This window comes from Rhinopithecus roxellana, chromosome 1, assembly GCF_007565055.1.
Source record: "Rhinopithecus roxellana isolate Shanxi Qingling chromosome 1, ASM756505v1, whole genome shotgun sequence".
NCBI lineage: Eukaryota > Metazoa > Chordata > Mammalia > Primates > Cercopithecidae > Rhinopithecus > Rhinopithecus roxellana.
Genome location: NC_044549.1, coordinates 44,429,208 through 44,540,686, shown reverse-complemented (window position 1 = coordinate 44,540,686; position 111,479 = coordinate 44,429,208). Strand labels below are relative to the sequence as shown.

The 111,479-nt window shown below is 41.7% G+C and overlaps 1 protein-coding gene across 1 annotated transcript; it reads left to right on the top strand.

The window, feature by feature from the left end:
* Positions 1-10,609: 10,609 nt before the first annotated feature.
* Positions 10,610-103,885, top strand: HACD2 (3-hydroxyacyl-CoA dehydratase 2). Its single transcript, XM_010354831.2, has 7 exons — positions 10,610-10,812; positions 13,376-13,493; positions 27,539-27,557; positions 68,135-68,223; positions 95,166-95,287; positions 97,156-97,334; positions 103,189-103,885. Exons 1-7 carry the CDS (start codon positions 10,658-10,660, stop codon positions 103,269-103,271), a joined length of 765 nt encoding a protein of 254 aa, XP_010353133.1. The 5' UTR covers positions 10,610-10,657; the 3' UTR covers positions 103,272-103,885.
* Positions 103,886-111,479: the final 7,594 nt, after the last annotated feature.

Below are 111,479 nucleotides of genomic sequence, written 5' to 3'. Positions count from 1 at the left end.
AATTAAACATCTTTTCTTTATAAATTACCCAGTCTCAGGTAGTTCTTTATAGAAGTGTGAAACTGGACTAATACAGAAGATTGATACTAGGAGTGGGGCACTGCTATAAAGATACCTGAATATGTTGAAGCAAGTGTGGAACTGGGAAACAGGTAGAGATCACAACAGTTTGGAGGGCTCAGAAGAAGACACAAAGATATGGAGAAGTTTGGAACTTCCTGAAGAATTGTTGAATGATTTTGACCAAAATGCTGATAGTGACCTGGACAATAAAGTCCAGGCTGAGGTGGTCTTAGATGGAGATGAAGAACTTATTGGGAACTGGAGGAAAGGTCACTCTTGCTATGTATGCTTTAGCAAAGAGACTGACAGCATTTTGCCCCTGCCCTAGAGATCTGTGGAACTTTAAACTTGAGACAGATGATTTAGGGTATCTGGCAAAAGAGATTTCTAAGCACCAAAGCATTCAAGATGTCACCTGGCTTTTTCTGAAAGCAAATGGTCATATGTGTTCACAAGGAGATGATCTGAAATTGGAACTTATGTTTAAAAGGGAAGCAGAGCATAAAAGTTTGGAAAATTTGCAGCCTGACAATGCAGTAGAAAACAAAGACCCATTTTCCAGGGAGAAATTTGAGCCAGCTGCAGGAATTTGCATAAGTAACAAGGAGCTGAATGTTAATAGCTGAGACAATGGGGAAAATGTCTCCAGGGAATTTCAGAGATCTTCAGGACAGCCCCTCCCATCACAGACCTAGAGGCCTAGGAGGGAAAAATGGTTTCCTGGGCTAGGCAGGCCCAGGGCTCTACTGCTGTGTGCAGCCTCAAGACATGGTTCCCTGTGTCCCAGCCACTCCAGCTCATGGCTAAAAGGGGCCAAGGTATAGCTTGGGCATTGCTTCAGAGGATGCAAGCCCCAAGCTCTGGCAGCTTTTATGTGGTGTTGGGCCGGCAAGTTTGCAGAAGCCAAGAGCTGAGGTTTAGAAACCTATGCCTAGAATTCAGAGGATGTATGGAAATGACTGGATATCCAGTCAGAAGTCTGCTGCATGGGCAGAGCCCTCACAGAGAACCTCTACTAGAGCAGCAGAAAAGGGAAATGTGGGGTTGGAGTATCCATACAGAGTCCCCACTGGGGCACTACCTAGTGGATCTGTGAGAATAGGGCCACTGTCCTCCGGACCCCAGAATGGTAGATCCACCAACAGCTTGCACTCTGGACCTGGAAAAGCGGCAGGCATTCAACTCCAGCCCATGAAAGCAGTCTTGGGGGCTATACCCTGCAGAGCCACGGGGGCAGAGCTGCCCAAAGCCTCAGAAGCCCACCTCTTGAATCGGCATGCACTGGATGTGAGACATGGAGTCAAATGAGATTATTTAAGAGGTTTAATATTTAATGACTACCCAACCAGGTTTCAGACTTGCGTGGGCCCTTTGTTTTGGCCAACTTCTCCCATGTGGAAGGAGAACATTTACCCAATGCCTATACCCCCATTGTATCTTGGAAGTAACTAACTTGTTTTTGATTATACAGGCTTACAGGTGATAGGGACTTGCCTTGTCTCAGATCAGACTTTGAACTTGGACTTTTGAGTTAATGCTGGAATGAGTTAAGACTTTGGGGGACTGTTGGGAAGGCATGACTGGAATAGCACGTGCAAATTCCCTGAGGCAAAAAAGGAGTATTGCTCGATGGAAGACCTAAGATGAGGCCAGTATGACTAGAAGGGGCATGGTGAGTCTGAGGAGGCAGGTAGGCTCTAGCCTATGCAGACTTTTGTATACCACATTAAATATTATATGTTTTATCCTAAGTGTCATCAAAAGCCATTTAAATATCCTTAGGGGGTCAGGTAGAGGAAGGTAGTAGACATGAACAAGGATGTATGTGGAAAAGATCACTCTGGCTATACTGTAGAGCAGGGGTCCCCAACCCCTGGGCCACAGACTGGTACAAGGTCCATGGCCTGTTAGGAATCCAGCCACACAGCAGGAGGTGAGCAGCAGGCAAGTGAGCATTACCACCTGAGCTCCACCTCCTGCCAGATCAACAGTGGCATTATATTTTCAGAGCAACATGAACCCTATCGTGAACCATGCATGCGAGGGATCTAGGTTGCATGCTCCATCTAATGCCTGCTGATCTGAAGTGAAACAGTTTCATCCTGAAACCATTCCCTCTCCAGTACACAGAAAAACTGTCTTCCATGAAACCAGTCCCTGGTGCCAAAAAGGTTGGAGATCGCTGCTGTAAAGAACAGCCTGGAATTGGGCTGAAGTGACTGCAAGAAGATACACTGAGCTTTAAATTGACTTCCAACTGAACAGAACTTTATGCATTCCTGCCTCCTCCTACTTTCCCATTAAGTAGATTATATTGAAAAAAAAAATCAGTCAAATGAATGAAAGAAGCTTTCAGATGAATGATTATTTGGTTTTGTAAAATGGTTCACTTCTTTATTTCTTTTGCAAAGAAATTGTTTTGCCCTCTGATCACAGTGTGCAAGTTGGGCTCACCAACTTGCTCTTTAAAAAATTCAGGAAGGTCAGGAGTGGTGGCTCATGCCTGTAATCCCAGCGCTTTGGGAGGCTGAGGTGGGTGGATCACCTGAGGTCAGGAGTTCGAAACCAGCCTGGCCAACATAGTGAAACCCCATCTCTACTAAACATACAAAAATTAGCCAGGCATTGGGGCAGGCACCTGTAATCCCAGCCACTTGGAAGGCTGAGGCAGGAGAATCACCTGAACCCGGGAGGCAGAGGTTGCAGTGAGCTGAGATTGTGCCATCACACTCCAGTCTGGGGGACAAGAGCAAGACTCTGTCTCCAAAAAAAAAAAAAAGGAAAAAATTCAGGAAAACTGCCTTGTTTTCCTGAATAAGGAACAGAGGCAACAGAATCTCTAAACAATCTGCAACAATGGTGGAAAAGGATGGGACCCTGACAATTGTCAATTTATACCTCTTACTTCATCTCTTGAGGTCTTGAAACTGCTTTTGCGAAAATTGTAACAGTGAGAAAATTATGACTGCAAGAGATCTGATCTAAACAGCCCCCATTTTGCCTTTGCAAATCAAAGAACATGACCAAGGCAAGTCTCAATCATTTTAGGATGTTTATTTGCCATAGTAAAGGATGCATGCCAGGGAAGCAGGTATATGCCTATCTCCGAAGATGATTTTGAGGGCTTTAGTACTTAAAGGGGAAAGGGTGGATAATGGGGGAAGATAACTTTTTTTTTTTTTTTTGAGATGGAGTCTCGCTCTGTCACCAGGCTGGAGTGCAGTGGCGCAATCTTGGCTCACTGCAACCTCCAACTCCCTGGATCAAGTGATTCTCTTGCCTCGGTCTCCCAAGTAGCTGGGACTACAGGTGTGCATCACCACGCCCAGCTAATTTTTGTATTTTTAGTAAAGATGGGGTTTCACCATACTGGCCAGGCTGGTCTCAAACTCCTGACCTCATGATCCGCCTGCCTGGCCTCCCAAAGTGTTGGGATTACAGGCATGAGCCACTGCACCCAGCTGAAAAATATTTTTAAATTGTGTCAGTAGATAAAAAGACAAAACAGTTACATCCTTTTGAATACATAATTTTCATGTGAGGGAGACGCGGAGGAAATATTCATGCCTTCGTCTGGCTCAGTTAATCTGTATTTTAACATAAGATAACGTAGACAATAGGGCAGAGGAAGCAATAAGATATGCATTTATCTCAGGTGAGTGTTTGGACGAACGGAGGCAAGATGGTGCACTTCTGGGTTCTTCATCACCAACTTTTCCCACACGCGCAAAAATGCAGCCGGCGCCCGGGAAGGTGCAGACCAACCAGGCATGCGCCAGGTGACGTCAATCCGAAGAGACCAAGATTTACCTGGTTGCACCTGCGGAACGCCCCCCCGACACGCCCGTGCCCCGCCTATTGCCCTCCCACTCCTAGGAAAGCCGCTCCCGGCAGACGCTCCGCGCGGACTTCCCAGCCCCCCTACTCCTGTAGGGACTGCAAGAACTCCGTCTGAGAGCTCCATAGGGCGACTCTCTTGGCCTCCTTTGCCGGAGGCCAACAGACCTCTGCCTACCCACCTCCTTCCCTGAAGATAGGTGACCAAAAATAAATTTGCAGTTTTGCTCCTACCCTTGCCTGCTCGCTGGTTCTTTTGTGCCCGCTCGGCTGGTCTTAGAAAAACAAATCAGTTGGTGCCGAACCCGCGAGGAGACCCCTCCTCAGGCCTCTAAGGATTGAGGAACCTCCTCCTGCTTCCACGCCACAGACAGACCAGGACCTGAGACCCGCTTCCCTCACTCTCACGGCCTCTCTGGGGTAAGTGCCCTTGTCTCCTCTTTACCTCCCTTGGCCAAAAATCCTGCGCAGGTCCGAGGTCCACTTTTGAGCCACCAAGTGGCTTGGGAGACCCGTTCAGGACGGAGACGTCCGCCTGAAGGTAATCTCCACTTTGGCTCCATGAGCCTCCAGTCTGTCTCTGCTGGTTCCAAAGGACGCTTTGAAGCCAGGCAGAGATCCACTTCCATTTCCATTGTGTCCATTGTGTAAGTAAAGAGGAAACAAATGGGAAACCCCCAGTCCAAATTTCCAAAGAGCACCCCCTTAGGGTGCCTCCTAGCCAATTTAAAAACCTTACAGCTCGAACAAGACCTTAGGAGGAAGCGGTTAATTTTCCTTTCCACTATGGCGTGATCGACCTCAGCAATTTCTGCCAGCGGCTAGGCAAGTGGTCTGAAATTAATTACATACAAGGCTTTTGGGCCTTACGCTCTCATCCTGACCTGTGTAGCTGGTGCTCTTTGGCCCAAGTTATGCTAGCCAAGGACGCTGGCTCACAGGAACCCGAAAAAGAGGAGTCTTCATTCCTTTCTGTTCAGCCGGAGGACCTAGGGTTTCCCTCACTTCCACCCTACACTTCTCCTCCTCCCTCCGTCCAGACTCCTCCTTCCTCTTCCTTATCTACTAGTAATCCACTCAGTCCCATGCCTCCTTTGGGGCCCCCAACTGGCTGTCTTGAGTCTCCTGTCTCTGCCCACACCCGCTCTAAGTGCCCTGCTGATGCCTCCACTCCTGCCCCACACCCTCCTACAGTGTTAGCACCTTTGCGAGAGGTAGCTGGGGCGGAGGGGGTAGTCAGAGTACATGTCCCTTTTTCACTGGCCGATCTTTCCAAAATTGAGAAGCGTTTAGGTGATTTCTCAGCTAATCCTACCATATACATAAAGGAATTTAGTTCAAAATCCAGAAGAAAATCCAGCCACGTTCTTAAATAGGCTGACTGAGGTTCTAACCCAGTATACCCGGTTAGATCCAGCCTCCCCCACAGGGGCCACCATTTTGGCATCTTATTTCATTTCTCAATCAGCTCCTGACATTCGTAAAAAACTTCAAAAGGTAGAGGATGGTCCTCAGACACCAATACAAGACCTAGTTAAATTAGCCTTTAAGGTCTATAATTCCAGAGAGGAGACAGCTGAAACACAGAGGCAGGCTCGCCTCGAACAGAAGGTTCAGTTCCTAGCAGCGGCTTTACAGCCCAGTCGTAACCCCAGGCCAGAAAGCACACACCCCGCAGACTCCAAGGCCACGAAAGGAGCCTGCTATAAGTGCGGCAAGGCAGGACACTATGCCAACAGGTGTCCGCAAGGTCCCCAAGTCCCAACGCAGCCTTGCTATAAGTGCAAGGCGTCAGGACATTGGGCCAGCGAATGTCCTAACCCTCGTCCACCAGCAACCCCCCTGCCCTGCTTGCCAACAGGGAGGACACTGGAAGTCTGATTCCCCCACCCTGAGAACAGGTGCCGCGTCTCCACGTGACCCCCTTTCCCAGGATCCTGGGAGCTCCTTCCAGCTCCTACATCTGGACAACACTGAAGGTGCCGAGACTCGGGGACCCACATCACCCTCGCCGAGCCGCGGGTAACTCTCCTGGTAGCGGGTAAGACAATTTTTTAATCAATAGCGAGGCTACCTATTCTGTTTTGCTGTCCTTCTCTGGACCTAGCCTTCCATCCAATATCTCTGTAGTAGGAGTAAGCGGAAAGCCATCCACTCCACAAAAACTCCACTCCTTAATTGCTGCCTGGCCAACAACTACTTTGCGCACTCGTTCCTCATTATACCCTCATGCCCTACCCCTTTACTAGGCCGAGAAATCAGTTCAACTTTCCCCCACTCGCCTCAAACTTACTAAATTTTCTTAACTATCTCATACTCCCCAACCTTGCCAGGACCATCCTTCTGGGTTTTGCCCATATTCCAACAAATGCTTCCATTCCTCATTCCTATACTAATACTGTGCCTTATTTTATTCTTCATCCGTACGTCCAAATACCAACCATAGGCCCCGACCTTAACAACGCCCCTTAACAGCAGGAAGTAGCCAGATAGACCACGGCGCCCCTTATCACTATTATCAATAAAAGGTTGGACTGTTTGGACGAATGGAGGCAAGATGGTGCACTTCTGGGTTCTTCATCACCAACTTTTCCCACGCGCGCGAAAATGCAGCCGGCGCCCGGGAAGGTGCAGATCAACCAGGCATGCGCCAGGTGACGTCAATCCGAAGAGACCAAGATTTACCTGGTCGCACCTGCGGAACGCCCCCCGACACGCCCATGCCCCGCCTATTGCCCTCCCACTCCTAGAAAAGTCGCTCCCGGCAGACACCCCGCGCGGACTTCCCAGCCCCCCCACTCCTGTCGGGACTGCAGGAACTCCGTCTGAGAGCTCCATAGGGCGACTCTCTTGGCCTCCTTTGCCGGAGGCCGACAGACCTCTCCCTACCCACCTCCTTCCCTGAAGCTAGGTGACCAAAAATAAATTTGCAGTTTTGCTCCTACCCTTGCCTGCTCGCTGGTTCTTTTGTGCCCGCTCTGGTGGTCTTAGAAAAACAAATCAGTGAGCAGAGGGAAAACCTTGAGTTCTGTCCTATGTCCCATACCTGTGAAGATATCAACTTATATTGCCAGGTTGAAATTCAACAGAACTGTTTTAGAGTAAAGATCTTTGGGCCTAAAAGGAATTTACTTGTGGGCAAAATGTGAGGGAAGTATATAGCTTTTATCTTTATAGCCATCTTATTTAGGAATCAAATGGGAGGCAGGTTTGTGTGACCCAGTTCCCAGCTTGACTTTTCCCTTTGGCTCAGTGAATCTGGGGTTTTTCCTTCTCACCTTTAACCTCCAATACTGCCTTTGGTCATTCCTGGGCTTGGCCCAAGCTAACTTTGGGAGAAACTTAGTTTATAGTTTAAGTGATAATAGCCCCTCCCCAAAACTAAACCACTTTTGTAAAACTAATGAAAAGCCACCAGGTTAGAAGGATAAGAGGAGCTTGAATTCTGCTAAGACATAGGCTTCGTTAAGTTAAATAGATTACCAGCCACTATTCTAGAGGTCACAAGATTTGCAGCTCCCCCAATCCACTATTGTAGTCAAAGAGATCTAACACAAACATCTCAGCCCTGGGCCCAACACAAACACATTCCTCCATACATCTCAGCCCTGGGCCCAACACAAACACATTCCTCCATATATCTCAGCCCTGGGCCCAACACAAACACATTCCTCCATTTGTCTCAACTTCCTGGGCCCAGCACAAACACATTCCTCCATTTGTCTCAACTTTGAAAAACACCACCTGGCGATAAGGTCACAACCGTTTGTGGTTTTACTAAAAGCGCGGGAACCAATAGAAAACTGCTGAATGTATAACTTAAAATGTTAACCAATTGTAATGCTGTAACCAAAAGAATTCCCTCATTCCTCTGTAACCTTAACATATCTTGTTTACATCGGGCTATAAAAAGCGAGCACATGCATCATTCGAGGTCCTCTTGAATGTTGTGGAACGGAGGGACCAAGTTCGAACTTGCAGTAAAGATCCTTGCCGCTTGGCTTTGACTCCGGACTCTGGTGGTCTTCTTTGGGGAACAAACGGTCTGGGCATAACAGTAGAACCTAAGATTGGCCTTTTGAGATAACCTTTCAGGCTTCTGCATTTTGGATGGCCAACGACCCCACTGGGACCTTTGACTCTTGGCTCAACCAGTCCTGTGGCCTCCATCCAGAAGCAGGCTCAGAGCAGAACCATTTTCCTATAATTGCATTCCCAACCAATCAGCAACACCCATTCCTCCAGCTTCCTGCCTGCCAAACTGTTTGTTTTTTGCCAAACTGTGTGTGTATTTGTTTGTTTTTTGACTATAGCTCTCAGATCTTAGCCAAACTATTCTTGGAAAACCCTAGCCTCTGAATTTTGGGGGAGATTTTGAGTAATAACTCCATCTCCATGACCAATCTCATGTCAATTAAACTCTTTATTGCAATGCCATGGTCTCCATAAATTGATTTTGTCTGTGCAGTGGGCAGGAAGAACGTATTGGGTGATTACAGTGTCATGGATTTAAATACCACCACCCCCCTCAGAACTCTGAGAAAAGATAAATGGCTCTAACAGCTTTGAGCTGTCTGAGCTATGTGAGGTATGCAAAAACTTATCAGGCCCAGAGAAACAGGAGTTTGCCTGGGGGCAATTGTTTAGACATTCTGTTCCTGACCTCACCCATTCTGAGCCTCACCCATTATCTTCATGTTCCTGGAATCTGTGATACAAAGAATAGTTTATAGCCAATCAATAGCTAATGTAATTTTAATGTAAATTCTTAGTAAACAACTTAGAAACTGCCTCTTTTCCTTTAAAAACCCACTCATAACTGCTGCTAATCAGAGTGTATATTTACAATAACTTGAATCTACACTCCCAGGTAGCCAGCTTCAACGTTTATGCTTGAATAAACTTCCTTTCAACTAGATTCTTAACTTTTTTATTATTTTAGGTTGACAACTCTCAAATTTATATTTCCAGCCCATTGGACTTCCTTCCCGAACCTCAGGGTCTAAATCTAATTGTCTATCCAGCCTCTCCACTTGGATGTTTAATAAGGATTTCAAATTCAACATATAAAAAACAAAATTCCTGACTTCCACCTTAAAAAGTTTCTTACAAGTTGCTCAAAATGCCTTTGACCTCACACTCCAAAACTAATATAGCCACAAATCTTATGATTTTACTTCTAAAATATGCCCAGAATTCATTGTTGTTGTCATCACCTCGATCTCCACCACTCTGGCCCACACCACTATCTCCATAGCTGGATTATTGTAATAACTTCCTGATACTACTTTTCACTAACTAATACGAGCATTTTCGTCTGGTTCCCTCAGGGGTCCTTAAGCCCCAGGCTGCGGACAATACCTGTCCGTGGCCTGTTAGGAACCAGGAGGCACAGCAAGAGGTGAGCAGCAAGCAAGGGAGCATTACCTCCTGAGCTCCGCCTCCCTCAGATCAGCGGTGGCATCACATTCTCAGAGGGGGGCAACCCCTATTGTGAACTGCGCATTGGAGGGATCTAAGTTGTATGCTCCTTATGAGAATCTAATGATAAATGTAATGCCTTTGAATCATCCTGAAACCATCATCCACCCCCACCACGAAACCGGTCCCTGGTGCCCAAAAAGTTAGGGGCCGCTGCTCTATATAATCCCTGGGACACTTATGACTTTGTCTCTTTCACTTAGTGCCATGAACTCCAGGGCAACTTTGTGGACGCTCCATAAATACTTGCTGGAATGAACCCATATATATTTTATACCACCACATATACAGTAATACATTTAAGGAGCTGCTTGGGTGTGTAAAAAATTGCAGGGACGTTTATAAATAAAGAACCTCATGAAACAAAGCAATGAATGGAAAGTGGGGTCAGCTGGTTGAAGCAGTGCCCACAAGCTGCTCCAGCTTCCCAAAGCAGACAGGTTTTCCACCTAAGCCAACATCCTTTTATTTTAGTCACTATAGCTATAAATCTACTCCCTTACCCGGCACCTCACTCTCAGCCGACGGCCCAATGGGCTTATCCTCCTCTCGCCCTCACGATGAGCGAGTCCATGTGGTCTCAGGCTGGAAGATGCACTTGAACACCTGCCCAAACCTCACGGACGACACTGGATTCTAGGCCTCCTGGGCTTCTCCATTGTACTAGGAATGTAAAATCAAAAGCCAGAAAGAAAACTTCGGAAGTGGAATCTCCAACCCGGTTACGGGTTGGAAGTAAAGCGCACCTAGCAAAGGGCTGGTCCATGCAGCCTCAAGGACTGATGGGAAGTGAATCCACCGTCAACCGCCCTGATTCAAAATGGCAGGATGCCGGAGCGATAGTGTTTAGGTGTGAAGATAGGGCAATTGAAGAAGGGAGAACGAAAGCACAATTGTTTTGATTCAACATGGAGGCGGTGATTACAGGAGGGCGAATAGCGAGAGACGACGCAACATCCAGCTGGCAGAGGCAGCGGGCCTGGCGAGGATGGCCACACTGAACTAATCCAAGATGGCGCCGAGGTTGTAACCGGGAGCGCGCAAGAGGCGGGAATTACCCTGATCCAAAATGGCAGTGGCAATTGAGGCAAGCCGAGGGACGGAAGCGCCAGGAGCGTCTTTGCCCTCAGCCAAGATGGCGGCTGCCGTGGACCCTGTCCCGGCTCCGCCCCGCGGCCCCGGCCCCGCCTCCCCCTCGTTCCTCCCTCCGCCCCCTCGCCTCGTATAGTCCGGCCAGAGCCGCTAGCGCTGCGAGAGCGGGCTTCGGGCACTTGACATGGCGGCAGCGGCGGCGACTGCAGCGGCGAAGGGGAATGGGGGCGGCGGTGGCAGGGCTGGGGCCGGGGACGCCAGCGGCACGCGGAAGAAGAAGGGCCCAGGGCCCCTGGCCACGGCGTACCTGGTTATCTACAATGTGGTGATGACAGCCGGGTGAGGCTGGGGCTCGGGAGGGCGGGGAGGCGGGGAGCCAGCGCGGCCGGGGAGGGAGCGCTGCGGCCAGCGGCGCGGCCCACCGCAGGCAGTGCGTCCCGAGCGGGCGGTGCCCGGGACCGGGCACCTGGGCGCTGAGGGCGGCCGAGCGCTGAATCGGCCCCGGTGGCTGCCCGCGAGCTCCCTCCTGCGCTGGGGGTCGAGCCAAGTTCCCAGGCACTGGGGCGCGGGGACGGCTGCCGGGCGCTGGCTCGCGAGGGCCGCTGGAGAAAAGGTGGGGCTGGCCACAGGTGCGGGGCCCGGGACGGCGGCCGGATGACCTGCCTCGCGAAGCCCATCCCAGGCGACCAGGCTCGGATGGTGAACGGCGCCAGCCTAGGTAGTGGAGGAGCTGTGGCTGCAGGGTGACCATTCATTTGGGCGGCTATTTTCAAAATCTGGGCTGCGCTTTAATCCGAAAGGTATTGGGAAAGCGTTCAAAGTTTTTGGCCAGCGACATAAGCAGAGCTGAGCTTTAGATGAGTTCAGACTTTTAGGATGGGTTGGGATTGAGAAGAAGCTGGGGAGTAGAAGGCAGAGTTACTGGGGAGGGGGAGAATAGACCCTCGAAACGGTTTTACCCATCTTCTGTCTCCCTCATTTCAGTCCATCCCTTATCCCGGCGGGTTTTTAGTTCAAGCTCTGCCACTAACTAGCTGTTTGACTTTGGATAAATAATCTTATTTCTCTAGCCTCCGTTTTTTCATCTGTAAAACTGAAGGGTTGGGCTGGGTAATGAAGGTTCCTTAAGCTCTGCAATTCTTTATCTCGTCATTTTGGTGAGGAGGGTCACAGGATCAGACAATTTGTTATATATTTTTAAGTTATCTTCATCTGTAATTTTTTAAGAAGTCCTAACATTTTATGAAAAATTTCAAACATACAGAAGAGTTGAAAGAATTGTATAGTGAATATCCATTTTTATTTAGTTTTAAAGTGGGTGATACATTGGCAGGGTTCAAAATGAAAAACATAAGGGAATACAGTGAAAATCTTTCCTCCTACCTTTTCCTTCTACCCAGATCCCCTCCCTCGAGGCAGTTAATTTTGTATATCCTTAAGATGCTGATGCAAGCAAATATGTTTATACATCCCCCTACCCATTTTTAAAATAAGACAAATGCCAATATATTAATATTTTTGCAATTCAGCACCTTGCTTTTTTTTTTCAAAAAAAAAATATATCGTGGGAGGATCATATATGTATTGCTAGTATTAGAAATGGTAGGTGTTGAAACCTAGGCTCAGAGAAGTTGTGCCTTGCATGAGATCATAGAACTTGTTAGTAGAAGTTCCGGATCTAGAAATCATTTCTCTTGACTCACAGGTCAATGAAGAACTAGTACAGATACAAGCTTTATATCACATCAGTGGTCACATAGATTGATTTTTAAAAGAACATCCAGGAATCTCTCTGTGTGTATTAATATTTATATATGTTATTCTTGTTGTCTTAGCAAGGGCTGGTGAGGGCATTGGACTGGAGAGGGATTTTAAGGTACATTGGTAAGAAGAAAGAAGTCTATTCCTGAGCAATGAACATAGAGAATGGGGTGGTGGAGGGTAAGGAGTGGTGTCTTAAACCAGGAAGATAAATTGGGATTGTGAGAGCAAAGTAAGCTTTTTTTTTTTTAAGGCTGTTAATGGTTATACCAGTTACACCATTAAATAATTTCTTCTTTTACAAACTCTTATTTGATGTCCTTATATGATAGTTTTTGGAAATAGCATAGACCACAAATACCCCATTGCCTAGTTGATACCTCGGTATACCTTGATCTAAATCCTTCCAGGAGACATACCTTAACAAAAAGGTCCATTTGTTTCATTATGGAACTTAACAAAACATTATGTTTATTTTTGAGAAGGACAGTGGAACAAAAATATAACATTCACGGCTGTATGCTTAAGTGCTTTCCTGTTTTGTGATGTGTATTGATCTGGCTTTCATTTCTGAGTTGATTTGGGGAAATTTGGCTAAAAAACTTTTTTTGTTTTGTTTTTTTTTTAACAAGAGCCCTTTATTCTTAATTTTAAAAGGATAGATTTTAAGGTGTGGGTAATTGTTCCAGTGAGACAATTATAAAAATAGTTTAAAGGATCTTCTTTCTACCCGGTAATTATTAAAAACCCTTTAACTGCACAGGCTGTTTAAAATTTTCCTTTAACTGTTTTTTTCTCGTCTTAGATTTTCTTGGCACCTAATTTAGTGGCACAAGGACCATTTTAGCTTATTCCTTTCCTTTTGGCCTTGTTCTCAATAGCAAAGTTGCCAAAAAAAATGAGCTCCAGATGGGTGAGGTGCCACTATGCTTTCACTGAGCCCTCTTGGTAAGGTGCTGTTGGTGTTGCAACATTTCAGTGGATTACAGCTTGGCGTTTGAGAGCTATTGTCCATAAATCCAGATTACTGATGCTTGATGTCACCTTTAGCACTATCTTTTATTGCCACAGCTGTCTATTAACCTAAATCCTACTTTTTTTATTTTTATTTTTTCCTGATTGCTCTTTTCTCTTTTACTAGGTGGCTGGTTATAGCGGTTGGTCTGGTCCGAGCATACCTGGCTAAGGGCAGCTACCATAGCCTTTATTATTCAATTGAAAAGCCTTTGAAATTCTTTCAAACTGGAGCCTTATTGGAGGTAGGTCCTGAGATTTATTGTTGTTACTGATTTCCATTGATATAAAGAAAAACATACAACTAAATTATATTGAAGTAGCATACCTCCATTGCATTTGTGTGAAATTTTGAAATTTTGCGTCCTCACGTACTAAAGTGTTGATACCTAGGCTTTTTGATGTTCTAGATTGGGTAAAATCTCATTTAACTTATATTACCTTGAATATATTTTATATTTGACTTTGGAAAATCAACTGAAACAAGCTTGTATTAGGATTTTAAAAAATTCTAGGGACATCCTGAGGAAGCACTGGCAAAATCAGATGCTTTCAGGGTTTATGTAATAGAAATAGTGAAGTTGGTGGGTGTAGGATATTGGGAGTGATAGAAGACATAATAGCAAGCCTGTCTAAAGGCATCCAAATTTTAAAAATTTAACTAAAATGTATTGATTTCCCTGCATTAAGGGCAGTGTATATCCAGCCCTCTCTCTTGGGGTAAGTATAGATTAGCATTTTGGAATTGCAAGGGATAAAAACCCAATTCAAACTGTTTTCAGCAAAAAAGGAATTTTCTGGCCTCTGTAGTTGATACAGATACAGGATTAATTTACAAAGAAACTAGCTCAGGAATGAGAACCAAGGAGTTGACGCTGCCAGATTCTCTTGCTTTCTCTCATCTCTGCTTGTCTGTTTCTCTTTGAATGTTGGTCTTGGGCTCTCCACATGGTGGGAAACAGGGAGGGTGTTTATTTTTCTCAGCATTTGTGTCACACACTTCCCAGGGAGGATTCTGGTTGGCCCTACTTAGACTGTGCCAGTGATGTGAGGTGCTTGATTAGCCAATCTTAGGACACATGCCCATTCTTCTTTCCAAGGGACTATAGACTTTGTTTATGGAAAAGAGGGATGGGGATAGCTTTGGGCACACAAAATCAATAGCCACCGTAGTTCATTATGGTGAAAAACCTTCAGATTGCAGGGAAGATCTAGTTCATTTTGCTTAACCTCCAGGCAAGACCATCTTGACATTTATACTTTACTGGCAACTTTTAAAACCTGAACTATTGAATGATACTTAAGAACAAGTCATTTATCTCGCTGGGCATGGTGGCTCACGCCTGTAATCCCAGCACTTTGGGAGGCCGAGGCAGTCGGATCACGAGGTCAGGAGATTGAGACCATCCTGGCTAACATGGTGAAACCCCATCTCTACTAAAAATACAAAACTTAGCAGGGTATGGTGGCACACGCATGTAGTCCCAGCTACTGGGGATTCTGAGGCAGGAGAATCGTTTGAACGGGGAGACAGAGGTTGCAGTGAGCCGAGATCATGCCACTTGTACTCCAGCCTGGGCGACAGAACCAGACTCTGTCTCAAAAAAAAAAAAAGAAAAAAAGAAAAAATCGTTTATCTCATGAAATGAAATGTGATACCTCTACCTTTCATTCTCACTTTTTTTTTTTCTTGAGACAAGGTCTTGCTCTGTCGCCCAGGCTGGAGTGCAGTGGTGCAGTCGTGGCCATGGCTCACTGCAGCCTTGAACTCCTGGGATCAAGCAGTCCTCCCACCTCAGCTTCCAGAGTAGCTGGGCCCACAGGCGTGCATCACCATACATGGCTAATTTTTAAAACTTTGTAGAGACAGAGTCTCCCGGTGTTTTCCAGGCTGGTTTCAAACTCCTCGGCTCAAGCAGTCTTCTCATCTCAGCCTCCCAAAGCACTGGGATTACAGGCGTGAACCGCTGCCCCCAGCCCACTCTCACTTTATTTATTTATTTTTTTGAGAGAGGGTCACTCTGTCACCCAGGCTGAAGTGCAGTGGTGTGATTACTGCTCACTGCAACCTCGACTTCCCAGGCCCCAGCCAGCCTCCCACCTTATCCTCCCAAGTAGCTGGGACCACAGGCATGCACCACTGTGCCTGGCTCATTTGTATATTTTTGGTAGAGACGAGATTTGGCTGTGTCACCCAGGTGGGATCCACTCTCACTTTCTAAATCAGAAAGTTACCCATTTTGCTTTTGTTTTTTTCTCTTAGAAGGCAGAGGAGTTTCTTTTTTTCTTTCTTTTCTTTTCTTTTGTTTTTCTTTGAGACAGGGCCTTACTCTGTTGCCCAGGCAGGAGTGCAGTGGTGGGATCTTGGCTCACTGCAACACAGAGGAATTTCAATAGTGTCCATACTTAGACATTTTAAGTAGGTGGTATGATGAAATGAGCTTCCAGCTGGAAGCCTGAGTACCTTTTTTATTTTAAGTATAATAGTTTTTCCAACTGACTCTAGAGATTTGGGCGAGTCTTTTCTCTCTTATCTACCTCCTTTTCATTTGTAAAATAATCAGGTTAAAGTAGATTTCTAAAGTCCCTTACTACCCTAACCATTTGAGTCTGAGGAAATTTTAACACATCCTAATGTGAACCATTTTTTAAACTTAGAGGCTTGAACTTTTTTTGGAAGGGGACACTAGTAAATAAGTGGTACTTTCTATCTCAGAGCCTTGGCCAGTACAGTTCCCTGAAGCTACAGAGAAGCAAATTTCGAGTCAAGACCATCAGACTCCCAGTACTTGATATAGTAGGGGGTTGTCCCCAATTGGAATACTTCAATAATTTAAAGGGGTTTCTATCTCTTTAAGACATCATAATATTAGGGCTGAGCACAGTGGCTTATGCTTATCATCCCAGCAATCCCAGAGCTTTGGGAGGCCAAGGCAGCAGGATCACTTGAGGGCAAGAGTTCGAGACCAGGTTGGGCAACATAGCAAGACCTCGTCTCTACAAAAAAATTTTTTTTTTTTAGCTGGGCTGGGTGGTGGGTACCTGTAGTCCCAGCTACTTGGGAGGCTTAAATGGGAGGCTTGAGCTTGAGCCCAGGAGTTTGAGGCTGCAGCGAACTATGATTGCATCACTACAATCCAGCCTGGATGACAGAGTGAGACCTTGTCTCAAAAAAAAAAAAAACAACAACATTAAAAAAAACACTTGGTAATGTTAGAAGTATAATTTTTAAAATTTAAGTATATCTTAGGGAAGGTAGGGACATTAAACAGTGTCATACTTTAAAATCCACCCAGGAACCAAGTCTTAGACTTTGAAGGATTAGCCTGTTTATCCTTATAGAATTTTTAATAGGGATTTAGGAAAATATCTTGGATTTTTGGTTTTATCTCTGTTATCCCCGCTAAGAACCAATTAAGTGACAAATCCTGGATTTGATTTTGGGAAAAAGTCTGCATAAGGAAGTGACGACTCCCAGGAACATGCAGGCAATTAACATTGCAAAGGTCAGTGATGGAAGTAATCCCTTGGATTGGGCGTTAGAGCAGGCTTGCTGAAACAACAGTTTCTGTGGTTGAGGAGCTTTTCATTGCCAACCCCATCTATGCTGTGTAATAATTAGATGTGTATGATATTGTTTAATTACACATAAGTTATCCCGATGGGAATTATTAGTGTTGACAGTGTATCCTGTTTACAGGAGGAGAAAATGAATCCAGGGAAGGCAGCTACTCATTTATATCTCTTTATGCTAAATGTTATTCTTTATTAGGTTCTGTGGGAGTTTACTTAAAAAGGAAATCGAAATTACTTGTTCTCCAATTTCAAATCTTCTTAGGAAAATAAAAACACTTTGCTTTTTAAAAGCTATAAAAACATTTACCAAGCAAGTACAAAGGAGCATGTAGTAGTGAGGTACAAAATGAAGCCTGGCTGAGTGCTGTGGCTCACATCTGTAATCCCAGCACTTGGGAGGCTGACATGGGGGGACTGCTTGAGGCCAGGAATTCAAGACCAACCTGGGAAACATAGCAAGACCCCATCTCTACAAAAAATTAAAAAATTAGCCAGGCATGGTAGCATATGCCTGTAGTCCCAGCTAATCAGAAGACTGAGGCCGGAGGATCACTTGTGCCCAGGAGTTCGAGGCTACAGTGAGCCATGATCGTGCCACTGCACTCCAGCCTGGGTAACAGAGCAAGACCCCATTTCCAAAAAAAAGAGTATATATAAATAAAATGCTACTCATGGATAAAATGTGGTCTATAGATATAAACATTCATAAAATTAATAAAAGCAAATGAATTACTGATACATGTTATGCCTGGATAAATCTTGAAAAAAATGCATGTGAAAGAAGGCAGATACAAAAAGTCACAAATAGTATGATATCATTTATATGAAATATCCAGAAAGGCAAATCCACAGTGACAGAAAGTAGAGGAATTATTAGGGGATGTGGGAAGAGAGAATGGGGAGTGACTGCTAATGATACAGGATTTCCTTTTAAGGTGAGGATATTGTTCTTGAAATAGTGGTGGTGGGTGCACAACTCTGTGAACATATTAAAAACCACTGGATTGTACAGTTTAAAATTGTGAATTTTGTGGCATGTGAATTATATGTCGGTTTTTAAAAAACGAGTTCCTCTGTAATGAGCTGTGGATGTTTTCTACTTTATTCATTTTTTGGAGTCTGTGATACTCATTGATAAGGCAGATGTTATCTTTGCGTATTTGTCAAGTATAGTTAGATTAAAAATTACTAGATTGATGCAGTTATGGCAGTTTAAAATTGTGTCTGAGAGAATTTGGATTTCTCAATATCTTTGATTAATATAAAACTGTAATTATAGCAAAGACACTTTCAAATACTCATGATTGGATATACCTCTGTGATTGACAGTGAGATTTCAAATGGGTTAAAGATTGCTCTGCAAAGAGGTTAACTGTTGAGATTGATACAGACTATCTTCAACGTATTTACATTGCTGTATATGTCATTTACCTACCATTGTGCATCTGAGACTGCCTGATGGACCACAGGAACTCCCTTTCCTTCCCATTCTCTTACAGATCTTTCTTCTACTTAAAACCCCTTATCTACAAAAATAAATAAACAACCCAATCTCATTTCTGATCATGTCTTAGAATTGATCTAGGACAGGGTCTGGAGAAGTGGTGAGAGACAGCAGACAGCTTTTAATGAATAGGAAACTGATTTGGGGTATTTCTCTAAAATATATCAGAGTCTTAGGAACTTGCAGTGTCCTTAAGAAGAAAGATCCCTTCTTATCTCCCTGCCAGTTTTTCTTTCTTTATGGCTCAAACACTAACTGATTTTTGCCATGTAGGTATGGCGCTTCAGACTGCTTTTGTAAACTGGTTTGAGGACATAACCATTGTCTGTTGTATTTTTCCTTCTTGTGGAAACATTCTGATTTCCCAGTAATAATCTCAAAAAGGAACTTCTGAAAAGCAAGCTACATGCATATGTTAGGCTCCTTTTATTCTGGACCCATTTTGAGGAGAGACATCTCTAAAAGAGGCTTTTGAAAAGCTAGCAAGAGCAAGTCATAGTGGAGATATCTAACACAAATAGGAATGACAACAAATCCCAGAAAAGCAACTTCTCAAACAGTGTGAAAACCAGAGGAAAACGCTAACTTGATTAAAATTAATAAGTGTCACAACATTAGAAGGGAATAGGGAGCCGGAAGGAAACAGGAACCCACCCACACAGACCTCACTGCTTGGTGACTCAAGCAAATAGAAGCAAATTGATGTGGTATTCAAGAGGTGCAATAGCTAACATCTGTAGAAAGAAATGTGCTGAAATTAAAAAAAAAAAAAACTAAAAATATCAGTGGTGGCAATGTAGGGCAGGAAGGAGCCACAGTGCAAGAAATAGGTGATACTGAAGATTCAAAAAAGGCAGGAGTTTCCAATCGCATTCTCATATAAAATCAATTGCAGAACAGAAGTCATAGGGAAATTTTCACAGTTCACCATGTAAAAGAAACATTACAAAACATTATAACAGAAAAACAATATATATAGAACCAGTGTATCTAGAAAACCTGATAAGGGTGTATAAGCTTTCAAAAAGTAAGACTACCAGAAGAAGTAGAAAAGGTTGGAATATACAGCTTGTAAATAATCAGGGAGGAAGGTTACAGAAAACTTTGCTGAACTGAAAGACCACCTCACTATGGTTAGTGACAGTTTATGGTGTTCCACAACAAAAAAATTTCTTCCCTTCCTGAGTACTTAAACAATTTCCAGCATAAAAGAGCAGATTTTAAAATGTAATAGTTAAAAACAACTTGGGACCTTAAACCTGAAAGAAGAAAAAATCCCCGTGAAGCTAGTAGGAAACGTTAGGTTCCTGGATAACAGACCATGCAATTTCCTACAGTTGGAAACGTTTTGAAAACACTTAGAAAAACTAATGGAACTTTGAAAGCACCTTATCAAAGAGTATTTAACTTTAATCAGAGTAGTTAGCTGTTATCAAAGAATAACTGTTATATAAATAAATAAAATTAACCAAGTTTTCAAACTAGCACTGTCCAATAGGACTTTTTGCAGTGATAATGTTGGAACACTGTCCAAAACAGTAGCCACTAGTCACTTAAAATGTGGCTAGTGGGTCTGAGAAACTGAGTTTTAAATTTTATTTACTTTTGGTCGGGAGTGGTGGCTGACACCTGTAGTCCCAGCACTTTGGAAGGCCAAGGTGGAAGGATCGCTTCAGGCCAGGAGTTCAAGACCAGCTTGGGCAATATAGCAAGACCTCATCTCTGCAAAAAATTTCAAAAATTAGCCAGATACAGTGGCGCACATTAGTCCTAGCTACTCGGGAGGCTAAGACAGGAGAATCGCTTGAGCCCAGGAATTTCAGGCTGAAGTATGTTACGTCACTCTACCGCACTCCAGTCTAGGGGACAGAGAAAGACCCTGTTTTACAAAAAAATAAAAATGAAAATTCTTTACTCTTTATTTAAGTTTAAGTAGGCACATATGGCTAGTGGCCACTGCACAGCATAAGCCTTTAGACCACAGTACAGATTGCAGTGTGATCACGTGGAATCCCATAAGATATTTCAGATTTTACCAGGATAGAATGAAGTGGGAAGGAGGACAAACATAACAATGTACATTTTGTATCACTCCAGAGTTTATAGATTTTTAAATCGATAATAACAAGAATAGTTATATGCTGATGTTTTCAGATTAGGAAAATCAATAGGGGATAAAAGCACAATTGCAGATACTGAAAAAGGCATGGAAGAGTATATATCAAACTGTTACTTAGAGCTTACCTCTGGAGGGGCATGGTATTTTGGGGCGGGGGGGAGTAAAAGATTACCACTTTTAATATACTTCAGTATGTATTTATTTATCACTTACATGAAACGTATAATTTTTAAAAATAAAATTCTATATTATATGTAATTGAAAACAAGATGAATGAGGAAAATAAGATTTTGAAGTTTTTTGAAAAAGGAAAACAATAAGCAGCTTAGTTTATTTTTCGATTTTAGGAGAAATAGAGTTTTACATCTACAAATCCTGTTAATTTTTTTAATGACAGGAGAATAATAATAAACCTATAACATAATAGAGTATAGCAAACATGCATCATTTTTTATGTTTATGCACATGGACTGATTAAATTTATCAAGATAAAAAGATGAAATGATGGTTACTGGTTAAAAACTAAAGTCTAACAATCTGTTGCTTATGAGGCTGACTTTTAAGTTTACTAAGGGACAAACCAGCTTGCCATGACCGAGTGTCAAGAAAAGCAGGACTACCCAGTTACAGCATAAGATAAGGTTGATTTCAGAGCAGAAGCCGAAAAGAACCTTAGTTCACAATTTGTCAGTAGCAAGAACATGGGAGACACATGTTGGTGAAATCATATGATGAATGAATGATTATCTGAACAGAGAAACAAAATATGTAAAAAGCTGGCAGAAATGCTATAGAAGTTAAGAAATAGAATTGTTCTTAAGAGATGTCACAGTATATGTAAAAACACTAGAGACAAGAAATTCGGGTATGAAGACTTGGTTTTGCCATTAATTAGCCCTGTGACCTTGATCTTAACCTCTCTCGCCCTCAATTCATTATGTGCAGTGAATACACTGGATTAGATGACCTTACATTTTTCCCCACTTTTAAGTTCTGTGAGACTTCAACATTTCACTATCAGAATATGAAAATTAAGCACATAATGAATTAGTAAATTACAGGGCTGGAGATAGCCAGAAAAGTGAAATTAAGTGACAAAGGAAAAATAATGGTAATTGAGGAATCTTTTTACCTATTTCCTCAAAAATTGGATGTAAAAGGATTTTGAAAACATGTTTGGAGTCTGAGGGAGCCCAGTGAATAACCAACACCCCTTTGCTTATTTATGTTCTGAACATTGAGCAATAACTCAAAGGAGTTACATAAGGATCCTAAAAATCACCTTTATTAGTGATAAAGGCTGAGGACATGCTTTAGTGTGCCAGTCAAATGGCTTTGCTAACTGAACTCGACAATTAGACTCACCACTCACCCTGTCCTGAGCAGCAGCAGACAGGCTGTCTTAGAAGAAACCATGAGAACTTAAGTTCTCTATGGAACCTCTCGGGTGGAGCTGAATTGAGCACACCCCATTTATTCTTCCCAAATTTACCCTCAAATGAGCCATCCTTTCCAGAGGTAAAGTAATTAAAGGAGACCAGTACTATGTGGTGGAAATCCATCCTCATAGAAACCAGAAGAGAGGCTAAAGGTGAGTTTTCCGCCAGTAATAAGTACTGTATATTCATTGTAGAAAAAACTCAGATGCAGAAGAAAATGCATAGCAGTCATAATCTAAAGATAACCACTATTAACATTTTGGTGTCTATCCTTGAAGACTATATATTATTATTATTGTTAAGTTTTAAGCAAGAATGAAATCATGTATGTGTAGAATACGATAATTCCTAAAACAAATCAAATACAGGTAAATGTAACTCAAATTGGTTATGGACTTCTGCGCAGTAAATAAAACGAGTGTAGTGGACATGTCTGTGGAGCTGCCCAGCTCAGCGTGCCCTCTCTGGAATTTGTCTGGTTCTCAAGGCTGGACCCTTAGCAGCTACATCTCTATTCCCTGACTCTGCATCTTAGGCCATAGCTGGCTGCTCCAGGGGTGCATAACTGACCCAAAGTGGGCTAGTCAGGTTTCTTTTTTCCTCCCAAGAATTTGGAATTTTGAATTGAAAGACAGAGATGGGGAATCACTATAGCTGAATCACATTAAGTCTGTGGACTGCAGCTGAGGTCTTGAAAGCTGCTTGGGTTTCTATTCCTTTTGAGACTTGTTAAACTTTTTGGGGCTTTGTTGTTATTGTTTTACCTTGGATTAAAAATGAAATTGAACAGAATTGTTGGTAACCTACAAAAATAATTCCCCTAGTTCAAATTTTAGAAACTTTGAAAAGATGTTTCCAAGTAACCTATTGTGCAAATGGCATTTTGACATTGAGGTTAAAATTTAAAACTAAAATCAGTTTATTGCCAATGGAAATGGAAAGGACGCAAGAGGAGAGAGGAGTTTATGGTGCATGTTTTCTTTTCTTTTTTTGAGACAGGGTCTTGCTCCGTTGCCCAGGATGGAGTGTAGTGGCATGATTGTAGCTCATTGCAGCCTCAACCTCTTGGGCTGAAGTGATCCTCCTGCCTCAGCCTTCCAGGCACATGCCACCATGCACAGCTAGTTTTAAATATTTTTTGTAGAGATGGGGTCTCACTATGTTGCACAGGCTGATCTTGAACTCCTGACCTCAAGTGATCCTCCTGCTTTGGCCTCCTAAAGTGTTGAGATTACAGGCATGAGCCACTGTGGCTGGTCCAACATGTATTTTCAAGGGAGATTTTGAATATGGCAAGTCATCTTAAAATTTTTTTTGATGAAATGTGCTTATTCTTGTCCAGTGATTCTTAGTGGACCTCAACAAAGCAGTGCCAGCACTTCACTTCACCACTTCAGGGTGCATTTTGGAAAACTGTGAGGGTATTTCAGTTGCCACAATGACTGGAGATACTACTGGCTAGATGTCCTATGATATGTGAGACAGTCCAACTTCAAGGAGATTTGTTCTGCATCCTCCTTGGCTTCTGCATATCTCCCCAGGCCAACCCCTCTACAAATATAAATGGACAATTTTTTAGTACATATTAATACTGAAAAATCTTCAGGAGAAATTAAAAAGCTTATTAAGTTAGAAGAAGGTTGTGGTCTTAGTTTTTTGTTGCTGCATAACAAAAATACCACAAACCTAGCGGCTGAAAACAACACTCATCGATTAGCTCACGGTTCTCTTAAGTCAGAAGCTGGGCTTGACTGGGTTCTTTGCTCGGGGGTCTCATAAGATTGAAATCAAGGTGTCAGCCAGGCTGGATGATTTCTTATCTGGAGGCTCCAGGGGAAGAATCTGCATTCAAGCTCATCCAGGTTATTGGCTGAATCTAGTTGTAGGTGTGAGGTCTGCATTTCCTTGCTAGCTGTCAGCAGGAGGTCACTCCTCACTCCTAGAGGCTGCTCTCCAGGCCTTGTACATGACCCCCCTGCAGCTTCAAAGCCAGAGTGGCCTGCTGAATCCCTCTTGTTCTTTGAATATCTTTGACTTCCCCTTCTGCCACCAGCCAGAGGAAAGTGCTTTTAAAGGGCTCATCTGGTTGGTCAGGTCCACCCACATAATATCTCTATCTTCAAATCACTTGACTTGAGACTTTAATTATGCTTGCAAAGTCCTTACACTGCAGTACCTAGATTAGTGTTTGATTGAATAGCCAAGGAACAGTAATTGTGGGGGATCGCCTTAAGAATGCTACCCTACCACCATCATTGGTATGAAGCAAGAAGCTTAAGTGAAATGAAGGTATTGTCTCAAAATAATTAAGTAATTTATTCCCTCTGCACATTCTGTTCTGTAAGCATTACAGCATTTCTAGTTTGCATATTTAGTTGAAAAGGATTTCAGCGCAGTAGTGAAAATCATTGAAAATCAGTTTTGAGATTCCTGTTTAGACTTCAATAATTAACTTATTAGAGACACATGAAATGCAGGGATTTCATTGGATTTCTTTAATATAGACTAATATTTCATATTATTGCCTGTGTGTGTGTGTAATGGTATGAAATCTAGGTTGTGAAATGTAAATTTTATTTTGGGATAGCTTGTCTTCTGTTTTGTCCTAAAAGTATCCTCTGTTACACAACGGCTTTATTGCCTCTTGCATTACAGTTTGTTTACATCTAATTCCTCTTCTGTTCCTTATTGCAGCATTTAAAGAATATATTTTCAAGGTCTTTTTACAGACTGTACACTGATTATATATCTCAATAGGATTTCAAGGCAGAAGGATGGATTTTCTGTGATACTGTCTTCCGACCGTATCCCATGACATAACCTAGGAGATTATTTAGATTATTTTGACACTTTATAAATAAATAAGACCTAGCTGATTTGAAATAGTATTGTACTCCTTCAATTTCTCTACTTTGACTTTTACTTACTTTAGCATATTATTCCAACTTTGTGTAAGGTTACTTCTTTATTTCTATTGTTATCTTAATACTCTTTTTTCCAAGTATGAGTCTGTACCTCTACCTCTGCCCTTTTATTTTCCTATACTTGCCCACAGTGGTTTCTGTTACTCTTATTTTTAAATCCAAACTTATTTATCATAACTTACTATGTACATGTGACTGCATCATTATGTCCCCATTTACAAGTTGAAATACATATTTTGAAAAATAAATTACTTTTTATTTCTTCTTTGCATATCAATTGGGACATTGTATTTATTTGCTTTTGAAAATTTTGCATAGGTAGGTCATTTTATCTATGAATTTCTTTTCAGAATGGTAGAGGAGGTGTTATAAAAATATGTGTGATTAAAAAGGGGAGAGTGCATCAGGACTGAGACCTACTGCTCTGCCATGCAAAGAAGACGTGCTAGCCATTGCTGTGTGTCCTCCCCTGCAGTGTCCTGTTGCTAATCAGCAGCCTGGATGTCTTTTTTTTTTTTTCTTTTTGAGACAGAATCTTGCTCTGTCACCCATGCTGGAGTGCAGTGGCAGGATCTCAGCTCCCTGCAACCTTTGTCTCCTGGGTTCAAGCGATTCTCCTGCCTCAGCCTCCCGAACAGCTGAGACTACAGACGTGTGCCACTATGCCCAGCTAATTTTTTGTATTTTTAGTAAAGATGGGGTTTCACCATGTTGGCCAGGCTGGTCTCAAACTCCTGACCTCAGGTCATCCGCCCCACTCGGCCTACCAAAGTGCTGGGATTGTAGGCGTGAGCCATCATGCCCGGCCAGTCTGGGCGTCTTGCTGCATACATGGATAGACTAGATTTTCTGGGCCGGGTGCAGTGGCTCATGCCTGTAATCCCAGCACTTTGGGAGGCCACGGCTGGTGGATCACTTGAGCCCAGGAGTTCAAGACCACCCTGGGCAACATGGCAAAAGCCTGTCTATACAAAAAATATAAAAATTAGCCAGGCGTGGTGGCAATTGCCTGTAGTCCCAGCTACTCAGGAGGCTGAGGTGGGAGGATTGCTTGAGTCCGAGGAAGTTGAGGTTGCAGGGAGCTGTAAGTGAACCACTGTACTCTGCCTGGGTGATAGAACAAGATCCTGTGTCCAAAATAAAAGAGCAGGTTTTCTGTCTAGGCACTGTCATCTGTCTTCTTGTTTCAAAGAATGTTTTTCATTCCTTATTTTGATCTAGATCTTTTAGTTTTCCTCAACTTTGCAGCAGGAGGTGTAGCTTATCATATTTATACTTTAGTATTTACTTAACAGTGTTTTCTATTGAAAAAGACTGTAAGATTTGCAATGTGGTAATTATTTTGTTCTCCTGGCAGTTACCAGCAACATTGTGCAGCTTGGTTTGGTTTTTTAATCCAATCTCCCCACTTCCCTCCCCCCAAAATTGAGTGAAATAGTTTTTGAGCACAGAGTCTTATCAGGCTCAGGCATGTTTTAGATAAGCTAAGTCTTGTCAAGTTCTGACTCTGTAGATCTCATAACTAATGCACAATGAAATAATGTGGTACAATAGAAATAAAACCTAAGTTCTTGGTCCTGACCGTCATTTACTGCCCTGGGCAAGTTGTGTGGCTTCTCTGAGCCTTGGTTTTCTTGTCTGCAAGTAAAGATTTTCTGTCCTGCCTATCTGCCAGGTAATTATTAGGATCAAACAATATAAAGACTGCTAGAGAAATGTAAAAATTCTGAAATGCCCTACAATAGCTGTTAGGTTATATCATCTAGAAAAGGTTTGGTCATTAAATCAATTTTATAAGTGGCTTCAAATTACTTTTTTGCCACCACCACCACCACCAGAGTTAAAACACTGCTATATAAAGGATGAGTTGGAAGGGGATTTAGAAGGACCTAATTTGCCAGTTCGATGGCCATTGAGATGGAGTGGAGATGGCAGTCTGACTCAAGGCACTGGAAATAAAAATGGAGAAGACAGACCCCAGAATCATCAGCAGGACTTAGAAACTAGTTGTACTTGAGGATGAGGGGAAGGAAGGACTGTTGAACCCCAAAGACCGGGAGGTTGGTTATCAAGAGGCATAATAGGCGTGATGGAAGAAAAGCGTGTGCTTCCCACTGAGGCTGTATTTGAGTCTCTGCTGTGACTCCCTGATGGAGCTGTCCAGAAGCAGCTTGGCATGTAGGGCCCAGATCCCCAGGAGACAGGATTGGATTGGACCACGGAGTCCCTCTGCAGTGAGATCATTGAATGAGGCAAGATGGGAGTTGAGGGTGGAACTTAGTAGAATGAATGTCTGCATTGAAGGGCCTGCAAGGCAAGGAGAGCCAACAAAGGCTCTTCTTACCCCGCGTTCCAGAGTCTGTGGCCGTTCTGTTCTATAGCGTATGGAACATGGAGATGCTGTACACTTATTGCTCTTACAAGTTTGTGCATTTTAAAAGAGCCCTTGGTGTCTGATAAACCACTGAGTGGGAAGAGCAAATCTTCCTCAGAAAATCCTTCAAAGATGCACAAACTAAAAATGAACAAACAAACAAAACTGAGCAAGAATTTACATTTTGTTAAATAGCCTGTAACCAAGTTTAAAAATGGAATGTTCGTTTTTCATATTTAATACTGCTGGCAGATGCTGCTCTATTCTTACTGAAACATCAGTTTATACTAAATAAAACTTTAATACTATTGATTCTTACTAATTCTCCTCTTTTTTTCCCCTTTTTTCCTCTAGATTTTACATTGTGCTATAGGTAAGTATGGATTTCCCCCCCACTACGTACAGTAAATTTTGCTTGTTTAAAGAGTCATAGATGATAGGCTTGATTGATTTCTATTGAATATTGAAAAAACGAAATGATTTAGTCATCATATATGGAATTGCTAAAATTAGAGTGGCTTTCAGTTTCTGAAATCATAGGTACGATTTAGATGTTACGACTGAACACTTCATTAAAGGTCACGGCTATTTTGTTCTGTTAATTTAAAAGGGGTGTCTCCCACCTTCTCAGTGCAAGGGTAATAGAAACATTAGCATGTTTATGAAAATGTGGCTGGAATTCTGGTGCTGGGCTGTGTTGAAAAGTCCTTTCTGTGATCACTTAAATGGTATCATTCTCTCTCCTTATCTTTCAAATGGGAGTATTGCCTACATCCTAGGTGAATATTACATGTATGTGAGAGGGATTAGAAAAGTACTAAGTATAAAGAGTTATACAAATGTAGGGGATTTTTACTAAAAGTGAATATAGTATATTTTCTTTTTCTTTTTGTGGGGAGGGGCGAGTCATCAAATTTTGCTGTGGAATAGAGGCATAACATCTAGTTTGGGGTGGCTAGACCCTTCTAATTGAATAAATACCAGTTTTGAAAAGTTGATAGATCCCATAGAGCAAGCCCATAGTGATTGCTGTGCACTCCAGGTACGTCTGTCAAAGGGAGGATTTGAAGTTAATACTTATTCAGAAGCACTGAAGGTCTGAAAATTTGAGAACTGCAAATCTACACCGTTATGGCCCATCAATTTAATCCACAACTAAAGTAGGTAGTTGCTATATTCAGGGAAACTTACAGTTCAGATGGGCATACAGGTAGAGAACACCAAACTGTCCACTGTGGGTCTAGCAGAGGTCACTGTGGTATCTGGCTCCATTACCTTCTTTTTTTGTTGTTGTTTTGGGGACAGGGTCCCAGGCTGGAGTGCATTGGTGCGATCATAGCTCAGCCTCCCAAGTAGCTGGGATTACAGGCGTGCACCACCATGCCTGGCTAATTTTTGTATTTTTAGTAGAGATGGGGTTTTACGATGTTGGCCAGCCTGGTCTTAAACTCCTGGCCTCAAGTGATCCACCTACCTTGGCCTCCCAAAGTGCTGGGATTATAGGCATGAGTCACCACCCCTGGCCAAGAACCTTATTATAAAGAATTGCACCTTGGGCTGAGTGTGGTGGCTCATGCGTGTAATACCAGCACCTTGGGAGGCTGAGGCAGGAGGATCATTTGAGGCCAGAAGTTTGAGACCAGCCTGGGCAGCACAGGGAGACCCCATCTCTACAAAAAATAAAAAATGAGCCAGGTGTGGTGTTACATGCCTGTGGTCCCAGCTACTCAGGAGGCTGAGGTGGGAGGATGGCTTGAACCCAGGAAGTTGAGGCTTCAGTGAGCCATGATCACACCATTGCATTTTAGCCTGGGCAACAGAATGAGTCTCTGTTTAAAAAAAAAAAAAAAAAAGACTTAAAAGAATTGCACCTCTGCTGGTTTCTCACTTCTTACCTGAGATTATGGGTAGAGCATCCAGGGACCCCCTCAAATGATGTGCAAAATTTTGTATGTATATTTCTATGTTTATTTGGAGGGACAGGTAGGGAGAGAATGCATAGCTTCAGTTAGATTCTCTGAGGAGTTTGTGATTCCCAAAAGGCTAAGAAATGCTGCTTTGGAACCTTTGAATGGTAGATTTGAAAGCGGCTTGGGGGGCTTATCTGTCCCGTGGTCTGCTTTCCCAGGAAGACTAGTGACTGGCCCAGGTCGTATAGTTGGTAAATAGGGGAGCTCATTTGGAGACAGGTCAGTCTGACACCTGCCTGATTTCATTTTATGATGAATGGGTTTTAACTTTTGTGCAGTCTTGCACACATTTCCTTTTTAGCCCTTTATAATTTTGAAATGAAAAACTTTATCCTTTCATAAATGGTTAAATAAATCTTAAGCACAACCTAGCAGACTGGGGGATGTATTTGGCCAGAGAGAGTTCTGGAACCTCTCAGGCCTTTTCCACATGACTGAACCCTGCCTCGTTCTTCCTCAACTCTCTTAACCTTCAGCTGTCTCTGTATAAAGCTCTCAGATGTATCTTTTCCAAGTGTCTTAGCCAGTTCTGGCTGCTGTAACAAAATACCACAAATTGGGTAGCTTATAAATAACAAAAATTTATTTTTCACAGTTCTGGGGGCTGGGAATTCCAAGATCAAGGTGGTGCTGACAGATTCCCTGTCTGGTGAGAGCCTGTTCCTCGTAGACAGTAGCTTCTTACTGTGTCCTTGCATGGTAAAAGGAGCAAGTGAGCTCCCTTGGGCCTTTTATAAGGGCGCTAACCCCATTCATGAGATCCCTTGTAACCTAATCGCCTCCTGAAGACCCCACCACTTAATACTATTGCACTGGGCATTAGGTTTCAACATAGGAGTTTCGGAGGCACACAGACATTCAGGGTACAGCACTGAGCATGTGTACTATGATTTTTAGTTAATGTTAGTTTTATTTTAATAACCCAAATCCCTTTATCTGTCTTAAAATATACCCTTATGTCTTTATAAAATTTCTCTACCCCTGGAAATACAGTTTCTGACAAGTATATTTTTTCATTCACACCAAGAAAATTATTGAATGTCTAGCATGTGTGCATACCAGATGCTGTTGGGCAGTGGGAGTAGAGAGGTGAGTGTACTCAGACGTAGGTCCAGGAAACCCACAGTCAGATGGGCGTCCCCTAAGTTCCTCTGGTATAGTGCATCCTGAGGACTGGTGTGCACATCACACTCTGCTCAGAGGGTTGTCAGGTTTGCTTCCCCCTCGGACTCTGAGCTCCTCGAGGGCAGATTCTGTTTAATTAAGCTCTGCATCCCCGGGGCCCAGCGGCAGGATCCTTCTTACATCCTCAAGGACCTTGTTCTGTCTGTGCATCTCTCGCTCCTGCCTCACCACCCTGTGCTATCTGCCTTTTCCTTCTCAGTGCACAAAATGCTCAGAGCGCTCTGTCTTAAAAATCTTTTAACCTGACCATTGACCCTGTATTTCCCTTCTACTACTATATAACTGTTCTCCATCCCTTTTCCCAGATTTATGGTAGACTCTTTCTACTTCCTAATGCCCGTTGATGCCTGAACCCTGCAGTCGAGCATCTGTTCCCCTTGTTCTACAAAAAATCACCCTCTGGTCTCAAGTCAGCAACAATTTCTACTGGATTCTGAGTACACTGTTGGAAGTTCTTGGACTTAGCTACATGGGGCACCGCTGATGACTCCTCCTGGAGATCCTGCTCCTTCAGCCTTCATTGTACTGAGCCCCCCTGGTATACCTTGTCCTCTGTGGTCCTTTTCTTTCTTTGGGTGCTTTTCTTTCTTTCCTTGTCCCTTAATCGTGAGTGTTTCTGGAGTTCTGTCCTAGCTCATTGCCCTTCTGACTGAACATACCCTCTGTGGGTGATCTCTTCTCATGGCATGAGATATGTAGACTTCCAATTCCAAACCACACCTGCATCCCAAACACCAGCCCTGTCCACTGATTTTCTGGACGTCTGTTCCTGGGTGCACACAGGCACCTCCTCAGTATGACCCACACTCCCAGACTCGTTCTGCCTCCCTATTCTGTTTGTCAGGGCTGCCGCCGGCCACCAGCCGTTCAGTCATTCATCCTAGAAGAGAGCTGGTCGATGGTGTCTCCTCCTCTCTCACTGGCATTCCTGTAGCCAGGCAGTCATCAAGTTTTGTCAGTTCAATTTCCTAAATGTCCTTCAGGTTGTCTCGTTTCTTCATCCCTACTTGGGACCGCAGTATGTCTCATCTGGATTCCCATGTATCTTCCTGAACTTCTGGGCTTATAGCAATAATAATAATAATAATAATAATAATAAGAGCCACCATTTCTTAAATACTTACTGTATTCCAGTGCTTTACATCCATTATCTCATTTATTTCCCATTTTCCAGCTGAGACTGAGGCTTAGAAGGTTTCCTGTCATTGTTCTTACCACAAATAAATGTGTGAGGTGATGCATATGTTAATTAGCTTGATTTAGTCATTCCACAGTATATTCATATTTCATAACATCACATTGTACAGCATAAGTGTGTGTGTGTGTGTGTGTGTGTGTGTCAATTTAAAAAAGAAATGTATCATGCCTTGCCAAAGGTCACACAGCACTAAGCCCTAGCCCAGGAGTTGAACCTATGGGTATGTGGCTCCAAGTCCATGCTCCACACTGCTCTTGTGAGTTTAGTTATAGTACCATTCTGAGCATGTCATTTGCCTACTTAAAACCTTTTGCTGGCTTAAATTTCTTCATGATCTGGGCCCTGCCCACCTCTCCAGTCTTTCCAGTGCCCACTCCCTGCCTCCCACTCCATGCTTGTCTGCACTGTGCCCAGGCTCTGCTCTCTGCCTGGAATGAGCAGCCCAGCCCCTTCAGCTGGCCGGCTCTGTGCATCTCTTCCAGTAAACTTCCCTACCACCCACAGCCAGAGGAGGGACCCTTCCTCACTTTTCCGTAATGCCTTGTACCTCACTCGGTATTATACCTTCCACATTGTATTATGTGTGGTCTGGCACTGCACCCCACCAGTACCGCTGAACATTTTTTAGAGCGAGAGCTGTTTTTTATTGATCTCTGTATCCTAGTACCTAACAGTAAGTACATAGTACCTAGCAGGAGTTTGGTGAACATTTGATCATTATCTTACCAAATTCCAGTGGGAATTTCCAAAACTTATTTCAAAATGATTTCAGTTCCTTAAAGGAATTAGAGAGAGCAATAATGAGAAAGCTGTTTCTAGCATTAACCTAAAGGCAGTGCTTCATTTTTACTTAGATCACTTAAGTTTATTTGTGGAATGACGGTTCATTTTTCTGTAGCATTCTGAAAGTTTTCATTACAACAACTTAGTCTTTCAGAAACTTATTTTAAAGCCTTGAGTTATCTTTAGTTTACATATTGTTGATGAAAAGTATAGACCTGAGTCAGACTTGGGTAACTCACTAGCTGTGTGATTCCAAGAAGTAACTCAATTTTTGTGCTAATTTAATTCTTCATCAGTAAAAGGGATAAGAATACCTACCTCACAGGTTGCTGTGAAAATTAAATGGAAGAATGCATGAAGAACACTTGGCACAATGTCTGAAACATGGCTGTATGGAAAATTGCCCAATAAGATGGTAGCTGTTGTTATTACTTAAGCAACATAATGTCATAGAATATTAAAAGATTATTGTGCCTCTACTGTTCACTATTTAGATGTATATAAGTGTAACTCTTTCATATTCTTAATTTTCTTAAATTTTGATTTCCTTGCAAGTGAGCACTTCAGGGCCCTTCATTCTTAGTATGAGTTGGAGTTGCATCTTGCTCATGGTTGTGGCAATGCAACTTGGCAAATACGGCCTCCAGAAACAATCAACTAAAATCCATGTGAGGGGCTAATTTCTGTGAGGGGGTCAAGCCCTTTGTAGCTGTAAATGAGTTTCCACACCTCAACTTTTTCAAAGTAAGTAGTTTTTTTATTGATAATAGAAGGATGGGATTTCTCAAATGCTGTGGCTGCAGGCCTCAACCTAAGATTTGTAATGCTTTTATAGTTATTCAGTGTTTTTCCTTTTAGAAATGAGAATTTTGAAAAATAGGCCAGTCATGGTGACTCACACCTGTAATCCCAGTACTTTGGGAGGCTGAGGCGGGCGGATCACCTGAGGTCAGGGGTTCGAGACCAGCCTGGCCAACATGGTGAAACCCCGTCTCTACAAAAAGTACAAAAATTAGCTGATGTGGTGGCAGGCGCCTATAGTCCCAGCTACTTGGGAGGCTGAGGCGGGAGAATCACCTGAACCTGGGAGGCGGAGGTTGTAACGAGCCAAGATCGTGCCACTGCACTCCAGCCTGGGCGACAGAGTGAGACCCCATCTCAAAAAATAAACAGACACCAAAACCCACCTTGAGATAATGTTCCCCCCCCCCCATAATACTGCAAAGAAGAGTTGTGGTTTTTTATTCATGTGGTGTGATTTGTGTTGAATGAAGTATTAGGAAGTATTATATCTTTTCTGTGTTGTCTTCAGGATTCGATTGTGGAAGAGGCATGGGGGCTATGGTTCTCAGCTGATTCTGCAATATGGTTCCCCTCTTTATGGATGGGAGTTAGAGGTGGAGGTAGTGGAGCTGAAGATACTCTTGGTAAGATATAACACTGTGCATTTAGTAAACTTTCGTGTCAGAAATTATGCTACCAACATAAATAACTCTAGAAGTTTTATTTTGATAGAAAATTGTAGCTCAGTCACGGCCCAGAGAGTTATATCTAAAGTTTAGTATTAGCACTTTAATTTCATCAACAGGCAGGGACAAAAGACCTTTCACTTAGGATATCCTGGATTTGTGGTTTCAGATATTTGCTGTGTGTGCCAACTTGCACTCCTCCCTCAAACAGAAGACACTTTATTAAAAATTCTCAAGTGAATTCCAAAAAAATCACAATCACCTAAATAGTCATTGGTAGCGTATAGCTCCAGACTGATTTTATTAGGTAACAAAGGTTGCCAGGTAGGAAGCAGAGCAGCCGCTGGGGAGACCCATGTCACTTCCTACCAAAAAAATCTTTCTAGCCCACTAATTAGAGCTAACTAAATCCTCCCTTGAACTGTAACACTCCCTCCTCTGCCCCGCTACTTTGAGAGGGCCAAGCTTTTATCAGTCATTCACAATGCAATATTGTAAAGGAACTGCCATCACTTATTTTTAAAACCAGACACAGAACCCACCAAATTTTAACAGAATAGAACTCTGGAAGGAGAGCATCTTGGAGGGAACGGGTGAATTCCTCCAGATTTCTCTCACCTGGAATTCTGCTTTCACACCTGTGCCCAGCCTTCAGCAGCGTGGCTGGGCACAGAAACATTACTGCGTTGTTTCCACTTAGCTGACATTTTAAAAATGAACTTTACCAAATTGTAAGAAAGAGACAAAAGGGAATAATTACCTAAAATACAGACAGTACAGTATAATAACCACCATCCCCAAAGAAAATTTCTGATCCAAAGCTCTAACTCCCCTTTAGTTTCTACGGGCTGGCGCAGCTTCACGTGCCTTACTGGCTCTCTTTAAGCCTTGTTCTTACCGGGACCCCTGTCACAAATATGGATAACAAACCTTTCTTATTCAGATTTTAATATTGCTTTCTGCCTGAGGGGATATTCAGTGGTGTTGATGGCAGGGGCATGGGACAGAAAGGGATGTAGCCAGGCAAGCAAGCCTGTCTCCCCTGCTTAGAGGTTTCTGAGGCTCACCCCTGGAGAGCCGCCTGGGAAGATTGGAGGCCTGGGTGGGAGGTTGCCGAAACCAACCTTCTCCTCTTTTGCAATTAATTCTGCCTTTGTCATTTATTCAAATACAATAGTTTTCCAGCATCCTGACAATGGAGCGCTAAAGGTCAAGACCATAAGTGGCCATCTTCTCACTTTAATCTTTCTCAAATCAGTTGCCAGACCAGCTTAGTAGCCTCCCTCTGCCTTGGCTCTGCTTCATTCTGTTGCCTTCTGATCAAATGTTCCCTGCTCCCCTCCAGACAAGGAGAGAATAAGATGCACCTGCATCTTGTGCTCCTGACACACAAAACTTCAGCCCTGTTCTCTGAATAAATCCTGCTTTTTCACACCTCCATAATTTTGTACATATGGTTTCCTTGGCCTGGAACACCAAGCTCTGTTAGTTGTTCCCTGCTCTGTGTGAATGTAACTGAGATGAAGGAAAGAAAGAGAGAAATAGAGCATGCTCATTTGTAGCCTAAAGAGCCTGAGCAGGGAGGGTGGAAGACTTACCCAGGTATACACCACCTGGTACCTCGCACTGTGCAATCACTCAGTGAGCAGCACCCAAGTATGAGGCAAAAACAATCCCCGAGGATTTCTGTGCCTAGTTGGAGTTTAGAAGGGAAAGCTACGAAGAGAGCGCAGATCAGGGAATTTTATCCTATGCTGTCCCTGCAGGAACAACTAAGTGTTTCTTTTGAATGGAAACCTATTACTGAGACATTAAGGTGCCTTCCCTATAAGATAATACTAGCTGGCTGTCCAGTCCATCAGAAATAAACCAAGGGCACACCCTGTTGGAAACGTTACTAGTCGTTTGACAAGTCAGGCATCTTCCATCTGGGCCTAGTTTTCACATGTGAAAAACAAGGGTGTTGGACTGAATACATGACGATCTCTATCATTCCTTACAGCTGCTCGTTCTGAAATTCTGTGAACCTGTAAATGTGATGGTGCTTCAGAAATGAATGTCAGTGATCTGAGTTGTAAAAGTGATCTGAGTGATGTAAAAGGAGGATATGCTAGATGTTTAAATGTGCCGAAGTATGAGTGTTTGGAAATTCATTTCAAGTACAGTAGTTCTACTACTTTTTTCCCTGTAGATAAATTTTGAAAGTCCCATCAGAATACAGAATTGAGAGAGGACGCACACACGCATGTTTTCTGTAACAGACGTTTACTATGGTCACCACTAGATGGCACCCTTGTATTAGTAAGGAGATTTTTCTCTTAGAACGGGCTTCGGGATGACTTCTAATAAAAATAGATAGTAATGAGTCAATAGCTGAAACTGAGGAATGAGCAAGTTAACCAGAGGAAATAGAAATGGATGTTTTTCTATCACTGTCTGATGACTTGATCCATAAGATTCGAGGTAAGGAAAAGCTGGAGCTTTCAACATTGCCCTGAGGGAGATTATTTTATAAATATTTCTTAATTGTAAAGCATATGATGCCTTTAAATCCAAGATGAGTATGATTTGCTTGATGAAAAGGGGTGCCATATTTCAGCAGTTCTTTGGTGCGATGGTTTGTGTTAGTCTGAAGTCAACTTTCCATCTATTCTTAGCTTCAAAAGCAAAGTTAGTCCTGCAAAGTTGGAAACACCAAGTAGTTACCAAGTTGAGTAAATCCTGTTGAACCAAAAAGTGAAAGCTTGAGTCATCTTTTAGCCAAGGAATCATTTGATTTATGCTTCTGTGGCAGGAGTTGCATGGTTACAATGTGTTAAAAGGGAGCAAGAAAGCTTCGGAATATTTGTAAAAATTTGTATGACTGTGGTATGTCATTTTTATAGTTCTATTTCCTTTTCTTGGGAGAGGATTTTTTTTCTCTTCATTCACTGTAAACATCTTTCCATTAACTTTTAAAAATGTGTTTTTTTTTAGAGCAGTTTCAGGTTCACAGCAAAATTGAGAGGAAGGTACAGACATGTCCCATACGCCCCCTTACACCACACGTGCATAGTCCGCCATTATCAACATCCCCAACCAGAGTAGTACATTTGTTACGATTGATTAATGTACATTGACACATCATTATTGTCCAAAGCCTATAGTTCACTCTTAGTGTTGTACAATCGTTGGGTTTGGACAAATTTATAGTGACATATATCTAACATTATACTGTCATACAGAGTGTTTTCACTGTCTTAAAAATCTTCTGTGCTCTACCTGTTCATCCCCGAAATCCCTGGAAGCCATTTATCTTTTCACTGTCTCCATAGTTTTGCCTTTTCCAGAATGTCATACAGTATGCAGCCTTTTCAGACTGACTTCTTTGACTTAGTAATACATGTTTAAGTTTCCTCCATGTCTTTTCATGGCTTGATAGCCCATTTCATTTTAGCATTGAATAATACTCTGTTGTCTAGATATACCACAATTTACCCATTCTCCTAGCAGAGGACATCTTGGTTGCTACCAGATTTTCCCAATTATGAATAAAGCTGCTATGAACATTTGTGTGCAGGTTTTTATGCGGATGCAAGTTTTCAACTCCTTTGGATAAATACTAAAGAGCATGATTGCTGGATTATATGCTAAGGGTATGTTTAGTTTTGTAAGAATCTGCCAAACAGTCTTCCAAAGTGTCTGTACTGTTTTGCTTTCCCAAGAGTAGTGAATGAGAGTTTCTTACTCTACATCCTCTGCCGCATTTGGTGGTGTCAGTGCTCTGGATTTTGACCCTTCTAATAGGTGTGTAGTGGTGTATTGATTATACATGACGTAGAGCATCTTTTAATACGCTTATTTGCATCTGTAGGTCTTCTTTGATGAGGTGTTTTGTTGTTGTTGTTTGTTTGTTTTTTTGAGACAGTCTCACTCTGTCACCTGGACTGGAATGCAGTGGAACAATCATAGCTCACTGTAGCCTTGAACTCCTGGGCTCAAGTGATCCTCCTGCCCCAGCCTTCCAAGTAACTGGGACTACAGGTGTGAGCCACCATGCCCTGCTAAATTTTTAAATTTTTTGTAGAGACGGGATCTTGCTATGTTTCTCAGGCTGGTCTTGAACTCTTGGCCTCAAGTGATCCTCCCACCTCAGCCTGGTAAAGTATCTTTTAAGGCAGCAGTCCCCAACCTCTTTGGCACCAGGGACTGGTTTCATGGAAGACATTTTTTCCATGCACTGGGGGTAAGAGGAGGGGGTGGTTTTGGGATGAAATTGTTTCATTTTAGATCATCGGGCATTAGATTCTCATAAGGAGCACTCAGCCTAGGTCCCTTGAATGCACAGTTCGCAATAGGGTTCGTGCTCCTATGAGAATCTTAACACTGCTGCTGATCTGACAGGAGGTGGAGCTCAGGTGGTGCTGCTCACTCATCTGCTGCTCTTCTGCTGTGCAGCCCAGGGACTGGGGAACCCTATTTTAAGGTCTTTGTAAGTTTAGAATAATAGTCCTTTGTCAGATATTCTCTTTTGCAGATATTTTCTCCTGGTCTGAATCTTGCTGAATCTTGTCTTTTCATTCTCTTTACAGTATCTTTTGCAGAGCAGAATTTTTTTTTTTTTTTTTTTGGATACATAGTCTTGCTGTGTCACCCAGGATGGAGTGCAGTGGCATGATCTCGGCTCACTGCAAGCTCCACCTCCCGGGTTCACGCCATTCTCCTGCCTCAGCCTCCTGAGTAGCTGGGACTACAGGCGCCTGCCACCATGCCCCGCTAATTTTGTTTGGAATTTTTAGTAGAGACAGGGTTTCACCGTGTTAGCCAGGATGGTCTCGATCTCCTGACCTTGTGATCTGCCCACCTCAACCTCCCAAAGTGCTGGGATTACAGGCATGAGCCACTGCGCCCGGCCAGAGCAGACATTTTTAATGTTAGTCAAGTCTAGTTTGCCGGTTTGTTGGACTTCAGACATTCCAATAGGTGTGTAGTAGTAGTTGTTTTAATTTTTATTTCTCTAATGACAAATGCTATGGCACATCTTTTCATATGCTCATTTGTCCTCTTTTGGGGCAAGGTGTCTATTCAGGTCTTCTCATTTTTCAGTTGGATTGTTTTCTTGTTGAGATTTAAGAATTCTTTCTATATTTTGGATACAAATTCTTTATCAGACAGGTGTTTAGCAAATATTTTATCTTGCTCTGGGGCTTGTCTTTTGATTCTCTTTTTTTTTTTTTTTTTTGAGACAGAGTCTCGCTCTGTAGCCCGGGCTGGAGTGCAGTGGCCGGATCTCAGCTCACTGCAAGCTCCGCCTCCCGGGTTTACGCCATTCTCCTGCCTCAGCCTCCCGAGTAACTGGGACTACAGGTGCCCGCCACATCGCCCGGCTAGTTTTTTTGTATTTTTTTTAGTAGAGACGGGGTTTCACCGTGTTAGCCAGGATGGTCTCCATCTCCTGACCTCGTGATCCGCCCGTCTCGGCCTCCCAAAGTGCTGGGATTATAGGCTTGAGCCACCGTGCCCGGCCTACTTGATTCTCTTAATAGTGTCTTTGAGAAAGCACAGATTTTTAACTTTAATAGTGTACAGCTTAACCAGATTTCCCTTTCATGGATTGTGCTTTGGTATTGTGTCTAAAAACTTGTTACTGTAGATATTTCGATTACCCTGATTTGATCTTTACACATTACATGAATATATCAAAATATCACGTGTACCCTGAAAATATGCACATCTATTGTATATCAATTTTTATAAATATTTATTTAGAGACAGGGTCTCTCTCTGTCACCCAGGCTGGAGTGCAATGTCATGATCATGGCTCACTGCAGCTTTGATCCACAGGGCTCAAGTGATCCTCCCACCTCAGCTTCCCAAGCAGCTGGGACTACAGGTGCACACCACCACACTTGGCTAGTTTTTGTGCTTTTTGTAGAGATGGGACTTCTCCGTGTCGCACGGGGATGGTCTTGAACTCCTGGGATCAATAGATCTGCCTGCCTTGGCCTCCCGAAGTGCTCGAATTACAGGCATGAGCCACTGCACCCGGCCTCAATTTATTTTTTATAGAGATGGGGTCTTGCTGTGTTGCCCACACCAGTTTCAAACTCCTGGCCTCAGGTGATCTTCCCACCTCAGTCCGTGATCCATTTTGAGTTAATTTTTGTGAAAGGTGTCAGGTCTGTGTCTAGTTTTATGGGTTTTTTTTAACATATAGTCATCCAGTTGTTCAGCACCCTTTGTTGAAAAGTCTTTTCTTTCTCCATTTAGTTGTCTTTATGCCATTGTAAAAGATCAATTATTGCTGGATCTATGTCTGGCCCATCTGTTCTATTGTTGTATGTGTTTATTATTTTGCCAATACCAGGGCTACCTTGATTATAAGTCTTAAAATCTGGTAGTAGAAGTCCTCTAACTTTATTCCTTCTTTTTTCAATTTCGTATGGGTCTTTTGCCTTTCCATATAAACTTTGGAATCTTTTTGTCAACATCTACAAAATAGCTTCCTGGGATTTTGAGTGGAATTGTGTTGAACCCATAGAGCAAGTCGGGAATAATTGACATCTTAACAATAATGAATCTTTCAATCCACAGGCATGCAGTATTTCTCCACTTATTTAGATCTTGGATTTCTTTTATCGTTGTTTTGCAGTTTTTCACATAGCAATTCTCTGTTTTGTTAGATTTGTATGTGTTTTCATTTGGTGTTAGTATAAATGGTATTTTTTTAACTTTGAAATTTTAGTGGTTCATTGCTAGTATAGAAAAAGGCAATTGACTTTCATATATTGACCTTATATCCTGTGACCTTGCTATACTTGCTTATTAGTTCTAGGATTTTGTGTGTGTATGTTTGTGGATTCTTTGAGGTCTTCCATATAGATAATCATGTCATCTTTGAACAAAGATTAATTTCTTCCTTTTCAATTTATTTACCTTTTATTTCTTTTTCTTGTCTAACTGCACTGGCTAGGACTTCCAGTATGACTTTCTTCATATTCTTTTTTTTTTTTTTTTTTGAGATGGAGTCTCGCTCTGTCGCCCAGGCTGGAGCGCAGTGGCCGGATCTTAGCTCACTGCAAGCTCCGCCTCCCGGGTTTACGCCATTCTCCTGCCTCAGCCTCCCGAGTAGCTGGGACTACAGGCGCCCACCACCTCGCCCGGCTAGTTTTTTGTATTTTTTTAGTAGAGACGGGGTTTCACCGTGTTAGCCAGGATGGTCTCGATCTCCTGCCCTGGTGATCCGCCCGTCTCGGCCTCCCAAAGTGCTGGGATTACAGGCTTGAGCCACCGCGCCCGGCCTCTTCATATTCTTTACTCAATAAGATAGAATTGTTCCCAGCTCAGTTTTCTCCCCAACCAATTTTGAAGGCATGTACACTTTCTACTTCATTTTTACTATCAGGGTAAAAAATTCAATGTCTTTTTTTTTTTTTTTTTAAGTTCTTCTATATCCTTACTTATTTTTTGTCTGCTTGACCTGTCTTGCACTTAGAATGATAATGTTGTCAGCATCTCTAATTATTAATGTGTTTCTAATTTTCCTTGCATCTTCTATAGCATTTGCTTTAGCAAAAGTTGTTGCTATGTTATTTGATGCATAGATATTTATAACTGTTATTTCTTCATTGTCAGTTGTGGCTTTGGCATTTTAAAAAGTCTTTGTCAGATTTAATGCTTTTTTTGTCTTAAATCTTACTTTATCTGAATCAAGATCGTGACCCCCTACTTTCTTTTGGTTTCTATTTGCCTGATATGCCCTTGTACGTTCTTTTATTTTGTGTCCCTTAATTAATCATTTTAATATTAGCATAGGGTTGGGTTTTGTTTTGTGAGCCAGTTTGAAAATCTTTCATATAATGGGTGAGGTAAGCCCATTCATAGTTTTTGATATGACAGATATGTTTATCTTACTCTGTTATGTTATAATTGCTACATACTCTGTTATGTTTGCTGTATTTGCCTACCTGATGTGTTTTCTTTATTTTCTTTCTTTCTTTTTTTTTTTTTTTCAAGAGATCGGGTCTCGCTGTGTTGCCCAGGCTGGAGTGCAGTGGCTATTCACAGAAGTGATCACATCACACTTTAGCCTTGGACTCCTGGGCTCAAGCGATTCTCCTGCCTCAGCCTCTCAAGCATCTGGGACTACAGATGTGTACCACCATGTCCAGCTACTGAAACGTCTTTATATCTTTTTAAATGCCCTTAGTCCTCTGTTTTCTTATTTAATTTTTTACTCTCAAGCTTGTCAGTTTTTAAAGGTTGTCTTTTAACTCCCACCCATTGCCAATACAACAGTGAACTTATTTTACTTTCCTCTTTCCCTTCTCCCATTTTAAGCTTATGTTATTTTTAGCTTGTCAGAACATATAACATTTATATATTATATTTTGCCCTATCCCAACCTTCGTTTTAGTCTTAAGACCACATTTAAATATATTAACTGTTCACTGTCTGTCCTTTTGCCCAAATTTCTCATCACTTTTTAGTTGGATGAAGCTCATTGTCTAGTAGTGTCAGGAACTGTGACATATTAGAGATGTTACCTTACTCACAAGCTAGTAAGTTTGCTTGTTAGCATTTCATGGATCCTGACAGAAAACATGAGACTGTTGGGCCAGATTCCAATATATTGCCATATTACTCATGGCAGAAACAATAGCCAGAACACCCTCTTCATTTGCATCAGTTCTCTATGTCCCACAAGTCCCATGGGGATGACACATTTGTGTCTAGATGAATATCTAGATATGCAGTGGTTTGTGTTAGAACACTTGAGGAATCTAGTGTTTTTATAGTAAACAAAAGCTCTTTGGGAATCAATGCTACCTTATGCCTCCAGGTTGCTCCTTGAAAACACAAGCCTGCGAAATGACCTGGGAAAAGAACAGTCAGGATCTTGCCTTTTTGGCATACGTAGTAGGAATTAGCAGGAATGCCCAGGGCCCATGGCAGAATGCCTCTCCCCAAAAGAAGAGTCCCAAGAAGGGCTGTGAGCATAGTATTCTCTGAGTCCATCCATGTTTAAGACGTTTTCTGTAGCCTTGATATTTAAAGGACTGATTTGCTAGATACAAAATCCTTAGTTGACTTTTTCTTCCCTTAAATTTCTTGAAAGTGCTGCTCCATTCTCACCTTGTTTTTATGTTTCCGTTGGGGAGTCTGATGGAGAACCTAATTGTCTTGATTATATGGTCTTTTTATCATAAAACTCTTTGGAGATATGTGGTCTTTTTATCATAAAACTCCGAGGTCTTTCTCTGTCTCTCTCTGTAAATACACATACTTTTTAAAGTCTAATAGTTTTACTAGGATATGCCTCAATTGAGCTTTAAAGGGTGATTTTCCCAGGTACCCAGTAGGCCCTTTCAGTATGTAGATTTGGGCCTTCTTTTGTTTCTGAAAGTGTTATTAGACTATAGTTTTAAATTTTAGTTCTGTTTCATTGTTTTGTTTCTCTTTTAATTTAGGGATTCCAAACGTGTGTTGGATCTTCTTTGCCTCCTTCCCTTTCAACTACTTTATCACTGATCTGTCTTTGTTTATCATATTTTCATTCTCATGGTTATTTTATTATTCAATTTTCTTTATTACATTTTTATTTGAATCTGTTCTCCTTTGGGCACTTTGATATTTAGTCTTCATTTCAGATATAATTTTATCTTTTTCTTTTTTTTACTGAATTCAATCAGTTTTTCTTTCAGTTCTGCCCACTTTTAGTCCACTTCTATTTTCAGTTTTTGAATTGATTAAACATATATTTTTTCATAGCCCAAATGCCTATTTAAGGATATTTAATTCAGTTTGGGTTATTGTGTTAAAGTTTCCTTTGTGATTATTTTTTTGGAGGGCATTTTCATTAGCCGAAATGTTTTGATCTTCTTTTTCTATTATCTCCTGAAAATGGTTTTGTGTAGTTGTAAACTACTTGCATCTGTTCCTTTTGTAGACAGGATTGGAAGTTTGGGTTGGTTTATAAGATCCCTAGTTTGCAAACTCTGTAATCCTTAAATGCAGTGAAATATAGTCTCTTTAGTGGATGGCTTTTTGCTTGAAGAGGTCAGTGGGGGAGGAATTACATGCCCCTGATTGTTTTACCTCGCCTTTGTGTTACAGGAATCTAAATTTCCTCATGCCTCTTTCTCTTTCCCCATCCAGTCACTAGAGGGCACCTCCTCTCCCTTCTTTTTTACTCATTTCTTCCTGAGAAGCAATGCCTTTTTCAGAATGCCATAGCATCCCACAGATTCTCTCTCTTCCATGTGGTTAGTGCTCCAAATAAGATGTTTTTCAGTGTTTTTATAATTAAGGTAGACTGTCTCTTTCAGGGATGATTTTGGCTTAGATTTAGGCCTTCTGCTCTGTTCTTCTCTCTTCCATGCCATTTTCCCAAATTCTCCTCACTTTCCACAAAGATTTGCAGTGGGACCTCAGGAGATAGCTGTGCTTGGAATTTGCTGTTTATTGTTTTTACTTATAGGTGTATTGAGTCTGTGTAGTCTGTGTCAGTTAATTGTGCTGAAGATGTGGGGTTTGTATGCTTGTATTTGTTATTGTTGATCTGTATAGATTTTCAGAGTTCACATATTCAGCTATGTAGATATATTGTGATTTTTAACCAGTGCTCTATTTGTTAAATATGTTGGTGGTTTTAAAGTGTGCAGATTATAACTATACTTGTAGCTTAATGTTTATACAGCTGTGATTAATCTCTGGATAAATTTCCGGAAATAGATCAAAAGTTATATATTTCAGAACTTTTACTAATATAGATTTCCCAGTGTCCCTCCAGAAAACCCACAAGTATTTATTATTAATTTTTCTTTTTTTTCTTTTTTTGAGACAGAGTCTCACTCTGTCGCCCAGGCTGGAATGCAATGGCACAATCTTGGCTTACTGCAACTTCCACCTCTCAGGTTCAAGGGATTCTCCTGCTTCAGCCTCCTGAGTAGCTGGGATTACAGGCACCCGCCACCAAGCCTGGCTAATTTTTGTATTTTTTTTCTAGTAGAGATGGGAATTCACCATGTTGGCCAGGCTGGTCTTGAACTCCTGACTTCCAGTAATCCACCCACCTTGGCCTCCCAAAGTGCTGGGATTACAAGTGTGAGCCACCGCGCCGGACCTATATTATTTATTGGGTTTCTGCTGGGTGGCAGGTGTGGCACTGACAAAGCACCGAGGATACAAAACTCAGTCCAACCCATGCCTGCCCTTAAGCCCAGGAGGTAAACATGAAGCACAGAGGGACAGTGTGACAAATGTTTCGCCCAAAGCGTAAGTTCAAAGAGGTATACGAACACAGAAGGAAGGCCGTAGGGCTTTCTGGAACCCTTTTCCATTATAAACAAGGTCACCTGTGTCCTCCCAGAGTACGAACATCCACAGTTTCTTACCTTACTGAAAACCTGACTCTCCTTGAAGACAGTGCCACCCTTGCTGCCACTCAAGGTGAGTCAGGCTGTTCACTCTGCCAACCCACCAGTCTCTCTCCTAGCTCTCATCCTGCGCCTTAGGCACCTGCAGTTGTCCTGAGATTCCCTCACAGATTCTTCTTTCTCCCTGCATCCCGCAAATGGTGCTCCATGGGCTCTGGCCCATAATCTTTCTCTTTCCCTCCGCAGTCTCCCTGTGTGGTCCCACTGTACCTTCCCACGGCTTCAGTGGCTCCCACATGCCACTCTGGGCCACATCCTTCTCCTGCGTCTCTGTCCCAACTGCCCACCTGGACATCTCCACATGGTTCCTCTGCGGACATCACAGACTCAGCATGTGCAAAAGCCACCTCATCATTGTTCCCTGACCTGCTTTTCTCTGTACTCTGGATCTGCTAGTTGCACTACCAGTTTCCACCTCGTTCCTAATCAGGAACCTGGGGTGTCAGCCTTTGTCTTCTTCACCATTTGCCCTCTGCTTCTCTATCTCTTTTCCTTTCAGGGAACATCATTTCTCTGCCACTTTGTGTTTCTATTCTTTAAAACAAAAAACAAAACCTCTTTTGCCTTCATCCCCTACTTTAAATCTCCCCCTTTTCTCTTCCCTCTTGCCTTTTCTTTCTCTGTATTTTTCTAGCCACTTCATTGTTGCTCATTTTCTCCATTTCTCTTTTTCCTCTTGCTTCTCTAGTGGTTCCTTCTCATTCCCTGTTCACACTCTCCCGAGTCCTCACTGCCCAGATACCAATCTTGATCTTGTTCCTGTTCTTTTTCCTTTAGGGGATTTGAGTTTGGATGGGACAGCTTGAGTCTGGCCATTTGTAAAGCCTGGGGCATGGGAGAATGGGTTAAGCAAAGTATCAAATACCTTTTTTTTTTTTTAAATGTAGAAATAGGGTCTCACTATGTTGCCCAGGCTGGTCTGGAGCTCCTGGCCTCAATTAATTCTCCTGCGTCAGCCTCCCAAAGTGTTGGGATTACAGCCTTATATACTTCTAGACTAAAATCCAACTTACTGTTTTCTCTTTCCCTTCTACACCAAGAGGTAGGCCAGTATTCGTCCTCTGAGCATACCTGGATTCCCAAATGACAACTCTGGGGCGCCTTGAAGACTACAGTTATAATTTTGGGGCAGACCATCAGAAATCCTCAAACCTGATCAAAGATACCTGAATGATCAGGAAGGAGGGCTTTAGAGGTATGTCAGTGTGCAAGCAGCAGCTGATCTTTGTGGTGTTTTTGTTGCTGTTGTTGTTTTTGGAGACAGGGTCTTGCTCTGTCACCCAGGTTTGAGTGCAGTGGTGTGATCACAGCTCACTGCAGCCTCAACTTCCCAGGTTCAAGCAATCTTCCCACCTCAGCCTCCCGAGCAGATGTGACCACAAGTGCATGCCACCACGCCCAGCTAATGTTTGTATTTTTGGTAGAGACGGGGTTTCGTTTTGTTGCCCAAACTGGTCTCGAACTCCTGAGCTCGAGAAATGTGCCTGCCTTGACTTCCCAAAGTACTGAGATTACAGACATGACCCACCGCTCCCAGCCCTGATCTTGGTGCTTTTCACGGTGGCTTTTCTTCACAGCCTTCTTGAGATGCGGTTCATCTTTATCACTTATCACACTGTAGCCTTGAGAAGTATGACTAATAACTTCAGGAGGCAGTTGAGTTCAATAAAGAGTATTTTGAACTCCTAAATTGTTCTGTTAATGACGGCTGCTCAGAAAGGAGTCAAGGTCTATAAATAATGGCAGATTAGCACCTTGAATAGACAGCTTGTTCTTATAGATTTTTGGAGGTGGAATATATTGTTTTTTTATTGACTTAAAAAAGCGAGTATGTGACAATTTAAGGTAGGAATAATCTTTTAACCTTAATATACTTCTTGTTTAATTTTAATAAAGTAAGTAGGGTAGAATTTCAGATATTAATTAGTTCTATTCATAATACTTTTGAAGGGACATAAAGGATATGTTGTTCCACCCTTCTGCAATGGTCAAAATGGTATTGCTTCCAGAGAGTGAACAAACGTATGAGATCATTAAGTAATTACACAATTTATAGCTTATCTAAATATGATTTGATATTGAAAATTTTGGGCTGGGCACGGTAGCTCATGCCTGTAACCCCAGCACTTTGGGAGGCCAAAGCTGGAGGATCACTTGAGCCCAGGAGTTCAAGACCAACCTGGGCAACATAGTGAGGCCCTATATATGCAAAAAATCAAAGAATTTAGCCAGGTGTGGTGACACACACCTGTGGTTCCAGCTGCTCAGAGAGGCTGAGTCAGGAGGATTGCTTGAGTCCAGGAGGTGGAGGCTGCAGTGAGCTGTGACTGTACCATTTTACTTTAGCCTAAGTGGCACAGTGAGACCCCCATCTCAAAAAAAAAAAAAGGAAGTCTGGCTCTGATAAAAAGTTCTGCCTGTAGTAATCTATTTTTGGAGAGTAGTAGTAGTAGTTTTCTATTGATACATTAAAACATATCTTACAACTTAGTTGCTTAAAACAAAATGTTTCCCATCTCTCAGTTTCTGTGGGTCAGGAATTTGGGAGGGGTTTAGTTGAGTAGTTCTGGCCCTGTCTCTCATGCAGTTGCAGTCAAAGTGTTGGCTAGGACTGTAGTCATCTGCAGAGTGGACTAGAACTGGGGGATGGCTGTTGACAGGGGGTCCTGGCTCCTCACGACGTGCTAGAGTGTCCCTCGTGACATAGCAGCTGATTTGCCTCAAGGAGGAGAAGAGGCCTAAGAGAGGGCAAGGAAGAAGCTGCAGTGCCTTTTATGATCCAGTCTCTTAAGTCACATACCATTACTTCGGCTTGTTTTCTATTTGTTAGAAGCAAGTTACTAAGCCCACATCACACCCTAGCAGAGAAGAATTAGGCTGTGCCTTGTGAATGGAGGACTGTCAAAGAGTTCATGGACGTATGGTTAGCACCACCCACCAAAGGCTTGTTTTTCCTGATTTTTTTCTTCCTAGGTTGAAGGTGGTACTGCTTAGTAGTTAAGAGCATGGTTCTGACGCCAGACTGCCTGGCTTTGATTCTGGTTCTTCCACTTGCTTACTGTGTGCTTTAGTAGTGAGTTGCCTTCTCTGGACCTCAGTTCCCTCGTGTATGCATTGAGGAAAATGACACCTATCTCACAGAAGTGTGCGAGAAGTAAATTAATTAATATAAGTAAAGGATGTAGATCCGGGCCTGATGCATAGAATGCTCTTAATAGATGTCAACTTTTAGTATTGTTATTGTCATTTGAAGAGCAATATAGGCCAGTTTGTTTCTCCCTTTATTTCTTTGTAATCTGACGTAATGCTTGGTCTAACATATCCTGCCTCATACAGGCTCTGGTCATCCTAGTAGGTCGTCCATGGTAGGAGCCAAGTGGGCTGATGACTCTCAGTGCAGACTCCATTTGTAGTTGTACAGCATGCCTGGGCTCTTAGCTTCTTGTTGATACATGGTAAGGAGTATCCCTTTCCCTTCCAGAACTCCCACTTGGAAAGGGCTTCCTCCTAAACTTGACAGGAACCTGCTCTGGGACCTGTGAGCTGTGTTCAGTGTTCTTCAGGTTCAGTCACACTTTCAGTCCATAAATATTTATGAAACTTGCTTGGAATTCAAAGCAAATTAATTCTTCACAGTACTTTATCTACTGTGAAGAATCAAGGGAAATACATATTTCCTAGCTCTTTAGAGTTTATTCACGTAACATTTCATCTTAGATCTGGGACTGATTGGCTTAGTTGGTTAGAGTATAATGCTTATGGGTGGGAAATTTTTCCTTAAAATAATCTGTGTGGAGGAAGGCGGTAATCACAATTCCAACCCTTTTAAAGGAAAATTATTTATTAAAGGACAATCAACTATTTATAATAGTTAAGTACGTTCACTAAATACTGCATTTATATCTGGTAGATCTTGACCTAGCATTGAGTTGCCACATTCTTGGCTCTAGAAAGATGTTTTTAAAAGATGTTCATGAATACCACATGTCAAAATTGTAAGAGAAAGCAGATTTTTAAAATTTTTGGACATAATATACTGGTGAATTTTTTTAGATATGAACTCCGTTTTATAGATGATTCAGAAGATTTTTTACCAGAAAAAAATTATTACACCAAATTTCCACCATATTTTTTCTTATTGATGTCATTAGTTTCCATGACTGGAAAGTGTACTTGAACTTGAAATGGCTTATTTTAGAATTGTTGCCTTGTCCTGCACTCTGTGATAGTTTGACTTCTTTTTTTTTTTTTTTTTTTTTTGAGACGGAGTTTTGCTCTGTTGCCCAGGCTGGAGTGCAGTGGCCAGATCTCAGCTCACTGCAAGCTCCGCCTCCCGGGTTTACGCCATTCTCCTGCCTCAGTCTCCCGGGTAGCTGGGACTACAGGCGCCCGCCACCTCGCCCGGCTAGTTTTTTGTATTTTTTAGTAGAGACAGGGTTTCACCGGGTTAGCCAGGATGGTCTCGATCTCCTGACCTCATGATCCACCCGTCTCGGCCTCCCAAAGTGCTGGGATTACAGGCTTGAGCCACCACGCCTGGCTAGTTTGACTTCTTAAGTCCACCCAGATTCTCTTCAGATATTGAGTTCATTTTCTCAACTATAAAAGGATAAGTAGGATTGCATTTGGTTATGCATACCAGAATTCTGACTACTGTGGCTTTAATCAAATAGGGATTTAATTTTCCTATATAACAAGAAGTCTGTCTTTCTGCTCTACTATCCTTAGTGTGGGACTTCTGTCTTTGTACTTGTAGTCTCATAGTTATAAGACGTCTATGATGAGATAATATGATGTCATGTTTACATTCCAAGCAGAAAGTGCAAGGCTTTCCAGAAACTTGGTTTATGTTTCCTTGGTCAGAACTGTGCTAGGTGGCTTCCTCAAGTTGCAAGGCATCCCAAGAAAGCCAGTGTTTTAGCAGGGTACATTGCTAACCCAAATGAGATCAGTGTTCTGTTAGTGAGGCAGAAAGGGACGTTGTATAGTGGGTAAGCAACTGGTATTGTCTGCCACAAGGGTTTGGATGGTTGCTCAAGTCCTGAGCTGATAGAGCAATCCATGAGTCCATCCACTTGGCAGTAGCACATAGTGATAGTACAGTACTCAGTGTAAGTAATGAATCGGCTCTATATCTTTAGTGTTGGAATCCAGAAGCAAAAACACAAAGTAGTTTACCCCTAGGTAATATATGTGGTCATAAATCTCAGTAATGACCTTGTACGTGATCATGTTTTCCTCCCATCGAAGTCCTCATTAGTAATAAGGAGTATTGAATAAATAAACTCTTCTAAAAGTTGTTTCCATTTAGATTTTTTTATTATATTTGAGCCAGGCATGGTATAGTTCATGCCTGTAATCCCAGCACTTTGGGAGGCTGAGGCATGCAGATTGCTTGAGGTCAGGAGTTTGAGACCAGCCTGGGCAACATGGTGAAACCCCGTCTCTACTAAAATACAAAAGTTAGCTGGGCATGGTGGTGCACACCTGTAATCCCAACTACTTGGGAGACTGAGGCAGGAGAATCACTTGAACTCAGGAAGTGGAGGTCGCAGTGAGCTAAGATCGCACCACTGCACTCCAGGCTGAGCGACAAAGGGAGACTGTCTCAAAAAAAAAAAAAAAAAGATATTTTTATTATATATATTTTTGGTAAAATGATTATAAATTAGTTGTATATGAAAATGATTGTTGTATATTGTTTCAGTGGAAATCGTACCCATTTTTATTTTTAGTGGAATTGGCAATATGGTGGCTATTAAATCAAGTTGTGGTCTTTTTGTTAAAAGTAAAAAGACTTTATTTCTATTTATTTGTTTATTTATTTATTTTTATTGAGACTGAGTCTTGCTCTGTTGCCCACGCCGAAGTGCAGTGGCGTGATCTTGGCTCACTGCAACCTCTACCTCCTGGGTTCAAGCAATTCTCCTACCTTAGCCTCCTGAGTAGCTGGGATTACAGGCATGTGCCACCATGCACAGCTAATTTTTGTATTTTTAGTAGATATGGGGTTTCACCATGTTGGCCAGGCCAGTCTCGAACTCCTGACCTCAAGTGATCCGCCGGCCTTGGCCTCCCAAAGTGCTGGGATTACAGGCGTGAGCCACTGCGCCTGGCCAAATTCTTTATTTCTAATATAAAGTAACACATACACATTGTTTTTTTAAAAAAAAAAAAATCAATTAGTACCAAAGTAGTAAAGAAGAAGATAAAAAACACCCTTGATCCCATTACCCAGAAATAATTATATTGTTACCATCTTTTTTTTTTTTTTTTTTTTTTTTTTGAGGCACGATCTTGCTTACTACAGCTTCGACCTCCTAAGCTCAAGCAATCCTCCCATGGAAGCCTCCCGAATAGCTGGGACCACAAGCATGCACCACCACACGCTGCTAATTTTTGTATTTTTTGTAGAGACAGGGTTTGCCATGTTCCCCAGGCTGGTCTCAAACTCCTGAGCTCAAGCATTCCTCCTACCTCTGTTACCATCTTGAAATACATTTCTGTGCATTAAAAAAAAATGGCATTTGAAATTTAGAAATTGTATTTGGAATTATTTGTGAACATAGTTCAGTATGAATTAGTATATTGGTTGAGGTATCTCTTGACATAAAAATTTGGAAAATTTTAGATAAATAATTCAATTTAAACCTTCAAAAAGTAAATAAAAGTTTACATTTGATTTCCATTATTTATAGCTGGAAACTTTTAAAGTAGCATTTCTGAAAAAACCTGACATTGATAAATTCTTATTTATTTTGATTTAGCTTCTAACAAGAAATAAAAGCTTTTGCTCTGAGCCTCGGATTTCCTTATTCCTTCTTGAGGCCATTTATTTATTTTGGGGCATGACAATGGAAATATCAGAATAATTGGAGACGATTGATATGAAAAAATACCTTTTTTTTACAATGACCATTTGATGTTCTGTGTGGGTTGGGTCTTCTTGTACCTGAAAATTCATTTGCCTATCATTTTCAAGCTGCAGATAGATATATTCCACCTCTCCAGTTAAATTTAGCTGAGGAATTGTTAGGTGCGGGCTATAATTGCTCTTTCTCTTCTCTTCACTTTCCCAGCCTCTGCAGTACTTTGACAAGCTTCACTCCTCCTGCAAGCAGTGTTTTCAGTGTGTGTCTTTTATGTGCTGTCGACAGGCTCTTTCCATGTTCTGCAGGCCTCCTACTCGGGGAACGCCACCACTGCCACCACCCCCGTATTAGTACAGGGATGGGAAAGCAGAGCTGGGCAAAGTCATTTGTACTTTTAACATCTGTGTGAACAGCCCTCAAGAGGCCCTTTCTTTTATCCTTCTTGGATCTTTTGCCTGCACCCAGAGTTGTTACCCCCAAACAGTTCTTGGTGTCTTGATTATGGACTCAAGATTGAAAAAGCCAAGCTTTCCTAAAAGTATGGATGACAGAAAGGGAAAAAGACTGTATTTTTCTATTTAAATACCACTTTAACATTACTTATTAGACAAATAAATTATAAATATAGCAATGGAATTCTCTTTAATAAAAAGAAAAAATGCCCCTATATGCTGCAATTCTGGTCAACAATTTTTATTTTTCTGTGTTTCCTTTTAGACCTGGTCTGTATGTATATCCAGTGTCTACATTGTTATAATTCGAGTGGCTATCATTTGGATTCTGACAGTTTTTTTCCTTTAATGTAATTGTTTTTCCATTTTGTTATGTGATCCTTTATAGTGACACTTTAAATGAGTTTATTTTTTCAATAAGCAATTCATTCACATGGTATAAAATGCAAAAGCTATAAAAAGGTATGCAGTGGAGAGTGAGTCTCTCTCCCACCCCAGTGCCCTAGCCATCCAGTGCCCTTCCCCAGAGGTAACAGTTTGTCCTCATTTCTTGTGATATAACCATATTCTTTTTTTTTTTTTTTTTACTTTGATTCTTTCCCTTGATTTACCAGTTTTCAGGATAATGTGTTGGTTTCCCAGAATCCTCTAAAGAAGGCCGCTGAAAGTGTGTAGGGTTTCTTTTTCCATGTAAAATGTGTTTTATTGTTTTTTCAAAAAAAGGTTCAGGGTTTAGTTTGAAATCGGACAGCAATATCTCTCATCCGTTGGTTGTCAAATTGGCTTCAGCTACCAATACTTCATTAACTCTAAAAGAAAATAACTGTTTCCATTTTGAGGGGGGGAAATCCAGTTTAAATTAGTTTTACGTTGGTCTGTAATTTAAAACAGAGTGAGGGCTGGTGTCCTGTTGCTTTATACAGCCCTCTGTTCATACAGAACCTGGAATGTAATATTCCCAACTCACGCAGGCACTAATACTGACACATACACACACCCTCCCCCCAAACAACAAGAATCAGAGTGGGTCAAAGGGACAGTGAAGGTTTTCATTTTATTATTTTGTCATCATAATCTCACAGATTTTAACATATTTGATGTGATTCCATCCATTTTAACGATTCTTTCTGATGCTAACATTAGCCCATTCTTGGCCAGTTGGAGCATCTTCAGATTCTCTTCTGAGTCCTTTTTGAAAGGACCCCAGTGATTTTTAATAATTTTCTGCTTTCTGGTATGACAGAATGGTTTGGCTCATCTTGTATTCACTAATACTTCTAAATCACTGCAAAATGCCTAATAATGAGATGTATCATCATGTCTCTCTCGGTGAAGAACAGTTTGTTCTCATTTTTAAAATATTAGAAGTAATTTTTCAACCAATGTCTGTGTCGATATATACATTCTTTAGTCTTTGGCTTATGGCCTTAGCATCTCTGTTGATAGATAGATGTTTTAGTCTTTGGTTTATGCCTTTAGCATACATCTTTATGTGTAATGACTAATTCAAAACATATGAATATTCTTTTAACTCTTAAATAATGTTACCAGTTTCAATTCCCAAAGGATTGTGCCCATTTGCAAAATGTGAGTATGGTGGTTTCAACATAATACCAGCATTTGAGTATATGATTCTTTTTCAATATTTACTAAGTTACTCATAGAAAAATCTAATAGTTTCTTTGATTCGCTTTATTGCTAATTGTGGAGTTGAATGTAATTCCATATGTTTGTTTATTCTGGCCATTTTTGTGTGTAGTGTCTATGTCCTTTGCTCATTTGCCTATTAACATCTTGATTTTTTTTAAGATAAAAACAATTTGTATTCTTTGTATACTTTAAATGTTACTCTGTTGTCATATTGGTTGCAAGCATTTTACATTGTGAACATTTCAAACATCAGTTGCAAATATTTGATTTTGTCCTTTTCGTATAAAGACCATTAATTTACCTTCTTAGGGAGTGACCACCAAATGTTAAACGTAAATACCCATTTGTTGTATTGAACTATCTATGTAAGCTTGGCAAGTCACTTTACCTTCTCCCAACCTCACATCTATCACGTGTTGAATTGAACTTGATCTCTTGGATCCTTTCCAACTCTTGACAGCCAACATTTTCTTAGTAAAAAAGCACCATATTTAAATAACCCCAGCAGTTCCTTGCTCTCTTACATAGAGAATCTTTTCCATGGATGCCTTTTTTCACAACCTTCTAGTACAGTTAAATGTTATCTCCAGTCTTCTTTCCCTGCCCACACAGTTTGTTAGAACTCTGAAGAAGGAACATTACCAATAGGAGTATATTTCTTGGTTTGCTTAAGTGAAATCCTGTGATCGCTGGTTTAGTAGAGTCAAGAGAGAATGACTTACGACTTGCTCTCTCAACCTTGTTGTTTATTAGATCTTGTGTTATTTCAAGAAAGTGGCTATTGGATTGGGTTTAGCTTTTTTTTTTTTTTTTTTTTCAACAGAGTCTCACTTTGTCGCCCAGGCTGGAGTGCGGTGGCGCAATCTTGGCTCACTGCAACATCTGCCTCTCGGGCTCAAGCAATTCTCCTGCCTCAGCCTCCTGAGTAGCTGGGATTACAGGTGCATACCACCACACCTGGCTAATTTTTGTATTTTTAGCAGAGATGGGGTTTCATCATGTTGGCCAGGCTGGTCTCAAACTCCTAACCTCAGGTGATCCACCCATCTCAGCCTCCCAAAGTGCTGGGATTACAGACATGAGCCATTGTACCCTGCTGGGTTTAGCTTTTTGAAAAGCTTTGCATAAAAAAAATTTCAAAACTATATTGAAACAGTATTTGAAACACTAATTTTGTATTGAATTATACAATATCAATTTTGTATTGAGTATATTGAAACAGTAATAGAAATACTAATAAAGTGTTTTTTTAATCCAACATTCAAGGTACTTAAGGATTATTAGTATAAGTTAACAAAAATTGATGATATATATATTAGTTCAACTGTTTTTTAAAAGTTCAATTTTGTTTGGCCCTGACAGTTTGACTAATTAAAAAAAAAAAACAAAACAAAAAACTGTCTATGATGTGGTCTTGCTGGTGAAATACATAAGAACCATATGAACCATTCATATTTCGAGGCTGTAATTAGTCTGGTCTAAAACACCTGGTATTCTATAAACAATAAAAATAATAGGATGGGAATTTACTATTGGAATGCTAACTGTAATACAGAGATTTGATTGACTTATAATTGACTCACTGTGTCTTCTCGGAGAATGACGTCTGTTACCTTCACATTTTCATCTTTTTCAAAATGTGACACCCTTTTAAGTTATCTTCAGAAAGGAAATATGTGTCATTTATTTCATGTCTATATTTTGCTCTCATTCAGAGGTTAGACTTTCAGAGTGGAGACCTCAAAAGTAAACAAGCAAGTGAGGAGGCTCTGAATGTTTGAGAAAGCTTTCAAAAAAGTCATTCCCTTAAGAGGTCTCTGGGCCCTCTCTTGAAACCAATTTATTATTTTTTAACCTCAATAAGTGGATGAGTAAGATGCTAGTGTGGGTATATGGACAGTTGGCCATCTGAAATGGAGGAAATAGAAGAGAAAATAAATAAAGAACATCCAGTGAACTAGAAGCCAGTACAGCAAATTCATTAATATATAGGAACACAGCTCAAAATAAACAAGCACCGGGATTTTTTTTTCCTTTCTTTTCTTTTTTTTTTTTTTTTGACAGGCTCTCTGTCCCCCAGGCTGGAGTGCAGTGGCATAATCATGGCTCACTGTAGCCTCAGACTCGGCTCAGTGATCCTTCCATCTCAGCCTCCTGAGTAGCTGGGATTACAGGTATGCACCATTATGCCTGTCTTTTTTTTTTTTTTTTTTAGTAGAGACAAGATCTCACCATGTTGCCCAGGCTGGTCTCAAACTCCTGAACTCAAGTGATCCTCCTGAAGTGTTGGGATTACAGGCGTGAGCCACCGCCTCCAGCCCAGGTTTTATTTCTTTCATGGACACTATGAATTGTACAACTGGATTATTTTCTCTCATTGTATTGGTTGTAAAGGAGTTCAGAACCAAGTTTGTGGTCCACCTTGAACAAGTGCACAGGCCCTCTCTGCATTTGTTTAGGTATTAATTTCTCTCATGATTTTAAGTTATTGTTTCTACCCTTATTTTCCCTGAGCCTAACTTCTATCATACTTTTTTTAATTTTGTTTTTCTTTGAGACCAAGTCTCGCCCTGTCACCCAGGCTGGAGTGCAGTGGCGTGATCTCGGCTCACTGCAACCTTGTCCTCCTGGGTTCAAGTGATTCTTGTGCCCCAGCCTCCTGAGTAGCTGGGACTATAGGCACACACCACCATGCCCAGCTAATTTTTGTATTTTTAGTGGAAACAGGGTTTCACCATGTTGGCCAGGCTTGTCTGAAACTCCTGACCTCAAGTGATCTGTCTGCCTTGGCCTCCCAAAATGCTGGGATTACAGGCGTGAACCACTGAGCCCGGCCCCGTATGTGTTTTTTATTATGTATTATAGTGCTCTTTCAGCTTTTCTTTCCAAGTTTTCTAAATACCAATGGGGAATATAGTTTCACCCCAGAAGGTTTTGAGAGTCAAGGCAAGGTAGCCTGCCATTAATGAAACACCTTTGGGTCCCGTTTTATCTATTTAATGTAAAAATGGATTTCTCCCAAAGTTTTCAGAGAAAATCAATATTCCATGAAGATATAATGATTATATATCCAATGGCTGTATCTTCTGAAGTAGAATTGCTTATGTAGGGATAAAATTCCTATGAAAAAATTCCTTAAATTTAAATTACTCATACATCACAGTGCAACTTAGTATCGGCTCCTAGCATAGCACAGCTGCTTTATTCTCCAGTTGAAAGTGTTCATTCTTCCTTCATTTGAATGCCATATGATATAATTGGCTCTCATTAAGGAACTATGTTGTATTAAAATTACATTATCCAAAGGGTAGTGTAAAGAACAGTAACATCACAATCATCGTGCTGAGAGGCCAGGGAGCTAAGACCACCGTTCATTCTGGTGCACATATTCACGTCGTAAAATGCTGAGTACAGTTGCCCACACTAAGTTATTTTTCCATTCATTTTGTTTTGGTTGAGTTCATATAGCTGAGTTTGAGTAAGTTGACCACTAGTAGGATGTCACTGGATTGGACACCACTATTAACATCTTTTGGGTATGCATGCCCTAGTTTAAGAAGCACCTCTGTACTTAGTTTTGTCACTTAAATGGAAAAGATTTCAGTCTAGCCCCACACTTCTTACCAATGATGACACATGAAGTATCAATATACTTGATTTCTTATGTTTCTCCTTTAATATTCATTTCTGTTTCATTACAATTAAGCATGAATATATGTGGTAACACTATCCTTTTAGCACAAAGGAAGTATAGTGCCCTTTTAAAGTTTTGTACATATTTCAGAAATGCCAACTTCAGGTAAATCCACAGAACTTATAAATACCATAGTTTTGCTGTTGGCTTCAGTCTAAGACAATTTCTTTTGTCAAAACCCAGTAACCTAAATGTTATGTGAAATGTATTGAATATTGCTTTCTGGGGGTGGTCGGGAGCTGCAGCCCCAAGAGACATGGCCAGTTTTCTATGTTCTGGGAAAAAAGAAAAGAGAATTGCCCTCTGTCAGTCCTCTGAAAACACCAGCCATCCTCTTCCCCTGAGTCCCATGGTGTTTGAATCTGCTCCGGCTCCTGTTTTATATCCCATCCTCTATTTTGGTCAGAAATATTTTCTGTTACCCTGAGATTAGCTTGTACTCTAACACAAAGTAAGAAAATTCCTGTTTAAGATTAGAAGTGGTTCACTTTTAGAATTATCTTGTTGCTAGTGCCAAAAGTTTAATTTATTGTTAAGAATAATGATGTTTTTTAATTTTGAAAATTTAATTTGTGTTCTTTAAAAGTTTAGGCAATGTGGAAAAGTACAAAGTAGAGTTTTAAATTATTCTAAATTCTATCAGTAGAGCTAATCTTCATTAGTATTAGTTAAATGTCATTCCAGAGAGCATTCTCTTCACATATATATTAATATGAGAAAGAAACAGTAGGTAGACAGACATAGCTTATACTATCATGAAAAAGACATTTTTTTGTTAAAAACATTGTTCATCAAAAATAAATTATAAAACTTTTTTTTACTGTGTGTGTGTGTGTGTATGTGTGTGTATTTGTTGTTTTGAGGCAGGCTCTCGCTCTCTCATCCAGGCTGGAGTGCAGTTGGTGCAATCATAGCTCAATGCAGCCTCAAACTCCTGAGTTCAAGCGTTCCTCCAACCTCAACCTGAGTAGCTGGGATTACGGACACACGCTACCATGCCCGGCTGTTTTTCTAAAAAATTTTTTGTAGATGTGGAGTCTCACTGTGTTATCCAGGCTGGTCTCAAACACCTGGACTCAAGTGATTGTCTCACATCAGCTTCCCAAAGCACCGGGATTGCCATGCTGGGCAACACTATTTACTAAAATATCTCCCTAAGAAAAAAGTTATGAAAATTCTGGATTCTAATTGTGTTTACCTGTATTTTCATTTTACATAACATCTCTTAACTCTATTAAGGATATTTAGGCAATACTTCTTAATTCGATTAAGGAAATTAGTATGTCTTCCCGCTCTCCTATTTTTAAATTGTTACTAATTTATTGTTCATAGCATTTATAATATAGTCTATGACCATAATTACCATAATTGTTTGGTCTTAATATTATATTTGAATGGATTTAGTGCCCACCATGGGCATTTTTATTATGACTTCTCCATTCCTGAGTTCTTTATTTTGATTTATTTCATTTGGCTGAGTTTCTGACAGCTTGTGTTTCTCAAGGTCACATAAACATTGTATGTGAAGTTCTTTCACATTTGGTGATGTCCACTTTTTGCCTTATTGTAATACTGAAATGACCTCTTGGGTGGGTATGATATCCTTGAACATACTCTCTTCGCCTCAGACCTTTATAGTGTTGCTCCACTGCCTTCTTACTTTGGGTGTTGCTGTGGAGAAGTCTAAACTCAGGCTGAGTTTTTACTACTTTGTAGGTAATTTTTTTGATCTGGATCTCTGAAGTATTTTTTTTGTAACCAAGCAGTTTCTCAGTTTTAGTCATTCACTATCAGTTGTTATGTGGAACAACTGTGTATTCTTTCAGTACAGATTTAGTTTTTTCATTTCAGGTTTCTGTTCCATGTGGCGTCCCCGACATTGGGGATAACAGTTATCCTTATGTTGGTTTGTCTTTGTTTTCCATAATATCTTCCAGTTGCCTTAATCTTTGACTTTCCCCCTGGATGCAATGGGCGATTTCCTTTTGTTTCCTTGTTTTCTTGTATTCCTTTTGTGTTGCTGCCATGTCTCTTCATCTTGCTGAAGTGTTAGCAGTTCTGTCCAGCAATTTTATTTGCTCTGACAGAGGTATTACCAAATTCTCCCTGCCTGCATTTCAGATTCAGTTGTTTTCCCCTCTGAGTTACAATTTAAGGATTTAAGTTTTTCTGTTTTACACATTTTTCTACACCTTGAGGACATGGGGGTACAGGTTAGGAGAGTGTATGGTTATGAAAACATTATAAAGCCTCAGTCATTAAAATTTATGTATTGATATAGGAAGATCTTCAGGATAGATTTTAAAGGAAGAAAAGCAGGGTATAGAAGAATGTGTATAAAATGCTTCGTTTGTATTAAAAAATTGAAAAAAGAATGTATATAAATATGTCTTTATGCATTCACCTACATATTTGCTTTATATACTTTATCTCTGAATGCTAGACAAGGAATTAATAATCGGTGACCTATGGAAAAGGGACCTGGGCAGTGATGGGATTGGGAGGGAGAATTTTGTCTGTGTATCTTTTTATACTTCTTGAATCTTAAGCAACATGAATGAGCTATGTATTAAATATTTGGGCACTGCTTTCTGTTCTGAGATTTAATTGCCCTGTTGTAGGATTCCTCAACCCTGAAGGAAGCGTCCCTGGTTTCCATAGAGAATTTTGTATGAGTCTCCAACTCAATGTGGGGCCTGGAAGGCTCAGCATGGATGAGGTGGCTCCTAGTTAGTCACTTCCCCCACTTCACCATTGCTGTTCAGCTTCCAGTTCTGTCACACTCTAGCCAGAAATTTGTATTTCTCTCCAAATATGGCTCATTAATGAACATTCAGGATTTTGTTGAATCACCAATATTACTTTTGGGGGAAGAGACCGTGCCATAATCTTTTTTTTCCTGACTAACATGTTTTAAAATACATGGCATTAAGTTGTACCTATTTCTTTTTGGTTGCTGCTGGTAACTTTTGTTGTTGATGCTGTTGTTGTGATCTGATGTTATTACTTTTGATTCAGTATATTTTGTATTTGGTTAGGGAGATTCTGTGATCTAATTTCTGTTGTTGCCATGTTAGCCTACTACACGCGTAGGCCATATGGTCTACCTTGTTGCTTCTAGGCTATAAGCTTCTACAGCAGGTTACTGGACTGTACGGCAGTTATAGCACTGTGGTAATTGTGTATCTACACATAGAAAAGGCACAGTGAGGCCGGGCGCGGTGGCTCAAGCCTGTAATCCCAGCACTTTGGGAGGCCGAGACGGGCGGATCACAAGGTCAGGAGATCGAGACCATCCTGGCTAACACGGTGAAACCCCGTCTCTACTAAAAATACAAAAACTAGCCGGGCGAGGTGGCGGGCGCCTGTAGTCCCAGCTACTCGGGAGGCTGAGGCAGGAGAATGGCGTAAACCCGGGAGGCGGAGCTTGCAGTGAGCTGAGATCCGGCCACTGCACTCCAGCCCGGGCGGCAGAGCGAGACTCCGCCTCAAAAAAAAAAAAAAAAAAAAAAGAAAAGGCACAGTGAAAGTATGGTATACAAGATGTAAAATGGCACTTGAATGGAGCTTGTAGGACTGGAAGTTGCTCTGGATGAATCATTGAGTGGTGAGGGAATGTGAAGGCCTAGGACATTGTTGTGCTCTACTGTAGACTTTATGAACCCTGTACACTTAGGCTACTAAATTTATAAAAAAATATTTTTCTTTCTTCAATAATAAATTAAACTTAGCTTATTGTAACCTTCTTACTTTATAAGCTTAATTTTCTTTAACTTGTTTGCTTTTTGTAAAACTCTTAAAACACAAACACAATTTATAGCTCTACAGAAATACTTTACATCCTTATTCTGTAAGGTTTTTCCTATGTTTAATTTCTTTTTTTGCTCTTTAAAACTTTTTTGTTAAAAACTAAGACACACACACACACAAGCCTACGTCTACATAGGGACAGGATCATCACTATCACTGTCTTCCGCCTCCACATCTTGTCCCACTGAAAGGTCTTCAGGGGCAGTAACACACATGGAGCTGCCATCTCCTGTAACAATGCCTTCTTCTGGAATACCTCCTGAAGGACCTACCAAAATCTGTTTTACACTTAACTTTTTTTTTTAAGTAAGTAGGATTGTACTTTAAAGTAACAATGAAAATTATAGTAAATACATAAACCAGTTAGTCGCTTATTATCATTATCAAGTATTATGTACTGTATGTAATGTACTGTGCTATATTTTATATGACTATTTTATATAATGTGCTATATTTTTATATGACTAGCAGCACAATAGATTTGTTTATACCAGCACCATCAGAAATGTATGAGTAATGAGTTGCATTATAATGTTAACAATGGACATTACAAGGCAACAGGAATTTTTCAGCTCCATTATAATCTTATGGGACCATCATCATATATGCAGTACATCGTTATCTGGAATGCCATTGTGTGGTGCATGACTGTGCTCAACTGTCAACCTGGTCTTTGTCAGGTAGCCAGTCTCCCAACCTCACTAACCTGCCCCATCTGAAGGTTGCACCAGGCAGGGAGGATTTCTAGTGCTGCCCAACTTTTCAGGGCTCAGTGGTTTGGGGAGTCCTCAGAGCACCCTCATTCTGGGGAAGCAAGCAACCAATTGCCAGATCCCCTTTATACAGCTTTTGCTTACACACACACACACACACACACACACGGGGGAAGCAAGCAACCAATTGCCAGATCCCCTTTATACAGCTTTTGCTTAACACACACACACACACACACACACACACACACACACACACACACACACGGGAAGCAAGCAACCAATTGCCAGATCCCCTTTATACAGCTTTTGCTGAACACACACACACCCACACATACACACACACACCACTATGTTTCTTTTATCTGCCAGTGTTTTTGCTTCAAAATTTCATTGCCATTTCAACATAAATTCCCATAACTATTTCTCAAGTTATAACCTTGACTTGCCAAAGATTTGCACTGCTGACAGAGATACCTTTCTGAAACCAAGATGTAATCATGCCATCCTCCTGTTTACAAATGTTTGGTCACCCCTCATCACCTTCAGGAAAAAGTCTTATTTTTGAGAACTATGCTAAAACATATCAGTCATAGCCTGGGAGTGTGAGCTCACCAGGGACACTGTCTTCCCTTTGCATCCCCAGTGTGGAGAGCAGTACCTGGCACAGAGTAGGCACTCCACAAGTATTAACAAGTAGTAGATGTCTGGTACATCTTTTTTGAATGAATTTTAGTCCATTGAGAGTTTACTAGTAGGATTCTAGAATCTCTGTCGTCTGTAAACAACCAATTTAAATAGCCAACAACAAAAATGTCTGTATTTGGGTTTTAACATGCTATGTCATTGTGTTCAAATAAGAAGTAATGGCATATAAATGCAAAAACAGTGGGATTGACTGCAAGAAGTGCCAGGAAGAAGGAGGATCTATGTGCCAGGCACATGCCTGTAATCCCAGCACTTTGGGATGCTGAGGCGGGCAGATCTCTTGAGCTTAGGAGTTCAAGTCCAGCCTGGGCATCATGGTGAAACCTTGTCTCTGCTAAAAATACAAAAATTAGCTGGGCGTGGTAGCACATGCCTGTAGTCCCGGCTCGTTGGGAGTCTGAGGCAGGAGAATTGCTTGAGCCCAGGAGGTTGAGGCTGCAGTGAACTATGATTGTGCCACTCTACTCTAGTCTGGGCAACTGAGTGAGACCCTGTCTAATAAAAAAAAAAAAGAGAGAATCTAGTCTGTCTTGTCTATCTATATTCTACATTCTACAAGGATTTGTGGTAGCTCATACACAAAATATCACACTATAGTATGCTTCAAATCTGGCATGAAAGTTTCTGGCTACCAAGTTAAAGAGGGTGACTGAGTTAGTTATATAATTCTTATTGGAAAGGAGCAAACATTTCTTAAAATTGAGCTCTAAAACAAATTTCCTACCTGTATGAGAGGTTTGAGTGATAGGGTGGACATTATACTATATACTATTCCTATGGCAAATAAGATAATATTAATACTTTTTGACAGCGTTTCTTTTTTTTTTTTGAGACGGAGTCTTACTCTGTCACCCAGGCTGGAGTGCAGTGGTGCATTTTCGGCTCACTGCAAACTCCGCCTCCCAGGTTCAAGAGATCTCCTTCCTCAGCCTTTGAAGTAGCTGGGATTATAGGCGCCTGCCATCACGCCCTGCTAATTTTTGTATTTTTAGTAGAGACGGGGTTTCACCATGTTGGCCAGGTTGGTCTCAAACCCCGGACCTCAGGTGATCCGCCCACCTCAGGCTCCCAAAGTGCTGGGATTACAGGCATGAGCCACTACGCCCCGCCTTTTTTGACAGTTTCTTATGAAATTCACCTGATAATAATGGTAAGCCCAAGTTGGTGATGCCATTTCTATTCAGAGCTAAGATAATAATGGCCCGTCTATGTGGCCTTCTGTTCTTTAGCTTAATTTTAAGGATAGAGCTCTTGGCCTTTTGACTGGTCCGTTAGAGCAGGCATTTTGAGATTGTGCTGTCAGGTGAGGGCCTGAACTGCTGTTTGCTGGGTGACTGGTTGAAGTAGTTGTCTATGCTACAGAGAAACTAAGTGAGAGTTGGTCTGAATGACATGATTTGGGGGAAATGAAGGTTTCTAAGTAGGCAAGTTCACTGGATAGAGATGGTAGGAGCACCTGCAGGCAAGACCAGAGACATCTTGACGTCTACATCAATTAGAAAGTATGATCAGCTTTTCGTTCATTACGTATTAAGATTTAAATTGGGTTGGGCGCGGTGGCTCAAGCCTGTAATCCCAGCACTTTGGGAGGCCGAGATGGGCGGATCACGAGGTCAGGAGATCAAGACCATCCTGGCTAACACAGTGCAGTGAAACCCCGTCTCTACTAAAAAAAATACAAAAAACTAGCTGGGCGAGGTGGCGGGCGCCTGTAGTCCCAGCTACTTGGGAGGCTGAGGCAGGAGAATGGCGTAAACCCGGGAGGCGGAGCTTGCAGTGAGCTGAGATCCGGCCACTGCACTCCAGCCTGGGCGACAGAGCAAGACCCCATCTCAACAACAACAACAAAAAAAGATTTAAATTTACTGCGAAGGACGTGCTAAGACAGGCTCTTTTGTGTATTGCTGGTGGAAGTATAAGTTGATAATAAACTTCTTAGAAAGCAATTTGGCAATATATTTCAAGAGCCTTAAAAACATTCATGCCATTTGACCTAGTACTTCTACTTCTGGGAAAATGTCCCAAGGAAATAATCCTTTTTTTAAAAAAAGGTCTAAGCCTCAAATTTTGAGTGTTATTTGCAATGCTTCATTACTTCATTGATAGTATCAAGAAATTCGAGGCAATTTAAATGTCCCACAGAAGGAGAATAAACAAACATATTCACTCAAAGGAATATCATGATTTAAGCTAAAATCTTTTGAAGAAGAGAAGATAGAAAATTCTTAAAATCTTAAATGAGAAAAGCAAAAGACAACATAAACAGTAGAAGTTAAACTGTTTTAAAATATGCTTAGAAGGCTGGTGAGAAATACACTAAATAATAAATATTTTGTGTGTGTGTGTGGATACTAAAGCATTTTTAAGAAAAACACTGTTGGCCAGGTGTGGTGGCTCACTCATACCTGTAATCCCAGCACTTTGGGAGGCCGAGGCGGGTGGATGACCTGAGGTCAGTAGTTCAAGACCAGCCTGGCCAATATAGTGAAACTCCGCCTCTAACAAAAATACAAAAATTAGCCAGGCATGGTGGTACATGCCTGTAATCCCTGCTACTTAGGAGGCTGAGGCACAAGAATCGCTTAAACCTGGGAGGCGGAGGTTGCAGTGAGCCAAGGTCATGCCGCTGCACTCCAGCCTGGGCAACAGAACGAGACTGTCTCATAAAAAAAGAAAAAAAGAAAAGAAAAACACTGTTCATTTATGTATGGCATTTTTGAAAGGGAGACAAATACAAATTTATATTCCCTAGAGAAGGGTGATTTATAGTAGAGAGGGAATAATTAATAAACCTGTGTTCAGCTGAATTGCAGTTTTTGCCCCTAGACCTTCTAGTTCCATTTGTTTAAAGTTACTCTTAGCACCTGTAATCCCAGCACTTTGGGAGGCTGAGGTGGGCGGATCACGAGGTTAAGAGATCGAGACCATCCTGGCCAACATGGTGAAACCCCCGTCTCTGCTAAAAACACAAAAATGAGCTGGGCGTGGTGGTGCGTGCCTATAATCCCAGCTACTCGGGAGGCTGAGGTAGGAGAATCACTTGAACCCGGGAGGCAGAGATTGCAGTGAGCCAAAATCGCACCCTTGCACTCCAGCCTGGGCAACAGGAGTGAAACTCTATTTAAAAATAAACAAACAAAAAGTTACTCTTAGCTGGGCATGGTGGCTCATGCCTGTATCTTAGCACTTTGGGAGGCCAAGGCAGGAGAATTGTGTGAGCCTAGGTGTTCAAAACCAGCCTGAGCAACATAGCAAGACCTTGTCTCTACAAAACCTTTAAAAAGTTACCTGGGCATGATGGCGCACCTGTGGTCCCAGCTACTTGGGACGCTGAGGCGAGATGATGGCCTGAGCCCAGGAGTGTGAGGCTGCAGTAAGAGATATGATGACGTCATGTACTCCAACCTGGGTGACCTGGTCTCTTTTTTAAAAAAAAAAAGAAATCCTTTAATTATCAGTTCTTTTATTTTTACTTTTTTTTTTTTATTGTTGTTTGAAATCAAAGAAATCAAAGGCTTCCTCTGTATGGGTGCTTTCCTTATAGGTGGGTAGGTAGTTATTGCTTCAACCTCGTTAATCCCCGCCTCCCAGCAAAATGAAACTTAACATGTTAATAAGCCAAATATAATTTTCAGAATAGGTCTGTTATAATAGAAATATGGAAGAGTACAATTCTGCCATTAAACATTATTTTACAAGAATGGCTTAAAACATAAGCCTTGTTTTGCAGTATATGAGCTTTCGATCTTCAATACATGTTTTTAAAAAAGATTGGTTTCTAGAGGAAATCCACAGCTGCATATTGTCCCATCTAAGTGTGATCTGGCTAAATACATTCACTAAATGTTTGACTTACTGATTAGCTTTGTTAGCTGTATTACACAATTATATAACCAGGTTTTGTAATTCATTTATACATTTATTTGCATATTTATTTACTTTTACTCATTTATTTATTTTGAGACAGGACCTCATTCTGTCACCCAGGCTGGATTGCAGTAGCACAATCACAGCTTACTAGCCTCAACCTCCCAAACTCAAGCAATCCTTTTGCCTTAGCCTCCCTAGATATGGGACTAGAGGTGTACGCTACCATGGTGAGGAGCAGTGGCTCACACCTGTAATCCCAGCACTTTGGGAGGCTGAAGCGGGCGGATCACCTGAGGTCAGGAGTTCAAGACCAGCCCAGCGAACATGGTGAAACCCTATCTCTACCAAAAATACAAAAACTTAGCCGGCCATGGTGACATGTGCCTGTAGTCCTGGCTTCTTGGGAGACTGAGGCACAAGAAATCACTTGAACCTGGGAGGTGGAGGTTGCAGTGAGCCGAGATTGCATCAGTGCACACCAGTCTGGGTGACAGAGTGAGACTCTGTCTCAAAAAACAAATAAATAAAATAATCAAAGATGATTCCAGTGTTATAACTTGAGGACATTGGGAGGATAATTGTGCCAGGGCTTGTAATGAACAAGGTGATTAAAAAAATTAAAAAATATTTAAAAAATAGTCTTTTATGTTGTTATGCTTGTTGGCAAAATATTCAAGTAGATAATAAAAGATACCTAACTTAACCATTAGATAGTGTATCAAGTCTGATGTCCATGAGCTTCCAGCACTCATTAGACACGAATAGGATTGATTTCTCATCCTTTGTTGCCTATTTGTTTTGAAACCCATGTTGTAAAATGAGTCTTATTTTAAAGATTAGGTAGTGCTTTTGCTTTCTCCGTCTATACAGTAAGTGTAAAAAATACTGTACTTGGTCAGTGGTTTTGAGAGGGTTAAGAAAGGCACCTGGATCCCATGGTTTTGTAATACCATTAAAAATATTATTGTTTTTAGGGAGAAAAGTTTGTTTTAATACTGACTACATTGAAAACTTAGTCTGTATAGCAATATAGACACACTTTTCAGTTGTTCAAGATCATTTTGGCTCTAAACATTTAAATTGTAATGTTTTAGAAGATGTATTATATATTGAAACTTAGTACAATACATTTATTTGTCCAACCTAAAATTTCTTTCAGGAATTGTTCCATCTTCTGTTGTCCTGACTTCTTTCCAGGTGATGTCAAGAGTTTTTCTAATATGGGCAGTAACACATAGCGTCAAAGAGGTAAGTGTTTATATAGACTAAAATAAAATAATGTCAACTCTAACAAACACTAGTCAGCTTTTCTGATTCACATGTTTGTTATGGCTAGGGAGTTCCAGGTCAGAGTTCCAGGTCATATCAATATAGCTGAGATAAAGCTCACATTCACTGTAGGAACTGGGTTAATAGTGGAAAACATACCCCAGATATACAGTGTTGTTAAAGAGAAGACTGATTAAATGGTGAAGTCCTATAATCCGAGTTCTCATGGAGGTTCAGATGGTGTGGATGTGGTCTGCAACTCAGTTATATTTTTCTGATATCTTGTTCGTATCTAGCACACTAAACTCTGGGCATCTGCATTTTTGTTTTGTTTTTGAGATGGCCTCTTGCTCTGTCACCCTGGCTGGAGTGCAGTGGTGCAAGCACGGCTCACTGCAGCCTCAGCCTCCCAGACTTGAGCAATCCTCCCATCTCAGCCTCCTAAGTAGCTGGGACCACAGGCACGTGCCACCCCATCCAGCTAATTTTTTTGTATTTTTTGTAGAGACGGGGTTTTATCATGTTGCCCAGGCTGCTCTCAAACTCCTGAGCTCAAGCGATCTGCCTGCCTCAGTCTCCCAAAATTCTAAGATTTCAGGCATGAGCCACTACACCTGGCCCAAGTCATCATTTTAAACCTATACAGTAGTTCCCTCTTATTCAAGGGGAATACACTCCAAAACCCCCACTGGATACCAGAAACCGTGGATAGCACACAACCCGATTGCTGCTGAAACACGTTTCTGTTTATGTCTTCCACCCACAAATGTAATGCCTTTTACATATTTACTAAGCATTTATCATGCCCTATGGCTGCAACTTTTGCAGTCTGAGGTTCACCAGCAAAACTAGCACAAATTTATTTTTCGTTCTTCACAATTTCACAGATAGAAGATTTGTTCCTACTGTGGGTCTTAGCAACTTCAGCATACAGTTTGTTTTGTTTTGTTATTAAGCTGAGAACTTTTACTGTCTCGCTTCAAGGAAGTTCTTTATGGCTCCTCTTTGGCGTATCTGAATTGCCAGCATCTTGCATTTTGGGGCCATTTTTAAATAAGGGTTACTTGAACACAAGCACTGATAACCAAGTTAGCTACTAAGTAATTAACGGGCCAGTAGCATATGCAGTGTGGATACACTGGACAAAGGGAAGATTCGTGTCCTGGGTGGGATAGATTGGGACAGCATGCGATTTCATCATGCTGCTGAGAACAGTGTACAACTTAAGAATTAAGAATTGTTTCTTTCTGGAATTTTCCATTTAATATTTTTGGACTGTGGTTGACTAGGTGTAACAGAAACTACAGAAAGTGAAACTCCAGATAAGCAAGGACTGTGATATTTCTTCCTCCCATACTTTTGTGTAGATACCATTTCCTTTTCATTTTAACCAACAACTCGTAATTTTATCTTCCAATAGTCTCCAATGACCTAAAACTTCTTCCTAGTAGTAACTCATTTACATTCTTAAATGGGTAAGTATGTACTTTCAGTAATTAAGTGCTAGGTACATGAAGTCAAAATATTGTTCACTATGAAGTATCCAATCACCTTGCCAATATAGTCAGATATTGTCCGAGTGCTAATCCACCAGTTGATAGATTCTTTATGGGCTCTGCTTCCTCCCTTCCACTTAGTGACCACTCCTCAGCTTATGAGCACATCTGCCAAAGCAGGTAGACAGGTACATCAAAAATGCCTTACAACTCAAATCAAGCAATTCTATTAGTCAAGTTGCTGTTAGCAACATTTGCCAAGATTTCCTGGGTAGATCATTGAAACTGGTTGGCTTGCAAAGCTATTAAATGTCTCTGTAGGTACACGGACCTGGTGTCATCCTCCACAGCCACGCTGCCTGCCAGATGCAAAGGACTTAACATGTAACAGACGGTTTCACATACATTATCACATTTGAGTTTTACAGTAATTTGTTATGTACTCATTACATTTGCGTATTCAAAATTGTTTCTTTGCAACCAGAGTGACTCAATTTCTGTTAACATTAACATATCATTTTATTTACCTGCTTAAAAAAAAAGAAAAAGAAAAGGCATATCATTTTCTGAAGAATGTAGTACAGTATATTTTATTGTCTTCCCATCGCCTCTTGGATCCTCTTGTTTTTACATATGCACTGTTAATGAGTTGACTTACTGTTTCCACTTGTAATTGGGCTTCAGCATTTCTGCTGTCCTAGGATCATAGTTCTTTTCTCCTCATTCTCTTTTCCTTTGCACAGAACTCCTCATTCATGGTTTTGTTTAGAGCAGTAGGTGCCCTCTATCCCTGCCCTGTGTCTTCAACAGCTAACTTGAAAAGCCTGTTGCTGTGGCCCCTCAGAGGCCAGTGCTTACTATCTGTTACCTTGAAAAGCCTGTTGCTGTGGCCCCTCAGAGGCCAGTGCTTGCTATCTGTCACCTGTTCCCTGGCCCCTTCTCTTGGCCAAATGCTATTTTTCCTGCCCTGGAGTTTCATATTAGCTATAATTCATTTTGTTCTGTACAACATCACATATGACTTCTATTCTTCGATTTCCTGAAGCATCTTAAAAATATCTTTATTTTCCTTAATATTCAGCTCTGCTTACTTTAATGGTGGGAACTGTATAATTAATGCATAAGGAAATTGACCTTAGAAATAACTGCTTAATCACATATATCTCACTTTCTTGTAGTAATGTTCAAATTATTTTCACACTACTCTCATTTCTTAGTTTCTTTTTACATCATATTCCCCTCTAAAGTGAACAAGAATTCTTCACTTTAATCACATTACGTGTGAATTTGGACTCCTGCTCCACTCCGCTGCCCTGCCCACTTTCTTTGCTCATTTCCCTTGTTTTTCTGTACCTGGACATGATGTGCTAGGGTGTAGCCTATATAACCTTTTCAGACTAGACTGTACTTTTTTCACATGAGGTGTATTTCCTTTTAAGAAGCCCTATGGGCCGGGCGTGGTGGCTCACGCCTGTAATCCCAGCACTTTGGGAGGCTGAGGCAGGTGGATCATGAGGTCAAGAGATCGAGACCATCCTGGCTAACACAGTGAAACCCCGTCTCTACTAAAAATACAAAAAATTAGCCAGGCGTGATGGCAGGTATCTGTAGTATGGCATTGGCGGGCACCAGCAACTTGGGAGGCTGAGGCAGGAGAATGGCATGAACCCAGGAGGCGGAGCTTGCAGTGAGCCGAGACCACGCCACTGTACTCCAGCCTAGGTGACAGAGTGAGACTCTGTCTCAAAAAAAAAAAAAAAAAAAAAAAAAAAGAAACCCTATGGGACATGCATCATTGGTTGCCATTTTAATTCTCTACCCAATGGAATGCTAGTCACATAAATGTCATCATGTACATTGTGAAACTGAAAAGTGATCCGATGGTTTTCTCTTATGACGTATAAGGATCCACCCATCAGCTAGTGTGACACCTTGATCAGCAGGATATTAATGAAAAAATTTGAATCAATACACAGAAGCAAGAAAAGAAAAAAAGAATTGTGATCTGTATGCTCAAATGCTTTTCCTTGACCTAACATAGCTAATAACCCATCCACATTTTTCCTTTCCAAGAGACTATATAGATGAACAAACAGAAGCTCTGGCAAAACAAGTCAGCTGTGTCCCGCCCCTTCTGTCTTGCTGCTGGGCTTTGTGACACTGAACTTACCATTCTTACCAACTTTTCAGCAGGATGCTTACAAAAATCTTGTAATTAGTGTTTAAGAAAGTAACCTCCAGTTTTTTATAATAGTATTGGTTTTTGTTTGATATGTTACAGTTTACAGAGGGCTTTATTAAAGAATGTTATGATCATTCTCTCTTAACAACCATGCCTTGAGATAGGTAGCTTGTAGCCTCCATTTAGAGTTTGGAAGCTATAGCAGCAAAGTGATTATTGCATACCCAACAAATGGCAGCGTCAGGATTGGATTCTAAATCCAGGGTCTTTCTGCTGCATCAGAGCTGCCACCTTCTCACCCTTTAAAAACGTGATGACGGCCGGGCACAGTGGCTCACACCTGTGATCTCAGCACTTTGGGAGGCTGAGGCAGGAGTTCATTGCCAGCCTGGGCAACATAGTGAGACCTCATCTCTACAAAACAAAAAACAAGAGAACCAGACGTAAACATGATGTTTTTAACTTTTGTTTTGCTGACTTCTCTCACTCCCCTATGGAGTGGAAAATGCCTGCATAAGATCCATAGGTGCTTTTCCTCCTCAGCAGTTCCACCATGCCATATTCATGTTAGGATATGATTCTCCTGCTAAATTATCGGTACATCAGATGTACACATCAACTGTGGGCCCTAGGTGCTTATCTGCAACACATTGCTTCTCTGTTTTTTTACTGCTCAAGTGCTCTGAGATGAATCCTTCCAATTAGACTCTCTCCTTAAAAGTTCTAAGACTCTTTCTCAAACTAGGATGTATGCACTATTTGGACCAGAATTACCCAGAGAGCTTATTAAAAACGCATATTGCAGGACCCACCTTACACTTGATACAGAATGTCTGGGAGTGGGACCAGGGAATCTGAATATTTATTAGGCTTCTCAAATAATTTTAAGAATTCCAAGGTTTGAGAAATGATCTAAGATACCTATGTGTTGTGCTGTAATTTTTGTGACATTCCCTTCTTGATTTTAATTTACTTTTCTACTTAGTTGACTTGAAGCCTAACCCAATCTCAGCATCTCTTTTCTAACTCCAAGAGCCATTGTTTCATTCTTGAGGAATGAAAGCCTTAGAGTTCCCTTAAACTGCTAAGCAAAGGTACTGTGGAATTTCTGGCGCCCTGTCCAAAATCCAGCGTCTTTGCTGATGACTAGGTAAGAGGAAGCTTGAGGAGCCTGCCTTAAGGCAGAGGAAGATCTGAAATCATTGCACTGAAAAAGCATGACTGACCTTGGTTTTTTTTTTTTTAAGAGAGAGACCCAAGGAATCAAACTGCCTCACACTGGGGTGGAGTTGCTGGGAAGGATCTGTAGTGGGCATGTGCTTCATGCTGTGGGCCAGAGCCATCAGGGAGATCTCCTCACAGAGCCGTCAGGGAGATCTCCTCACAGAGCCGTCAGGGAGATCTCCTCACAGAGCCGTCAGGGAGATCTCCTCACAGAGCCGTCAGGGAGGTCTCTTCACAGAGCCGTCAGGGAGATCTCCTCACAGAGCCGTCAGGGAGGTCTCCTCACAGAGCCGTCAGGGAGATCGCTTCACAGAGCCGTCAGGGAGATCTCCTCACAGAGCCGTCAGGGAGGTCTCCTCACAGAGCCGTCAGGGAGGTCTCTTCACAGAGCCGTCAGGGAGCTCTCTTCACAGAGCCGTCAGGGAGATCGCTTCACAGAGCCGTCAGGGAGATCTCTTCACAGAGCCGTCAGGGAGATCGCTTCACAGAGCCGTCAGGGAGGTCTCCTCACAGAGCCGTCAGGGAGGTCTCCTCACAGAGCCGTCAGGGAGGTCTCCTCACAGAGCCGTCAGGGAGATCGCTTCAGAGGCCATTCCCACCTGAGGAAACAGTGCCAGCAGCTCTTCCTGGGATTCCTCAAAAGTATCACCTCACCTGGACAGTTATATTCTTTTCTAGGTAATTAGGACTCAGTATTCTAGAACGTGGAGGCTTAGCACCGAAAATTTAGGTGAAGGGTTGATGAGTTTGGGCTTTAACATTTACCTTGTGACTTAGGATGAAGCACTTCAACCTTCCGAGTCTTGTTTTTCTCATCTGTAAAATAGTAATACTGATACCTGCCCTGTCTGCTATACGGCAGTTTTTGTGAAGATGAAGTGAGAAGGATATATGAGAACAAGGTGGCAGTTATCGAGAGAGAACTCAAGGTCTCCAGCATGCAGGTTTTCACTGAGCAGCTCCTGAAACCCTTACAAAGCAGCCAGCAGCTGCTGTGCAGAGGAGTGCCACTTCCTTCAGAGAGAGAACAGTTTTCCTTTCTTCCTCTTTCCCTCCTTTCCACTCTTGTAGAAGCCAAAACACCAGATACATAATGTCCTAATGCCCCCGCTCCCAATCCTGTTTTGGTTGTTGGGGTTTTTCCTCCCTGCTGGGTCCTCCAGCTGGGTCACAGTGTGCTCGTGTTTTTCCCGCCTCTGAGGCCGCTTCCCTGGTTGGCGTGTCTCCTGTGGCCGCACGCCTTCTGTGTTATCCCTGATGGCTGTGTTGTGGACTTCCCAGCATGCGCCATCTGTGAACATGGTGTCATGGTGAGGCAGAAAGGCAGCTTCTTACCCCCATCATTCAGATGAGGAGATGAGATGCTGTGTCAGAGGCATGTCATTTCTTCCTTGGGCCCTGCGCTTAGACCAAAGCTGTGCCATCCTGTCGTCCAGCCCCAGTGCCCTGTCCACAGTGACATTGCAGCTCAGTTAGCAAAGGCCATTGAGTTACATTCAATATCCTTTGTCCCCCCTAAAAGCTGAATGTCTAAAATCCTCCACCCTACTCCATCTATTTGATTACTTTCTATTTTAAATATTCTTGTAGGTGGATTTACATCACCTTCATTTTAAAATTGGCACCTCTCTTAAAGGTAAAAAAAAAAAAAAAAACCTCCTTATTTGATTGTTAATCAGACACTGTCAAACTTGAGGCAGCTCCTAGATAAATGCAGCAGCACTTAGTGGCATTTCCACTTAAAGATTGTGTTGCTTATCTCATAGCTAGCTGGTTCCTTTTGCCGTTACCTATATTTAGCATAGATGGTTTTGGCAAAATCAGAATGTCTATTTTTCTCTCAGTGTTTTTCTGCCTGTCCCTTTCCAACATTTTCCTTGTACTGTGTGTAAAGATTTTATTTCAAAATATTGAAAAAATATTTAGATCTTTTAGGTTCAGTGTAGATTCACTTCTCTCTCTCTCTTTTTTTGTTTTGTTTGTTTGTTTGTTTGGAGACAGGATCCCGCTCTGTCATCCTGTCTTCACCCAGGCTGGGACACAATAATCTCACTGCAGTCTCAAACTCCTGGGATCAAGCTATTCTCCAGCCTCGACCTTCTGAGTAGCTGGGACTACAGGTGCACACCACCACACTCAGCTAATTTTTTATTATTTATTTATTTATTTTTGTAGAGGTACAGTCTCAAACCGTGGCCCAGGCTCTTTTCCAACTCCTGGCCTCACACAATCCTCCTGCCTCAGCCTCCCAGAGTGCTGGAATTACAGGCATGAGCCAGCACACTGGCCAAGAGTGGGCTCACTTCTGTCATCCCATGTTGCATCTTTCCCCCGTTGTCTTAGTTCCTTTATAGCCCTTGAAAAATTCCACCAGAACTCAGTTGTTGTTTAAAATATAGTATCCTCTGATGATAATTTAGTTACGTGTAAAAGAAAGAAAGAGAGAGAAAGCAAGCAAGCATCTTCTTAAACCACAGAAGCCAATGTTACCACCACTTTATACAGTACTTTATACAGAACCTCTTTGTCAAGTAATAGTTGGATAGGTTCTAAGTGCAGCAAAATCAGGAAATTGGTTTCACTTGTCTTTAATGTTAATCTTTTTCTACTCTGGGCTTGCCTCCACTGCACCTTGTGCCCTCCTCCCCATGGTGACTCTGCCCCTACAAACACCTAGACATGGGAAGCTTCTCAGGGCCTTTTTTTTTTTTTTGGTCTCTTACCGCAAGGGCTAAAATCTGATATGCACCATTCCTAGTTGTCCATTCTCATGTGAGAAGGGACATTTATACCAGAATATATCTTAATATATTCTGCACAGTTATCTTAATTTGGGGAAATCTCATTCAGGAGAGGAATGACCAGGTCCTGACCTAGTAGCCTCAGAGAAAAATGTCCCACTGTCCTGAGGTTCCCCTAAGACTCAGAGCTGTCCCTGCCCTAGCCTACCCCATTTCAGACTGTCCTGGCAGACGCCAGTCCCTTCAGGATTGAACACTGATCAACTTCTTCTCCCTCTGTCCCAGGATTTCCAGATTTTAGGTTTTTCAGTGCATTTAGCATTTTAGTTAGCCTTCTAAAATATTATACTAACCCCATCTCATTTAATTTATCTTCTGGATGTATCCATGGGGTCTCCTGCATTACTCTTATTTTTGATGGTGAAATTTTCGACAAGCTTGTTGGACTACATTCTCTTCAAGCATGAGATGTGTCTATACTGTCGAGTGGTATCTTAACATATGTATTGATGCTACTTTCCAATAGTGGGAAGCCTCTTTAGAGCTAAATCTGGTTACTTGCAGTTCTGGGATTAACAAAGATGCTTGACTTTTCACTTTAGGAAACTGTCATAGAAAAGGAATGAGAGTGAAGGAAGAAAAAAATCATTACCTTGGGCTTAAAATAGTAGTTCTCCAAATAAGCACACGAGATTTCCAGGCTAGGAGCCTGTGTGCTTTTAGCTGTGGTTATATGTGATCAGCTTAAATTAATGAATAACATGGGGAAACAAGGCTCTGTGTTCAAACTGTGTTGTCAAGTTGTATTATCAGTGGGCAGTCACCAGTAAGGGAATCCTAACATTCAAACCAGCTTTCATCCATGACTTCAGAGTGAAATGAATTAAGGTGCTTATTTATTTCAAGACAAAAAAGTAACTTTTTAATACCATACAGTGATGGAAAGCTGTTGGTTACCAACATGTTTCCTGTGGGTATTTCTTCTACCCCAGCACTGTCCAGTAGAACTTTCTGCATTGCTGGAAATGTTCTGTGTATCTGCATTCTTCAATACAGTAGCTCTTAGCCATATGTGAACACTTGAAATACGGTTAATGTGTCTGAGGAATTGAATTTCAGTTTAATTGTATTTTAAATAGCCACATATGACTAGAAGTTGCACCACTGGACAGTGTAGCTCTGGCTATTCAGTATGACATTATTTACCATTCTCTTGATTTCAGGCAGTTTGATTTTCATGTATTTTATCTTACGTGTATGTAAAAGACTGTATAATTTTTCTTTTAAAGAAACAAAATTTATAAGGTATGTTTGATATGTTGTATTCCTTAAATTAAGGGTTTTTTTTAGTACTCTAGATTAAACTGTCATAAAAAATCCTAATTGCAAGTGTGGGAAATGGTGTTGATGGGGTTCTTTTCATGCACTGCAGAGGTAACAGTTGGTTAAATGATGAGTCAGGAGGCCATACAGGCCTCACCTCTCAGGGCTGCAGCTTGGCCTCTGCAGTGGGCCTCACCTCTCGGAGGACTGCAGCTTGGCTTCTGCAGTGGATTCACCTGCTAAGTTTGCCTTTGTTGGAAACCATTTCACATGCCTTTTCTCTCCTATTTGAGTTAAAATATGCCATAGTACAGTCAGCATTATTATCCCACTGAATTTGAAAATTCTCATTTCTCACTGTAAAAGTGAGGTGATTGGCATGCATCGTGAGCATGTTAAACTGTGTCAGCAAAGCCAAGAAAAGTTAGAAACTATTACCTGTAAACTACTTTTAAGCAGATGTGCTCTACAGTACAATAGGTGGCATTTTTAAAGCATTGATTAATATTCATTTGAAAACTTGTGGGAGGAGGAACTCTCTTACTACCTGCTTCTTTGCCAAAACGTCAGTCCTTTATGTAGTGTAGCTTTTTCAAAATAAATCTATTTTGAAATACTAATAGAGGATATCTGAGAATTTAATTAAAAATACATAAATATGAGAAGAATACCAGTACCTACAACCCGTTGATAGTTGTCCCGCACAGTGAATTCAGTCAGGTAACTGATCTCGTTGGGAATCTTAAAGACCATAGAGGAACGTAAAAAAATTATCCCCCATCACTCCTGTGAAATATCCATACAGTGTATTTCCATTTCTTCAGGGAAGAGAGTTCAGTAACCTTTTAAAACTTACCTGTATCAAGAAGCCCTGCAGTCAAAACCTATCACTGCAAACTGAGATGCATCACAGAAAAAATAAAGCATATGACTAAGCTGTCTGCATTTTCCAGAGAGAGGACTCTTTCCAAGTCTGGAGTAAAACCCTGGTGTACTTCCGGAATTTGTAAGATGTGCCTTGGTGTACATGTGTGGATTTGTGTGTATGCATGCTAAGGGCATGCTTTGCATTTTAGAGGGGAAGAAAAACTAATTATTAGGCTTGTTACACTAAAGATTTTTAACTTTTGTTTTCTTCAGAAAAACTAATTATTAGGCTTGCCACATTAAAGAGTTTTAGCTTTTGTTTTCTTCAAACCATAAATGTTTGTTTTTTAGCAGGACAAGTTTTGGCACCTTCTCCCTCTCACATCTTCTTGCTCTGGCTTTTTTTTTTTTTTTTTTTTTTTTAAGACAGAGTCTCACTCTGTTATCCAGGCTGGAGTGCAATGACGGGATCTCGGCTCACTGCAACCTCCACCTCCCTGGTTCAAGCGATTCTCTTGCCTCAGCCTCCCTGGTAGTTGGGACTTATAGGCATGTGCCACCACGCTAGCTAATTTTTGTATTTTTTAGTAGAAATGGGGTTTCACCATATTGGCCAGGCTGGTCTCGAACTCTCCTGACCTTGTGATCCGCCTGCCTCGGCCTCCCAAAGTTGCTGGGATTACAGGTGTGAGCCACTGTGCCTGGCCTTTGCTGTGGCTTATTACCAGAATAACCCAAAATGCGAAAATCGTGAATCTCTTTTGCCTTCTGCATTGGAGCTGTCTTGTTAGGTCAGGTTTCAAGAATCTTTTGCCAAGGTCATTGCCTTAAAGGAAAGTATGTTCAGAGCCTCAAGTGTAAAAACTAATCAGACTTTTAAATAACTAAAGTTTTTAAAACTTTAGAGTTTTCGAATATGTTGCATGACATTTGTGTAGCACTTTATCATCTGTAGCAGAGGCTATCTATTGGCGGCAGAGGTCTGTCCCACAGGATTTTAAAAGAACATGGAAGAAAAGCATGGTGACTGGAGGGTGCATGCCATCTCACACAAGCAGTCAGTGTGCACCTCAGCTAGAGGTTGCCAGACAGATTCAGTATTGTAAAATCTAATTTTTTTAAGAAAAGGCAGAAATCTAGATATTTTAAATGAGAAATCTCCTAATTTTTAAAATCTGGTTCAAATATTTTTAAAGCACTGTACAAGCCCAAACAGAACATCTATGGTTGGGGACCATAGGTCACCATTTTGATATTTCTGCTCCAAGAGATGGTGTTCATAGCCTTTTTTCCCACCTTTTGAAATTTTTGCAATTATCACACTGTCATAGAACAGAAAGAACCACGACATTTCACAAAATACATTGCCAGTTTCATGTTCTTTTGACATTTCAGTTACCTTTCTGTCAGTGGCCTCCAGAGTGTTGGGTGGGCGCAGTGGGACACTGCATTTGGAGATTTGGGGGCAGACTGTGGGATGAGTAGGCCCCAGCTCTTTCCTTGGGGCCACAGTCACCAATTGCTGAGAATATTGTTCTCTGGGCTGTCATTGCTGGAGTTAAAGGACTATCACTTCATAGAATATTTAGACTAGATTAGATATATGATGAAGGTTGGGATTAAATATGACTTGGGATTAAACATGACTCCATTCTGATGCAGTGTCTGTGTTTGAATTGGGTTGAAGGTAATAGTTGCATGAAAGCTTTCCAGTTAATAACATGCTTTTTGGAGGTGAGCAAATCAAACAGGACTAAGGAAGAATATTGGGAAAGACTAGCAACTGGTGAAATCCTTAGACATCTCAGAGTTGGTACACGTATGTTAACCTTCAAGTAGAGGGAGATATGGCATCTTTTAAACAATACTTAGGCAACAAAAAGCAAAACAAGAACAACACAAAGCATTTCTTCGTAATGAAGCCTAAGAGGCAGCCATCAGGTTGTATGGAGTCTCAGCAGTGACTAGCATAGATAGTAGGATCTCAATAAATTGAATTTTTCCCTTCATGGAATAATAATGGTAACTGCTAAAATGGCAAGGGCTTTGCTAAGCACTTAATATGTTTTTCTGATCTCTCCAGTTTACAAATGAGGAAGCTGAGGATCAGAGAGGATAAGCAACTTGCCTCAGGACATGCAGCCAGGAAGTCTGGAGATCTGTTTGATTCCAGAGTTGTACTCAATTGGAGTAGAGGCCAGTGGTGGTGAAGCTAGGGTAGTTGAGGTACCGACCATCCTTTCTTCATGTTTTCCAGAAAATAGTCTGAACACATAGGAACCATTAAAGTTGGACTAATGGGAACATTTTAGCATTCAGATCTGCATCTCTGGCCTTGTCATAAATGCAGAATCAATCATGTATCGCTTGTTGATTGCATGCTTATGTATTTTTTCATTGCATGTTCAGAAAAGCTTACTTCGTGACCAAGAGTTGTTTTGATAGGCCAGAACATTTAACTTGGCCATTATTCACATCAAAAAAATAGTTCTCAGTTATTGGTGTTGTAATGGTAAGAACTTTTTAACGAGTTTCCTTTGTCACTATAGGATTTTGTTTTTTAATCTGGCCGGGCGCAGTGGCTCACGCCTGTAATCCCAGCACTTTGGGAGGCCGAGGTGGGCGGATAATGAGGTCAGGAGATCGAGACCATCCTGACTAACACGATGAAAGCCTGTCTCTACTAAAAATACAAAAAATTGGCCAGGCAGGGTGGCAGGCGCCTGTAGTCCCAGCTACTCAGGAGGCTGAGGCAGGAGAATGACATGAACCCGGGACACGGAGCTTGCAATGAGCCGAGATTGCACCACTGCACTCCAACCTGGGCGACAGAGAGAGACTCCATCTCAAAAAAAAAAAAAAAAAAAAAAAAAAAAAAAAAATCTATGTTGCACATTAGTCTCTCCTTTAAAGGGGAAGAAATATTAATATTTTTATAACTCACATGTAGGAGTAGTATTTTGTTTAGCAGGCACTTTATTGTGGATTTTTAATAAATTATAAAGGGCACTTTATACATAAAATTGTTGTGTGAAAAGACTAATACTAGGCCCAGCGCAGTGGCTCATGGCTGTAATCCCAGCACTCTGGGAAGCCGAGGAGGGTGGATGACTTGAGGTCAGGAATTCAAGACCAGCCTCAGCAACATGGTGAAACCCCGTCTCCACCAAAAAAATACAAAAATTAGCCGGGCGTGGTGGCGCATGCTTGTAGTCCCCAGCTACTCCAGAGACTGAGGTGGGATAATCACTTGAACTGGAGAGGCGGAGGTTGCAGTGAGCTGACACTGTGCCACTGCACTCCAGCCTGGGAGACAGAGCAAGGCTCTGTCTCAAAAAAATAAAAATATTTTAAAAATCCTACATACTCATTCAGATATCTTTTTTTAAAAAAAAAAACCACCATGTTTGTATCTATTACTGTTGCATTTCAGTATCAAGGATGAAATTCCTTTTAGATAAATAACCAAATGACTAACATTTTTGTTCAAAAAAGCTTAATCAAGGTAAAGGACCGAGATTGTTGTCAGAACTGTCCTGTTCTCCAGCCCAAGCCCTCAGCTGTCGGACCAACCGGCACTAGCACTGCAGCCCCTTAGGAGCTGCTCTCCCACCCAAGGCTGTTCCAGCGAGTCAGAGCACATTTGCTGAGGCTACAGATGGGTTGCCGTCTATTATTTCTTCATTCCTGTTCATTCAACAAATATTTATTTGGTATCTTCTGTGCCCCAGGTATTGTGCTAAGCACTAAGTAAGACACATGAGAAAAGGAGGGATGCAGTTGCTGCCCTCACAGGGCTTCCAGCCTAGTATGAGTCAAGCAGAATCCAGCAGACAGCAAATACCATATAGTGGGATAACTGCTAAGGCAGAGGGAAGACAGTGCTGTGACCACTGGGTCAACTCTCAGTTGCCCGGTTGAGGGCTGAGGAGGCTGTTCTGGTTCCTCAGGAGCTGTTCTAGTCTCCCAGGCCCCATGGTTCCCCTCAGGGAATGGTCTGCAAGTTAACACATTAAAACACTTAGAACAGTGCCTGGTGCTTAGTAGGTAAATCTTAGCTACCTGCTGGGTATAATGTAACCTAATCTTTCCCCAAAAATTTAATGACAAATTTCTATATAACTGTTTTTGAATTCTGTGTCCTGAGGTTCCTAACAGAGATATAATTGGCTTTTCACACAGAACTGCATATGTTCTTTATACATACTAAAATAATTTCACAGTTAGCTGGTGAAAATGTATGCATAATTACTTTTATCATTCTTAAGGAATAGTTAGCCCTGCTAATGGGAACTATCATTATCTTAATCTTCATTTATTATCCCAATCTAAAGCATTTATTAAGAATTTTATTTTGCCTTATAACTAAGCTAGCCCTTCTTCAAAGCAAGTTTGTGACCTTGCGTTTGGCGTGTTTACACTCTAAGACAATACTGATGCGGAGGCAGATTGGGGCCAGTGTTTAATCTGCTGTTCCCTTTCAAGTTACCTTTATTTGTGCACCCTTGTTGATATGTTTTCTTACAAATGTTATGTCTTTGTGGTTATAAAGCCCACCTCTTCCAGCAGATCCTGAGGTCTCACACCCAAAGTAATATGTTTAGAAAACCAGATAATAGTTATATTTCCTTCTTATTGTATCCCCAGAGTGGTTGCTTAGTATTTAGGTGATTTTTAGAAAATAATTTTTTCTGAAGTAATTTCAAACTTAGAGAAAATTTGCCAGAGCAGTACAAAGAACTCTCCTATTCTCTTCACTCAGATTCCCCAATTATTGGCATTTTACTTCATTTGTTTCATTTCCTACTCTCTCTGTGTTTTTTGTTTTTTTGAGACAAGGTCTCACTCTGGTGCCCCAGGCTGGAGTGCAGTGGCGCAATCTTGGCTCACTGCAACCTCCGCCTCCTGGGCTCAAGCGATTCTCCCACCTCAGCTTCCTGAGTTGCTGGGACTACAGGTGCTTGCCACCAAGCTCGGCTAATTTTTGTATTTTTTGTAGTGACAGGGTTTCGCCATGTTGCCCACGCTGGTCTCGAACTGCTGGCCTCAACCAGTCTGCCCGCCTCAGCTTCCCAAAGTGGTGGGATTACAGGCATGAGCCACCATATTAAGCCTCTCTGTGTTTTTATATGCATTATCATTTGTTTTTTCTGAACTTTGAGAACAGCCTGTGTGTAACATCCTATCACCCATAAGTACTTGAGTATGTGTTCTAGACACTCCTATATCACCCACATAGAACTCTCCAAATCGGGAAATCAGCCTTGATACAACACTACCATCTAATCCAGTATGCTCCATTCAAATTCCACTAACTGTCCAAACAATGTCTTTTTCCTGCATTCCAGAATGGAGAAAATATTTAATCAGTATCGTCTGTGTTCCAGGTCTTGTGCTAAGCACTGGGATTCATGGGAGAAGGAGACACATGGTTGCTGTGGTATTCCTGCCACATCCGTGTGTTGTTTCTTTGTCAAGTCTCTTCAGACTCCTTCAGTCTGGATGATCTCCTCAGCCTTGCCCTGTCCCTCATGACCTTGTGTCAGTTTTAAAGAGTACAGGCTGTAAGTTCTCAGCCTAGGTCCATCCAGCATTCCCTCATAACCAATTCAAGCCACGCTTGCTCTTCTCAGGAGCCACGCCATGACTACCCTTCCCACCCCTGGTGACATTGACCTCTGTCACCTGCTCCTGTTAGTATCTGCCGGGTTTCTCCACCTCTAGTTCACCTCCTTTTTTTTAATGAATATTTTGTGGGAATGACTCCTGCCTATGTCAGCCACCTCTATGATGGTTATCAAATGACCACTGTCTATTTCTGTCATTTCTTTTATACATAGGGGTTGGCATTCTATAAGAAATAGCTTTCCCTTTCTCCCATTTATTTATTTTATTTATATCTGTTTGGACTCATGAATTCCTGTATAATTCGATGGATTATAGTCTATTATTTATTTTTATGCTAAAACTATCTAGATTTGGCCAGTGGGAGTTCTTCCTCCTGGTCCTCTTGACTTCCATCATCCATTGAGTATTTCCTTATGATCTGGCGCAAAAAGATTTCCAGACTCATCTTGTACTACCCCAGCCCCAGCCCTAGCCCTGGAATCAGCCATTTTGCCAAAGAGCCCTGCCTGGTTCCTTTTAGTAGAAGATGGTAACTTAGGATCCAGGATTTGGGTAGATGAGGTGCTCACTGCTACTGAGATGTCATTGCTTCTAGACCCTCTCGGTAGAGAAAACTTGGGTACATATACATATACATACACATACACACACGTGTACACACATATATACTCACACACATTTACATCTAAAAGTATTTATATAGCTGTGTGTGTGTATAAGTCATGGGTTCATACTGATCCCTCCAACCACAGTCTAATACCTCAGTGTTCTTTCTGGCACTTTCCCTTCCATGTGTGTTAGTAACCTCCTCCAACAGCAAGAAGCCAATTTTTCTTAATACATTGATTTTTTTGCTCAGTTTGCTTGTTTGCTCCATGTGACTGCTTTTCCAGCTGCACTGGCTGTCTCTTCCACCTGTCATCTCTGTCTCTGCTTCACCACTCCCATCCTCAACTGCCAGGCCTCTGGTTCATGCCTATGTTAGCCCACCACCTTACCTCACCTCTCCATGTCCTCAGCACCTTGAGTTTTCAGCCACGATACTGTGTCTTCCACGTGGGGAAGGGAAAGAGGTGATCTCAGGTGAATCTTATCCGAAGACATATTTGAGATGATTGGGCTGATCTCTGGAAAACCAGAAGCTTGCCTAGTGAAGTATTTCATTCTTCCTTTTTTCCTGTTTTCTTTTTTAAATTTTGGTGTTTATGAGTTTCTTTTCATTTTGAATTGAAATCGTATTTTGTATTTCAATTTCTGCTTAGCAGAGATAGAAAAGAGGAACAAGCTTTCAAGATAAATTTTTAGGGGTCTTGACAATAAGTTAAATCCAGAAATAAACAGGGCTTGTCTTAGTCCATTGGTGCTGCTATTAAGGAACACCTGAGGCTGAATGATTTAAAAAGATAAGAGGTCTATTTGGCTCATGGTTCTGCAGGCTGTATAGGAAGCATGGCGCCAGCACCTGCATCCGGTGAGAGCCTCATGCTGCTTCCACTCATGCTGCTTCCAGCCTGTGCAGAGGTCACATGGAGAGAGAGGAGCCAGGGGATGGTGAGGGCTCTTCACCAGTGGTGCAGAAACTAACAGTGAGAACTCACTCACCCTCTCCCCAAGTCCCACCCCCAGCATTGGGGATCAGATTTCAACATGAGGTTTGGAGGGTCAAACATCCTAATCATAGGTGGACTGAAACAAAAAAAAATGATTGTTAGCAAAACAAGACTCAGGGAACAAGATTCACATTAACTTTAGGTAATTCATTAGTGTTTGTTTCAAGTTCTTATGTTGTATTTTAACTTGGGTCATTGATGCACAACTAGAAGTCATTTCATGGACATATTAAAGATACCTCTGGGTGCTGGTGACCTGTAGTTTTTTATGCTTTACTCAGTCTTTCTCGGTGAACCTCTTCCACTCAGTCCCTGAAGTTCAAATCATATTCTCTATGGTAGGCAACATTTATTGGAGAACTAATGCCTTTATTGACACTAAGTAAACATCACATTTACCTTATCTGTTCTCTAGGCTCTTCTTGCATAGGGTTCCTTCCAAAAGTTACTGATTTTGAAAGATAGTTGTTAGCCCATAACAACATGTGTGTGTGCGTGCGCGCGTCCGTGCATACATGCATGTGAGACCCCCAAGCCCAAGAAGACAAGCCAGAGCTGTTCAGATTTAGGAGACATACCTTGGGTTCAAATTCTGTAAACCTCACTTTACTCGTCTGTAAAATGGGGATTCAGTGAGGTAATATATGTTAAAAAGTGCTTGGCATATAGTAAGAGCTCAGTAACAATTAGGTATAATTTTTACTGCTATCACCGTAAATATTAAAAAGAGATGCTAAAAAAAATTTAATGGGCAAAGGATTTGAATAGATATTTTTCCAAAGAAGATATAAAACAGCCAATAAGCACATGAAAAGATGCTCAACATCACTAGTCATTAGGGACATGCAAATCAAAACTACCATGAGATAACACTTTACACTCATTAGGACAGCTATTATTTTAAGAAACCAAAAAAAAAAAAAAAATACAGCAAATAAGCAGTGGAGAAATTGGAACTCTTGTTGCGCACTGTTGGTAGGGATGTAATGTAAAATGGTACAGCCACTGTGGATAGCAGTTTGGCAGTTTCTCAAAAAGTTAAACATAAAATTACCATACGATCCAACAACTCCACTGCTAAGAATATACCCAAAAGAACTGAAAGCAAGTACTTGAACTTATACACCAATGTTCATAGCAGCATATTCATAACTGCCAAAAAGGTAGGAACAGCCCGGATGTCCATCAACAAATGATAAACAAAATGTAGTATATACATACAATGACATATTTTTCAGACACAAAAAGGAAGGAAATTTTATTTTTTTTTATTTTTGTTTTTTTTGAGACGGAGTCTCGCTCTGCCGCCCAGGCTGGAGTGCAGTGGCCAGATCTCAGCTCACTGCAAGCTCCGCCTCCCGGGTTCACACCATTCTCCTGCCTCAGCCTCCGGAGTAGCTGGGACTACAGGCGCCCGCCACCTCGCCCGGCTAGTTTTTTTTTGTATTTTTTTAATAGAGACGGGGTTTCACCGTATTAGCCAGGATGGTCTCGATCTCTTGACCTCGTGATCCGCCCGCCTCGGCCTCCCAAAGTGCTGGGATTATAGGCTTGAGCCGCCGCGCCCGGCCGGAAATTTTAATACATAGATGAACCAGACATAGAAATACGCATGCTGGGCCGGGCACGATGGCTCACGCTTGTAATCCCAGCACTTTGGGAGGCCGAGGTGGGCAGATCACGTGAGATCAGGAGTTCAAGAGCAGCCTGGCCAACATGACAAAACTCTGTCTCCACTAAAAATATAAAAATTAGCTGGGCGTGTTGGTGGGTGGCTATAATCCCAGCTACTCGGGAGGCTGAGGCACGAGAATCATTTGAACCTGGGAGGTGGAGCCGAGATTGGACCACTGCACTCCTGCCTGGGCAACAGAGCAAAACTCCATCTCAAAAAAATAAAGACACATACTGTATTATTCCACTTATATGAGGTACCTAGAATAAACAAATTCTTAGAGATAGAAAATAAAGTAGTGGTTACCTGTGGGAGGTGAGGGGAGGATGTGGAGTGATTGTTTAATGGGTGCAGAGTTTCTGTTTGGGATGATGAAATCCTTCTGGAAATGGATAGTGGTAGTGGTTGCACAATATGGTGAATGTACTTAATTCCAACGAATTATACACTTAAAATTGTTAAATGATAAATTTTATTTTATATTATCCACACACACAAGAAATTACTGAGATTTTAAAATGACAATAACATGAAAAACCTGCCTATACATGTTCTTACAAGGTTGCTTTTTTCCCCCATAGTGTCCATTGGTGATAGACGTTGACTCCCTTCTCCCTGCCTCCCCACACAATCTGTCAAAGAAATGTTGCAGGGTGACATTTGTATGCTAAAGAAGTCACATGGGCCAGGCGAGATGGCGCACCTGTAATCCCAGCACTTTGGGAGGCCAAGGCGGGCAGATCATGAGGTCAGGAGATTGAGACCATCCTGACTAACACGGTGAAACCCCATCTCTACTAAAAATACAAAAAAATTAGCCAGGCATGGTGGCGGGCGGGTTTTGTTTTGTTTTTTAGAAATGGTGTCTTGCTCTGTTGCCCAGGCTGGAGTGCAATGGTGTGATCACAGCTCACTGCAGCCTTAACTTTCCAGGCCCAGGTGATTCTGAGTAGCTGGGACTATAGGCACATGCCACAATGCCCAGCTAATAGTTTTTGCATTTTTTAAAGGGTTTAAAAAACAATGATGGATATATTACAACAGTCACATGTGGTACAAACCCTCCCTAAATTATTTACTGACTAGCCTTGTACAGAAGAAGTTTGCCAACACCTAGTCTACAGCATTGCTATGGACTGAATTGTGTCTCCTCCCACAAAAAATTCATACCTTGAAACCCTAACCCCCAGTGGAATGGTATTTGGCAATGGGACCTTTGGGAAACAAGTTTAGATGAGATCATGAGGAGGTGGAGCCTTCATGTTGGGATTAGCACCCTTATGAAAAAAGATACCATGTGAGAACACATTTAGAAGGTGGCCGTCCACAAGTCAGGAAAAGAGCCCTCACCAGAAACCAACCATGCTGCCATCCTGATCTCAGACTTCCAACCTCCATAACTGTGAGAAAATACTTTTGTCTTGTTTAAGCCCCCCAGTCTATGGTATTCTGTTATGGCAGCCTGAGCAGACTAAAACAAACATACTGTTTTTCCAAAAGCAAACCCTAGTCCTACCCTCTTAGATCTTACCAAATCTCTTCACAAATGAAAGGGGTTTTAAAAAGAGGAAAGAATGCTTGCCATAAAGCTTGGTTAGAGAATTTCTTTGAAATAACCAGCACAGTAAGCAGCGGGTTCCAAAATGCTAAGAAGAATAGGGTTTCTACAATAGTGGTTTTCTTATGTGGCACCATCTGTTTTTCTTTGACTGTAATAAAAATGACAGCTTTTCATGTACTGATACTCCCTGTGCCTTTTAAAGTCAAACATATGATGCTATTTGTGTGTAAAGGTTTTTCTCTTGCACCCATTTGTTTCTCCAGCTTGAATTTCTATGTAAACTCCCTTGGCTATATTACACAAGCCGCCTACACCCAGCCGCCTCCTCCCTCGCTTTAGAGCAGGGGGTGGAAACCTTCCGTCTGCAGCGTGGAGTATCCAATACACAGCTCACTATGCCAGGCAAAGGAAGATTCCCTAACAGGAAGGGCTTCATGGTACCCACTCCCCTGTTTGTGCCCATCGTTCTGAATATGCAACTTCGAAACATGGCTTTATGGCATTTTTGGCAACGTATCCTAAACCTGGCTTTTGTCTCCCTCTTCTCCTTAGTAATCCTGGTAAATCTTCATCATCTCCCTTCTCCCTCTTTGCCCTAAATGCCCTTTTTCTCTTAAAAGGCAATAATATGTATTAAAGAAAACTCCTTTTTTTTCTTTAAGAGAGGGGGTCTCACTGTGTTGCACAGACTGGTCTCAAACTCCTGGGCTCAAGCTATCCTCTTACCTCAACCTCCCAGATACTTTTTTATTAAATAACTTTACAGAAGTATAATTTACAAAATTCAGCCATGATGAATGTGTAATTAAATGGTTTTTAGTAAATGTACCAAGCTGTGCAACCATCACCATAATCTAACTTTAGAACATTTCCATCACCCCAGTATGATCCCTCATGCCCTTTTTTAATTTTTTTTTTTATTTTTTAAAATTTTTGTGGGTACATAGTAGGTATCTGTATTTATGGGGTGCATGAGATGTTTTGATATGGGGATGCAATGTGAAATAAGCACATCATGGAGACCTTATGCCCTTTTATAATTAGTTCCCACTCCCAGCAACCACTAATCTACTTTCTGTCTCTAGATTTGCCTTTTCTGAATATTTCATATAAATGGAATCATATAATGTATGATGATTTGCATTTGGCTTCTTTCATTCAACATAATGTTTTAGAGGTTTGTCTATGTTGTAGCATGTGTCAATATTTCTTCCCTTTACATTGCTGAATAGTATTCCAGTGTACAGGTATGTCTATCAGATGTCATTTATCCATTCACCAGTTGATGGATATTTGGGTTGTTTTCACTTTTCAATTATGACTAATACTCTATGAACATTTGCATTAAAATCTTAAAGCAGACTTATTAAACCTCCTTTTTCTTATTTTAAGAGACAGGGTCTTGCTCATCACCCAGGCTGGAGTTGAGTGGCACCATATTAGCTCACTTTAACTTCAAATTCCTGGGCTCAAGCGATCCTTCCACCTCACCTCCCAAGTAGGTAGGACCACAGGTGTGCACCACCACCCTGACTACTTTTTAATTTTATTGTAGAAACAGAGTCTCACTATGCTGCCCAGGCTGATCTCAGCTCCTGGCCTTAAGTGATCCACCTGCCTCAGCCTCCTAAAGCACTGGGATTATAGGCATGAGCCCCTCAGCCATAAACCTCTTATTCTTGATAATTAATAAAATCATATGTTTATATGTTTCTAGTTATAAATTCAAAAAGCAACTGAGTAGAACTTCTTATAATCCAAATCCTTTGCCCCTCAAAAAACCCCTCCTAAGCTAAATTAGCTTTTCTTACTCCTGTGAGGCTACTGATGAGTCACTGGCACTTAATAGAAAGGAGGCTCCCCACTTACTATAAAAATGTTCCCAATTGTTGCTTTCAAAATAGAAAAGTGGCCAGGTGTAGTGGCTTACATTTGTAATCCCAGCATTTTGGGAGGACGAGGAGGGAGTATCACTTGAGTCTAGAAGTTCAAGACCAGCCTGGGCAACACAGTGAAACCCCATTTCTACAAAAAAAAAAAAGAAAAGAAAAGAAAAAAATTAGCTGGGTGTGGTGGCACGCACTTGTAGTCCCAGCTACTCTTGAGACTGAGGCGGGAGGATCAGTCCCGAGAAGGGTGTCCTGGGAGGTTGAAGGTTGAAGCTATGGTGAGCTGTGATTGTGCTACTGCCTTTCAGCCTGGGTAACAGAAGAAGACAGCAGGGAGTAATAGCCAGAGAACTGCTCACATTTCACATGCTCAGCAGTCAGTAATGATGACAGGAGAGCTTGTCAGTTATTCTCTCCTCTCTGGCCTTTTGGATGAAGGAAAAATTATTTTTTTTTTATTTTTATTTTTTATTTTGAGATGGAGTCTCGCTCTGTCACCCAGGCTGGAGTGCAGTGGCCGGATCTCAGCTCACTGCAAGCTCCGCCTCCCGGGTTTACGCCATTCTCTCGCCTCAGCCTCCCGAGTAGCTGGGACTACAGGCGCCCGCCATCTCGCCCGGCTAATTTTTTGTATATTTTTTTTTTAGTAGAGACGGGGTTTCACCGTGTTAGCCAGGATGGTCTCGATCTCCTGACCTCGTGATCCGCCCGTCTCGGCCTCCCAAAGTGCTGGGATTACAGGCTTGAGCCACCGCGCCCGGCCAGGAAAAATTATTTTTAAGAAGCATCAGAGCCTCTACCCATTTTTTTCACCAACTAGAAAAATTTCAGCTCATGCAAGGAAGTCAATATTAGCCAGCGTTTCACGTCTTGCCCATGGAGGGATCATGGGTACACACCTTTCCAAAGAACAGCAGCAGCCCTGGCCGCCCCAGGCCAACTCAGCCCCCTGTCCTTGGTAGGACCTTCCTGGGCAGTCTTGGTTGGGATGTGTCCAGGGCCTACAAGCACACAACTTTTTGCGGTGGCCTATGTGATTAGTCACCTGGTTTGTTACTCAGTTTTTCTTAGGTTGAACCCAGCATTTTACTCCCTGCCAGTTTTACTAGTCTCATGTCCATCTGCCTCTTGCTTATGGTATCCTTTTACATATTTTAAAATACTTACCCTCTCTTTCCTTTTCCAAAGTCAGCTCTGCTAGTTGAGGAGTTCTTCTAGCAGACTCTATTCCCTAAGTGGGGTCTCATCTATTTACAGTGTAGTAATTGGGATAAGACTGTTAACGTAGCTGAATCCTGGAGTGTTGTTTGTTTGAGCAGCCACCTCACACCCTGTTGGCTCCTGTGAGGCTTATGGTTCACCAAATACTCCAGATCTCTTGATTTCATAAGGTAGGTCTTCTCCATTCTGATCTGGAGTCATTTTGTTGTTGCTAAGTCATGTAATTACATTTAGACTTATTAAATTTATGTTACTGAGGGTTGTTTGGGGGGTTTTTTCATTTATTTTTTATTGTGGTAAAATACATATAACATTTACCATTTTACCATTTTTTTTTTTTTTTTCTTTTTGAGACGGAGTCTCGCTCTGTCACCCGGGCTGGAGTGCAGTGGCCGGATCTCAGCTCACTGCAAGCTCCGCCTCCCGGGTTTACGCCATTCTCCTGCCTCAGCCTCCCGAGTAGCTGGGACTACAGACGCCCGCCACCTCGCCTGGCTAGCTTTTTGTCTTTTTTAGTAGAGATGGGGTTTCACCGTCTTAGCCAGGATGGTCTTGATCTCCTGACCTCGTGATCCGCCCGTCTCGGCCTCCCAAAGTGCTGGGATTACAGGCTTGAGCCACTGCGCCTGGCCCATTTTACCATTTTTAAGTGTATAGTTCAGTTGCAGAAATACTTTCCCATTGTTGTACAACCATCATCACCATCCATCTCCAGAACTTTTTTAATCCTCCCAAACTGGAACTCTATACCAATTAAACAGTAATTCTCTATTTCCCATCTTCCCAGCTGCTGGCAACCTTCTGTCTCTACTTTTTGTCTCTGCCTCACCCTAGGTACCACATATGAGTAGAATCACACAGTATTCACCTTTTTGTGACTGGCTTATTTTACTTAGCATGATGTCTTCAGGGTTCATCCATTTTGCAGCATGTGTAAGAATTTCCTCCCTTTTAAGGCTGAATAATACTCCACTGTATGTATATAATAATACTCCACTGTATGTATAGACCACATCTTGCTTATCCATCCATCAGTACACACCTGGGTTTCTTTGCCTTTTGACTGTTGTGAATAATGCTGCTATAAACATGAGTGTACAAATATCTCTTCGAGTCTCATTGATCATACTGGTTTTAACTTATGCATTACATTTGCCCATTTTGTGTTATTGGTTTATAATTATCTATAAATCACATAAGGCAATCTCTTTATCCAAATCCCTTCTTGATAACAATGTTGCATTTCCTATTGATTGGAAGATATCATTTTGCACAAAATGGTCATTTCCTGCATCCCTAGTATTTTAAAAAAGACTTATGCCATCGTCTTCACAGCTAGACTCTGGGAACAGACTGCTTTCATACTTAGTCTGAGTTTGTCATAGTTCTTTTGGCTAAGATCTAACTTGGGGATGGATGGGAGGTAAATAATAACCAACCTCTAGGCTGGGTCAAAGCAGGAGGTTTGGGGGGGGTTTTGAGTTTTGTTTGTTTTTGCCTATTTGAAGGTCAATAAGACTACACAGAAACTATCAGGCACCATAAAGAAGGCAACTGAGTCTCGGAGTAACCCAATTAGGACTGACTTCATTTACTCGGCAATTATTTATTGAGCTCTTACTTGTGAAAAACAGTGTTTTTGGAAAACAGAAGATGAATAAAGCACATTCCCTGCTTTCAAGATGTTTACAGTACAAAATATTAAAGGCAATTCCTATTATAACCCAGAGCTCTTTAGGCAAGGCTTCCACTCATAGCTGTAAAAACTATCTCCTTAAGGAGGATTATAAAATACATCAAAAAGCAAAGTGTGCTTTTATATTTATATTATATTTTGTTATAGATGGATTCAAGTAAGGATTTGGAGACAGACTGAAAAATCTCTCCATGAAAGCTTTAGAGGTGTTTGGCTTTTGCTTTACTTTGGCTAATATGAGAGCACCAGGAAAACAGAAAGTACTCTTGCTCTTGACAGTATGAAATTCTTATTATTTTTAGAGAATAGTAACTGTGCATTTATGAAATTCTTTGTCAGAGCAATTTAGTTAATAGATATGTAAATGACTACTTATTTCATTGTGTAGGTGGATCGCTCCATGTACACTTTCTGAGGAAGAATATAAGTGCTAAAAACTATTAACATTGCAAATGGAAAGAAGCAAAAGTGAAGGCTAGAATGCCGTTCCCTCGCTGTATTAGGTATTAGGAGTGGGACAGAAAGTCCATCTTGTCAAGATTTGTTCGATTTATGGGGTGGGATTTCTTATTTATGTCCGACTCTTGGACTGTTTTTTTGTTTTTTTGGGTTTTTTTTTTTGGATATATGGAAACTAATATGAATTGGGGTGCAAGGGTATTTCTTGTTGATTTTCAAGCACAAAAGTTCATTACAAACCCAGCTGGGAAGGGATTGGGGGAGGTGCTGAAAGTTAAAGCCACAGCAGTAAATTTTCAATACAAGAGAAAACCTCCTAAAAAATCACCGAGGGGCTCTTTTAAACCTTTATTGTTTTTTTCAGCATAAAAACAACTTCAGAGGAGGCTGGAGATTTCAAAGCTCTCTGGCTCTAACTGTCTCCTGGGAACAGTGTGGAAGCTTCCCTAATCATAGAGGAGTTAATGCAGGCCTCCTCTGGGGGGAGAAGTCTCTAATGGGAGGAAATAAATGGGCCCTTGCCTTGCAGATGGTCCCCAGCCCTCCCCTCACTGGAATTCTTCTTGCTCTGTGAGCTAGCCTCATCTTCAGTTGTGCTTTTTTTTTTTTTTTTTTGAGACAGTCTCACTCTGTCACCCAGGCTGTGGTGCAGTGACACACTGCAACCTCCGCCTCCCAGGTTCAAGCAATTCTCCTGCCTCAGCCTCCTGAGTAACTGGGATTACAGGCACGTGCCACCACACTTGGCTAATTTTTTGTATTTTTAGTAGAAATAGTGTGTCGCCATGTTGGCCAGGCTGGTCTCAAACTTCTGACCTCATGTGATCCACCCACCTCAGCCTCCCAAAGTGCTGGGATTACAAGCGTGAGCCACTGCACCCAGCCCAGTTGTGCTTTAATCCTTACATTCCCCTCTTGTGAAATTGTCTTGAGTTCGCAGCTGTCACGCAAATCAAGAAAAATTCTTGGTAATGGATCCCAAGCTCTCCACCACTTTGCCCTCCCACCTTCCTTACCTAACTGCTGTTGGCTCCCACTGACATCAGTCCACATTCTCCGCATGAGGCTGGCAAACCTACAAAACTCCCACCCCTCGTGTTTGTTACCCTGCCCTGCTGCTCTCGCTCCTGGTGACTGAGGCCCTTCGCACTTGGCCCTCATCTCTGGAATGTACACAGCTGTCATCCTAGGCCCCAGCTCCTTTACACGCAAGCTCTTTCTGCTGTACAGGGGCCCTGAGGATAGAGACCAGCGGCTGTGCCGACTCACTCCCTGGCTCTGCCGGGTGCTGCACACTGTCTTCATTAACGTCTGTGTGGTTTTTTTCTTTTGTTTTCCTCTTCCTTCAGGTACAGAGTGAAGACAGTGTCCTCCTGTTTGTTATTGCCTGGACGATCACGGAAATCATCCGTTACTCCTTTTATACATTCAGTCTGTTAAACCATCTGCCTTACCTCATCAAATGGGCCAGGTAAAAAAGCACATGGAATGAAGGCTCACTTTTGAAATGGTCTGTCGTTGCATTTACCTTTTATTGCCTAAATATTGCCTCCAAATAAAATTGATACAGGGGTTGGGTAGAAATCTTGTCTGTAGATTTCATCAGAATAGGACTCTGTACTTAACTTTGACTAACGGAAATACTGTTTTAAGGTTTTTATATTTTACTTACAATATTTTAATTGGAATCAGTTCTTTTCAATTAAATTATACAGTATTTTCTTTTTTAAAAAAATTTCATCACCAAGTAGCAATCAGTAGAGATTTGCTGTAACATCCCTTTTTTGTCCATATCATCACATTTTACTGATGAGCTTCTGCCATTGTGATGGGTGTTTTTGGACCAAGTCCTATTCTTCTAGTCTCAGTTTTGCCAAGAAGCTGTGACTCTTAAATTAATTTTTAGGTAATAACAAGCATTACATGGCAGTTTTAGTGTATCGCTGTTATTTTGCTTTGTTTTTACAAGTAATGATGACTTTGGTAAAAGGCTAGTAGTTCATCTGCTTACCTTAATGAGTCCATGAGACAGTTGTAGGCAGTTTTCTGAGCTGGGAAAGACTTTGAGGGAGAGTGACAAAGCAGAAGGATCCAAGTTGTCCCTGGAGCTGAAACGCCTTATTTGGTGGAAGGAAAGCAGTGGTTCCTAGACTATTTATGAGTTCAGTAATTAAATTAGGGACATAATCCGATTGTTTCCAACATTTCGAGCATGGGAACTCCTTCGTTATTTTTATTGTTTTTCTCATTTGCAATGAACATTTTTATTAGGAAAGGGGAAGAATGGGAAACAGAGCAGTTACTAACCAACTTGGACAGCCACTGTGAAAGCTGTTTACCCTGGTTGTTAGGGAAGTCTGTTGACCAAGCCCTGATTTTACTGTTGGAGAAAGATTCTTTCGTCCACTGTTCTCCATGGCCTCTGAAAGATTTTTTTCCACCATCCTACTTAGTGTGGCTAAAATTGGCAGTGGGGAATATGTCTTCCCTTCCACTTCAGAGATTTTCAACACAATTCATGTGTTGAAAGACTACAAAAGTTTGTAGTCCGTTGCACATTGTGAGCCACAAACAGCCAAAGGCTGTTGAAAGTCTGAGCTGATGATTCCTTTAGCAATACTTACAGCGGCTTACAGTTCCATAGGGAAGTGACTGCTCTCTGAATTCTTTGAGGAATGTGGAGAACTCATTTTTAAAGAGAGAAAAATTATGCAGATTCCCCTCCCATGTGACGATAATCGTAATTGTGGGGTGTTTTGATTGGAAAATTACATAGTAACCAAAAGCTATTATGAATTTTAAATTTTTTTAATTGCATATATTTAATTTTTCACAATAGCACGTACAAACATTTGAAAAATAGTAGCAGTATACAGATGTTTGTGCTATTTTTGTTGTTATTCAGTCTTTGCATGTGGTGTGGCATGCCTAGACCACATGTTCCAACACCTCCACCACTACCACCCCAACCCCATTCCAAGACCCACAGGGCAGGACCCTTCAGTATAAACCATGACTCAGTTCCCCTACTTTACCAGCATTTGGCATCACTTTATTTATTTTAGGGCATAATTTTGAAGAGTTGTTTATTTCATCAGACCAAATTTTGAGGCTGCCTGAACAGACTTTATTTTGTCATTAGACCATTTGGAAGCATATACCTGCTGTAGGCTGGTTTCAAAAACTGGCTTGTAAAACCTGAATCTGAATAGCAGGTAAACAGGAAAATGTATAAACAATCATTTTCTAAAAGACCAGGACTGATAGAAGGGTGGGAAGTGCAGCTTCCTCCTAAAGCTGACTTTGAGCCTCAGTAATGAATATTTTGTTTTGCTTTAGGTACACACTTTTCATTGTGCTGTACCCAATGGGAGTGTCAGGAGAACTACTCACAATATACGCAGCTCTGCCCTTTGTCAGACAAGCTGGCCTGTATTCCATCAGTTTACCCAACAAATACAATTTCTCTTTTGACTACCATGCATTCCTGATTCTAATAATGATCTCCTACATTCCAAGTAAGTAAACAGTTATGCATATATTTAATTATGTTTTAAAATTTTGCTCTACAATAACTAGAGTTAAATATCTTTGACTGTTTTTGCACTATATCCAACTAAATGTAAATCTCATTTATTGGGAATTCTTCTTGGTTTTTTTGAATGCTGACTATCAAAGGGAATTTTTTCCAGTAGTAATTGAATAAAGATGAACCCTTCTCAATACAGTTGCCAAAATGCAGCAATTCTCAGCATGTGGGTTTGAAACTGAGTACCAGGCTAGGTTAAGTATATATTGGGGAAAGTACTGAATGGAAAACAAAAAAGCCATTAAAGGCCTTACCTTGATTGTAGTTTTCTGTCTCAAGAACTGCTTGTTACAGTATTTGAAAAACATGGTAAAAAGACTTTTGCATTGGTTACTATATTGAAATAGACATTTAACTTCATTTTGAATTGATTGTTAACTAGAAACATAACAAAATAATAATAGATTTATTTTTTTCCACATTTTTCATTTTCTTGTTGAGCACTGATTGGGACACAGTGTTCTCTTCAAGATGGTTTTTAATTATTTTAATAGTACTGCTGAAGATTTAAGTATATGGATAATCAAATGTGCCTATCAGTGTATTCAGTGGCAGAGAAAAAGACACGTTTGATGTCTCTGTGAAGTGAGCCCTACTTTCTGAGGATGAAGAGTTTAGTCCTTTGCTGAAATTCTGATGTTCAATTATAAATCCTATGATTGATTTCTGTATACCAAAAGATCTTCTTATAACCAAGGACATACAATGTTAGTGGTTCTTCTCATTTAGCTATTTCTATAACCATTGTAACTCTGAATCTTATTTTAATCTAGAAAAGATGCTATATTCTTCCCTAAACCCCAGGTTAAATTCAGACAGGGTTGGACTTCTCTTCATTCCACGGCATCACCAGAATGAATCATCCTAACAAAGTGACATGCTTGTGTCCCTCTATGGAAAATTGCATTTCATGCTTTGTGAGGAAAAAAACTACATCCAGATTTCATGTGAGGGTTTATCTTGCAGAAATTCTTGGATACAATTCTGCTTCATGATTCATTTTCCACTCTTTATTCATGATTGAGTCCTCCTCTCTAGTGCTGGAATCATAGCAACCAAGAGGCCATCTCTCTTCAAATGTAGAAAGTAGTTGATTTTCCAACAGACGATAAATGTGAAATCATCTAAATGTTTAAGTAATAAAAATTAACTAATAGTTTTTCACCTTTCTAATTTTGTTTTTTTTAGAGTTTCATTTTCCAGTCTCTAGAGCAGCAGTTCACAGTTGCAGTTTTACCACACCCAGAGTAACTAACACATATTATCCCAGTGGGCACCACAGGCTTTATTTGAATTCACCATGGTCAAATGAATAGGAGACATGTACCATACTGAGTGACTGGGAGAGTGGCAGGGAGGTTTTTATGAAATCAGATCTATAACAAGCTGCTTCCACATTGACAAAAATCTAGGGGTTCCTACCTGAGAGTTCCTGCAAGACTTCCAACCTCTCTAGGAAGCAGGGCTTCCTTCCAGGAACTACTCCCCAGGGCAGCCTCCATCTGTCTGCATGTTTGTCTCTTTGTGCTCTGGTAGCCAACCAGTGCTGAGCTTCACCTCTTCCTTCTGAGCTCTTGGTGTAGTGACAGTGCCTGGGTTCCACATGCGGCCTCCATGACGATAGCGTTCCTGAGGGAAACCCACTCCTGTGAGCTTTTCATCTTGGTCTTGAGAGAGATAGAGGAAAGAGAAGACACTGACCCCAGAGCCAGCTGTCTTTTAGAGCAGCAGTCCCCACAACCTTTTTGGCACCAGGGACCGGTTTCATGGAAGACAGTTTTTCCCTGGGCGGTGCAGGGGATGGTTTCAGGGTGAAACTGTTCTACCTTAGATCATCAGGCATTAGATTCTCATAAGAAACATATAACCTAGATCCCTTGAATGTGCAGTTTACAACAGGGTTCACACTTCTGTGAGAATCTAAAGCCACTGCCGGTCTGACAGGAGGCAGAGCTCAGGCAGTAATGCTCATTTGCCCACCACTCACCTCCTGCTGTGCAGCTCGGTTCCAACAGGTAGGGGTTGGGTACCCCTGTTTTAGAGAGTAGGAAAGGACTCTCCTCCCAACAGAAGTCTGCTTTCTTTTTTTTTTTTTTTTTTTTTTTTTTTGAGACGGAGTCTCGCTCTGTCACCCAGGCTGGAGTGCAGTGGCCGGATCTCAGCTCACTGCAAGCTCCGCCTCCCGGGTTCACGCCATTCTCCTGCCTCAGCCTCCCGAGTAGCTGGGACCACAGGCGCCGCCACCTCGCCCGGTTAGTTTTTTTTGTATTTTTAGTAGAGACGGGGTTTCACCGTGTTAGCCAGGATGGTCTCGATCTCCTGACCTTGTGATCCGCCCGTCTCGGCCTCCCAAAGTGCTGGGATTACAGGCTTGAGCCACCGCGCCCGGCCGGGAAGTCTGCTTTCTTTACCTTAAGTAATTGCCCCTTGCAGTCTCAGCCTCCTTTTGGTAAGAGAACTTGGCTCAGTTAAAGTCTAACATAATTTCTTTTTCTAAGGCAGCTTACCTCTTGTAGACCAGGGAAAAGGGTGGATCTCAAATAATGATTAAAAGATTCCCTGCAAACCTCGGACTCCTCACCCAGGTTCAAGATGGCACACAGACCACCTCTCCTGTTGCGAGTCACCTGGTGCCTGCTGGTCTGTGCTCTGGCCTGAGCCAGCAGCTCTGGATGTCCTCAGGGGTTCAGGTTGTTACTGTTGAGGCCAGAGTGTACAGTTCATTCTGGCCAGCTGCACGTTTCCAAAGTTTCCAAAGCTTTATATTTATCAGAAGAAAATGCAGAATTAGGAGGTTGCTGTTGACATGCAGTCTCCTTTAACAAATTTGGTTTTCTTTCTACAAGGTAGTGTTCTTTTAATCTTTAATGGCAAGTTGATGATGCACATGTATTATATAAAGTAACACCTCCTTTTCATGGGCCTCATCCATTGTTGCGTTGTTCCACACACAGCCTAAATTGTGGCTCATGAGACTTGGCCCCAGGAGTTTCCTTATATTGGGGTGCCTTGGCCAGGTGCTCCTCTCCTATTCTGCTGTAGTTGCAATATATACAGGATTAGTACAACACAGTCCCTGCAGGACTCAGTAGATGTCTAAGGCCTGTTTACATTCCACCCCCAAATTGGTGAAAATTGGTTATGGGGGAGGGAGCCAAAAAAGGGCAAGATACATTGATGAGGAGTGAGGACCTGGAGAAGCTGGCACTTTCCGGGTTGTCAGTAACCGTAACCACACCTCTGATTTTTAGAGCAACCAAGGAGACTTGGCCCAGGCAGAGAGCATATCTGGTGCTCTCGCCCTCCACAGTTCTCTCCCCAGAGGGGAAGAGAGCCCCAAGAGGGCTGGCCATCTTCTTAAAGAAAGGTGGGCCCAGCAGCACCCACACCCCGCTGAGCCCCAACACACAGGGACCGACACACACACGAGCCCAGCAGTGTCCCCATTCTGTGTCCCCTGAACTGGGAGAACAGAAGGTGGAATTCTCAATAGCCTGTTCTCAGGTTGAGGGGTTTTTTCAGTGCTATTCCTCAGTGTAGCTCATGTTGTTAAAAGTAGCAGCCATGCATCTGGAAAGCTTTCAGTCTCATGGTCGGGTTCAGTCTGAACATGTAGGTGATTGAGATGGAGACAGAATCACAGTTCTGGTCAGCCAGAAGGCCACTGCCTGAACTGTGGAGAATAGGCCAGGCACCCTAGGCCCTTGGCCTCCCATCCACATTCCTTTCTCTGGGTACTGAGGAATCTCTGGGAGATGTAAAGGAGTGAAAGCACCATCATCTGACCCTTCTGGTAGGTAGCAGGCCCTGCCCATGGAAATGAAGGTCTGCATGGCCATCTTCTTCCTTGAACTGCCACCAAGGGCTAAATGCATAATTTCCAGGTCATTCTTCTCCCCCCGGGCCATCTGAGCCAGCTGTGAGGCTGCAGCTGCCGGTTGTGTGAACACAAATGCAACCAGTGGGAAGGTTTTGAGCATGCCCAGCTCACAGTTTCCCTTCGTTACAGTAAATCTATAGAAATGGGACTGGCCCCACATTTTTAAATGATTACAATTAACATTCCTTATGGTTTTTAATTATATCTTGACTTCCAGTTTTTAGATTATAGAGCTTGTCAGATTTTCTGACTTTCATGCCAAAATAGTTCTCTGCCTGTTGAATTATATGTTTAAGTGAGGTCTTTCCTGTGAACAACGTCCTGCCTGGCAGTATCGGTGGCGTGGACGGCAGCCCTGTTCCACATGATGCCTCCTCTGCAGGTTGGCAGATCTTTGTCACACATGCACTGGTGTCCGGCATACTTTGGGAGGATCATTTGAAATTTGGCCAGCTTGGAACCCATTTAAAAAGGAAGAAACTTGTCAGGAGAGAGTTGGGAGTAGTAGAAATTATCTTCCAAAAAATATGCGTGACCGTCTGAAAAAGAGAGACTGGGCTGGGCTTGGTAGCTCATGCCTATAGTCTTAGCACTTTGGGAGGCTGAGGTGGGCACACCCCTTGACCCCAGGGGTTCCAGACAAGCCTGGGCAACATAGGGAGATCCCATCTCTACAAAAAATGCAAAATTAGTCGGATGTGAAGTGGTGTGCACCTGTAGTCCCAGCTACTCAGGAGGCTGAGCCGGGAGGATTGACTGAACCCAGGAGGTCCAGGCCATGAGCCAAGATCACAGCACTGCACACCAGCCTGGGTGACAAAGCAAGACCCTGTCTAAAAAAGTAATATCAATAAAATAAAGATTGGAGCTGTTGGAGAGATGAGGAGAGGAAGGGTATTGTACAACAAAGAGCATTTCACCTGGAGTTGTTTACACACAGTAACCTTGTGAAGCCTGGGTGGCTCAAACTGGTATTTCCTAGAGGGACACTATAGGCATTTTGGGTGGGATACTTCTTAGTAGTGGGTACTGTCATACATTGTGGCATGTTTTAGCATCCCTGGTCTCATATGCCAACTGCCAGTACCCTTTCCCTTTCTCCCTTATTTCCAAATAGTCAAACTATCGAAATAGTTCCAAATAGTTCTGAGGGAGGCAGTACCACCCCATTCATTTGAGAACCAGTGCTTTTTGAAGTATTCTGTGAAATGACCAAGAACAGAAGAATCCCCAGTGCCTAAGACACTGGCTTGCATTTCATAAGGCCTTTTTTTTTTTTTTTAAACATCCAAACCTGGCTTAGTTGTGTTCAAAGCAAATGTTGTGGCATTCCTCCTCCTCCTCCTCCTTAAGTCTTTACCCAAAACTACTTCCCAAAAGAGGTTATTCTTCCCAAAGAACCACCTGTCCTGGGACCAGATGGGGCTAGGCTGAGGGTCAGGAGCCAAGAGTCTGGTCCCAATTCTGTCCGGGACTTACTATGAGACCCCAGGCAAGTTGATCACCCTCTCTGGAGCTCAAATTCCTCCTCTTTGAAATAGGAATAATAACTTCATCACTGGAATTCTTCACCTGGTTGTTGTGAAGTTAATCAGAATAAATGTGGAGATAATACATGAAAGAATATTATTTGGCTGCTGTGTGGCATCGAGATAGGTCATGATAGTGATAATAGTGTCTGTCACTGTATTCCACACCACTTTTTCCCTCAGCTAAAGTAGGAAAAGAAAGATGGTAAGTCTCTCTGTGTTTTTTCTCCCTTTCCCCAAGCCCGCTTTGTTACCTTCCTTGGTTGCTGGATGAGAAATTAGTCAGAGGGTTAGAGAGGACCTCAAGTTCATATGCTTTAAATAGAGCATGCAATTTTAAACCATCCTCTTAACCAACTTTTCTTTTCTTTCAGTTTTTCCCCAGTTGTATTTCCACATGATACACCAGAGAAGAAAGATCCTTTCTCATACTGAAGAGCACAAGAAATTTGAATAGTTCCTGCTTTCTGCACCTCCCACCAAAACAAACTTTTCAATGATCAAAAAATGCTGCAGACTTTTTGAGTTCCCAATACGTTTCATAGAAAATAAGTAAGAACTATTTTTAAAATATTCAAACAAAACTAAAACAAAAATCCAGTGTCACGTGGGCCTGAGATTTTATTTTAGAAAAAGATTGTTACATAAAACACCCTGGCCAGTTCATTTCAGCATGCTCTTTCAACCAGAAGTTCCTAATATTTATGATGGCACTAGAAAGGGATTTGGCATTTTATGTCCTTCTGTGTCCTTCATGTATCTGATCAATAAAGACCTGTAACACTAAGTACTTGAGAGTTACAGTCTGAATAATGAAGTCGTACCAACCGAATAGCCCAGCTTGCAGTATAGTTATGTTTCAGTCTGCAGTGTGTTTAGCATTCCCTTGTCAAAGTGCTTGACTGCATGCTGGAAACTATTTGTATTTTTGAAGCGGCAAACTCTGTTCTCTGGAATGCTCTGAAGTTATGGCTGGGACCTATCCCCTCATATCTAATGAATGAATTATAAAATGTATATGCCTATGAAGCTTCGGGGTAGTGCCCATAATCAGAAAACAACTTAGAACCCTTTTGTTTGTTTTAAATTGAGTCATTACTGCCTGCCACTAAGAAACGTGCTTGAATCTAATAAGTATGTGTATACCGTAAAGAATATATCTTATCTGGAGCTCAGCCTCAATCATATCTTAACAAAATGACAGGTCTCAGAAAGGGGGAGCTCAGTAGCTCATAAGCGACAAATCCTTTTCACAGCACTGTTCTCAGAACACCTCTGAGTAACGTGTTTGCCAGTAGCTGTTCTCACTGATGCACCGATGACCCTGAAGAAACTGATGCAGCCACGTAGGAATGGAGGCTCTGTTACTAAAAGCACATGGAACGTGTTGCTTTAGAAAGGTAGTCGGAAAACATTCAGGAATAGGTTTATACACCATTATTGTTTTATTTTTTAATTTTCATTCACTCTTCTGTTTGGATACTTTTGCTAAATAAGGTCCTATGTTAATTTCCACCAAGCTGTAAGTCCATAGGCAGTAAAACATTCCGCTTGGGCCATCATGAGCTAAAAGCAGTATCATCTCCGCATGTTGGAGCAGCCAAGAAGTAGTTTGGTCCTACCGACATTGTCTCATCCATGTCACATCCTCATATGATTTAATTGCTCAACCATGCATTTAAAACTCCTCAAGAAAGGGCTGGTACTGCAACTGTAGGTAAACTGAAAAAAAAAAAAAGAGTTGGATGAAAATGTGAAAGCCCAAGTTTAGATGTGCATTAAGTATTAAATAGCTATCTTTATGGAGCCTTTTTTCCTCCCCCACCCCCTGCAGCTTCTTCTTTTTTTTTTTTTTTTTTTTGTTTTTTGTTTTTGGTTGATGTTGAACTTTAAGACTTTAAAAGTTTAGCTTGGCCGGGCGCGGTGGCTCAAGCCTGTAATCCCAGCACTTTGGGAGGCCGAGACGGGCGGATCATGAGGTCAGGAGATCGAGACCATCCTGGCTAACACGGTGAAACCCCGTCTCTACTAAAAAATACAAAAAAAAAAACTAGCTGGGCGTGGTGGCGGGCACCTGTAGTCCCAGCTACTCGGGAGGCTGAGGCAGGAGAATGGCATGAACCCGGGAGGCGGAGCTTGCAGTGAGCTGAGATCCGGCCACTGCATTTCAGCCTGGGCGACAGAGCAAGACTCCATCTCAAAAAAAAAAAAAAGTTTAGCTTATTGAGTAGTTGTCATTAAAGTATAATTGCGAATATCAGAAAACTCATACTGGAAAACTAAATTTTTTTTTTCTCTTTTGAGACGGAGTCTCACTCTGTCACCCAGGCTGGAGTGCAGTGGTGTGATCTCGGCTCACTGCAAGCTCCACCTCCCGGGTTCATGCCATCCTCCTGCCTCAGCCTCCCGAGTAGCTGGGACTACAGACGCCCGCCACCACACCGAGCTAATTTTTTTTTGTATTTTTAGTAGAGACGGGGTTTCACCGTGTTAGCCAGGATGGTCTCGATCTCCTGACCTCATGATCTGCCCGCCTCGGCCTCCCAAAGTGCTGGGATTACAGGCGTGAGCCATTGCGCCCGGCCCCTGGAAAACTAAATTTTTAAGTGCTTATTTTTATAGAAGTTTGAAAATTTAATGCAGGCAGGTGTGTAATAAATTATTTTTGAATTGAACTTTAAAATTCTGCTTCTTAAAGTCAGCACTAAACTTAGGCGTGTTGAGATTAGAATCTATTCTTGTATTTGATAGACAAAATATGTGGGAAAGATTTTTTTCATGCCTTTTCTCTTGTTTTATTCTTCCATAATGTATTTCTACTGTAAAATAGAATCAACTTGGGTTATATTTGTCATATTACTTTATTCTGTTAGATTTTTTCAATTGTTTTTGGAAAAATTCTAGAAGTCAGGATGAAAAATGCAGCTTTTCCAGGGTTGCTGGACTAGGGGTTTTATTTGGGCCGCTTTATTATAATTTGTCACTACTTATGAAAAACATTCTGTTGCAAACAGTGCTGTTGCATTGAATTGAACTTTGGCAATGAGAACACAGCACACAGCTCCCTTTTCAAAAAGGATCTCAACCCCAGTGTGTATTTTTGTACATCAACATTTAGAATACTTATGGCAGATAAGTAAGGCATGTCACTGTGTCCTTCAATAACCTCTCTAACTGGTTTCTTTATCCCTAACATGAATTCATTTCTCCTTTGAAGTCATTTATTCTTTTATAAATTGAGAACAACCACACCACCAAATGTCACACCTTCTTATAAAGTGTGAACAAGGAATGTCATGTTTTTGTGGGTATTTTGTCAGACTTAGCGGTTTCATTTCAGGGCGTAGTCAAAGGCATCATCTTCCCAACTACCCACTTGATTGTGTGTTTCCGATCCCCGCTGTGGGGGCCTTCTTCTGACAGAATTCTTTGAGGTCCGCAGTAGTGCTTTTGTCGGCACAGACTGCTAATCTGCATCTTGCTGCGTTATGTTTGCTGAGGTTGGGCTCATTCATTTAACATGTACCAACCGTTACCCAGAAGCACCATGGAGAGTTAGTCATGGAATAAAGCACTGGCCTTGCAGATGAAAAACTGTCTCCAGAGCAGACTTCTGACAGGAAAGGTTTAGATGCTGGAGAGTTGAAGAGGTATAAGAAGAGATCATGCCCTCATTTTTCACTTATTTTTTTGGTTATTCGTTTATAATAAAAGGTTGGCATTGATGTGGTCCAACCTGCAAATTACTTGCAGTTCTGAGTTTCAGATAAAACATTAAATTCAATGCATACTGCTCCTTTGAAATTTGGGTAAAAAATTATACAACCGTATATATAGTCATTTTTGTATTTTTTCTATGTTGTGAAAACCAAAATTGTAATTTTATAAGTCTTTGATTCACTAAAATTATATAATTTAAATGTATTTTTTGTATATTTAGAAATAAGGAGTCCAGAGACTATGCTTAACTTTCTATGCATGCATTTGAAAGCTGTTTTTACCTGATAATGTTAATGTGGTAATAAGTTGTATTCATAAAATACTGATCTGTGTTGCATTTCAAAATAAACTGATGTGTGCTCTGCCTGGATTTGAAATACCTACCAGTGAGTGCAGTGATTTTTCATGGTCAGTAGGCCTGAATGTGCTGTTTCAGGAATGTGGGAGAATTTCAGTTCAATTACGGACTCCAGCTCTTTAACAATTTTAAAATCTAATTCTGCTATTCATAATGGTTCTGCACTTACAGGAAAGACAGACTATATTAAGAGGTTTCCAAAAAGTCCTTCCCTGCCAGTCAGTCTTCAGGCTAAGCCAGTCTGCAAGCTGGCTGCAGAGGGACAAGGGGTTCCTCATGCAAGTGACCGGAGAATCTGAGATATTAATCAGCACAGGGTTGAGGACCCTTGTCTTATAACAAGCTGGGGTTTTGTTAGTGTCACTTTTCTTTTTTTGTTTTGAGACAGAGTTTCGCTGCTGTTGCCCAGGCTGGAGTGCAAAGGCACAATCTCGGCTCACTGCAACCTCCACCTCCCAGGTTCAAGTGATGTTTCTTCCTCAGCCTCCCGAGTAGCTGGGATTATAGGCGCCTACCACCACACCCGGCTAATTTTTTGTATTTTTAGTAGAGACAGGGTTTCACCATGTTGACCACGCTGGTCTCCAACTCGTGACCTCAGGTGGTCCACCCGTCTCGGCCTCCCAAAGTGCTGGGATTACGGGCATGAGCCACCATGCCCAGTCTGTTAGTGTAACTTTCCTAACAGAAGTTCAGTGGGGAGATCCTGTTGCCCAGCACTGTTCATCTTACATTAAAGCAAGATGTGGTGAAGTTCAAGTACCTCATCCTGAAAATGCTTCCAAACACTGGAATCCCAGGAACGGCCCCCCTCACTCAGGCTGGCAGTAAGAAGTGGTGGGAAGGACACTGCCTTGGGGTGTCCTCTGCTGGGTCACAGCTGATCTAGCTCTAGGCCGCTGGTGCTGGGTATGTCCTAGTTACTTTTCCCAGTGACCTCTTGATCATGGTGCCTGCAGCAGTGATGTGCTCCCCATCTGAGCCTGCCGGCTCTTTCTCAGATCATCACCACAGCCTAAGAGTGGTCTTTGTTCCAAAGGGGAACACTTCCCTTCTAAATGCCGTCTGATTACAGCCTAGATGTTCCCAGCATAGAGGTTAGACCACCTCTCTTCTCGTGTAGAGCCTATTCAGCTTCAGAGGTTGGCTTTTTCATTTATGAAAAAAGTATTGCAACTGAAACTGAGGAACAGATGGTAAAGTTAATAGTACAGGCCACTCAGAAAATACAACTTTTACAATGTTAGCATAGTAATAGGAGACCAGGGCTTTCCAATTTGTCATTGTCATATTTTGTGGCAATTATGTGTACTATGTTAATATAAGCCTTAGCCTGGAGGAATTAGCATTGGTATAATTAAGAGACCTACTGTTACACAGCATTCCAAAAATACTGCTGTGTTTTTCTGTTCCCTTTAACAAGAATGAGGACTAGCTTTGCAATTCCTTTTATTATCGAAAAGAAAAAAATCCCAGCCTCACAAATAGCCTGGCTCTTTGTCATATAGTTTAATGGTGAAGAAACTGTTCTAAGCAACTATTACCAAAAATAGCCATACCTATTAACATTTCTCTGCCTATAACAGAACCAGATTAGAAGAGAGAGCTGTGTGGTTATTTGACCAATACTTCTTTTAATTCAAAGATATATTAGTGCTATGAGGGCAAGTCTCAATACCAAAAATAATCCTTCCCACAAAAGGCAATTCACCCTAAAATCTCATTTGGTGAGTAAAAATAAGAATGTGAAAGGCTGTGTATATAAGCACCCAGTGCCCATTTCATAAATATTTTTGTTTGGAAGTCACGCTTTCTGCTCCCTAATTCCAGAGCATAGACTTGTTACCACGACAGTGCTTTCACATGTATCTTTGGCTTTGGGTGGAGGCAATCCAGATGTGTTTCCAGATGCTGCACTTGGTTAAAGCCAGGATCTTTATTTCTCTCTCGGTGTTGTCGTAGCCAGACTTTCCCGCTGGGGGGCAGCACCTCACAAGCAATCAAGGCCTCAAGAGCCAAAGGAGTTGGGAAAACGGCTTCATCCCAAGGACACGGAAAGGGGCAGAGGCCCTCTAATGAAAATCGGTCACGGATCTTTTATTGTCCATATAAAGCAAAGAGATTCTAAAGCATATTCTGGAGGAGTACAGGAAATAATACTTTTTTTTTAGAGCAAAGAAACCAACTTGGGTGTGTGCTTCGAGGCTCAATCTATTTTCTCCCAGCTGCAGAGCCCTCCTCCCCATCACAGACCCTGCAACTACTTGGTTTTGAAAAGCAGAGTGCTTTTGGAGCTGGCTTGCAAAGCAGGTGTCAGCCCTCCTATTTCATGGAGAGCCTGCTTGTTCGTATTTGAAACGTTCGGGGAGGCCAGTTCCCACTCTCATTCTGTCTCTGGATATTTTTGGAGGGTGGCCTGGGCCATGAGAAAATGTCAGGCCACCTTATAAGGCGGTGTCTGGACCGAGAATGCTTGTCTGCGGCATGTTCAGTCTATCCTGTGGATTTCAGTTAACTTGACTCTTGGACTGTGAGTTTTCTCACAGATTTAAAATGCTTCTGTTCATGCCACAGATTATTCTCTCTTCAACAGGCTGAAAATCTTCCTCAAGAGAGAGTTGTTTAAATGACAACCACTTTGGATATGCCAAATAGATAATGTCCTTCACTAACCACAACTAGTTGATTGTGCCTGGGCTGATAGTAACGTTCAAGTGATTTGTTGATTTAATGAATATATGTTAAAGTGGAACCTACAGACTCTTAGTTCCCAGTGATCATGGGAACATGGGCATGTTAGGGAGAGGAGTCTGTGGTTTAGAACACTGAAACAAAAATTAAAGTTTTCTCTCCGCTAAATGTTTCAGATCTTTCTGCATATGAATGCAGCCTCCAAGAGGAGTGCTAATGCAGGATTTTCCAAACCTGTTTTTCGCCTTTATCCTTGAAACGTCTTCAGGGCTAAAGTTCTTTGAACACACTTTGAAAAATACTAATCGTGGCAGCTGTCCCCATCAGGCAATATTTACTTATCCAAGAGGAAAAATGAGAGGTGGGAGGTTTAGCCTGGGCTCTAGGAAGATTTTTCCTTGTCTCTGCTCTGTTGTTTCTAGGGATCTTTTTTCTTCTTTTGAGATAGGGTCTTGCTCTATAACCTAGGCTGGAATGCAGTGGCATGATCAGGGCTCACAGCAGCCTCAACCTCCTGGGCTCAAGCAATCCTCCCACCTCAGCCTCCCCCATGGCTGGGACTACAGGTGTGTACCACCACACCTGAATAATTTTGGAGGTTTTTGGTAGAGCTGGGGTCTCATTATGTTGCTCAGGCTGACCCCAAACTCCTGGGCTCAAGCTATCCTCCTGCCTTGGCCTCCCAAAGTGATGGAATTACAGGCGTGAGCCACCATGCCCAGCCCCTTGGGGCTTTAAAAATATATAGAAATCACCATCCTCAAATAGGTAATTGAATTATTAGGCTGAGAACCGAGGTGTCGGCAGCACTGGCTGGAGGCTTCCACTTGATGTGAACTTGTCTGAGCAGACTGGGCTGGGACTGGCAGCAGCTGTGGTGCTGGGATCAATCTGCTGGGCCTCACCCTGGGACTGCCTGCCTAGGACACTGTCTATGATTCCCTTTAAACTTCATCTTTCAGTCTCTTACTCACTGTCAGCTCAGGATATCACCCCCAATTTCACAGAGAAAACAGAGCCATCAGATAGTAATTCCTTCAACTTTTTTTGTCACCAGATCTATAAACTTGCCCATGCTGGGATCATCCTTTCCTTTTCCTGCTGTTAGAATGGATGGGGTGACCTTCCACCAAAAGTAATCCCTACCTTGTGCTCCAGATGTTTTTATCTTTCCCCTCCTCGCAGACCTCACTCTGTTGATTCTCCCTCTCTCTGTACTTCCTCTTGGCCAGCAATTCCCATATTGGCCTTGACCCCATGTCCTCCCCTATTTCCACCTCTCTCCTGTCCTCTGGAAGAGACACCTATGAAGCACTTCTTTTTTTATTTTGAGACAGAGTCTCGCTCTGTCACCCAGGCTGGAATGCAGTGGCACGATTTCGGCTTACTGCAACCTCTGCCTCCCTGATTCAAGCGATTCTCCTACCTCAGCCTCCCCAGTAGCTGGGATTACAGGCATGCACCACCATGCCTGGCTAACTTTTGTATTTTTAGTAGGGACGAGGTTTCACCATGTTGGCCAGGCTGGTCTCGAACTCCTGACCTCAAGGGATCCACCCGCCTCAGCCTCCCAAACTGCTGGGATTACAGGTGTGAGCCACCGTGCCCGGCCCACTCTGTCTTTCTTATCTGGCACTCTTGCTGTCTCACTCTAGCCTGGCTTTTCCTATCTACCCTCTCTGTTCAAGGTCACTAATGACCTTGTTATGAAAGCCAGTGCACATTTTTTAGTCCTTGTCTTATGGTTGAAGTTGGGGTGCAGTCCTGCTGGATGTTAGAAATAATGATACGGTTTTGGAGTAGACTGAGGGGCCCAACAATGCCCAGTCCCAGCCCAGAACTCTCATTTCTCCTCGATGCATTCCCAGTGGAGTTGTATACAAAAGAATCAATGGA

Bases quoted from the DNA above. Each gene is read 5' to 3' on its own strand.
- HACD2 (XM_010354831.2), top strand. From the start codon at position 10,658: ATGGCGGCAGCGGCGGCGACTGCAGCGGCGAAGGGGAATGGGGGCGGC. The intron at 10,813-13,375 runs GTGAGGCTGGGG...CTCTTTTACTAG, and splicing joins AATGTGGTGATGACAGCCGG to GTGGCTGGTTATAGCGGTTG. The intron at 95,288-97,155 runs GTAAAAAAGCAC...GTTTTGCTTTAG, and splicing joins TACCTCATCAAATGGGCCAG to GTACACACTTTTCATTGTGC.